Raw genomic sequence first — 144,179 nt, forward strand, 5'->3', positions numbered from 1 at the left:
GCAACAGTATGACAATTGGTTGGTCAATGCAATATTAAATCTGCTGTTCAAGTGGTAGCCAGTGGTCCTGCCACAGTGGTAACACCTATTCCCATAGGATCACAAAAGTTAGGTGCTGTCGGATTGGTTAACACTTCAATCTGTGACTGTCCAGGTCTGCCGAGTGCTGTTGGCAAGTGGGGTGCAATCAGCCCTTGTGAGGCCAATTGAGTAGTTACTTGGAGAAGTAACGGCTCTGGTCACGAATGATAACAACGGCTGACAAAGGGGTGTGCTTATCACATGCCCCTCCATATCTGCGTCCAGTGACATCTCTGGCATGAGGATGACACGGCGATCGGTCGGTACCACTGTGCCTTCAAGGGCTGTTCATACAGAGGCTACACACATTACTACATACTTGACAAGCACTCCTAATCAAGCACTTTGTGCTAATGTGTTTAACTATCTATATGGTAATTTCACCCTAGCATCATGACTGTTCCAACCGTTTGACACTTGATCCATCATACAGGCTTCTGCGATTATACCAGATAACATATGTGGTTCAGTCTCCAGGAGTTATAGGGCACAGCCTGGACAGATGAACACTGCCATGCCTACTGCTCAAAGTTAACTTAGTTACAATCAGACGCCAGAGAGCATACACACTAGAAGGGCCACCCTACGCTTCCGCCTTGCACACGCAAATACACTGGTGTGCAAAACGTAAGGACAAAAGTAACTTTTGCATCGTGTGCCACTGTGCTGCAATACAGTTCAATGAAACTTACACCATAAATAGAAATAACTGCCACAGTGTAGTACAGAACTTAACGGATAGAAATATGCAATGAGACGAACAAATATGAGACTTTTATTCAAACATAGGAATTACATTTAAGTCACCGCGATTCATGATGGTCCCCTGGACATTACAAAAGCTGGGACATGGTTCGGAGTACGATGTGTGATCACCATGGACAACAGTGTACACTGAGCAACATGCTGCCAAGGTAACCCAAGGCTGGTAAAGAGTTCTTGTGGTAGGCCACTCCATTGCTCCATGAACAGTGTTGACAAATGCTGGATGATCTGTGGTGCACCTCGACGTGCTGTATTAGGTCTACCCAGTGCATTGCAAACATCTACATCTACACCTACATCTACATTTATACTCCGCAAGCCAACCAACGGTGTGTGGCGGAGGGCACTTTACGTGCCACCCTCTCGAAACCTAGAATGCAAGCTATACCGCGATGCAGTCTGCCACTTGAGTTTGCTAAACATCTCCGTAACGCTATCACGCTTACCAAATAACCCTGTGACGAAACGCGCCGCTCTTCTTTGGATCTTCTCTATCTCCTCCGTCAACCCGATCTGGTACGGATCCCACACTGATTTTTGAGCAATACTCAAGTATAGGTCGAACGAGTGTTTTGTAAGCCACCTCCTTTGTTGATGGACTACATTTTCTAAGGACTCTCCCAATGAATCTCAACCTGGCACCCGCCTGACAACAATTAATTTTATATGATCATTCCACTTCAAATCGTTCCGCACTCACACTCCCAGATATTTTACAGAAGTAACTGCTACCAGTGTTTGTTCCGCTATCATATAATCATACAATAAAGGATCCTTCTTTCTATGTATTCGCAATACATTACATTTGTCTATGTTAAGGGTCAGTTGTCACTCCCTGCTCCAAGAGCCTATCCGCTGCAGATCTTCCTGCATTTCGCTGCAATTTTCGAATGCTGCAACTTCTCTGTATACTACAGCATCATCCGCGAAAATCCGCATGGAACTTCCGACACTATCTACTAGGTCATTTATATATGGTTCAAATGGCTCTGAGCACTATGGGACTTAACATCTATGGTCATCAGTCCCCTAGAACTTAGAACTACTTAAACCTAACTAACCTAAGGACAGCACACAACACCCAGTCATCACGAGGCAGAGAAAATCCCTGACCCCGCCGGGAATCGAACCCGGGAACCCGGGCGTGGGAAGCGAGAACGCTACCGCACGACCACGAGCTGCGGACCATTTATATATATTGTGAAAAGCAATGGTCCCATAACACTCCCCTGTGGCACGCCAGAGGTTACTTTAACGTCTGTAGACCTCTCTCCATTGAGAACAACACGCTGTGTTCTGTTTGCTAAAAACTCTTTAATCCAGTCACACAGCTGATCTGATATTCCGTAGGCTCTTACTTTGTTTATCAGGCGACAGTGCGGAACTGTATCGAACGCCTTCCGGAAGTCAAGAAAAATAGCATCTACCTGGGAGCCGGTATCTAATATTTTCTGGGTCTCGTGAACAAATAAAGCGAGTTTGGTCTCACACGATCGCTGTTTCCGGAATCCATGTTGATTCCTACAGAGTAGATTCTGGGTTTCCAGAAACGACATGACACGCGAGCAAAAAACATGTTCTAAAATTCTACAACAGATCGACGTCAGAGATATAGGTCTATAGTTTTGCGCATCTGCTCCCTACCTGTGCTCTTTCCCAATCATTTGGAACCTTCTGTTCCTCTAGAGACTTGCGGTACACGGCTGTTAGAAGGGGGCAAGCTCTTTCGCGTACTATGTGTAGAATCGAATTGGTATCCCGTCAGGTCCAGTGGACTTTCCTCTGTTGACTGATGCCAGTTGCTTTTCTATTCCTTGGATACTTATTTCGATGTCGGCCATTTTTCCGTTTGTGCGAGGATTTAGAGAAGGAACTGCAGTGTTGTCTTCCTCTGTGAAACAGCTTTGGAAAAAGGTGTCATCCTCTGTTTCAATGCCATCATCATCCCGGAGTGTCTGGATATGCTGTTTCGAGCCACTTACTGATTTAACGTAAGACCAGAACTTCGTAGGATTTTCTGTTAAGTCGATACATAGAATTTTACTTTCGAATTCACTGAACACTTCACGCATAGCACTCCTTACGCGAACTTTGACATCGTTTAGCTTCTGTTTGTCTGAGAGGTTTTGGCTGCGTTTAAACTTGCAGGGAAGCTCTCTTTGCTTTCGCAGTAGTTTCCTAACTTTGTTTTTGAACCACGGTGGGTTTTTCCCGTCCCTCACAGTTTTAATCGGCACGTATCTGTCTAAAACGCATTTTACGATTGCCTTGAACTTTTTCCATATTCGACACAAAATTTAAACGGTTATTAAAATACAAGATTGCCTACTAAATGCAGTAATGATGCTACTTGCGCACTGCTGACACACTGCTCGGTGGCAGAAGGAGACTACGCGATTTTACCCTATTCATGTATGTGGTGTCACCGCCAGACACCACACTTGCTAAGTGGTAGCCTTTAAATCGGCCGCGGTCCGTTAGTATACGTCGGACCCGCGTGTCGCCACTATCAGTGATTGCAGACCGAGCGCCGCCACACGGCAGGTCTAGAGAGACTTCCTAGCACTCGCCCCAGTTGTACAGCCGACTTTGCTAGCGATGGTTCACTGACAAATTACGCTCTCAATTGCCGAGACGATAGCATAGCCTTCAGCTATGTCATTTGCTACGACCTAGCAAGGCGCCATTATCAATTGCTATTATCTTGTGATGCATGTACCGTCAGACCGATGTTCACCAATTATGGATTAAAGTTAAGTATTCCAGAAGCTACGTACCTTTTTTGCTAGTCTCTATTCCTTTAACTGTTCCAGACCTCACGCCAGCCTGCGTGAGCTTAAGCGCGTGCCTTTCGGCTTCCTCTCATAGTGGCTTGGTTGTCTTGCCAAGTCACAACAATGTACTAAAGCGCGATGCTACAACTCTCAAATACTATAATACGTCCGAAATTTATGAATTAAACAATGCAAGTACCCAAAAACACACAGAGAAATTAAGAATTAAACTATGTAACAAATAAGTAAGCTAGGACTATACGACTTGCTGCTGGCAGCTGCTTATCCAACGGCGGCAGGGAGCAAACGAGTGTTGACAAATATGTGGCTCCATTTTGTCAACGGTGGTCTCACTAAATCCGTTACATTATTTTGACAAACATATGCCTGATGAGTTCTCCTATTTTTGGCGGGTAGTGGGAAGGTCGAGGATGACACTGACACATCTCGTTGAATAGGAGCACCATACAATGATGTTCTCATGAAACCAAATATGTTTCAGACAAAGTCGAGTGAGCCAGTTGTCTAACTTTGGACGGCTTGTGGGGGAGGTCTAGGTTACTGAATGACATATTTCATTTATGATGGGCTCCATGTGCATTACATTGATGACAACACTCTTTCACTGGGATCCCTGCCTAATGGGCCATCTTAATGTGTAGCTGGGAAAACAAATGGAGTGTTGGCGAATGTGGGACTCCATTTTGTCTAAGCAGGTCTCACTAAACCCAGTACAATTTTATGTTAAAACTTTACTGGCTGAGTTGCCCAAAAATGGGCAGCAAGTGAGGAAGACAACATACGATGGTGAACTCATGAAATGCATCATGCTTACGACAAAAGTTACTGGTCGAGTTTTCCCACAATGGGTGGCCAGTGATGAAGGATTAGGGTGGCACTCAATTCCCCACCTCATCGATGAAGGTGCCATATGGTGATGTTCTCACCACATCTACTGCGGGCTGAGTTGTACACCTTCGGGCGGCTAGTGGGGGTAGACGTACACTCACCCATCTCATCGATGATGGGCGCCATGCGCAGCGTGACGCCGACCAGCAGGATGGACATGAGCAGCAGCAGGCAGGCGGTGGCGATGATGGTCCAGCGCGCGCGCGCCGGCAGGTCCTCGGGCTCGAGCAGCTTCTGCTTCTGTTTCTGCTTCTTGCCGCCCCCGGAAGCGGAGTCGCGCCCACGCAGCCTCCGTCGCCGCTTGCGCCGGCCGCCCCCGCCGCCCCCACGGCGCCGCCCCCCGCCCGAGTCGTCCGCCTCCATCGTCAGCGATACGTACTCTGATGACGCCAGCTTCCTGCGCACAACAAATGGAGCAATCTTCAGCAAAAAAAGCCAACACAGCATCGTTACGCCACAGCATTAAACTAGAAGCTACTACTGGAGGCGGCGAGGACCTATCATAGTGCCATTTCCACGGTTATAGTAGTCTTCGTAGAGAGCGTCTGGACGCATAGATTCATGAAAAGGCAAATTGTGCATGGGAAGTTACACAATGGTCACAGAGGGCTGTGTTGCTCGGATTCAAAGAGGTCCTACAGCTTGCCTATCGATTCCTTAGTCTACATCTACATATATATTCCGCTTGTCACAATATGGTGCGTGGCGGAGGATACCTTACGTCACTACATGATGGACTGATAAGGTGAGGAATGAAGTCGTTCTCCAGAGAATCAGGGAGGAAAGGAATATACGGAAAATACTAACAAGAAGGGACAATATGGTTCAAATGGCTCTGAGCACTATGGGACTTAACTTCTGAGGTCATCAGTCCCCTAGAACTTAGAACTACTTAAACCTAACTAACCTAAGGACACCATACACATCCATTCCCGAGGCAGGATTCGAACCTGCGACCGTAGCAGTCGCGCGGTTCCGGATTGAAGCGCCTACAACCGCTCGGCCACAGCGGCCGGCCAAGAAGGGACAGGACGGAAGGATGTCTGTTAAGAGATAAAGGAATAAGAAACTTCCTACCAGGCTAAAACTGTGTGCCACACTGAGACTCGAGTTCGGGATCTTTACCTTTCACGGGTAAGTTAAAGGTAGGAGACGAGGTACTGGCTGAATTGAAGCTGTGAGGACGGGTCGTAAGTAGTGCTTCAGTAGAAATTCTTCCACTCCATATGTGGCATAACAGCAAACCAGTGCTTAACAGTATTGGTTAAAAACAGTCTTGGTTGCAATTTTAGTTTTTTTTTTTTAATTTTTCAACGACGCGTTTCGCCTTATTTAGGCATCTTCATTTTATCTTTTCTAGATGGACGCGAGAGGCACCAAGATCTGCATAACGCGTTCCCGTTCACAGGAGCGAGTAACAGTAAGATGGGGGCTCAGGTAGTAAGCATCATTATTATTATTATTATTATTATGCTTACTACCTGAGCCCCCATCTTACTGTTACTCGCTCCTGTGAACGGGAACGCGTTATGCACATGTTGATGCCTCTCGCGTCCATCTAGAAAAGATAACCTGAAGATGCCTAAATAAGGCGAAACACGTCGTTGAAAAATAAAAATAATAAAATTGCAATCAAGACTGTTTTTAACCAATAGTGCTTGGGTAGCTCAGTCGGTAGAGCACTTCCCGGCGAAAGGCAAAAGTTCCGAGTTCGAGTCTCGTTCCGGCACCCAGTTTTAACCCGCCAGGAAGTCACATATCAGTACACACTTCGCTGCAGAGTTAAAGTATCATTCTGGCATCAGGGAATAGCTTCCATGGTACTAAAGGGAGCTGTAGAGGGCAAAATCTGTAGAGGAAGACACAGAATGGGATATAATCACCATATAATTCAGGACATAGATTGTAAGTGCTACTCTGAGCTGAAAATGTTGGTACAGGAAAGGAGTTTGTGGAGGGCTGCATCAAACCAGTGAAATCAAATCCAACCAATAATAATCAAGTCAATCATCGAATAAAACTTAATCACAATATCAGACAACCTCTCTTTTACGAACCTCATTTTGCAGTCGAACGGAGTCTTGCAGGGTGACCCAATGAGCCCTTTGCTGTACATTCTTGCCACTGTAGAAGTACTGAGAATTGGAGACAATGAAGAAGATGTAAACATATATGTATACGCTGACGACACAGCCGTAGGATCAACAGATATACAGAAGCTGCAGAGAATCATTGAGAAAATAGATAAATGGTGCAGTAAACGCAAACTACACATAAACATAACAAAGACCGAAATGGTGATTTTCAGAAAAGGAGGCACAACACCCAAGAATGCGAAAATCAACATCAGAGGACAAAAAATCTCATCAGAATTTAAATACCTAGGGGTGACATTGGAACCAACAGCCAAATGCTTCACAATAGAACGTGCAGCCCAAGCAATAATAGCAATACAGGACATCAGAAACATCCGCCTACTCAGTCTAGAATGGCCATGTGGATAAGATGCCTGTCATCTCGAATGCTAATGATACGAGGCCGTTGGGATCCAGCACGGAGTTCCGTATTACCTTCCTGAACCTACCGATTCCATATTTTGCTAACAGTCATTGGAGCTCGACCAACGCGAGCAGCAATGTCGCGATACGATAAAACGCAATCGCGATAGGCTACAATCCTCATTACACGAGGCATTACAACAACGTTTCACCAGGCAACGCCAGTCAACTGGTGTTTGTGCGTGAGAAATCGGTTGGAAACTTTCCTCATTGCCAGCACGTTGTAGGTGTCGCCACCGGCGCTAAGCTTGTGTGAATGTTATGAAAAGCTAATCATTTACTTATCGCAGCATCTTCTTCCTGCCGGTTAAATTTGGCATCTGTAGCACGTCATCTTCGTGGTGTAGCAATTTTATGGGTCAGTAGTGTAGAAGTGGGGCTACAAACACACACACACTTCTATCCAATCTTTCACTCACGCCATAGCATCGATGTGCACCGCTCGACTGGTGCCGCCAGAGGACCACTTGGAAAATGGCGCGCCGTGGTCATCAATAAAGAAAGCAGATCCTGCCCGCATCAAAGAAATGGTCGTTCGCGCGTACGACGAAGATGCGTTGAGCACCGTCTCATTTGTCCAAGATAGACTGGCCCCACCACACGCCCTATGGTCTTGAGTGCGACAAGCCGCAACTCTCGTTCACCTTTGCAGTTTCTGGAGCGGACGCTGACCAGTGCTCAGCATGTGTAGTATGTTATTAGACCCGTTATTTTGCTGGTCTTGCAACAAGAAGGTGATGTGTAGGTTCAGCAGGATAATACTCCGCTACACACTGCCAATGAAACTCAATGTGCTCTACAAGACATGTAGCAACTTCCCCGACCAGAAATGAGCACGTGTGGGACATGATTGGAGGACGGGATGGAGGACGGGATGGAGGATATATGGGACCACCTGACAGAAAAAATCCAGAAACACTAGATAAGGTGAAATCTACTTATCTAAAAAGAGCACTAGGTCTCTCAAAGACAACAAGATCTAGACTAGTGTACCTGCTACCGAGAGAGACATTCCTAACTGAAGACATCAAACTTCGATATATGATGCCACACACCAAGGCTTCCAGAAACCAACTGAAGATCATGGAGGATAAACGCGAAAAAGTATGGCCGGAGTTATATGGCACCGAAGCAATGACGAACCGCTCATGGACAGCACCAAACTTGGAACTGCGACATGTCGTAACTAAATTATCTATTCACGGCTTTCATCCTCTAATTTGCAAAAACTCAAGTTATCACGAACCAACCACAACACGTATGTGTGAACTGTGTAACGAAGCCTGTGAACGATATCACGTAGAACTGTGCAGTGAAAGAGTGAAATCTATAAATGAATATGTAAAAATGTAAATTGTAAATGTAAAATGTTAAGCCAAGTAACTGTATATGGCTATTTGGCTGCAATTTTATTAAATAAATCAAACCAGTCAAAAGACTGATGACCCAAAAACAGCCCTGATTTCTTTTATGTTTTACTTGGTCCTTAAGCGACGTGTACATTGACGGTAGCAGAGCCAGACTGAAGTTAACTGCAAATGTCGGTTTCTAAATTTTTGTGAATAATGCTTAATGTTCAAAAATGTTCAAATGTGTGTGAAATCTTGTGGGACACACACACACCCATGCCCGAGGGAGGACTCGAACCTCCGCCGGCACCTGCCGCACAGTCCATGACTGCAGCGCCCTAGACCGCTCGGCTAATCCCGCGCGGCCAATGCTTCGTGAAGAGAACATTTTCTGCCCTTGAATTCCTATTTGAGTTCACGGATCATTTACGTAATACTCTTGGGTTCATCGACCTACGAGTAACAAATCTAGCGGTACACCTCCGAACTGCTTTGAAGAAAACTAAACTAAACTCCGCCCCGACAGTCCATAAAGGCCCAACGGTACCGACCGGCCTCCGTGTCACCCTCATACCACAGGCTTCACTGGATGCGGATATGGAGGAGCATGTGTCAGCACACCGCTTTCGCGGCTGTATGTCAGTTTACGAGACCAGAACTGCTTTGACGTCTTTCTTTAATCTAAGTAATGGAGATTTAAAACGCTCGAATATTACTGTATTGCGTGCTGTATGTAGTCTCCGTTATAGATGAATTACGTATTATTTAGGATTCTAAAAATTAACTGAAGCCATCAATCAGCGCTCCCCACAACCGAACTTATATGCTGCTCCCATTCATGCCGCTTTGGAACGTTACGCCTAGATATCTATGTTGTAACTGAAAATTCGCAATTTTTCAACAACACTATTTTTATTTATGTAAGTTACAAGGTTGATGACTGAACAACAAAAGAAAGGTAACAATAATGATGCCAGAAAAAGTCTCCTAATTGAGGCAAACAAAAGTTCACTTCTAATTTTCCTCAAAGGTTCGTGGTATGCCACACACACACACACACACACACACACACACACACACACACACACACACACACTAGTGGAAGTCCAATGCACAGAAGAAGACGTAATGTTCAGCGGTCGAAGTCCACGAGGTCGACATCCGGAGTGAACTGAACTTCGGGGCTGGTTCTACCCCTAAACAGCTGTCTCCATCCAATCAGGTTTTGACGTAGTGATACTTCCTGCAGGCCGTGGCTCGAGCTCCCCCTGAAGGAAGAAGTGCTCGGAATGTCTGTTTCCATTATCGTGTGTGTACATAGCCGGTGTTTACGATGGTGCTTTTGGTACGCCTTGGACATAGACAACCCCGTCCTTTGGATTGTAATATGGGTTGTCAGCCCTCAGGGGCGGTATCAAATAGCACATCACTAATTACGATCATTAGAGGATAGTTTTTGCTACTTATTTGCTTTAACTCACACCTTTTGACATTTAGAGCAAGCTGCCATTCATTATAGAAAATGGTAGTTACGACCCTGCTTCCTCCTACAGTCCTCAACGACGATACACCACCTACACTACACGATCGTCAGCAAACAATCGCAAATTATGGCTCAACTTATCTGTCATATCATTAATGTACTTAGAGAAAGAGGGAGATCACTCTTCCCTGGGGCACTCCTGACGATGCCCCTATTGCTTATGAACACTCGCCGTCCAGAACATCGAACTGCCTTCTACTACTTAAGTTTTCGAGCCGCTCGCATATCTGAGAACCTACTCTGTACACTCGAACCTTAGTTAACAGTCAGCAATGTGGCCCGGTGTCAAAACTTAACTCCGTCTGAGCAGGTCTTGTGGGGCCAATGGCACCGACCGACCGCCGTGTCATCCTCAGACCGTAGGCGTTGCTGATACCGATATAGAGGGGCATGCGGTCAGCACACCGTTCTTCCGGTCATTGTCAGTTTTCGTGATCGGAGCCGCTGCTTCTCAGTCAAAAAGCTCTTCAACTGGCCTCACAAGGGCTGAGTGCATCCCGATTGCCAACAGCGCTCGGCAGACCATACATTCACCCACCAGAGGCTTCTCACAAATACAGATAAGCAAAAAACTGCAGTCACTGCCCAATTTTCCCTATCTGAATATACCATTATGCATTTCACCCTAAGGAACGCTGCCCATGCATGGCGCGCTTCATGCGTAAAGTGCTGCAACGTTTTGTCTTCGTTTTCTGCTACATGGGTGACATCTGAGACTAGGAATCAACACACCAAGCATTTACGGACGCTGTCTGAAAGACTAGAGACTTACGGAATAGTGAACAAATGCGGTAAGTGTGTTTTTGCCGAAAATGAAGTGCAGTTTTAGGGGTACACAGTATCCCGTACGGGCGCCTCACTTCTTTCTGAGGAAGTGGACAATGTTCTACAAATGCCCTAGCCCACTACGTAATTTTTAGGATTACTGAACTGTTGTGGAAGAGTCTGCCACATTTGGCAGGGGTGCAGACTGCTCGTCGGTCGAAACAGGGCTAGTAGCAGAAAGACTCCTGGGACAAAAGAGGCTGAAGGTGCATTTCGTGACCTAAAAACAGCTGTGGTGAGCGCTGCAATGCTAGCCAATTGGCTGCATGTGCCGCCGTGGCATTGATGGTTGATCCAAGCCAAACAGCTGTGGCTGCAGTTCGCTTCTGCAAACTGGCCGGTTTTCCTAAAAGTATGTCGGCTCAACAACAAAAATGGAGCGGATATGACCGAGAATTTTTCACATTGTACTCTGCTATATGCCGTGTGGCTAGGGCCTCCCGTCGGGTAGACCGTTCGCCTGATGCAAGTCTTTCGAGTTGACGCCACTTCGGCGACTTGCGTGTCGATGGGGATGAAATGATGATGAAAGACACACAACACCCAGTCATCACGAGGCAGAGAAAATCCCTGGCCCCGCCGGGAATCGAACCCGGGACCCCGTGCATGGGAAGCGAGAACGCTACCGCAAGACCACGAGCTGCGGACTACTCTGCTATGAAACATTATAAGTCTTGGTAGAAAGGTCACTATTTACTTGTCACTGGCCCCTGACCTCGATCTTTCAGCAAGTGCCACAGCTCATTTTGCTTTGCCAGTGCAGACACAGCGTATCTTCGGTGATGTGACAGGAACCGGTGATAACCCGGCGGCTAGGCCGTTGGCGTCACCGTGTCAAAAGCTTTCCGGAAATATAAGAATATGGAATCTGCCTGTTGCCCTTTACGAGGTATCATGTGAGGAAACGCCATGTTGAGTCTCCAATGAGTGATGCCTCCACAGTCTGTGCTCATTTGAGGACAAAAGCATTTCTGTCTCAAAAAAGTTTATAATTGTAGAACTTATAATGAGCACAAGTAATCTGCTCCAAGCCGATTTTTAGGATATGAGTCTCTAACATTGCGGGATGCTACCAGTAGAGTTTATGGTACAGTGTCGTGCGCCATCCTACACGTTACGTAAAGGTGACAAGGCGAAAGTGGAACTAATTACAGAGCAAAGATTAATAACGCCGGTTCTGCTTCTGAGGTGCAAGGCGAATGCATGGCGGAGGGATCGCACAACAGCGAAATGGGCCACCAGTTGTAAGTTTATGTCCCGTTGACCTCGTGTAAGCCGTTGGCTAGTGTTCATTAAACAAGAAAATGCCTGTTGACCCACGGTCAGGGTCAGAAAACGAGCTAAAAGCTAAGGGCCTTTGTCGAAGTGGTCATAAACTTGTGCCATGAAATTCACACGACTGGAGTTGCATCAGCATTGGCTGTCCTCGTTAACACCTCCGGCTAGTGCGAACTGCCAAATATTTTGGATATAATATTGAAAAAAAAATGCAGTAAATGAAGCAGGCAAAAAGGAATACAAACGTCTCAAAAATGATATCGACAGGAAGTGCAAAATGGCTAAGCAGGGATGGCTAGAGGCCAAATGTAAGGATGTAGAGGCTTGTCTCACTAGGGGTAAGATAGATACTGCCTACAGGAAAATTAAAGAGACCTTTGGAGAGAAGAGAACCACTTGTATGAATATCAAGAGCTCAGATGGAAACCCAGTTCTAAGCAAAGAAGGGAAGGCAGAAAGGTGGAAGGAGTATTTAGAGGGTTTATACAAGGGCGATGTACTTGAGGACAATATTATGGAAATGGAAGAGGATGTAGATGAAGACGAAATGGGAGATAAGATACTGCGTGAAGAGTTTGACAGAGCACTGAAAGACCTGAGTCGAAACAAGGCCCCGGGAGTAGACAACATTCCATTAGAACTACTGATGGCCTTGAGAGAGCCAGTCATGACAAAACTCTACCATCTGGTGAGCAAGATGTATGAGACAGGCGAAATACCCTCAGACTTCAAGATGAATATAATAATTCCAATCCCAAAGAAAGCAGGTGTTGACAGATGTGAAAATTACCGAACTATCAGTTTAATAAGTCACAGCTGCAGAATACTAACGCGAATTCTTTACAGACGAATGGAAAAACTGGTAGAAGCCGACCTCGGGGACGATCAGATTGGATTCCGTAGAAATGTTGGAACACGTGAGGCAATACTGACCCTACGACTTATCTTAGAAAATAGATTATGGAAAGGCAAACCTACGTTTCTAGCATTTGTAGACTTAGAGAAAGCTTTTGACAATGTTGACTGGAATACTCTCTTTCAAATTCTAAAGGTTGCAGGGGTAAAATACAGGGAGCGAAAGGCTATTTACAATTTGTACAGAAACCAGATGGCAGTTATAAGAGTCGAGGGACATGAAAGGGAAGCAGTGGTTGGGAAAGGAGTGAGACAGGGTTGTACCCTCTCCCCGATGTTATTCAATCCGTATATTGAGCAAGCAATAAAGGAAACAAAAAAAAATCGGAGTAGGTATTAAAATCCACGGAGAAGAAATAAAAACTTTGAGGTTCGCCGAAGACATTGTAATTCTATCAGAGACAGCAAAGGACTTGGAAGAGCAGTTGAACGGAATGGATGGCGTCTTGAAGGGAGGATATAAGATGAACATCAACAAAAGCAAAACGAGAATAATGGAATGTAGTCGAATTAAGTCGGGTGATGTTGAGGGTATTAGATTAGGAAATGAGACACTTAAAGTAGTAAAGGAGTTTTGCTATTTGGGGAGCAAAATAACTGATGATGGTCGAAGTAGAGAGGATATAAAATGTAGACTGGCATTGGCAAGGAAAGCGTTTCTGAAGAAGAGAAATTTGTTAACATCGAGTATAGATTTACGTGTCGGGAAGTCGTTTCTGAAAGTATTTGTATGGAGTGTAGCCATGTATGGAAGTGAAACATGGACTATAACCAGTTTGGACAAGAAGAGAATAGAAGCTTTCGAAATGTGGTGCTACAGAAGAATGCTGAAGATAAGGCGGGTAGATCACATAACTAATGAGGAGGTACTGAATAGGATTGGGGAGAAGAGGAGTTTGTGGCACAACTTGACCAGAAGAAGGGATCGGTTGGTAGGACATGTTCTGAGGCATCAAGGGATCACCAATTTAGTATTGGAGGGCAGCGTGGAGGGTAAAAATCGTAGGGGGAGACCAAGAGATGAATACACTAAGCAGATTCAGAAGGATGTAGGTTGCAGTAGGTACTGGGAGATGAAGAAGCTTGCACAGGATAGAGTAGCATGGAGAGCTGCATCAAACCAGTCTCAGGACTGAAGACCACAACAACAACAATATTAACCAACATGTTCCCAACGACATTAACTGAAACGAACTAGCAGCCGAACATTGCACCTTTAGTTTTGGCCGTAGGGATAAATTTGTTGAAACTCAAGACTTGTAATGCCAGGAATAAGGCAAAAACACTTAAAGCATTGATGTGTGCAAAACCTCTACAGCTACGAACTAGAGCCAAAGAGCGAATGGTGTCAGTGAACCGCGATAGTTGCTGGTCGGAAGTCACTAATTTCAGCGTGAAAGCCATTTCAGTGAACACGGGATCAGTTAATTATTCGAATTTGGAGCCACTTGGAATAAATGTGGGTGCGGCTCAAACAGTTGCACAAGATGAGGCGGCCATCTGTGTTGTGATAACAGTGTTTGGTTTGTATTCGTAACTTTCCGATTTTCCTGATTACACAAGATATGAACTTTTGATGTTCATTTAAATTTCATGCATCCTTTGTTAATATGAAATATCTACAAGTGACCACCTTCAAAAGACACGCCTTTGATGTGTATCACTTATTTGTTTTGAACGTTTAATTTAGAAGAGTGTTAAGCGCTTTAAAGAAAATTATTTTCGATAATTCGGGGGGTTATGAGGACACTTTTTTTTTGGGTAATCGGCCTTATGACTGCTTTCATGCGGCCCGCCACGAATTACTCTCCTGTGGCAGCCTTTTTATTTCAGAGTAGCTCTTGCTACCTACGTCCTGAATTATATGCTGGATGTATTCCACTCACTGCCTTCCTCTACAGTTTTCACCTCCTTCAGCTCCCTATTGTACTGTGGAAGTTATTCCCCGATGTCTTGAAACATATCCCATCGTCTCCTCCTTTCTGTAAGTGTTTTCCATATGCTTCTTTCTTCACCGATTCTGCTGAGAACCTCCTCAATACTTACTTTATCAGTCCATCTAATTTTCAACATTCTTCTGTATCACTACATCTCAAATGCTTCGATTCTCTTCTTTTCCGTTTTTCCCACCGTCCGTTATTCAGTATCATACAATGCTGTGCTACAAACGTACATACTCAGAAATTTCTTCTTCAAATTAAGGCCCATGCCTGATGAGTTTCTTTTGGGCCACATTGCCCTCTTTGGCTGTGCGGGTCTCCTTTTTATTTACTCCGTGCTTCCTCCGTCATGCATTATTTTGCTTCCAAGGTAGTAGAATTCGTTAACTTAGTCCACTTGCGGTCACCAATTTTGATGTTAAGTTTCTCGCTATTCTCATTCTTGTTACATCTCATTATCGTTCTCTTTTTCCGGTTTACTCTGAATCCATATCCTGTTCTCATTAGACTGCATTCCATCCAACAGATCCTGTGATTCTCCTTCACCTTGACAGAGGACAACATCGTTATCAGCGATCCTCATTCCTGATGCAGTTTCAGCACTAACTTTAATCCAACTTTCGAAACATTTTTTGTTTCTATTATTGTTTCTTCGATTTATACACTACTGGCCTTAAAAACTGATACACCGCGAAAATGACGTGCTACAGATGCGAACTTTAACTGACAGGAAGAAGATGCTGTGATATGCAAATGAATAGCTTTTCAGAGCATTCAGACAAGGTTGGCGACAGTGGCGACACCTACAACGTGCTGACATGAGGAAAGGTTCCAACCGATTTCCCATACACAAATATCAGTTGACCGGCGTTGCCTGGTCCATAAAAACGAATGAAAAAATTTTTTTGTTGTTGTTTCAGAGAATGAGAAGGTGCGTAAAAATTGATTGCAATTTACCGACAAAACTTCACCACGTCGATGGTCAAGTTTTCTTTCTTAATTAAATATCTTTTGCACTCTGAAATTGACATTGATTTACCTCGGAGAACGCGTTCCCATTGTTACAAAGAAGTACAGCGTCAGTCGACGAAATAAACGCTCAGTAAAAACTACCATTAGGCCCAGTTCCTTGAACCTCGTTGGAAGCTCGTTTCGTAGAGTGGTGGACTGTCGAATATTTAAAGATTAATCTAGCCTACAAACAATATTTTAACTTATTTATAAAACAAATCGACAGTTCCTTGAAGTGGAAGCCGAATCACAATTAGAAAACTTCACCACACCGATTAGAAACAGGCTATTATTGTGTTTTCCTTGGTGTTTGCATGCGCTTACATTTGCAATACCTATTCACAGGCGTCGCGTTTAAAAAAATTTCCTAGTTAGTGTAACCATGTTGTTGTTGTTTTCATCTTCAGTCCTGAGACTGGTTTGATGCAGCTCTCCATGCTACTCTATCCTGTGCAAGCTTCTTCACCTCCCAGTACCTACTGCAATCTACATCCTTCTGAATCTGCTTACTGTATTCATCTCTTGGTCTCCCTCTACGATTTTTACCCTCCACGCTGCCCTCCATTGCTAAATTTGTGAACCCTTGATGCCTCAGAACATGTCCTACCAACCGGTCCCTTCTTCTTGTCAAGTTGTGCCACAAACTCCTCTTCTCCCCTATTCTATTCAATACCTCCTCGTTAGTTTTGTGATCTACCCATCTAATCTTCAGCATTCTTCTGTAGCGCCACATTTCGAAAGCTTCTATTCTCTTCTTGTCCAAACTATTTATCGTCCATGTTTCACTTCCACACATGCCTATACTCCATACAACTACTTTCAGAAACCCTGACACTTAAGTCTATACTCGATGTTAACAAATTTCTCTTCTTCAGAAAAGCTTTCCTTTCCATTCCCAGCCTACATTTTATATCCTCTCTACTTCGACCATGATCAGATATTTTGCTCCCCAAATAGCAAAACTTATTTACTACTTTAAGTGTCTCATTTCCTACTCTAATTCCCTCAGCATCACCCGACTTAATTCGACTACATTCCATTATTCTCGTTTTGCTTTTATTGATGTTCATCTTAGACTCTCCTTTCAAGACACTGTCCATTCCGTTCAACTGCCCTTCCAAGTCCTTTGCTGTCTCTGACAGAATTACAGTGTGATCGGCGAACCTCAAAGTTTTAATACCTACTCCGAATTTTTCTTTTGTTTCCTTTACTGCGTGTTCAATATACAGATTGACTAACATCGGGGACAGGCTACAACCCTGTCTCACTCCCTTCCCAACCACTGCTTCCCTTTCATGCCCCTCGACTCTTATAACTGCCATCTGGTTTCTGTACAAATTGTAAATAGCCTTTCGCTCCCTGTATTTTACCCCTGCCACCTTCAGAATTTGAAAGAGAGTATTCCAGTCAACAGTGTCAAAAGCCATATCTAAGTTTACAAATGCTAGAAACGTAGGTTTGCCTTTTCTTAATCTTTCTTCTAAAATAAGTCGTAGGGTCAGTATTGCCTCACGTGTTCCAACATTTCTACGGAATCCAAACTGATCTTCCCCGAGGTCGGCTTCTACCAGTTTCTCCATTCGTCTGTAAAGAATTCGCGTTAGTATTTTGCAGCTGTGACTTATTAAACTTAGAGTTCGGTAATTTGTGAAAATTCCTGTCAACACCTGCTTTCTTTGGGATTGGAATTATTATATTCTTCTTGAAATCTAAGGGTCTTTCGCCTGTCTCATACATATTGCTCACCAGATGGTAGAGTTTTGTCAGAACTGGCTCTCCCAAGGCCGTCAGTAGTTCTCCCGGGGCCTTGTTTCGACTCAGTGCTCTGTCAAACTCTTCACGCAGTATCGTATCTCCCATTTCATCTTCATCTACATCCTCTTCCATTTCCATAATATTGTCCTCAAGTACATCGCCCTTGTACAGACCCTCTAAATACTCCTTCCACCATTCTGCTTTCCCTTCTTTGCTTAGAACGGGGTTTTCATCTGAGCTCTTGATATTCATACAAGTGGTTCTCTTTTCTCCAAAGGCCTCTTTAATTTTCCTGTAGACAGTATCTATCTTACCCCTAGTGGGATAAGCCTCTACATCCTTACATTTGTTCTCTAGCCATCCCTGCTTAGCCATTTTGCACTTCCTGTCGATCTCATTTTTGAGACGTTTGTATTCCTTTTTGCCTGCTTCATTTACTACATTTTTATATTTTCTCCTTTCATCAATTAAATTCAATATTTCTTCTGTTACTCAAGGATTTCTACTATCCCTCGTCTTTTTACTTACTTGATCCTCTGCTGCCTTCACTACTCATCCCTCAGAGCTACCCATTGTTCTTCTACAGTATTTCTTTCCCCCATTCCTGTCAATTGTTCCCTTATGCTCTCCCTGAAACACTGTACAACCTCTTGTTTAGTCAGTTTATCCAGGTCCCATCTCCTTAAATTCCCACCTTTTTGCAGTTTCTTCAGTTTTAATCTACAGTTCACAACCAATAGATTGTGGTCAGAGTCCACATCTGCCCCTGGAAATGTCTTACAATTTAAAACCTGGTTCCTAAATCTCTGTCTTAACATTATATAATCTATCTGATACCTTCTAGTATCTCCAGGCTTCTTCCATGTATATAACCTTCTTTCATGATTCTTGAACCAAGTGTTAGCTGTGATTAAGTTATACTCTGTGCAAAATTCTACCAGACGGCTTCCTCTTTCAGTTCTTACCCCCAATCCATATTCACCTACTATGTTTCCTTCTCTCCCTTTTCCTACTCTCGAATTCCAGTCACCCATGACTATTACATTTTCATCTCCCTTGACGACCTTTTTATTTTATTAGAAGCAATGTCTCCCTTACCATCTCGCTGTCCAGCTTGGATCCTTATTGTTAAAGTTTTGAAGTTTGATCATCTTACATAGGATGAGGTTAAGTCTGCTTCAGGTACTGACACTATTTTACACTCACAAGCACCAGAGCCCTTACGTTTGTGTTACCTGCATGTTGTACATGCTTTATATCCCTCCGCATACAAAACCCCATCGGTGCACACCTGGTTAAACTGTGGGTGTGTGGTGATATCTAGAACTTAGAACTACTTAAACCTAGCTAACCTAAGGACATCACACACAACCATGCCCGAGGCAGGATTCGAACCTGCGACCGTAGCGGTCGCGCGGTTCCAGACTGTAGTGCCTAGAACCGCTCGGCCACCCCGGCCGGCTATCCTCAGTCGACCAATTCTCAGGTTAAGATTCGTGTCAAGCTATATACGATACGTCCCAATATAAAAACAACTACTGCTACGAGTTCTTCCTAACACTATTTTCATACTTTGTAAAAATTTATGACGCTCCCAGGGATTCGTACACGTGTTCATCTTAACCGTAGTCAAACGCCTTATGCTTTGCGCCATAGAGTGCGGGATTTTTGCGGTATCCCTCCTGATGAGTATCTTGTGTAGTGTAAATCGGCATTAAGTTTTGCCAACAACAATTTACTTGTGCTTTGGGTCGTATTTAATGACTAATAGTTGACAATCTGGATATAAGATACAGACCCTTTTGCAAAAGTTTCACGATAACTCAGTTTTGAGCGGATTTAATGATGTTGCAGGTAATAGGCAAAGGAATGTCCGTCCTTGCACATATCGCCGCTCTAAATGAGTGGAGCAGAAACGCATCAGTTTTAGTAAGGTTTCCATTATCAGCGTTCACAAAATTGCTTTCGAGTGTTACTCAAGGGTCGCAAATGCGTTTTCCATCCCTAAATAACTACAGTATTTGCAGAAAAAGTACTGCTACGAGTTCTTCCTAACACTATTTTCATACTTTGTAAAAATTTATGACGCTCCCAGGGATTCGTACCTGTGTTCATCTTAACCGTAGTCCTGTAACACATTTATACCTTCGTCTTGCTCCTAGCATATGACATAAACAAGGTTTCAGCCAATAACACAGCGTTTTCGATCATGTGACCAAATATTAATATTTAATATTAAGCTCTAATTACATAAAAATAAAAGATGTTTTGTGAGAATATTGACCGTAAATGTGATTTGAATCTTAAAATCACTCCGAATAACAACAATCTCAACCATATTTTTAACATAGGAAAACAGCCTGTTGTGTTTCAACACGATAGTAACAATAATAACTATAATCACAATTATAATGGGCAATAAAAATACTGTGCATTTATAGCAATGTTAAATAGGACAGTGCATGTAAAATTATTGGCTCAAATGAAGCAAATGAAGATTTAGGAAGAGGAAAAAGTTTAACAGTAAGAGGCATTTTAAATGTAGTACTAAATATGAGGGTTAAGGGCCTATATGAACAATAGGCAACACACAAGAGACAGTTCGCAGGTTATAATAACTTCCTTTAATAATAAATGTGAAAAGAGTACAGCGAATGAAAGTAATCCGAAAGTGAGTAACATGAGGTGTTTATTTGGTTAACAATGGAAATGAATTAAATGCGCTACGAGTTCTCAGAACTGAATCGGCGTGCAGTGGAAGTCGCGATGCGCCTTAACAGAAATAAAAGTAATGAAATGCTGCTAAATAAATAGATATACAGATGAGGTAACAGTTACAGTAACAAACAAGCCGAAACCATTAGAAAATTGCCTAACACAAAAAGCAGTATTTAATTCAGAATTGGCCGAAACATCCGATAATATTTCACTAGATTTCACTGCCGCGTCCCACTGATTGGAGACGACTTGCTATTGTCCTACACAGTAAAAAAATTGACGAGAACGTCACACTGACTATTTGCGCCGATTTCCCGCGCCTTGCGTGTTACAGGAAAACTTAAGTGATACTTCTGTTGAAAGGCGTTTCAGTGCAGCCTGTGGCTCTTGCCGGGATAAGCGACTTTTCACAGGTGGCTCTATTAACAGACTGATATTTTGGTTGGCTCGAGGTCTACGTTGCTACTGTAGGTGACAGTCTGCTTGAGAGTTGGCGAAGCCAATGAATATGCTGGGAAAAAAAGAAAACAGAAAGAAAATCTTGAGGTGTGTTTCGCTCGGCAGAAATGTCAACACGTTCCTTGTCAGAATCACCCTTATGATTTGTCTGATGACGGGTTAGAAGAAGAAATTGTAGTCGGTATGGAAGATCTAATAGATCCATTCAAAAAATGGTTCAAATGGCTCTAAGCACTGTGGGACTTAACACCTGAGGTCATCAGTCCACTAGAACTACTTAAACCTAACTAACCTAAGGACAGCTCACACATCCATACCCGTGGCAGGAGCGCGGTTCTAGACTGAAGCGTCTAGAAACTCTCGGCCATAGCAGCCGGCAGAGATTCATTATTAGAGTCAGAATTATAATAGAGCTCTGGAAGATCCGAAATCAAGTAAAGCATTTTGAGAAAGGGCAACCAAACGAATATTGAATGTGGTTTGCAGAATCTGACAGACTGAAGAAAAATATCAGAGTACTGTGGCACAGTCAGCTTAATATTTCATTCATCAAAGCTGTTAACAACAATAATATACAGAAGAATGAAGAATACTGAAGTTTTGTTAGATGAAGATCAGTTTGACTTTAGGAAAGGTAAAGGCACCAGGGAGGCAGTTATGACGTTGCGCTTGCTATGGAAGCAAGACTGAAGAAAAATCAAGACATGTTGATGAAGAATGAGGTTTTCACTCTGCAGGTTCGCAGGAGAGCTTCTGTAAATTCTGGAAAGTACTGACAGAAGTAGAGCAGAATTACTGGCAGAAGTACTGGCAGAGACGAAGTACTGGCAGAAGTAGAGCTGTGAGGCCGGGCCGTGAGTCGTCCTTGGGTAGCTCAGATGGTAGAGCATTTGCCCGCGAAAGGCAAAGGTCCCGAGTTCGAGTCTCGGTCCGGCACATAGTCTTAATCTACCAGGAAGTTTCATGTTGATAAAGTTTGTCGACATGGAAAAAGCGTCAGACAATGTGTAATGGTGCAAGATGTTTGAAATCCTGAGAAAAGTAGAGGTCAGCTATAAGGAAACACGGATAATGCACAGTATGTACAAGAACGAAGAGGGGGCAACAAGACTGGAAGAACGAGAACAAAATAGTCTGATTAAAAAGAGTGTAAAACAGGAACACAGTCTTTCTCCCCTGTTGTACAAACTACACTACTGGCCATTAAAATTGCTACACCAAGAAGGAATGCAGATGACAAACGGGTAGTCATTGGACAAATATATTATACTAGAACTGACGTATGATTACATTTTCACGCAATTTGGGTGCATAGCTCCTGAGAAATCAGTACCCAGAACAACCACCTCTGGCCGTAATAACGGCGTTGATACTTCTGGGCATTTAGTCAAACAGAGCTTGGATGGCGTGTACAGGTATAGCTGCCCATGCACCTTCAACACGATACCACAGTTCAAGAGTAGTGACTGGCGTATTGTGACGAGCCCGTTGCTCGGCCACCATTGACCAGACGTTTTCAGGTGGTGAGAGATCTGGAGAATGTGGTGGCCAGGGCAGCAGTCGAACATTTTCTGTATCCAAAAAGGCCCGTACAGGACCTGCAACATGCAGTCGTGCATTATCCTATTCAAACGTAGGGTTTCGCAGGGATCGAATGAAGGGTAGAGCCACGGGTCGTAACACATCTGAAATGCTACGTCCACTGTTCAAAGTGGCGTCAGTGTGAACAAGAGGTGACCGAGACGTGTAACCAATGGCACCCCTACCATCACGCCGGGTGATACGCCAGTATGGCGATGACGAATACACGCTTCCAATGTACGTTCACCGCGATGTCGCCAAACACGGATGCGACTATCATGATGCTGTGCACCCTGGTTCGTCGTTGAGTACACCATCGCAGGCGTCCCTGTCTGTGATGCAGCGTCAAGGGTAACCGCAGCCATGGTCTCCGAGCTGATAGTCGATTCTGCTGCAAACGTCGTCGAACTGTTCGTGCAGATGGTTGTTGTCTTGTAAACGTCCCCATCTGTTGACACAGGGATCGAGACGTGGCTGCACGATCCGTTACAGCCATGTGGATGAGATGCCTGTCATCTCGAATGCTAATGATACGAGGCCGTTGGGATCGAGCACGGAGTTCCGTATTACCTTCCTGAACCTACCGATTCCATATTCTGCTAACAGTCATTGGAGCTCGACCAACGCGAGCAGCAATGTCGCGATACGATAAACCGCAATCGCGATAGGCTACAATCCGACCTTTATCAAAGTCGGAAACGTGATGGTACGCATTTCTCCTCCTTACACGAGGCATTACAACCACGTTTCACCAGGCAACGCCGGTCAACTGGTGTTTGTGTGTGAGAAATCGGTTGGAAACTTTCCTCATGCCGGCACGTTGTAGGTATCGCCACCGGCGCTAACCTTGTGTGAATGCTATGAAAAGCTAATCATTTGCTTATCGCAGCATCTTCTTCCTGCCGGTTAAATTTGGCATCTGTAGCACGTCATCTTCGTGTTGTAGCAATTTTAAGGGTCAGTAGTGTAGAAGTGGGGCTACAAACACACACACACACACACACACACACACACTTCTATCCAATCTTTCACTCACGCCATAGCATCGACGTGCACCGCTCGACTGGTGCCGCCAGAGGACCACTTGGAAAATGGCGCACCGTGGTCTTCAATAAAGAAAGCAGATTCTGCCCGCATCAAAGAAATGGTCGTTCGCGCGTACGACGAAGATGCGTTGAGCACTGTCTCATTTGTCCAAGATAGGCTGGCCCCACCACACGCCCTGTGGTCTTGGGTGCGACAAGCCGCAACTCTCGTTCAGCTTTGCAGTTTCTGGAGCGGACGCTGACCAGTGTTCAGCATGTGTAGTATGTTGTTAGTCCCGTTATTTTGCTGGTCTTGCAACAAGAAGGTGATGTGTAGGTTCAGCAGGATAATTCTCCGCTACACACTGCCCATGAAACTCAATGTGCTCTACAAGACATGTAGGAGGTGTGGCTGAACGTTCCCCAGGACAGTATTCGCCGTATTTCCTATCGGCTGGGTGCCAGAGTCAGTGACGGCCTTGCCCCTGTGGAGGCTACCCCACGCAATAATACGGGTGTTTCACCATTGAGTATAGGTTGTTTACGTATCATTTTATTGAACTCCAAGTAGTGGTGCCATCAGAAGTACGCTAGACAGTAAATTAACCACTTCGTAGAGACGTCACCCTAAGACCAGTTCCTCGAGGAGGAGGATCCACAAGTGTCTTGAGTTATGCTACATAGAGCTAAAAGCAGTTGTTGTTGATTACATCCCGCAGACCTACCACATTGCTACGACTCATCCGTTGTTCAAAAAAAGTTCCAGATATCCTCTTTGGGATTACGATGGGGTGATTTAGCCGGGCAGGTGACGTGCGATAGGGTGTCGAAGTCACACCAGGCGCGTACCTGTGCAACCTTTTTCGCGGCTGTTGTCATCTTGGAAGATTGCAGTATAAACAGCATACTCACCACGAAGATTTAGAAAAAATGTCAACACTTTGTCACGGAAAATGTCGGATTAAACACCAAGGTTAATGTTCATAGTAAGGTGAATGCACAGGCCAAGTCATTGCACGAAAACCACATCAGATCAGGGGAGAACCATCTCTGGCCTAACGTGCATCCTTCACACGTTCCAGATTAAGAGAATCATTGGCCAGTACCTGCAGTTGACGCTTGCATCATTTGTAAACTGTTATTACCCAGGATGAAACTTTCACTCTGCAATGGAGTGTGCGCTGATATGAAACTTCCAGGCCGATTAAAACTGTGTCCCGGACCGAGACTGGAACTCGGGACCTTTGCCGTTCGTGGGCAAGTGCTATCCCATCTGAGCTGCCGAAGCACTGGCCCGCGAAAGGCAAAGGTCGCGAGTTCCAGTCTCGGTCCGGGACACAGTTTCAATCGGCCAGGAGGTTTCATACCAGCATACACTTCAATGCAGAGTTAAAACCTCATTCGGAAAACTTACCCCAGGTTTTGACAAAGTCATGTCTCCGCAATATCCTTTCTTCCAGGAGTGCTAGTTCTCCAAGGTTCACAGAATAGCTTCTGTGAAATTTGAAGGGTAGGAGACGAGGTACTGGCAGAATTGAACCTGTGAGGACGGGTCGTGAGTCGCGCTTGGGTAGCTCAGATGTTAGAGCATTTGTCCACGAAAGGCAAAGGTCCCGAGTTCGAGTCTCGCCCCAGGACACAGTTTTAATTGGCAGTAAGTTTGTTACTGTCCAGATTCTCCCACTGAAGACGTGCAGCTCGATGTGACGCCTTGATCAATGGACGTTTGCGACGTACCCCACGCAGTGTTAGCTTGGTGGAACTGGTTGAGAATGACCTGCATTCACTGACGCCAGCGATTCCTGTCGGTCTTGAAACCCATTGTAGTCCGTAACCACGAACCGTGTCGAGATGAGATGGCTTGCGTGTCTCAACCATACAGACAGCCGTACCGTAGGAGCAACCACAAACTGAGCGGCCAGAACATTACGACCACCGACCTGCTATCGACACAAACCCGCCCAGGCGATAGCTTGGGATGACAGTCAGACATACGCATGGTGCATGTAGTATCAGTGAGCCTGCTGTACGTGTGTAGAATTAGGAAGGCACGCGATCTAACTGAGCTTCAGCGAGAGCGGATTGTAATGGTCCAGAGGCTCGGTACGATCATTTCGGAACTGCACTACGACCCAAGCATGTGCCAATACCAACACGACAACATAGGCATATACGACTGAAATGGGTACGTGACCATCGACACAGGACGTTGGTGCAGTGGCAGAACATTGCATGGTCTGACGATTCCCGGTACCTTCTTCTTCGTGCCGATGGGAGGGCACGTATCCGTCGTTTTAGAGGGAAGAGCTCCTTGAAACCTGTTACTGTAGGACGAACACAAACTAGCGGCGGCTCCACTATGCTGGTATTCTCAGTAATCTACAGGTTGTCCCAGCTATCTTGTCCACCCAAAATATCTCTTGAACACTAACAGCTATTGGAAAACAACTTTCACCGGTATCAATGTAGGGCTGGGGCCCATGTATGTACATATTTGGAAACATTCTAAAACGAAAGCATATGTGTTTTTTAAAACAAACTTATGTTTTTTTTAAATGGACCTCCTATATTTTTTCTTCAGCAATCCGTAGCATGACAAAGCACATACACAATGGCGTTGATTGCATCGCAATATTCCCATTACATCCCGAGATATTGAGACGCGAAGTTGACGCTTGAAACACCCGACATGCGCTGCTAGCGCACGTCCTGAGGCTCAGGCGTGAACCCCATGCTGCCCGAAATCGCGATGTGATTGACATGTGTAATCACACCTCCACACTTATCAAGAGGTCCGAAACGAATCATACGGTCTGCTGGCATCAACTCTCATAAGCACATAATGGTTTCTCTCTTGCACGTTTTACGTATCTATGTACACAATATGAACCATTACCGATTGGTGTACACCCGTCAGGTTGTCTTATTTATCCTGACCTGCACATAACACCTTACGAGCACGACGACTTCTGAACCGTAAGTTCCCTGGTAGATGGATTGGACGAGGTGGCCCAGATAGGTGGCCTGTCCGATCTCCGGACCTTACACCGCTGGATTATTTTCTTTGGGGAGCAGTTAAGGATGCTGTTTACGAACATGAACCAACAACACCAAAGGACATGAAGCAACGCATTATTGATGCTTGTACACCCATCAAAGAGGAAACAGTAGCACGAAGTAGGGCATCCTTCATCCGCAGAGTGACCCTATGTATGCAAGCCAATGGACATCACTTTGAGCATTAGATGTGAACGCTATGTTTATTATGTAGTGCTGGTATCACAGAAGAAGTTTCTACAAAGAGCCATTTTACCCAGTGATGTTAAGAAACATTTGTTTGCAACAATTTGTCATTTAACGCATTAGATAAACATAACATTGATAATTATGTGATAATAAAACTAATTGGTTAAACATGTTTACATTCATCTTCTATGTCCTACCTGAACTTCCCAAATCAAAACATTTTTACCTAAACAACGGTAAAACTTTTAGTCCACATGCTCGTTTCACTTAAACCATCAACATGAATTTTACTATTACGAGTGAATGATTAACTGTCACTTGCGCTAGATCTACAGTAAAGGAAAGTTTTAACGTTGAACGGCATTACCTTTTTAGTAACGGATTAACGATAAGCGAAGTTAACTTTGTGACTAACTTTGCGGTACGCAGATATGTTACAGAACCGCATCACCCCTAGCCTATGGGATAAATACCTGCTGGAATGTACGACGTTAATGCAGGATGACAGCAGACCGTATTATTCGTTTCGGAGCTCTTGATAAGTATGGAAGTGTGATTACGCATGTCAATCACATCGCGGTCACGGGCAGCATGGGGTTCACGCCTGAGCCTCAGGACGTGTGCTAGCAGCGCATGTCGGGTGTTTCAAGCGTCATCTTCGCGTCTTAATATCTCGGGATGTAATGGGAATATTGCGATGCAATCAACGCCATTGTGTATGTGCTTTGTCATGCTATGGATTGCTGAAGAAAAAATATAGGAGGTCCATTTAAAAAAACATAAGTTTGTGTTAAAAAACACATATGCTTTCGTTTTAGAATGTTTCCAAATATGTACATTCATGGGCCCCAGCCCTACATTGATACCGGTGAAAGTCGTTTTCCAATAGCTGTTATTGTTCCAGAGATATTTTGGGTGGACAAGATAGCTGGGACACCCTGTATAAAGAAAAGCAACCGCGCGCGGCACCGTGTGGAGCCAGTTGGAAATATTGGAGCAGCATCACATGTTGGCTGCCGTCTGCCGGCTGCCGGCTGCTCCTTGGAGTGCAGAGAGATAGACTACAAATGGCAAACTTTGTGATGGCAGTTGAAAGTTAACAATTTTGCGGATTTTTTCCTTTACTTGTGCATGAAACCTTCTCTCGTGACAATTTTCATGATTCTACAACGGTAAGTCCCCTGTAGGTTTTGATGAGAGAGTTTGTGAACATCGAAGTATGTGATATGAATGGCCGTATCTTTTCCTTGCATTGACTTACAACCTTAAATTTTTTACATGGCCAAAGGACCATAGACCTCAGTATTTGACATATAGCTATCCGTTCCCAGAAATGGTTCAGACAGACAGACGGACAGACAGCCAGACAGAGACAAAGTGATCCTGTCACGGCTCCGTATTAGCTGACTGAGGTAACATAGGGTTGGCTGGGTTATCAAAAGGACCAAACCACTTGCTCTTCAGTCACTTTTTCTTCGAACAGACAGGCATACATGACTGTAGATCAGATATAATCTACCGCGAAAAACCCTATGGAAGAAAATCCCAATGTCTACTAAAAATCAACGAAGTCGAGATAATGGGTGAAAAGAAGATACGGAAACAGAGGAAAAAAGGCAGGAAAGGTGCCCCATCTAGGGAGCAGAGTGCAATGAGGGGACAAACATCCCCAGCCCCCAACACATACCAGAGGAAAGACTAGCAACAAAGACAGGGCAGAGAAGCCACATAGAGACGAAAGGTGAACAAATCTAACAGACCATGTGGCAGGGGGAAGAAGAATAAAAGAGCAGGTAAGTATGTGACCGAGCTGTACCACTAAGCCCAAGACAGCCACAGTACGGTCTCGTTGGAGCAGGCAACGCAGTGTTCTGTAATCCCCTCAGTGGGCCGATAAGATTAAGTGGACCTTCCTTAAATAATGTGGTAAAAGCGCCCTTCACGAGTAATACATAAAAATAGGTCAGCCGCTGGGGGCATCGTCTCCTAACACCATAGGTAGCGAGCCAGGGGCGACTAGGCTGGGACAGTCCAGCAAGACGTGTAACACTGTCAAATGTGCGCCCCAACAACAGTGGTGTGGGTTCTCGCTACAAAGGAGATGACCATGAGTCACACAAGTATGGCCATTGCGGAGTCAGCAAAGGTCTGTAGATTCCTTACTGCATGGAGGACTTCCACACATTTGTAGTTTCCTTTGTCACCTATAGTTTGTTTCGTGAAGTCAGAGTGAGTCATTCCGTAGTCCAGATTCCTAAACCGTGAAGGTGTAATACCGACCGGTGGTCTGTTTACGGAATACCGATCTCAAGTGTCCGTTTGGCCAGGCTCCCCATGTCACCCAGGGTTCTGAATGAGGTACGAAATCCTAGAAATGAAGTTGGAGCCGAATGCAGCCCTGAAAAGACGGATATAGGGGAGTACATTGTCACGATAACGCTGACTATTGGGGGTACCGTATTCAACAATGTACGGTAATGAATTATGCCTCTTCATTGTATAACACCTGGATCATGAAAACGATCACTTTCGAGAATGTTACTGGTTGCATAAAGTTTTCCCTCATCTCGCCATATGAGCTATGTCCAGCGTTGTCCAGCAGGATCGTTCAGTGTATCTACTGACTTCCAGTAAAAGTCATATATCGACAAAAATTGTGATTAACAGCAGATGGAACAGGTCAAATATTTCAGCTATTTATATTGTGACGTCGTGTATGAATATCACGAAGACACAGAGTTGAAATCAGCACGGTTTCCGAAGATGTGTGGAACAATAAACACGTCTGAAGAATAAAACGAGGAAAGAAACGAGATTGAAATATTATAAAGCATTGGGAGTTCGACGCCCGTTTATGAAAATGAATCGTGGGTTGTAAGTAAACACTAAGTAAGTTTCTAAGAGCATTAAAGGGGTGCATAAGAGCCGACACATTTCGAAATTCCAAAATTAGGGAAGAACTTAATATATTTAACAATGTCAACAGAATACAGGAAAATACGAGAAACTAAAATGAGCGTCTTGAAAGAATGAGTACCGAAAGAAGTTCACACAATAATATATAAGCTACTTACGGGAAGAAGTCAAGGAAAACCGAAGAAGCGATAAGTACCGTAACAGGCAAAAAAATGTGATAAATCTGATGAATAAAAGTGTCATTTCAGATCGTTCCAGTGCTTACTGCTGTCAGTTGGCTCAAATGGCTCTGAGCACTATGGGACTTAACATCTGACGTCATCAGTCCCCTAGAACTTACTACTCAAACCTTACTAACCTAAGGACATCACACACATCCATGCCCGAGGCAGGATTCGAACCTGCGACCGTAGCAGTCGCGCGGCTCCGGACTGAGCGCCTAGAACCGCTAGACCACCGCGGCCGGCTGCTGTCAGTTACCACCTGTACTATACTATAAGCAGTTTTTTTTATACATGGTCCAAGTTTCATCCGTCTACGTTACTTGGCGGTGACACAATTATTATACAAAATTTTGCGCACCAGTCTGTCAGTTACCACCTGTACTATACTATAAGCAGTTTTTTTTTATACATGGTCCAAGTTTCATCCGTCTACGTTACTTGGCGGTGACACAATTATTATACAAACGTTTGCGCACCAGTCTATTCCAAGGTGTCAGAAATTAGTTTATTTAACTATTTCATTTTAAAAGCCTTTCAAACGCCTACATCCTCGTCCCTGCTGAGCAGGTACTCCTTCCACACCTGTATAAAGTATCAAAATGTACGAGACACATTTGTATTTTTTTCGAAACTGTGTGGAGAAGTACATATATGAGAGCTGAATGAAAAGTAATGCCTGTATCTTCGTTATTTGGGTTTGGATGGGAATATTTTAATAAACCAAACGCAGAAATAATCCTTAGAATGTGATCTTTAATTACTAATATTCACTTTTCCACATAATCTCGGGATACATTTCTGCCAACGATGAAGAGTTTTTCTGAAGCCATCACGGAAGAAGTCGACACCCTTTGTTTCCGCAACCACAGTCTCACATTTCTCTCAACGGCTTCATCAGAAGCGTAATGATGGCCCCGCAGACCGTCTTTCATTATCGTGAACGGATAGAAGTCAGACGGTGCACGTTTCAAGTCTGCGCGCTTTCATTTAAGTAGTCAGCATCCGGGGCACCCATTGTGCACAGATCTTCCGATTGCCAAGCAAAGCAATAATGTGACCCACACGCTCTTGTGAAATGGCGATTGTGCTTGCAACTTCTGTCTGAGTGATACGACGATCGTCGTGAATCAATCCGTCAACGTTTTGCTTGTGAAACTTGGTGGTTGCTGTCACAAGACGTACAACTCTGTTTGTCACGCAGGTCAGATGTTCCCGCCTCAACAGCTTTAAACGTACTCGCCCAACGACGCACAGTACTCACATCAACACAAACTGCTTTCATTTTCTGATGAATCTTCTTTGGGGTGACACCGTCTGCTGTCAAGAATTCAGTGACTACACGTTGCTTAAATAGCACTGACCGACCGTCTGCGCGGGGCCCCATACTTTACACTGTAACGAAACAACCGTTCAATGTTAAGCCTTCCGCCCAACTGGAGCTATAGAGAAGAGGCTACTGAACAATCCAATACCTGCCGCATACCAATGCTGCCAACTGTTGAGGAGTTACGAAGGTGGAGGCACTTTTCAGTCAACCCTCGCAGTATACACTTTTCTCGCTTTTTTAATTTCTTCATAATAATCACAGGTTATATCGGAGCTTAGAGCTCAGTTCCCATGCTCGCAGGTAAACGATACTGAATTAAAGATGGACCCACCTTTTTGCAAGTACACAAATTATTGTTCTGCATAATGGCGAAAAGTTTCGAGTAACTCGCTATTAATCGAATGCGTTTCGTATCTTTCACGTCTTTACTCACGTTTTCTAAGTACTCCGACCTGTTTGTGTGTGTGTGTGTGTGTGTGTGTGTGTGTGTGTGTGTGTGTGTGTGTGTGTGTGTGTGTGTGCTCGTGTGTGGAGAGAGAGAGAGAGAGAGAGAGAGAGAGAGAGAGAGAGAGAGAGAGAGAGAGAGATAGAGAGAGAGCAAAAACAAACGGAATAGGTTCAAAGTCTGCGTAAGTCAAAATGAAAGAATGTAGTAAACAAATGACAGTCGGAAGCTCATCAAAGACGTAAATGTATGCAGTGAAACGTGCGGCCAGGCCACAGCAACACAAAAGGATGCAGTATTTAGAAACATGCAGGAGAAAAACCTTAATAAACACAGTCGAAGTACGAAACTTAATCAATTAATAACAAACTACTCGAAATACCTAAGCTCCACACAACTTTAATCGCTATAAACAGGTTCAGCTCAACTACACAAAAATATATTTGAAACATAAAAGCAAGTGTATCACAGCTGAAGAGTGGCAAAATAATACTACGGTAAGGTTGGAAACGGGCATATGCTACGAATTTTACCAGAACATGTGTCTAGCAGAACATACATTTTGAAAATTGGACAATAAAAAAAATTCAATGCAGGCGATTTTCTAACATCCATCATACAGCATTCGCAGCTGACGTGGTGTAATAATTTATAACGGTGGCTGATTTTTGTTGGAAGCCACAGGGTGCATACAAAGTAAAATTAAAGGTAGAGGTCACATATAATTTAAATGGCAACAACACCTGAAGTATCACATACCTTAGCCCAGAAATTACCTACTGGGTGATTAAAAGTCAGTATAAATTTGAAAACTGAATAAATCACGGAATAATGTAGATAGAGAGGTACAAATTGACACACATGCTTAGAATGACATGGGGTTTTATTAGAACCAATAAAATACAAAAGTTCCAAAACTGTCCGACAGATGGCGCTTCATCTGATCAGAATAGCAATAATTACCATTACAAAGTAAGACAAAGCAAAGATGATGTTCTTTACAGGAAATGCTCAATATTTCCACAATCATTCCTCAACAATAGCTGTAGTCGAGGAATAATGTTGTGAACAGCACTGTAAAGCATGTCTGGAGTTACGGTGAGGCATTGGCGTCGGATGTTGTCTCTCAGTATCCCTAGAGATGTCGGTCGATCAAGATACACTTGCGACTTCAGTTAAACCCAAAGCCAATAATCGCACGGACTGAGGTCTGGGGACCTGGGAGGTCAAGTATGACGGAAGTGGCGGCTGAGCACACGATCATCACCAAACGACGCGCGCAAGTGATCTTTCACGCGTCTAGCAATATAGGGTGCTTTTTTTTGTTCTAATAAAACCCCATGTCATTCCAAGCATGTGTGTTAACTTTTACCGCTCTATCTACATTATTCCGTGTGTTGTGTACATAGTTCCGCATAGTCAGCGCGTACACAACTTTCCAACTACAGCGCGCCCCGTTAAGCACAACAGCGCAGGCGCAACGCTCGTCCGTCTCCGCACTACGAGATGGCGCTGCCTTAGAGACGGACCAAATTCTGCTTCCGCCGATCCGCGTACTGATATGTAACGCAGCCAATGAGATTCCTGCTAACGTAGAACCTTTTCTCCTCGCGGATCACACTCGCGCAGTGATACCTGAACGCTCGAGGTATTATAACGAGTGTACAGACCTCTGATTAGTCAGTCTGCATTTGTCTGTACCAGTCTGCATTAGTCTGTAGTCAAGTTTCAGTCTGCGCCTAATAAGATTACCATATTCCTGTACATAGCCATGAAGAGAAATGTATAGACACTTTGTCAAGTATCAGAGACATTTGAGAATAAGATCAACGTACCAAGACCAAAGGAACTTCAGATTGTCAATTGTAAATAGCATCCAGAACCAAGTTAAGTTGTTTTTATGCTTGTTATTATTTTAATAAATGTGTGTGAAAATTAATCAAGTTCCGTTTATAGTTGGTCACTGTCAATCTGCTACTCTAACCGTGCAAGTGGCATTCCTATCGTCTGACCTAACGGCAGAAGATAAACACGCCACAATAAGACCACGAGACATATTGCTGACACTGAGCGACAAGTCAAATAATCTTAAGGTGTGTGTACCAGAAGTCTTACAGTACGCACACCACACCGTGGTTTATTAAGTATTCAAATTTATGCTGACTTTTTGATCACACGGTATATGCACGTACTTCACGAAAATAATAAAGGCACGGAGGATGCCACAACTGTGGTGAAACATGTTTGAGTGTTAAAACAACAATTTGTGTGCTTTAAAAAAATGCGGATCCATCTGTAAGTTATTATTAATCGTAGGTTATTCTGTGAATAGTCCCCGCATTTTGAGGCTACGGCACTAAGGCTACAGGCGCTATTTGGAGGGTGCGACGTGAGGACGAACGACACGGACCGCTGCCACAAAGCTGTGCGTTATTTAATGGTGAGAGGCGGCGGCGGCGGCGGTGCCAGCAGTGGGTGGCGGAGAGTGGTTTGACCAACGGCGGCGGCCGCAGCTGGCTCGGCACCGGCCCTCCAATTACCGGGCAATAAAGCAGCGGCGGGGGCCAACAAGTGGCGCCCTGCCGGACAATGGCGGGGGTGGAGGGCGGGGGGCGGCACGTTTAATTACCGGCCAGCCACTCCCACGCTCGTTTGTCAACCGCCTGCGCTGCACTGCCCCACATCTCTGCCTCACTACGCGGAGCCGTCACTGACGCGGGACTTGCAGTCCATACTGTGTTGCCGTCCCGCCTTCAACGACAGCACATTTTGTATAATACGTTTCACGAAGGCGGTACCCCACCGCTCGTAAACATTTCAAAAATGTTATGGTTCACAAGCAAGGGTTTCTAATAAAAATTTCTTCACAATACACCACTGGCCATTAAAATTGCTATACCACGAAGATGACGTACTGGACGCGAAATTTAACCGACAGGAAGAAGATGCTGTGATTTGCAAATGATTAGCTATTCAGAGCATTCACACAAGGTGATGACATGAGGAAAGTTTCCAACCGATTTCTCATACACAAACAGCAGTTGACCGGCGTTGCCTGGCGAAACTTTGTTGTGATGCCTCGTGTAAGGAGGAGAAATCACGTTACCGACTTCGATAAAGGTCTGATTGTAGCCTATCGCGATTGCGGTTTATAGTATCGCGACACTGCTGCTCGCGTTGGTCACCGGTTTAGGAGCTAGGTCACCGACGTTTGTTTGACCATGGCGATACATGTTCATTACAGACAGAGCACTGTCTGTGAGAACTCTGTACATTACAAAATTATATCGCCGTAACCAAATAAACGGCGGTGACCAGCGCGATAGTCTGTCACAAAAAATGGTTCAAATGGCTCTGAGCACTATGGGACTCAACTGCTGAGGTCATTAGTCCCCTAGAACTTAGAACTAGTTAAACCTAACTAACCTAAGGACATCACAAACATCCATGCCCGAGGCAGGATTCGAACCTGCGACCGTAGCAGTCTTGCGGTTCCAGACTGCAGCGCCTTTAACCGCACGGCCACTTCGGCCGGCAGTCTGTCACAATACAGAGAGTTCGGACGGGATGTCTGCGCGGACAGTCCGCTTTCTGTTTGACCGAGCCTACACAATTTAAACTGTTTGTTGATATTCTGTTACAGTAAAGTGGAAAAATGTTGGACTTCCCTGATTTTAAAAAAGCAAAAATACGGAAAGGACCCTTACACGGTACCTCCAGCGCCACAGCTATAGACCTCAACCACTGCGCCACGCTCACTTGGTTGGACATGGCTAACGTTATGCGTATTACAGCGTGCAGTCAATTTCAAAATACATTTTCTCGAAAACCAAGGCCCGTCGCTAAAAAAGCAGACAGCCACATACTCAGGGCGTGTCTCTCTACAACATATCATAAAAATGGTTCAAATGGCTCTGAGCACTATGGGACTCAACTGCTGTGGTCATAAGTCCCCTAGAACTTAGAACTACTTAAACCTAACTAACCTAAGGACAGCACACAACACCCAGCCATCACGAGGCAGAGAAAATCCCTGACCCCGCCGGGAATCGAACCCGGGAACAACAACATATCCGAGACCCATCGATAGTCTTTATGTACACTTCTGATGGTCCCCTTGTTAGTTACATAATTTTACATCGCATTTACAATCAAATAAACTCGCTTGCTTCATTTGTAATCTATCATTTTTGAATCTGCACACGCACTAGAGTAAAATCGTTGATCCAGCAAACTTTCACTGCACCACAGACATATCTTTCTACCCTATGATGGAGTAACAATGGAAAACCGGTTCGTGCAGCAAATAATACACTACTAGCCATTAAAATTGCCACACCAAGAAGAAATGCAGATGATAAACGGGTATTCATTGGACAAATATATTACACTAGAACTGAAATGTGATTACATTTTCACGCAATTTGGCTGCATAGATCCTGAGAAAACAGTACCCAGATCAACCACCTCTAGCCGTAACAACGGCCTTGATACACTTCGGCATTGAGACAAACAGAGATTGGATGGCATGTACAGGTACAGCTGCCCACACAGCTTCAACACGATGCCACAGTTCATCAAGAGTAGTGACTGGCGTATTGTGACGAGCCAGTTGCTCGGCCACCATTGACCAGACGTTTTCAGTTGGTGATAGATCTGGAGAATGTGCTGGCCACGGCAGCAGTCGATCATTTTCTGTATCCAGAAAAGCCCGTACAGGACTTGTAACATGCGGTCGTGCATTATACTGCTGAAATGTAGGGTTTCGCAGGGATCGAATGAATGGCAGAGCCACGGGTCGTAACACATCTGAAATGTAACGTCCACTGTTTAAAGCGCCGTCAATGCGAACAAGAGGTGACCGAGACGTGTAACCAATGGCACTCCACACCATCACGCCGGGTGATACGCCAGTATGGCGATGACGAATACACGTTTCCAATGTGAGATCACAGCGATGTCGCCAAACACGGATGCGACCATCACGATGCTGTAAACAGAATCTGGATTCATCCGAAAAAACGACGTTTTGCCTTTCGTGAATCCAGGTTCGTCGTTGAGTACACCATCGCAGGCGCTCCTATCTGTGATGGAGCGTCAAGGATAACCGCAGCCACGGTCTCCGAGCTGATAGTCCATGCTGCTGCAAACGTCGTCGAAATGTTCGTGCTGATGGTTGTCGTCTTGCAATCGTCCCCATCTGTTGACTCAGGGATCGAGACGTGGCTGCACGATCCGTTACAACCATGCGGATAAGATGCCTATCATCTTGACTGCTAGTGATACGAGGCCGTTGGGATACAGCACGGCGTTCCGTATTACCCTCCTGAACTCACCGATTCTATATTCTGCTAACAATCATTGGATCTCGACTAACGCGAGCAGCAATGTCGCCATACGATAAACCGCAATCGCGAAAGGCTACAATCCGACCTTTGTCAAAGTCGGAAACGTGATGGTACGCATTCCTCCTCCTTACACGAGGCATCACAACAACGTTTCACCAGGCAACGCCGGTGAACTGCTGTTTGTGAATGAGAAATCGGACGGAAACTTTCCTCATGTCAGCACGTTGTAGGTGTCGCCACCGGCGCCAACCTTGTGTGAATGCTCTGAAAAGCTAATCATTGCATATCACAGCATCTTCTTCCTGTCGGTTAAATTTCGTGTCTTTAGTACGTCATCTTCGTGGTGTAGCAATTTTACTGGCCAGTAGTGTAAATATTGTAGAACGTTACGCCAGTGTTGTGTGTGTTTCATGCGTAATGTACAAAGTATTCTGCCAAACACAGACGAAACAGTCAGTCAACGTAAGGTAATTATGTGCGTGTGTGAGGAACAGTTCTCTGTAATCGAGTGCCTTCAACGGAAATCCATAGAAGAATGTACGTTGATGGTTGTTTCGACATCAGTAATGTGTGGGGATGGGTTGTTCGTGCTCGTACTGAAGGAAACCGTGGTGCTAACCTCATCGTGTGTGGCAGAGGTAGGAGAGCATGATCCCGAACGTCATCCGACGAGACGCATCCGAATCTGGGCGACGAAATCGTCAGATAAAATCGTCTGAAGATACACACAGCTCTCAGACAAGTGTGGCGTATCAGGAGGGCGCCTACGGGCCGTCATTGCAGAACTGCGGTACAGAAAAGAATGTGGATGCGTGCCTCGAATGTTCACTCCTGACATGAAAACAGACCCTTTGGCAGGCACTAGGATGTGATTTGCAGAGTATCCATGTAGATGTAGATGTAGATGTAGATGTAGAGGAGACTGGAGATCTGTCAACAACTGCTTTTGCGTTTTGAGGCTTTCAAGAATCGGTGCAAGCAGAGATGAAGTTGTGGTTCCGCCAACAAAATCAAAACCTTGTGCAGTGGCGGTATCAACTAACTTGTCTCTCGTTGAGAGAATTGTGTTCATCGCCAGGGCATCTGCGTTGACAAATAAACATATAGACGTGAAGAATAAAGATGTAGAATGTTAACAAAGTTTCTTTTGTTTAAAAAGGTCCGGAGTTTTCAAATAAAAATTTCGATTTATCCCTTTTAAGCACGCCCTCGCCTCTTTATTATTATACGTATTATGTATCATATGTTATTACGATCCTGTGTGACAGTAATTAGAGTATGACGTTCTAAACGTTCTATGCAGCAGCACATTATGTGTTCCAAGAACACTAGCGTTCACGGTAGTAAAATGAAAATGAGAAATGTGTTATATTTGTACATTTACGTCTGTGTGAAACAGCTGCGCCGGCCGCGGTGGTCTCGCGGTCCTAGGCGCGCAGTCCGGAACCGTGCGACTGCTACGGCCGCAGGTTCGAATCCTGCCTCGGGCATGGATGTGTGTGATGTCCTTAGGTTAGTTAGGTTTAAGTAGTTCTAAGTTCTAGGGGACTGACGACCACAGCAGTTGAGTGCTCAGAGCCATTTGAACCATTTGAAACAGCTGCATCTACCTTTAGCATCCTCACTGATTCCATTTTACAGCTAGCACTGAGGGATACAAGGGTTACAAGAAAGTAAATTTGTATGAGTGGGATGTCGCCCGCTTAGTATCATATGAAACTAGAATAAATGTAGGTTCTAATTCCTTGAGGAAAATAATAACGTAGCGAACATATAATGTGTAAGCCGACAGTATTTAGGGACATAGTTCTGTTGCTATTTGCCTTAAATAATTGGAACCTATCATTATTGTAGCTGCTTACGATATAAAGCCAGCGACATCCTACACATACAAACTTACTTTCTTCTAACCCACTTACTTTTAACTGAAGTAATTCGTATCCCTCAGCGGTAGCTGTAGAACGAAAACCATGTGCATACTAAAGGTAGGGGTAACTTATCTCATATACGTGAATACATCACATCAGATATTAACATTTTTAGTTTGTGAGGATATGATGTACTGATTGACATATTTTACAATACTTCGTGGTGTTCGGAATGGTTAATTTAAATTCTTACACATCATGACGCTCCTGTTAGCGAATTAATCACATCTGAAGATCTCAGTCAAACGCCCAATTCGGTAATGTCAACGTTGTACTGTTTAAGCGATGTTGGACATAATAAATATCTGTATATATAAGGCAATGTCCTGACTGACTGACTGACTGAGTAGATAACTAACTAACTAATTAACTCATCGTCGCCCATCCCAAATCATTCATGATAGAAGCTTGAAATTAGGCGAAGTTGTGGGACCTTATCCTGTAGGCATAGTTTAAGAAGGGATTTGTCGAAATTCCAATCCAAAGTGTGCGAAATAAGGGATGAGCCGCTTTTTTGAAGAATGTCACTATTAAGGATTTTTGAAGCTGTTGTTGTAGTCTTCAGTCCTGAGACAGGTTTGATGCAGCTCTCCATGCTACTCTATCCTGTGCAAGCTTCTTCATCTCCCAGTACCTACTGCAACCTACATCCTTCTGAATCTGCTTAGTGTATTCATCTCTTGGTCCCCCTCTACGATTTTTACCCTCCAGGCTGCCCTCCAATACTAAATTGGTGATCGCTTGATGCCTCAGAAAATGTCCTACCAACCGATCCCTTCTTCTACTCAAGTCGTGCCACAAATTCCTCTTCCCCGAAATTCTATTCAGTACCTCCTCATTAGTTACATTATCTGCCCATCCAGCATTCTTCTGTAGCACGACATTTCGAAAGCTTCTATTTCTTTCTTGTCTAAACTATTTATCGTCCATATTTCACTTCCATACATCGCTACACTCCAAACAAATACTTTCAGAAACGACTTCCTGACACTTAAATCTATACTCGATGTTAGCAAATTTCTCTTCTTCAGAAACGCTTTCCTTGCCATTGCCAGTCTACATTTTATATCCTCTCTACTTCCACCATCAGTTATTTTGCTCCCCAAACAACAAAACTCATCTACTATTTTAAGTGTCTCATTTCGTAATCTAATTTCTCCATCATCACCTGATTTAATTCGGCTACATTCTATTATCCTCGTTTTGCTTTTGTTGATATTCATCTTATATCTTCTTTTCAACACACTGTCCATTCCGTTCAACTGCTCTTCCAGGTCCTTTGCTGTCTCTGACAGCATTAAAATGTCATCGGCAACCTAAAAATTTTCATTTCTTCTCCATGGATTTTAACTCCTACTCCAAATTTTTCTTTTGTTTCTTTTACTGCTTGCTGAATATACAGATATAATAACATCCGGGATAGGCTACAACCCTGCATCACTCCCTTCTCAACCACTGCTTCCCTTTCATGCTAGACCTACGAAAATTGGTATTTGGTATTTCAGTCAGAAATAAACAAATATATGCTGCAGCATTTTTGGAAATTGAACCCTATGGGTAAAATAGCAGGTGAAAGATTTTTTTTTGAAAGTACAGTTATCGTTAATAAAGAGCTGGTAAAGTATTTTTAAAGCTGCATCTGTCAACATTGGTATTTGACTTTTCAGTTACAAATAAAAAAATACGCGTTTTAGAATTTTTGGAAACTGAACCCCTAAGCAAGTGGAACATGGGATAAGGTTTTTTATGAAAATTTTATTATGAAAGCATTTTAAAGCTATGTGTATGGAAACGTAAATTTAGCTTTTCAGTTAGAACTGAAAAAATAAGTGTTTGACTGTTTTGTAAATGCAACACCTAAGTGAGTGCAATACAGGACGAAAATTTATAAGAAAATATTTCGCTACATTAAAAAAGTTTTGAAGCTACATTCATGAATAGTGGACACAAATATTGGTTAGAGGATGAAAGTTGCTATGGAACTATGCCCACAGGAGTCCAAAAGGCATAACTAACAATAGCTATGGACTCGAGGTACCAGAATCGCTTTCTGGTCGATAGTACAGCCGAGAAAGACCATGCTTTTATGTGGCCTTCATTAGCCTGAAAAGCTTAGAAGATGTTACAATTTGTGAACAACATCAAAATTCGACTAAATAAATAAATAAAATACTCTGCAGGCCGTGTAGTCTACACGAGCGAATCGGCGGGTGCTAAGGTAGCTACTATATAAAGACGTAACAGAACCCATAGTTTCGTTTGGAAACATGACAACATTTATAAAATAAAAACGGTCCTGTCACATATCCCTGGGGCACTCCTGACGATGCCCTTATCTCTGATGAACATTAGCTGTCCAGGACAACATATTGGGTGCTTTTTCCTTATTTTCTTTCTTTCCTTTAAAAATGACATCGAGGCAGTATCTGAAAACATAGTGCATATGATCGGACCTTCGTTAATAGCGTACTGGGGGCAGTGCGGCACTGTATCAAACACTTTTCATAAATATAAGACTGTAGTATCTGTCTAATGATGTCCTCCACCCATGGTACATACATGTGAGAAGTAGGGCAATCTGAATTCCACCTGAGAGATACTTTCCAAACTTGTACCTTCTGCTACAATATGTAAGCTCTTTTGCACACTACTGTCTTTGTTCAAATTACAAACTTCGACATTTTACATCTTCGCAAACGTATTTACCAGTACTACAAACGCTCCATTCGGATTGTGACGTAGAAAGGGACGTCCCAACGAATTAGTTCAAGTTTTCCAGAACGCTGAAGAAAGCCTAAGTGCTCTGTGTTCTGCCGCTCACGCTTGAAAATGCGCTACAGAGAAGACGCACTTTGTCAGCCTCTTACAGACTCCCTGTTTATGCACTCTATTTGAAGCTTATGCCAGCAATCAGTTTGCAGGCGTTGACGTTTTTTTTTTCTTTCTTACTGCAGACCTACTGACAAGTTACCATGAAACTGCAGGAAACTACATATCATTTTTCCCCGTCCAGTAACAAAGATTTCTTTGCAGACTGTTTTTCTCGTCTTCATCAACACCATCGAGCCATCCATCAGTCCTCTGGCGCTTTAGCGTAACACACTGTAATGTGTGGTTGGCTGCCTTTGAAGAATAGCTAGATTTACCAAGAAAACAGACTATGCTCTGTCAAACCTTCAGACTCTCTTAAGCAGACCCTCTCGAACAAACAAAACTGTGCTCCAATAGTTGCAAGAAAGTAAAAGTCAAACACGTTACCTAAAAGGCTAGCGGAAGTCATCTAAAAAGCACCGTCCAATATTCTCAACGTCCATTTGTTTCAGAATCTTTAAATGTTATTGTGAGCCCAGACGTGATCAGTTACGTTGAGGAGAATGAACTACTCCTTACCAACCTGCATGCACTCCGAAAACAGCAGACGTGCGAAACCCATCTCGCGCTTGTGGACGCAGTATTTCTCGATTTCCGTAAAGCTTTTGACTCAGCACGACACCTATCTTTATCACCAAAAGTACGATCGTAAAGGGTATCAAGGGAAATTCGTGACTGGATTGAGTATTTTTTGGCAGGAAGAACATACCAAGTTATCTTGGATGGGAAGTCATAAATGTCGAAGTATCTTTTGGTTTCTCCGAGCGAAGGTGTTGGGGCGCTGGCTACTTATGCTGTACGTTAATGAGCTTGCGGACAATATTAAAGATATTTTGTAGATGATAGAAGAGCCAAAGACACTGTAAGTAGGCTGTTTAGGTTCTTATATTGGTAACGCCACGTAGCGCTCTGTATGAAAATCACTGGCTGTGCTGTGTGCAGTCTGTGGCTAGTTTGCATTGTTGTAATACTCGCCCTTGTAGTGTTAGGCAGCTGGCTGTGAACAGCGCGTAGCGTTGCGCAGTTGGAGGTGAGCCGCCAGCAGTGGTGGATGTGGGGAGAGAGATGGCGGAGTTTGGAAATTTGTAAGATATACAATGATCTGTTATGTATATTATGAGTTTTCAACATTATTAAGGTAAATACATTGTTTGTTCTCTACTAAAATCTTTCATTTGCTAACTATCCCTATCAGTAGTTAGTGCCTTCTGTAGTTTGAATCTTTTATTTAGCTGGCAGTAGTGGCGCTCGCTTTATTGCAGTAGCTCGAGTAAGCAAGATTTTTGTGAGGTAAGTGATTCGTGAAACGTATAGGTTAATGTTAGTCAGGGCCGTTCTTTTGTAGGGATTTTTGAAAGTCAGATTGCGTTGCGCTAAAAATATTGTGTGTCAGGATAAGCACAGTCCTGTAGAATTGTTCAAAGGGGACGTTTCAACACTGGTACAACTGCCTAATATCGTGTAGGGCACTCTCGAGCAAGCAGAAGTGCCGCAACACGACGTGGCGTGGACTCCACTATTGTCTGAAGTAGTGATGGAGGGAAGTGACTGTTGAACAGATCGCCTCCAGAGCTGGCATATCTGTGGGTTCTGTGCACACAATCCTGCATGACGACCTGAAAATGGTAAAAGTGTCATCCAGGTGCTGCAGGGCTGGCTATAAACCCGTAAGAGTACGACGGGGTGGAGATATCTTCTGAACAGCACGTTGCAAGACATCATAGATGCCTCAACAGCCGCGCGAGATTAGCCGAGAGGTCTGGGGCGCTGCAGTCATGGACTGTGCGACTGGTCACGGGCTTGGGTGAGTGTGTTTGTCCTTAGGATATTTTAGGTTAAGTAGTGTGTAAGCTTAGGGACTGATGACCTTAGCAGTTAAGTCCCGTAAGATTTCACACCCATTCAAACATTCAGATAGCTCAATAATGTTCATGTCTGGGGAGTCTCGTGGTCAGCGGCAGTGTTTAAACTCAGAAGAGTGTTCCTGGAGCCACTCTGTAGAAATTATGAAAGTGTGGGGGAGTCGCATTGTCCTGCTGGAACTACCCAAGTCCGTCGAAATGCTCAGTGGACATGAATGGATGCAGGTGATCAGATAGGATGCTTACGTATGTGTCGCCTATCAGAGTCGTATCTTGACGTACCACATCACTCCAACTGCACACTCTCCACACCATTACAGAGCCTCCACCAGCTTGAACACTCCCCTACTGACATGCAGCGTCCAGGGATTCGTCCATCCGCTCGACACAATTTGAAACGAGACTCGTCCGACCTGGCAACATGTTTCCAGTCATGAACAGTCCATTGTCGGTGTTGACGGGCCCAGGCGAGGCGTAAAGCTTTGTGTCGTTCAGTCATCGAGTGTACACGAGTGGGCCTTAGGCTCCGAAGCCCATATCGATGCTGTTTCATTGAATGGTTCGCACGCTGACACTTGTTGATGGACCAGCACTGAAACCTGCAGTAATTTGCGGACGTTTTGCACTTCTGTCACGTTGAACGATTCTCTGCAGTCGTCGTTGGTCCCGTTCTTGCAGGACATTTTTCCGGCCGCAGCGGTTGGTGTTTTACCGGATTCCTGATATTCACGGTAGACTCATGAAATGGTCGTACGGGAAAATCCCCACTTCATCGTCACCTTGGAGAATCTATGTGGCATCGCTCGTGCGCCGACTGTAACGCCACGTTCAAATTCACTTCAATCTTGATAACCCGCAATTCTAGCAACAGTAACCGATCTAACAACAGCGCCAGACACTTGTCTTATATAAGGGTTGCCGACCGCAACACCGTATTCTGCCTGTTTACGCATGCCTATAACAGTTTCTTTCGCGCTTGCGTGTATTGCTTTTTTGCAATGTTTTAGAAAATTATGTCAGAAATGAAACTGGATAATATTATTTTTAATTTCTTTCATTTCATCTTCACGTGAAGTGGTCTGGCAGCATATTGTAATATGCGTTATGATTTACTGAGTTTGAGAAGCAATTCGAAATTCTACTCGGAACCGCATCGAAGCCAAGTGTGCTTTGTTTTTGAGGAAGTTTAGTAATATTTATTTTCAGTGTTGGATACTCGAGTAAGACTAAACTTTTATGGCGTTGTGGAGGAGTGGGCTTGAAATCCCAGTCTGCAGTTTCACATTTATGTTCATGTGCTTTTCCCATTACTAGAAAATATGGGAAAACCTGAGGGGTGGCGCTCAAGTTGCAGATATCGAAATGAACAGATTTTCTCGTCTAAATGGCTTCATTGTAGTCCAGAGTAGGCTACTCGTCTTTGATTTTCTTACAGCTAGCATGATTTAGACCCATTTCTAGAAATATTTTTCAACCGAAATATTGGTACCGTAGAAACACGCCTTTTGGATAGATTCAGATTATCAGACGTAAGAAAACCTAGAATTAATAACTCACTACATATTATACAGGGTGTATTAGAAAAGGATGGCGCAAACTTACAAAGCTGAAAGTCCACGATAATAGAAGCACAAATGTCCCAGTAAATATCGGTCCGCAGACGAGCAGCTAGCGAGATAGTCACGACAGTATGGTTTCGCGCCGCCACTGACGGCACTGTTTGTAACATCGTCAGTTTTCCCCTTGCGCACTTCAGGCCGTCCTATGTTCGCTGTTTACACAATGTTACATTGCCGAGAGGTGGGGTTGGAATCACACCAGACACGCAGAACTAACAGGAAAGATACGGTACACAGTCTCGAAGGGTACCAGTCGCGTCTGAGGAGCGCCACGTGTGCTGTGTTGTAGTACAGTAACGAAGAACATGCGGATATGTATTTCACGTACGGTAGGACTAAAGGCAATGCACGGGAGGCTGCACACTTCCACCAGAAAACATACCCCGAAAGTCGTACACCAGCGCCTGAGAGAATACGGGGGTTTTGCACATGGCACAGCAGGAGGCAGGCCTACACGCATTGCACCTCAGGTTGAGGATATGGTGTTGGTTTTCGCCGTTTTGCTTCAGAACTGGCAATATCTTCTCATCTTTTACTTTTGGCCGTTGTCTAAAATAAAAATCCAATCAACTTTTTATTAACAAATACGCCAAGTACACTTCACACACTTTTCACGCGTTATTTTCGATTTATATTCAGTCACTGTACCACTTTGACTACTCACACTTCACTGTTTGTCTTTATTCACTCGCTGCTCTACTCTTTCGCCTTCTCCCTTCGTCATTGATAAGAAACTGACTTTTGAACACACGACGAGTCTTGCTTTATACTCCAGCCAGTGGGTAGCCCCGCCAGTGGCGAATTCCAGAACATACAAAAAATTCTTCGAATCGTCCAAAACTTTCCAGAACATTCCACAACATTCGAGAGTGTTCTGGGATGTACGATAATGATCTGGTGTCTTCCGGGATGTTCAAGATCTTTCTGGAATCTTCCCAGTTTGTCCAGACTATTATCGAACATCCCAGAACATTCAGGATCGTTGTGGAACATTCCACAACATTCTAGAATGTTATGGAATGATTTAGAATGTTCTAGAAATTTCTACAGCCCTTAGTGTCAAAAGCACTTTGTCCTCGATGGTGAGTGTTCATCGGAGGTGAGGGTATCATCTGGAGTGCCTCAGGGAAGTGTGCTAGGTCCGTTGTTGTTTTCTATCTACATAAATGAACTTTTGGATAGGGTGGATAGCAATGTGCGGCTGTTTGCTGATGCTGTGGTATACGGGAAGGTGTCGTCGTTGAGTGACTGTAGGAGGATACAAGATGACTTGGACAGGATTTGTGATTGGTGTAAAGAATGGCAGCTAACTCTAAATATAGATAAATGTAAATTAATGCAGATGAATAGGAAAAAGAATCCTGTAATGTTTGAATACGCCATCAGTAGTGTAGCGCTTGACACAGTCACGTCGATTAAATATTTGGGCGTAACATTGCAGAGCGATATGAAGTGGGACAAGCATGTAATGGCAGTTGTGGGGAAGGCGGATAGTCGTCTTCGGTTCATTGGTAGAATTTTGGCAAGATGTGGTTCATCTGTAAAGGAGACCTATTATAAAACACTAATACGACCTATTGTTGAGTACTGCTCGAGCGTTTGGGATCCCTATCAAGTCGGATTGAGGGAGGACATAGAAGCAATTCAGAGGCGGCCTGCTAGATTTGTTACTGGTAGGTTTGACCATCACGCAAGTGTTACGGAAATGCTTCAGGAACTCGGGTGGGAGTCTCTGGAGGAAAGGAGGTGTTCTTTTGGTGAATCGCTACTGAGGAAATTTAAAGAACCAGCATTTGAGGCTGACTGCGGTACAATTTTACTGCCGCCAACTTACATTTCGCGGAAAGACCACAAAGATAAGATAAGAGAGATTAGGACTCGTACAGAAGCATATAGGCAGTCATTTTTCCCTCGTTCTGTTTGGGAGTGGAACAGGGAGAGAAGATCTTAGTTGTGGTACGAGGTACCCTCCGCCACCCACCGTATGGTGGATTGCGGAGTATGTATGTAGATATAGATGTAGATCCTTCTTTATGGATTGAGATTAGTATGTTGTCACACCATATACTCCCTTGATGGTACCAGAACTCGTTTCTGAGTTTTAGCGGCACGGTCATCGCACACTTTTATAATATAAAATGTTAACTATATACGAGGGGCGTTCAGAAAGTAAGCTCCGATCGGTCGCGAAATGGAAACGACTATGAAAATCCGATAAAGCTTTGCACAGATGTGTTGGGTAGTGTCTCTAGTATAACCCCAGTTAGCATCACGTCGCTCTTCTCATTTCTGAGCTCGCAGTGAGTGCGTAAAGATGTCTAGAAAATAGTGTCTGCCGCCAAGTACGAGGGCCTGGTGAGAAATTTCGCCTGAAGCTATGCAGCTAACATTACATAACTGTCGTGCTGTTTCTTCTTCAAGACAATTCTCAGCCGCATTCTGCAGGGGCAATGAAGATGCTCCTGCATCGTTTTCAAATGGAAATGTGAGATTACCCACAATACAGTCCGCAATTGTCTCCCCCTGAGTTTCATCTCTGGTCACATGAACCGCTGTCTTTGACGACAACATTTTGACACAGACAACGAGGTGTAGGCCAGCGTGGAGAATTGGCGGAAAGCACTGGCGGCTGCCTTCTATGATGAGGCTATCGAAAAGTTGGTACAACGCTATGACAAAAGTCTAAGTCAGAACGGCGACTACGTAGAGAAGTAGCTGAAAGGTGTAGCTAATTGTTACAAGTAAAACATTTCTGATGTTCACTGTGGTTTCAATTTGGCAATCAATCGGAGCTTACTTTCTGAACAGGCCTCGTACATTAAAGAATATATATTCTATGTGGGTCTGAATGTTCATTACGGTATCGTGTAGTGATCTGAAGTAAACCGGTCAAGTACTTTTCGATATTTTTGGCTACAATTGTAAACATCTAATTGTTTTTATATACACTAACTTAAAGAAAATCGCAGCACAAAGGAGGAGTTGTGCGACATAAACGAAAGTAGTTCGGCGTGTTTCTACATCTCAGGTATAATGTCTCTGCAGGTTTCGCACCAGTCACTTAAGAGTGGTAATAGTAGCGTCACTATAAGAATGCAAATCAGGTTTGCATTACACGTCGTAACGGTCGTGGGCAGTATTTACCTTTGAGACTGTATGTCGTGAATTGATGTTACTAAAGAAATCCTTTAAGGCGACAAAGGTGTAATTATCAACACCGCACTGCGTTTGAACTAGTTCGTGAAATGTGGCTACCAGAAGCTGGATGTTCATTCTTCGATATGCAAAGAGACCTGGCAAGAATGTAGCCACTGTGCGTGATTGCTGGCAGCGGTGGGCGGTGGTCACGAGAATGTAAAGGCACAAGTAGTCTTGGTTCCCGATGATGGCGAAGTATTACCGAGGGGGAAGACCATCGTGTTCGGCGTATGACGCTGGCGAATCGCGCTGCCTCTGCAGCAGCAATTGGAGCAGCAGTTACTTCAAGGATAGCTCCGAGCCAGACGACCAACAGCGTGCATTCCACCGACCCTGAATCACCGCCATTTGTGATTTCAGTGGTGACAAGCGACAGCTCATTGGAGGGAAAGGTGGAGGTGTGTCGTATTTTCCGATGAAAGCTCGTTCTGCTTCGGTGCCAGTGATGGCCGTGTGTTGACTGGAAGGAGGCCAGGTGAAGGCCTGCAACCAAAGTGTGTGCAGACTAGACACACCGGACCTACACCTGGAATTACGGTCTGGTGTGCGATTTCGTATGACAGCAGGAGCACTCTCGTGCTAATCTCACGCAGCGAGACTGAACATCTGGTGATCCCACCTGTCGTATTGCCCTTCTTGAACAGCACCCCAGGGGATGTTTTCCAACAGGATAACGCTCGCTCACATACTGTTGTTGTAACACAAATGCTCTGCAGGGTGTCGACGTATTGCCTTGATCTGCTCGATTACGAGGTACGTCTTCAATCGAGCACATATGGGACATCATCGGAAAAGAAATCAAGCGTCGCCCACATCCAGCATTAACAGTCCCTGTACTGACCGCTGAAGTGCAACAGGCTCGGAACTTCCCTCACAAACTGCCATCCACCTCTGTACAACACAGAGCATGCACGTTTGCACGCTTGCATTCAACAGTCTGGATGTTATACTGGTTTTTAATGTGCCAGAATTTCACAATTGCATGAATTATCTCAAGCTCACATTAATCCGTGATCTTCTAATGTTAGCCGGCCGGGGTGACCGAGCTACAGTCTGGAATCGCGCGACTGCTACGGTCGCAGGTTCGAATCCTGCCTCAGTCATGGATGTGTGTGATGTCCTTAGGTTAGTTAGGTTTAAGTAGTGCTCAGAGCCATGTGAACCATCTTGTAATGTTAATCGCTTAAATACATCACACATTCCCGAAATTTCATTCCTCTGTATTAATAATTTTTTGGTGTTGGGATTTTTTCCGTCAGTGCAGTATTACGGATAACAATGGAGATATTGAATTTAATTGATCAAAATAGAAAATAAGAAAACGCAGGAAGTGAAAAATGCGAAAGAAGAAGTGCTAAATGGCTGAACATGAGTGGCTAGAGAAACATGTAACGCTTCAGAAGCATACATGACTAGGGGAAACATTGATACCACCCGGAAATTTAAAGATGCAGCTATGTGAATATCAAGAGCTCAGATGGAAAACCTGTCCTAATTGAACTAAGAAAAGTTGAAAGGTGGAAGAAGTATAGACAACATTCCGTTAGAACTAAGCCTTGAGAGAGTCAGTCATGACAACAGTCACCACCTGGTGAGCAAGATGTATAAAAAAGGAGAAATACCCTCAGACGTCAAGAAGAACATAACTCCAAAGAAATCAGGTACTGACAGATGTGAATGTTATCAAACTATCAATATAATAAATTATGGTTGCAAAATGCTAACACTAATTCCTTACAGATGAATGGAAAAACTAGTAGAAACAAACCTCAGGGAAGATCAGTTTGGATTTTGGAGAAATGTAGGGACAAGCAGGGCATTACTGACCCTATCTCAAGAAGAAAGGTTAGGGAAAAGCAAACCTACGTTTGTAGCATTTGTAGACTTAGAGGAAGCTTTTCATAACATAAGAAACCAACGCCAGGTTCCAGAATTTAATGAAACACATACAAAATTTTCCTAATGTATTGTCCAATATTCTGGGAATATTTTGAAAATTAACGGATTTGATCTAAAAAACAGTGCTTTTTGACACTTTTTTGTGGAAACTCAATGATCATTCCTTCCAATCGACATTTCTGTTGAGCAATTATGTCTAGTGTACGTCCACCTCCATAGTTCCATTACATTTCAGATATAACTAATGCGCTTTCAGAATGAATTTCTCGCTCTGCAGCAGAGTTTGCGATGATTTGAAACTTGCTGGCAGATTGAAACTAAGTACTAGGCCCGGACTCGTATCTGGGACCTTTGTGTTACACATGGCACACTGCTGCAGAATGAAAATTCATTCTGGAAATAATCCTCCAGGCTGCGGCTAAGCCACGGTCTTGCAAGGTATGTTGGATTACTACTGTGACGCTGGTAAGGTAACAGGTGTGTTACTGGTGAAAGCACAGCAGCGACTGCGGGTTGTGAATCGTGCTTTGGGTAACTCACTCGGTGGAGTGTTTGCCAATGATAGGAAAAGGTCACAGGTTCAGACATTGTGTGCCAACCTTTCAATCTGGCAGGAACTTTCAAGTAAAGAGATGTTCGACTAAAAGCTGCCTGAATGAAAACTGTTCTACTGCAACTGTCCAACTTCAACAGTGATTCGACTTGTAGTCATTTGACCAAAAGTTGTTCCACCAAGAGTCGATCGATCCATAACTTGTCAACCGAAACATATTCATCATTTTGTTTTGTAGCTCCTTGTATTGGCCGTGTTTGCAGTTAAAATTGTTGGATCTGAAGTACGCCAGTTATGCGAAACACCGTTTTTTCTCAGTACGCAAACATGTTTCGGCACCACTGTGCTATCATCAGTGGGTTTTCGTTTTTATTTATTCTGCAATGTGAACATTTTTGTTAAATGATTATAAAATTATGTGCATCTTTAGTTCAAACAACAAATCGTTTCTTTTTGTAAATAACTTTACATTTCGTGTGCATGGATTTTCTGGATCACTTGTGTGTTAATCACTACAGGTAGCTTGTCATCTGTAACAAAACGATGTTGATGAAAAAGTTTTTTACTGAGAGTTAACCTATGTTCTAGAATGTATTTTAGTTTGTCGCGATGTTTTCGTGTGGCAAGCACATCCATTCTCCCCATAGTTACGAGCTGTTGTGATGCACACGTAACTATAACAAGTATTTTCCACACAATGTGATTGTGGTTTGGTGAAGTGAAAAGTGTTTTTACTACGTTATTTGTGGAAAATAATTGTTATAGTTACGTGTGCATCACAACACCTCATAACGATGCGGAGAATGGAAGTGCTTGCCACACGAAAACATCGAGACAAACTAAAATACAGTCAAGAAGATAGGTTAACTCGCAGCAAAAAACTTTCTCATCAACATCGTTTCGTTGCAGATGACAAGCTACCTGCAGTAATTAACACACAAGTGATCCAGAAAATTCATGCACACCAAATGGAAACGTATTTACAAAAAGAAACGATCTATTGTTTGAACTAAAGATGGACATAATTTTATAATCATTTAACAAAAATGTTCACATTGCAGAATAAATAAAAACGAAAACCCACTGATGATGGCATAGTAGTGCCGAAACATGTTTGGGTACTGAGAAAAAACGGTGTTTTGCATAACTGGTGGACCTCATATCCAACAACCGAAACATGTTCCACTGAAAGCTCTTTGCTCAAATGTTGCTCTACTGACAATTGCTGGACGAACAGATGCTCGTCCTTAAGTTCGCCGACCTAAATCTGATCGACCCAGGAGTGATTCGACTTAAACTTAATACACTGGAAGTTGCTTGAATGATGGGGAACAAAAGGCATTAGACTGAAGTTGCTCTGTTTAAACATCGTCCGACCAAAAGTCGCCTGACCAAAAGTTGTGGCAGAGAACGGTTCTTAGGCTACTAAACAGAGCTGAATGGTACTCACGAGTGTGCGGGGCTGGGGGCGGCGCAGCAGGCGGCGCCATTGGCTGCTGGGGAGCTGTCGTCGTAGCTGTAGGTGTAGTTGTAATTGTAGTTGTAGTTGGAGTAGCCGCGGGGGCGAGCGCGCCGGCTCGGCTCGGGCGTCGCTTGAGGGGCGCCGGCGGCTGTCGTCGCGGCGCCATAGGAGACGGACGCGCCAGCGGAGGCGGCCGGGGGCGGCGGGGGCGGCAGCGGCGGAGGGGGCGGCGTGCAGAAGGCCGTCTCCTGCAGGCGGCACGGCCGCGGCTGCTTGCGCGGCGGCGAGGCGCTGCTGCTGCTGTGTCTGTCAATAGAAGGACGGTGGCCAGTTACTGAGGAACCTGTACGAACACGTCTGACAGAAGATCTTATTAATCGTGATGGCAGCTTTCAACTTCATAATGCATGGGACACAGTGGATTCTACAGGGTGTTCCGTTGATAGTGACCGGGCCAAATATCTCACGAAATAAGCATCAAACGAAAAAACTATAAAGAATGAAACTCATCTAGCTTGAAGGAGGAAAGCATATGGCGCTATGGTTGGCCCGCTAGATGGGGCTGCCATAGGTCAAACGGATATCAACTGCGTTTTTTTTAAATAGGAACCCCCATTTTTATTACATATTCGTGTAGATTAGATTAGATTAGATTAGATTTACTTTCATTACAATTGATCCGTAGTGAGGAGGTCCTCCAGGATGTGGAACATGTCAGAAAAACAACAATACATGACAGATATTTACAACTAAAACAAATAAGCTAATGTAGATTAAAATGATAATTAAATAGACACCCTAGCTGCAAGCAGGCGTTGATGTACTTCATTGGGGACATGTTGAAAATGTGTGCCCCGACCGGGACTCGAACCCGGGATCTCCTGCTTACATGGCAGATGCTCTATCCATCTGAGCCACCGCGGGCACAGAGGATAGTGCGTCTGCTGGGACTTATCCCGTGCACGCTCCCCGTGAGATACACATTCCCAACATGTCCACAACACTACATTCGTAGTGCGCCTAATAGATGTTTGCCCATCATACTCATTACTCGGGAACAGATACTACCGTCACATATAGTAAAAAATATGGGTTCCCGGCCTTTGACCTTCTTGTGCGAACGCACACGCTATGCCCGAACTCGTACGGGACTTGGTAGATTAATCTGTCACGAGTAATGAGTATGATGGGCAAACATCTATTAGGCGCACTACGAATGTGGTGTTGTGGACATGTTGGGAATGTGGATCTCACAGGGAGCGTGCACGGGATAAGTCCCTGCAGACGCACTATCCTCTGTGCCCGCGGTGGCTTAGATGGATAGAGTATCTGCCATGTAAGCAGGAGATCCCGGGTTCGAGTCCCGGTCGGGGCACACATTTTCAACATGTCCCCAATGAAGAGTATCAACGCCTGCTTGCAGCTAGGGTGTCTATTTAATTATCATTTCAGTTCTAGCAAAGCTGCATGGTCATCGACGGTAACTGTTCTTTCGGGAACAGATACTACCGTCATATATAGTATAATGCAGATTAGATTAGATTTACTTTCATTCCAATTGATCCCTTAGTGAGGAGGTCCTCCAGGATGTGGAACATGTCAGAAAAACAACAATACATGACAAATATTTACAACTAAAACAAATAAGCTAATGTACCATTCCACAGGTCCCAAGTGGAATGATCGTCATTTTTTAATGAACACTAAGAGTCATTTTACAAATACTAATGCATTGAACTTAAAATAAAAAAGTTTTTTATTTATTTATAAGGTAATAAACATGTAATACAACGACTGTAATACTTATTTACAATGAACACATTACTGCACTGAAATGGTGCAGAAGTTAGATTATACTTACACACACACACACATACACACACAAATTTTCAATGAACACATTACTGCACTGAAATTGTGCAGAAGTTATGTTGTACTTATATACAAATCAGTTGGTTTTACTAAGAAATTCATCAATGGAGTAGAAGGAGTTGGTCACCAATAAATCCTTTAGGCTTCTCTTAAACTGAATTTCATTGGTTGTTAAGCTTTTTATGGCTGCTGGCAAGTTATTGAAAATGTGTGTTCCTGAATAATGCACACATTTTTGTAATGTACTAAGTGACTTTAAATCCTTGTGAAGATTATTCTTATTCCTAGTATTGAGTCCATGAATTGAGCTGTTGGTTTGAAAAAGTGATATATTTTTAATGACAAATTTCATTAAGAATGTAAAGAAATTTGAATTAGTTGGACCACTTTTTTCGTTCTGTGGCAGATGGCGCTGTAATAGTCACAAACGTATAAGTACGTGGTATCACGTAACATTCCGCCAGTGCGGACGGTATTTGCTTCGTGAGACACTACCCGTGTTAAAATGGACCGTTTACCAATTGCGGAAAAAGTCGATATCGTCTTGATGTATGGCTATTGCGATCAAAGTGCCCAAGGGGCGTGTGCTCTGTACGCTGCTCGGTATCCTGGACGACATCATCCAAGTGTCCGGACCGTTCGCCGGATAGTTACGTTATTTAAGGAAACAAGAAGTGTTCAGCCACATGTGAAACGTCAACCACTACCTGAAACAAATGATGATGCCCAAGTAGCTGTTTTAGCTGCTTTCGCGGCTAATCCACACATCAGTAGCAGACAAATTGCGCCAGAATCTGGAATCTCAAAAACGTCGGTGTTGAGAATGCTACATCAACATCAATTGCACCCGTACCATATTTCTATGCACCAGGAATTGCATGGCGACGACTTTGAACGTCGTGTACAGTTCTCCTACTGGGCACGAGAGAAATTAGGGGACGATGACAGATTTTTTGCACGCGTTGTATTTAGCGACGAAGCGTCATTCATCAACAGCGGTAACGTAAACCGCCATAATATGCACTATTCGGCAACGGAAAACCCACGATGGCTGCGACAAGTGGAACATCACCGACCTTGGCGGGCTAATGTATGGTGCGGCATTATGGCACTAAGAGTAATTGGCCCCCATTTTATCGATGGCAATCTAAATGGTGCAATGTATGCTGATTTTCTACGTAATGTTCTACCGATGTTACTACAAGATGTATGACAGAATGGCGATGTACTTCGAAAATGATCGATGTCCGGCACATAGCTCGCGTGTGGTTGAAGCGATAATGAATAGCATATTTCATGACAGGTGGATTGGTCGTCGAAACACCATACCATAGCCCCCAAGTTCACCGGATCTGACGTCTCCGGATTTCTTTCTGTGGGGAAATTTGAAGGATATTTCCTGTCGTGATCCACCGACAACGCCTGACAACATGTGTCAGCGCATTGTCAATGTACGTGCGAACACTACGGAAGGCGAACTACTCGCTCTTGAGAGGAATGTCGTTACACGTATTGCCAAATGCATTGTGGTTGACGGACATCATTTTGAGCATTTATTGCATTGATGTGGTATTTACAGGTAATGACGCTGTAACACCATGCGTTCTCAGAAATGATAAGTTCACAGTGGTACATGTATCACATTGGAACAACCGAAATAAAATGTTCAAACGTACCTACGTTCTGTATTTTAATTTAAAAAGACCTACCTGTTACCAACTGTTCGTCGAAAATTGTGAGCCATACGTTTGTGACTTACATCGCCATCTATCACGAAGCGAAAAAAGTGGTCCAAATAAAACATTCATATTTATTTATGTACTACACGAATATGTAATAAAAATGGGGGTTCCTATTTTTAAAAAACGCTGTTGATCTCCGTTTGCCCTATGGCAGCGCCATCTAGCGGGCCAACCATAGAGCCATCTGGTTTCCCCCTTCATGCTAGACAAGTTTCGTTCCTTGTAGTTTTTTCGTTTGACGTTTATTTCGTGAGCTATTTGACCCGTTCACGATCAATGGACCAACCTGTGTAGTATCTTCAGGAAGATAAAAACTTATGTTGTCTCTGCGACACTTTTAGTTCTGCAGGCCCGCAAGTCTACAGAGGGCGTGCATGCAACTTCTCCAGTAGGCATGCATCTGCGCCCCTCAGATGGAGCCATTACTCGAAGAGAGTGCTATTCTCGACAGAAAGCGCCAATTCAGCGGTAAACTATGCCCTTGAAACTCCGCGCTAATCTTTGGTGCAAACATGGTGACTGCATTAGCAGCCTCCAGTGTAAAAGACTCGCGGTTATCAGCTAGAATGTCCATGTCATTCAGCTGCAATTCCGAAAGCTCATGGAACCATTCCTACGTACATTCTTTTGTTATGACCGTCAGTTACATCAATGATTTGATGTGGACCGTCATAGACTTAATTTTTCTGTGCCAGCCTCTTCGTGTCACAGTGGCGCATACACCCATTGGCTTCAGTTCTATCTTCTTCATTCTGCGCGTTCTCTACACTACTCTAACATTCATTTTTCCATCACCAACTATCTTTTAAGCCCTCTTCTTGTATGGCTCTGTTCTGCATCGCACACCTCACTCCAATCGGTCCAGAATCTTCCTCTTTTACTGTAACCCGGAGGTCAGCAGCGCGAAATTTTTAGGTCGTCTGTCCTCTGGAATGCTTCTGAAACGTGCATACCACGTCTGGCGTTTGTTTTCAATTGTGTCTGCAATATCTTTGCTAATTCCCATCTGTTCTCACACTACTTCATTTCTTATTTTCTCTCTTCTTGTTATGTCACAACTTCTCCAAAACTCCATTTCCATTGCTTTTAATTTCGTCTCCTGCTCGCTGGATACCATACAGAGCAATGCTGTCAACTATAGTTATGTATACACTTCTTTTCAAATTTTTAACATATTTTATTCCGAATAATAGAGTCTAGGTCTTAACTATCATCTTTCCTTTTCCTGTTGTGCTTTATTTCCTCATTTCCTCCACCATTGTCCGAAGTGATTGTTCCAAAGATATTTATTTGATCAACTGCAGACTACTGTAGATCCATCATCCACAAAAGTATCAGTTCCTGTACCTTCGAGAACCAAGTGCTGAGTTTTGTGAAGTTTATTTTCATATCCCACTACTCAAATACTTCAAAGCTTAAAGAAGAATATGGGCAGTGGGATATGAAAATAAATTTTAAATATGAAATCTAATTTTATTCCGATTTTGATGAACTTTACCTTTAGGATAAGAGTTAGATGACTGCCTACATAAGTTTTCGTAATCTGATTCGAAACATCTATTATATAACACATAATGAGGAATTGCACGATACCGTAAAGCACATTTGGACAGACATAGGCTATATACTTTTTAGTATAAAGTAACTATATCCGTATATCTTTTTAAGAAATTTGGGGTTTCCCTACTGACTGTAAAGCTGTAATAAACGTGTGAAATGTTAACTCATTAAGCACATGCACGTAATTTTAGTGTGAAAATATATATCGTAGAGAATTAAGTCCATTGGAATGATTAAAATACATATATAAGAGATAGATTTCAGATACGTTATATATTAGAGGTATATTCCTTTAATTTGTAATTTAAAAAGGAATCGGAGCCTATCTATGATGTAACTGTTATTACCAAACTTCTGGTTTGAAACTGCTGTATATTTGCGAAACTCGTAACAGGAAGTGTAGAACGTGATGTTTATGAATGCTACAGTTGAAGACAAATTCATTCATCGCATCCCGTTCACACCCCTGATTCACATATGTCCTTCGATTTAAAGTTTTTGCCCGTTCCCATGCAGCTTCTATTCGCTGTATCCACAAGGCACGGGGCCAATCACTTTGTCTGTCAGATGTTAAATAACCTGACAATCAGAGCACATCGGTGCAGAGACTGTTACTGTACACTATTCTATAAATGAAAGCTCCGTAGCTAAAGCGTGATTAAGACAAACGTTGATGGCTGCTAATACATTTGAATATCTTAAAGTTTCATTTAATGGAACTTAGTAACAATACAGGGTCTCCCAATATAATGTATACACTCTTTGAAACATAATATCACTTTAATTACAGGAGAAAGAAATACAATTTTTATGGGTAATAATTTGGAGGACAGTGGAAAACATAACAATGCCTTCTTTTGTTTCAGAATTGTCAGCAAACATGGCATTATCCATTGAACAACGGAAATGGATGTTAAAGTGTTACTGGAAAACAGAGAATGTTAGTGCAGTACTTAGACGTTGGAGAGTTGAATTTCGGAATACCACCACCGACAAGAGTAAAAATTACAAGAAACAGAGATAAGTCGAAGGAACGGTGCACGATATGAAGAAGGGACATAGCGGACGAAAGAGAAGTTCAACAGACAATGAGTATGTTGACGCAGTAATCCAGGAATACCGACGACCCCCAAAGAAATCTGCGAGGCAATGCTCTCGTGAGACTGGGATCTGCAGAAGCAGTGTTCATAGAATTTTGCGGTCTCAGAACTTTAAGCCTTTCATTCGCTTCGCCTGTCAGGATCATCCTCGTTAACTCTTGATGATCCTGACAGGCGAAGCGAATTTTGTGAGTGGTTCATTAACAGATATGAGGAAGAGCAACGTTTCCGAGATCGAACTCTTTGGTCAGATGAAAGTGCGTTTAAACTTGATGGAAAAATTAACCGCCATAATTGCTTGTACTGGGCCAGGGAGAATCCGTATGTAACCGAGCAAGGGCATGTTAATGAACCAGGAGTAACAGTCTGGTGTGGTCTGTCTTCTAGAGGGTTAATCTGGCCGTACTTCTACGACAACACTGTCACGGGCGATTCGTATTTGGAAACGTTGTAGATGATAACTCCTGCTCATAGCGTTGTGTTTGGAAATGAGGATTATTAGACTAATCGCCATTAAAATTGTTACACCACGAAGATGACAGGAAGAAGATGCTGTGATATGCAAATGATTAGCTTTTCAGAGCATTCACACAAGGTTGGCGCCGGGGCAACACCTACATCGTGCTAACATGAGGAAAGTTTCCAACAGATTTCTCATACACAAACAGCAGTTGACCGGCGTTGCCTGGTGAAACGTTGATGTGATGCCTCGTGCAAGGAGGAGAAATGCGTACCATCACGTTTCCTGCTTTGATAAAGGTCGGATTGTAGCCTATCGCGATTGCGGTTTATAGTATCGCAACATTGCTGCTCGCGTTGGTCGAGATCCAATGACTGTTAGCAGAATATGGAATCGGTGGGTTCAGGAGGGTAATACGGAACGCCGTGCTGGATCCCAACGGCCTCGTATCAATAGCAGTCGAGATGACAGGCATCTTATCCGCATGGCTGTAACGGATCGTGCAGCCACGTCTTGATCCCTGAGTCAACAGATGGGGACGTTTGCAAGACAACAACCATCTGCACGAACAGTTCGACGACGTTTGCAGCAGCATGGACTATCAGCTTGGAGACCGTGGCTGCGGTTACCGTTGACGCTGCATCACAGATAGGAGCGCCTGCGATGGTGTACTCAACGACGAACCTGGGTGCACAAATGGCAGAACGTCATTTTTTCGGATGAATCCAGGTTCTGTTTACAGCATCATGATGGTCGCATCCGTGTTTGGCGACAGCGCGGTGAACACACATTGGAAGCGTGTATTCGTCATCGCCATACTGGTGTATCACCCGGCGTGATGGTATGGGGTGCCATCGGTTACACGTCTCGGTCACCTCTTGTTCGCATTGACGGCACTTCGAACTGTGGACGTTACATTTCAGATGTGTTACGACCCGTGGCTCTACTCTTCATTGGATCCCTGTGAAACCCTACATTTCAGCAGGATAATGCACGACCGCATGTTGCAGGTCCTGTACGGGCCTTTCTGGATACAGAAAATGTTCGACTGCTGCCCTGGCCAGCACATTCTCCAGATCTCTCACCAATTGAAGACGTCTGGTCAATGGTGCCCCAGCAACTGGCTCGTCACAATACGCCAGTCACTACTCTTGATGAACTGTGGTATCGCGTTGAAGCTGCATGGGCAGCTGTACCTGTCCACGCCATCCAAGCTCTGTTTGACTCAATGCCGAGACGGATGAAAGCCGTTATTACGGCCAGAGGTGGTTGTTCTGGGTACTGATTTTTCAGGATCTATGCACCCAAATTGAGTGCAAATGTAATCACATGTCAGTTCTAGTATAATATATTTCCCCAATGAATACCCGTTTATCATCTACATTTGTTCTTGGTGTATCAATTTTCATGGCCAGTAGTGTACTTTCAACAGGATAGGGCGCCACCTCACTTTCACCTGGAAATGAGGGCATTTCTCAATCGTACATTCCATGCCAGATGGATAGGACGAAGAGGGACTGTGGAGTATCCCGCTCGATCTCCACATCTAACTCCTCCTCCTGTGGAGTACACTGCGAGACGCTGCGAGACCACACACACTAGATGATTTTAGAGAGCAAATTGAGCAAGCCTGTGATGCTGTTACGTCGTAAACAAAAAAGTTGTCATGTCGCTCTGTTGTAAGTCGTTGTCGATGGTGAATTGCGATTGACTGACACGAGTGTGAATATTTACCACCTTAAGTCAGACCATAAGGCACCAAACACCACTAAAATTATATGTTTAGCTCCTTTCATTAAAGAGATGTTAAGTTTCTGAGAATGTATACAGTTTTGGGGCACGCTGTACATCGAATACCTCGAAGAGCATCACACCAGTATACGTGTGCTACGGCTTCTGACCAATCATCGCGTTCGTGTTTGTTTACGTCAGTTTTATTCTTATGACGAGCGGATTATACGAGGTACGCCCACAAAGTAAGTTCCTTTTGGTTACATAAAACAAACGTGTACAAATACAGAAAAAATATTTATTGTACAAAAAACTACAACTATTAAACTACTTTTCTATACAACTTACGAAATTTTGTAGGCATTTTTCATAGCGTGGCACAAGTTTTTGTATGCATTCTTCATAGAAGGTTGCCGCCTGTGTATTCAGCCATGTGGTAACATGTTCTTTCAGCTCGTCATCATAGTTGAAGTGTTGACCACCAAGGACAGATTTTAGGAGCGAGGTCCGGGCCGTACGGAGGATGATCAGACGCGTCCCAGTGAAAATCCCGTAAGGGTTGTTTGGTCACATTCTCCGTGTGAGGTCGGGCATTATCGCGAAAAAAAAAAGAAAAAAAAAAACACCACCTTTTGACAGTAATCCTCGGCGCTTGTTCTGTATTGCGCGGAGCAATTTCGTAATGGTCTCGTAGTAACCATGTGCATTGATTGTTTGGCCTCGTGGTAAGAAATCAATCAGCGAAATGCCTTTTCTGTCCCAAAAAAATGGTGCACATGAAATTTCGAGGTTTCAAGATTTGCTTAGGCTTAACCTTCGTTGGGGATGAAGTGTGCCTCCATTCCACTGACTGCCGTTTTGTTTCAGGGGTGTTGTACGATACCCAATTTTCATCCCCCGAGACTATCCGAGAATGAAAACCATTGCCTTCTTCATTGTAGCGTGTCAAAAACTGAAGTGCACTGCCCATCCGTTGCTTTTTGTGGTGTTCAGTAAGAAATTTGGGTACCCAACGGGAGCAAAGTTTTCGAAATTTCAGTTTTTCAGTAATAATTTCATTAATTAGTGGTCGTGAGATTTGCGGAACTTCCATAGCAAGGGCACTAAGTGAAAACTTACGGTTGCGGTTAATCTTCTCTTCAGTTGTGTGAACCAGTTCATCAGTAACTACAGGCGGTCGTCCATATCTTTCTTCATCGTGAAATTGATCACGTCCTTCATTGAACAGTCTGACACATCTTCTAACCATTGAATCTTTCATAGCATTTAATCCGTAAACCTCGCACACTTGCCGATAAATTTCCTTTGGTTTAAGTTTCTTTGTATTTAGAAAATGAATCACAGATCTGATTCCACATGCGGCGGCATTTTCAATTACAGCTGACATTACAAAGAAGCGATCTGAAAACTGCGTACATGTGTTCTCCTTGAGTGAGAGTAACTGCCGCGCATGCTCGGAACTGCGATCGTAGCGCTGCCGCGGATAGAAATAGAAACGCAACTTACTTTGTGGACAACCCTCGTAGATATTATTCAGTGATAATAATTCAGTTTCATGGGAAGAGAAGTTAACGCTCCTAGAGGTCCTACGGGAAACAAATTGAGCCCCTGTGTCAGTGAATCCATAAAAACCGTACAAGCTACACTACGTGATCAAAACTATCCGGACACCACCGAAAACACACGTTTTTCATATTAGGTGCACTGTATTGCCAGCTACTGTCAGGTACTCCATATCAGCGACCTCAGTAGTCATTAGACATCTTGAGAGAGCAGAATGGGGCGCTCCGCGGAACTCACGGAGTTCGAACATGGCCAGGTGATTGTGTGTCACTTGTGTCATACGTCTGTACGCGAGAATTCCGCGCCCTTAAACATCCCTAGGTCCACTGTTTCTGATATGTTAGTGAAGTGGACACGTGAAGGGACACGTACAGCACAAAAGCGTACAAGCCGATCTCGTCTTGACTGACAGAGACCGCCGGCAGTTGAAGAAGGTCGTAGTGTGTAATAGGCAGACATCTTTCCAGCCCATCACACAGGAATTCCAAACTGCATCACGATCTACTACAAGTATTATGACAGACGGTAAGTGAGAAAACTTGGATTTCATGGTCGAGGGGCTGCTCATATGCCACACATCAAGCCAGTAAATGCCAAACGAGACATCGCTTGGTGTAAGGAGCGTAAACATTGGACGATTGAACACTGGAAAAACGTTGTGTGGAGTGACGAATCAGGGTACACAATGTGGCGATCCGATGGCAGGGTGTGGTTATGGCGAATGCCCGGTGAACGTCATCTGCCAGCGTTTGTAGTACCAACACTAAAATTCGGAGGCGGTGGTGTTATGGTGTGGTCATGTTTTTCATGAAGGGGGCTTGCACCTCTTACTGTTTTACGTGGCACTATCACAACACATGCCTACGTTGATGTTTTAAGCATCCTCTTACTTTCTGCTGATTAAGACCAATTCGGGGATGTCGATCGCATCTTTCAACACGTTCGAGGAACTGCCGGCTGGAGTGGCCGAGCGGTTCAAGGCGCTCCAGTCTGAAACCGCGCGACCGCTACTGTCGCAGGTTCGAATCCTGCCTCGGGCATGGATGTGTGTGATGTCCTTAGGTTAGTTAGGTTTAAGTAGTTCTAAGTTCCAGGGGACTGATGACCTCAGAAGTTAAGTCCCATAGTGCTCAGAGCCATTTGAACCATTTGAGAACTGTTCATAATGCACGGCCTGTGGCGGAACGGTTACACGACAATAACATACCTGTAATGGACTGGCCTGCACATACTCCTGAGCTGAATCGTAGAGAACACATTTGCGATATTTTGGAACGCCAACTTCGTGCCAGAACTCACCGACCGACGTCGATACCTCTCCTCAGTGCAGCACTCCGTGAAGAATGGGCTGCCATTCACCAAGAAACCTTCCAGCATCTGAATGAACGTTTACCTGCGAGAGTGGAAGCTGTCATCAAGGCTAAAGGTGGGCCAGCACCATATTGAATTCCAGGATTATCGATGGAGAGCGCTCCGAACTTGTAAGCCGCTTTCAGTCAGATGCCCGGATACTTTTTATCACATAGTGTCTCATTTGCAACAAACCGCATTGTTGACATAAACGTTTTCTGGGTTTGGTACCGCGTCATAATGTAAAAACTACTGCTGCTATAGAAAAACCAATGTTTCGGCCACGAAGAAGGCCGCTGCAATCGTGGCCGAAACGTTGGATTTTCTATAGCAGCAGTAGTTTTTACATTATGACGCGGTACCAAACCTAGAAAACTTTTATGTCGACTGACTCTGGCCGCGGAATCCTACGCAATTATAAAACCACATTGTTGCTTGGAAATAAATTTTTGCGCTCGGGGACAAAGTTAATAGGCAGTCTGTAATATGAGATTGCTTGAAATTTATTTTATGAAATTTTATTTTATGAACTTCTATGTGCTACCAGTTTCGGCATTAGATTGATGGTAGCACATAGAAGTTCATAAAATAAAATAAATTTCTACAGTACATACGGCTGTTGGTAAATTATTGCATCAAGAAGTTCATGCCAGCCGTCGTTCCGCGAACCATAATGGATGAACGAAGATGTGATATCAAATGTCGGTACGACTCTCCGACTGTGTGTTGCGACGTACCTCCGGTGCCTCCTGCGGTGGTGGCGGTACCTCTTGCGGGGGAAGAGGATGCCCGAGGACAGGAGGCCGACGTCCACCTGGGAGCTGCAGTGCGCCCTGCGGCGCCTCTCAGACGATGACGTCGACGACGAGTGCCTCTGGATCGCCGTCACCTGCAGCCAGACACACACACACTCACACTCACATGCCGTGTCTTAACAACCTACGGACTGTGAGACGCCGAATGCAGCCGACCATACACCTTTCCAGTCTGAACACGTTTCTTAAGGGGCTCCGGAAAGGCTCAAAATCATGGAAAGTTCAATTTTTACTTTTTTGCGTTTTCTGAATCTGCAGACTATTACCTTTTAATAGATATATAATTTATTCAATTCCAAAGACTACAACTATTTTTAATTTTTTTTTTTTTTTTGTAATGTGTTCTACATGGGCGTGACCCACTGTGGCGCTGTTAAACTGCTGTCAAATGGTGTTATTATTAACGTCCGTGTTCATCAGGTACATTTTAGTGATGTGAGATAAAGTATGTGTTGTGGTTAACCTGTGATGGTTCAATATATATCGCTGGTGTGATTGTCGATTGTTTCATGTTTATTTACTCTGTCGTTATCTCGAAAATATTCGTAATTAATTCTGTTTCTTGAGTCTCTGTTTTGTTGAAGTATAATAATGAGTAAAAGTAAAGTTATTAGAAGTCCTCTGAAGGCTTTTAAGAAAAGGAGAAATGTTGGAAAGCCAAAGGTATGTGTTATTACTGTAAACAATAAAGACGATGAAAATCCCCAACATAGCTTGTGTCCGAAAGAAGAAGACAGTTGTTGTAAATATAACAAAGGATTGCTAACTGGTGAAGTGTACACTCATAAGCATAGTCTGCCTCATGCAATAATGGAGGTGATAAAACCTATTTCCAGAGTTAGCAGCACCTGAACTGTTGAAAAAGTGTATTCACGGAAAAACTCAAAACCCCAATGAAAGTGTAAATAGTGTTATATGGTCGAGAATCCCCAAGACTGTATTTGTTGGAATAGAAACACTTCACTTTGGTGTGTATGATGCTGTTGCGACTTTCAATGATGGCAACATTGTAAGGTGCAAGGTATTTAGAAATATGGGAATGATGATAGGTTCTAACATGGTACGAGCGATGCTTGCTTTAGACAAGGAACGCCTTCGGGCTGCAGACAGGGCTGTAAAGAGTCTAGAAATACAAGCAAGAGTAAACAGGAGGAGGAACAAGAGGAAGCTGGAGGAGGAGTTTGCAGAGGATGAAGATAATCCATCCTATGGACCTGGAATGCACTAAAAAGTTAATCCAATCTTTGTCGCTCGATTCCCAAAACTTTATTTTCTCATACTAATTACATGTTTTCTAAGGATCTTCCAAACATATTTGTTTCAAACTTTCAGTAAATGTTACACAGTACCTTCTGCATAAGTAAACACAGCCTTTTTCCTAAAAACTGTATATTTTTGAATATATAAATAAAAAATTGCAAAAAAATGTTGTGAATTTTCATTACAATTGAAAAAAAATCATCTTTAATAACTGAACTAAAATTTTGTAAAATCCCTGTGTTAAGTTGTAGCCCATATTCCAATAAATAATCTGTAAAAAGTTCAACTTCCTACCTCAAATACTTTGTCAGGAAAGATGTAATTTATAAGCGTTATTTTAACATTGCAAGTATAGGGCGTTCCGGAGCCCCTTAAAAAATGGTGAATCAGTTTGAATCCTCTGATTATTTGGCATATTAGACGGCAAAAAATAGAACAATCTTTCACTAAACGTTTAATAGAAACGCACTATACGATAATGTGGTTCATGTTTCATTTCAGCTCAATTATTCTCCGAGTTTTGCAAAGTACACTGTCGTACAAAAGGCAGGGCAGAAAACAGCTTTCGCATGATGTGCCACTGACAAGCAACATCGCTTGATGAAACTAGGACCATACATGGAAACTACTGCTACATTATACTACAGGAGCCAACTGAAATGTATACGAGGGTCGTTCAATATGTAATGCCCTACTTCTTTTTTTCTCAAAACATATTGCTAAGAGTCAGAATTTGGTGAAAATATACACTACTGCCCATTAAAATTGCTACACCAACAAGAAATGCAGATTATAAACGGTTATTCATTGGACCAATATATTATACTATAACTGACATGTCATTACGTTTTCACGCAGTTTGGGTGCATGGATCCTGATAAATCAGTACCCAGAACAACACCTCTGGCCGTAATAACGGCCTTGATACTCCTGGGCATTGAGTCAAACAGAGCATGGATGGCGTGTAAAGGTACAGCTGCCCATGCAGCTTCAACACGATACCACAGTTCATCAAGAGTAGTGACTGGCGTATTGTGACGAGCCAGTTGCTCGGCCACCATTGACCAGACGTTTTCATTTCGTGAGAGATCTGGAGAATGTGCTGGCCACGACAGCAGTCGAACATTTTCTGTATCCAGAAAGGCCCGTACAGCACCTGCAATATGCGGTCGTGGATTATCCTGCTGACATGTAGGGTTTCGCAGGGATCGAATGAAGGGTAGAGCCACAGGTCGTAACATATGAAATGTAACGTCCACTGTTCAAAGTGCCGTCAATGCGAACAAGAGGTGACCGAGACGTGCAACCAATGGCACCCCATACCATCACGCCGGGCGTTACGCCAGTATGCCGATGACGAATACACGCTTCCAATGTGCGCTCACATCGATGACGCCAAAAACGGATGCTACTATCATAATGCTGTAAACAGAACCTGGATTCATCCGAAAAAAATTACGTTCCGCCACTTGTGCACCCAGGTTCGTCGCTGAGTAGACCATCGCAGGCGCTCCTGTCTGTGATGCAGCGCCAACGGTAACCGCAGCCATGGTCTCCGAGCTGATAGTCCATGCTGCTGCAAAAGACGTCGAACTGTTCATGCAGATGGTGTTGTCTTGCAAACGTCCCCATCTGTTGACTGAGGGATCGAGACGTGGCTGCACGATCCGTTACAGCCATGCGGATAAGATGCCTGTCATCTCGACTGCTAGCGATACGAGGCCGTTGGGATCCAGCACGGCGTTCCGTATTATCCTACTGAACCCACCGATTCCATATTCTGCTAACAGTCATTGGATCTCGACCAACGCGAGCAGCAATGTCGCGATACGATAAACCGCAATCGCGATAGACTACAATCCGACCTTTATCAAAGTAGGAAACGTGATGGTACGCGTTTCTCCTCCTTACACGAGGCATCACAACAACGTTTCAGCATGCAACGCCGGTCAACTGCTGTTTGTGTATGAGAAATGGGTTGGAAACTTCCCTCATGTCAGCACGTTGTAGGTGTCGCCACCGGCGCCAACCTTGTGTGAATGCTCTGAAAAGCTAATCATTTGCGTATCACAGCATCTTCTTCCTGTCGGTAAAATTTCGCGTCTGCATCACATCTTCGTGTTGTAGCAATTTTATTGGCCAGTAGTGTACATCAACATGTCTTGATCATCTCCTGGTTTTCTAGGTGTCTCCATCACGTTCTATGGTCGTACGTCATTGTTGGGGAAGAGCATGCATTTACTTCTGGCTGAAGCTCCCTTGTTCTGTAGGCGTGGCCATGTTTTCACTGCGTTACTGACACTGTCGTCGTCTTCAGAATGTGTTACCCGCAGAGAATCTTTGAGCGGCCCAAAGAGGTGGAAGTCGGAGGGTGCCAGGTCTGGACTGTAGGGTGGATGAGGCGATGATGTCCAACGCAATTTGGCGATGTGTTCCCGACTTGTATGGGAGTGCATTATCGTGTTGGAGCAAGATTTCTGCTGGATTCTTGTCTGATCGAACACGTCGGAAATGGCTCTTCAGCTTACTCAGAGTCTTCAGTTATGCCTCTGAATTAATAGTTGGCTCTCTTGGCATCACGGCAGGCCACAGTGGCCGAGCGGTTCTAGGCGCTTCAGTCCGGAACCGCACTGCTGCTACGGCCGCAAGTTCGAATCCTGCCTCGGGCATGGATGTGTGTGATGTCCTTAGGTTAGTTAGGTTTAAGTAGTTCTAAGTCTAGGGGACTGATGACCTCAGCTGTTAAGTCCCATACTGCTTAGAGCCATTTGACCCTTTCTTGGTATCACATCCACAAGAATGACGCCATCACAATCCCAAAAGACTGTCACCATGACTTTCCCGGTACAGTGGGTTCTCTTGACTGCCTTCTCTCGTGGTGAATGAGTACGATGCCACTTCGTGGACTTCTGTTTCCGGCGCAGAGTGGTGAACCCAACTTCCGACCCCGTAACGATCCGTGACGGAAAGGCCTGTCCGTCTGTCTCAAAACGCCCCAACAATTCATATGAAATCGTCTATCTTTGAATCTTGTAGTCCGCTGTGAGCATTCATGGAACCCACCGTGAGCACATCTTTGAATATCCGAGACTCTACATCATTGCAGACGCGCTTCCAATTCTGACCGACTACTGTATAGCCAATTTCCCAGATGTGATGCTCCGGTCGTCACGAATAATGGCATCCGCACGATTCAGCATGTCTGAAGCAGTGACTGTCACAGGACGTCCTCGAGCGTAGTTTATGATGGAGCTCAGTTTCTGCACCGCTCAGCTGTACTCCCATCAACTGCAGCATCGCCATACACTGCACACAAACATCCATGGATGGTTATCACGGTTTCATTTCTGCACACAAGAATTCAGTAACAGCAGGCTGCTTGTAACGTGAGTCGTATGTAGACGCCATTTTGACGCTGTACTACGGCTCTGCCATCTGCCAGAACGTTTCGGAACTTCATCGGCGGACAGAACAAACATCAAATGTGAATCTTCAACAAGGACGTTTGTCTATGTACATCAATCAAATGGTTCAAATGGCTCTAAGCACTATGGGACTTAACATCTGAGGTCATCAGTCCCCTAGACTTAGCACTACCAAAACCTAACTAACCTAAGGACATCACACACATCAATGCCCGAGGCAGGATTCGAACCTGCGACCGTTGCAGCAGTGCGGTTCCGCACTGAAGCGCCTAGAACCGCTCGGCCACAGCGGCCCGTATCGTTTTGGTGGTCCGGTTGTCATGGTATGGCGTAATGCTGAATGGGGGCACTGATCACCAAATCGTAGTCTTATGGCGAAATGTGGGAGATAGTGACGCAGAAATGATACAGGAGTTGGGCTGTACATCACTGCGCCGGCCGCGGTGGCCAAGCGGTTCTAGGCGCTGCAGTCCGGAACCGCGCGACTGCTACGGTCACAGGTTCGAATCCTGCCTCGGGCATGGACGTGTGTGATGTCCATAGGTTAGTTAGGTTTAAGTAGTTCTAAGTCTAGGGGACTGATGACCTCAGCTGTTAAGTCCCATAGTGCTTAGAGCCATTTGAACCATTTTTTGTACATCATTAAAAGAAAGGCGTTTTTCGTTGCGACTGAATCTTCTCACGCAATTCCAATCACCAACATTCTCCTCCGAATGCGAAAATGTTTTGTTGACACGAACCTACATAGGGAGAAACGATCACCACGACAAAATAAGGGAAATCAGAGGTCGATCGGAAAGATACAGGTGTTCGTTCTTTCCGCGCCCTATACGAGATTGGAATAATAAAGAACTGTGAAGATAGTTCGATGAACCCTCTGGCAGGCACTTAAATGTGATTTGCAAAGTATCCATGTGCATGTAAATGTAGATGCAGATGCACACTGGACTGTAACCGGCCAACGCTATTGTCACACAGTAGTCCTTTCTGATGCGCATCTTCTCAGGCGTTCATTCGGCCCCGATTTCACTTTTATGTATCAAAACGTGTGATTACATTTAACAGCTCACGAACGATACGATATTCTGAGAGTGGACTTGTTCTTTATTTTACTGTTATTTAATAGAATGCCACCGAATGTTTATGACCATAAAAATGTGATAGTTTCAACAAATTTTAAGGTAGGATTTGTAATAGAAGGGCATTGTGGCAGACTGTTTCAGGCAGTGCGAAATATTTTGAAATAATCGTGTCTCTACAGGGTACATTTTATTCGCTCTGTTTCAGTTCTCCTGCTGCACTGCTCATTCTGACATGCTGGCGGTGACAAAATATTTGCCACTGTTGCCTGCTGATCATACCCATCGCATCGCTTCTCCAGATCAGATTTTGTATAAATTTACTATACTTTTGCCCTTTATTGTTCCGCTCATCAAACGCAAAAAAAAAAACAACTCTTGTAGAATCTCTTCATTATCCATGTCTGTTTGTCCGTCTATTAAAACTACTTTTTATCACGAAAGGGTAGACGAGTCAAATTGAAATTTATGCCACATACTAAGATCTATGGTCCATGGTTGCGTAAAAAACGTGAAATAAGTCAAAACCTATAGGTCACCTGTCGTTGATCTGGAATCATGAAACTAGGCAAGACTCATGGTAGCGCAGCACAACTAAAGAAAAATGGTGTTGCTAATTACGCTAGCATTTTAATATAACGACAGAATTAATAGAATAAATGAAAAGTTGGACTAGAAAATGACATTACACAAAAAATTTGATCAGCCATCAAAGTAAAAAAAAAAGTTTTTTAAAAAAACATCCGTTGACCTGTGAAATCAACTGCAGTCAGCAGTTTTTGGAAAAGTTTCGAAATTGACGGCATCGCGTGAGGTCGTCAGCTATGTTAACGACGTTTCTTTGCCGAGTGAGATTATTACGAAGAAATGTCATTGCGCGAAACCCGCATTCGCGGGATGTTCGTATTGTTCGGAATTTCCGTGTTTCTAACGTTTCTAACCTAAGGGAATGCACCAAAACGTCCTAAAGATTAAACATAGTAATAAAATATAAGAATTAAGAACTAATATAAGAATGAACTACAAGAATATGAAAATGTAAAAAGATTAGAACCCGTGAAAATACCGTAACACACATACACCTCCCAAAAAAAGTTTTGCATCATCTCGTTTCCTACAGTTCCGGAACCTGTAGAGTAAATTGGAATAGATATCAACATAAACATCATTTCCGCCCTTTTTATTGCTCATGAAACCCACAAATTGCATGTTGTACCAGCATACAGCGAGACCTTCAGAGGTGGTGGTCCAGATTTTTGTACACACCGGCACCTCTAATACCCAGCAGCACGTTCTCTTGCATTGATGCATGCCTGTATTGTCGTGGCATACTATCCACAAGTTCATCAAGGCACTGTTGGTCCAGATTGTCCCACTCCTCAATGGCGATGCGGCGCAGATCCCTCAGAGTGGTTGGTGGGTCACGTCGTCCACAAACAGCCTTTTCCAATCCCAGGCATGTTCTACTGGGTTCATGTCTGGAGAACATATTGGCCACTCTAGTCGAACGATGTCGTTATCCTGAAGGAAGTCATTCACAAGATGTGCACGATGGGGGCGCAAATTGTCGTCCATGAAAACGACTGCCTCGCCAATATCCTGCTGATATGGTTGCACTATCGCTCGGAGGATGGCATTCTCGTATCGTACAGCCATTACAGCGCCTTCCATGACCACCAGTGGCATTCGTCGGCCTCACATAATGCCACCCCAAAATAGCAGGGGCCTCCACCTTGCTGCAGTCTGTGAACAGTGCGTCTAAGGCGCTCAGCCTGGCCAGGTTGCCTCCAAACACGTCTCCGACGGTTGTCTAGTTGAAGACATATGCGACACTCATCGTTGAAGAGAATGTGATGCCAATCGTGAGTGGTCCATTCGGCATGTTGTTGGGCCCATCTGTACCGCGCTGCATGGTGTCGTGGTCGCAAAGATAGACCTCGCCATGGACGTCGGGAGTGAAGTTGCACATCGCACAGTTTGAGCAGCAACACGTCGTCCTGTGGCTGCACGATAAGCATTATTCAACATGGTCGCGTTGCTGTCGGGGTTCCTCCGAGCCATAATCCGGAAGTAGCGGTCATCCACTGCAGCAGTAACCCTCGGGCGGCCCGCGCGAGGAATGTCATCGGTAGGTGCTGTCTCACTTAATCTCCTCCATGCCCGAACAACATCGCTTTGGTTCACTCCGAGACGCCTGGACGCTTCCTTATTGAGAGCCTCTCCTGGTACAAATGCCGACGCGACCGAACCGTGGTATTGACCATCTCGGCATGTCTGAGCTATGGGCAACACGAATCGTGTACCTTCTTCCTGGTGGAACGACTGCAACTCATGGGCTGTCGGACCCCCTCCGTCTAGTATGCGCTGCTCATGCATGGTTGTTTACATCTTTGGGCTGATTTAGTGACATCTCTGAACAGTCGAAGGGACCGTGACTGAGATACAATATCCATAGTCAACGTCTATCTTCAGGAGTTTTCGGAACCGGGATGATGCAAAACTTTTTTTGATGTGTGTATTTCGTTGTGTGTATTATATAATAAACATATGACACTGATTGTGAAATCTGGTTATAGTATTACGATTAGTATAACTCCCTTGTATCCCGTAACTTGATAAGAAACACTTGTGTAGTAACCTTTTACACACACAGATAGATAAATGTAAAAAAAAAATAAAATAAATAATAACTATGGCCTCAGGAGAAGAAGATGATAGAGAGTAAGTAATGTGGCTTCAATGATAGGACATTGCCTCTCTTTTGAGGCGACGAGGTAGAAGAAGAGTGAGAATAAGGAATCTGTCGACCAGGCCAGGACTATTCAGAACCTGATGTTAAAGAGAATTAAGTAGACATGCTCATGGTACGAGGTGTGGTCATAGCAGACACGACGAGGATGAAAATGTGGGAGAATAGGAAATTTGGCGACCGTGCCAGGACATTCGAAGTTCAGCGAGTGAAGGGAAGGAAGTAGATTGCGAACCGTGGCGGAAGCTGTGCTCACCTTGGACCTGACGAGCGCAGCGAGCACCGCCGCCAGTTCGGCGTGGTCCTCGGTGGACACCGCCTTGTCGGCGACGGCACACGCCGCGGCGCCGCCGCCCTCCTCGTCCGTGACGTCACCGCCGCCCACGCCGCCCAAGCGCCACCGCTACGGGGAGCCGCCGCCGCCGCAGCCGCCCCCGCTTCCGCCCCCGGCTGCGCCCTCCGCCTCCGACCCGGTGGACAGCAGCGGCTCGGCCGGGTGCTGGATCATCGCCGCCTCGGCGCGGGGGCGGCCAGCGCGGCCGCCCGCCACCTGTTGCTGGCGCTTGCCGCCCCCACCTGGCGCCGCCTCCACGCGCGGCGGACGGCACAGCCGGCTGTACAGGATGGTCACGGTGTTCCGCCGGTCCAGCAGGCGGCCTTCGCAAGCGAGCGCCAACGCTTCTGCCGGGCGCTGGAGAGGCCTCCAGTCAGCACTCCAGCGGCGACGACCAACACTTCACTGGGAACTTCTACGGCTGGTCCAGCCGCCAAACGAGCAGGTGGCAACGACGCACTCTGACAACTTCCACAACCGCGAAGGAAACTGGTCACATACTACGAGATATCTCATAAGCTGTACCCGGTGCAACGATCTACAGAGGAAAAGTCTCCGAAACGGCATGCATCACATTCTCGATGGCTTCAGTCGACGTCTCTGGCGAAATCTGGAGAACGTTCAGGCAGTGAAGACTTGAGCCGAGACTTTACAAAGCACAACTGTCTGTAGTATTTTGGATCAAAGCAATGCCAACACACTCTACTTCGTTCTCAAGAATACTGTCTCACATTGGTAGTGTAAGAGCCAAAGAGTTGCTACAAAGATCTTCGTCCTACAAACTCAAACAGTCATAATTCCACCGTTTTAAAATTTTGGAAACACCTAACAAATTCCTATTTTGTCAACAACAGATTGTTCAGATGTTCAGTTTTTGTACCTGAGTAAGTTTAACAACTGTGTTTTCAGTCTGAAAACAGCTCACTTATGGCGAAGAGGATTCCACAACACTGGACCACTTAACTACTGTTGTTTCTTGATGGATGACTTTAAGATGTGTCAGACACTGTTACTCATCCATAACACATTTTTATGATTAGAAATTTTCCTACAGAAGCCAGTAATCCCACGAAATTCTTTAGCTCGCTTGAATTATTTCTAATCAACAGATATTTACACTGGAAGGGGATATGTACGTTGCAGAACTCCAAACAGTTCAGACACTTTTTCTTACGAAGTTTGTCACGAAATGATTTAGCAGGCCCAAAATTGCTACAATATTTCGAAAGTCAACCGTCTGCAATATTTCTAAATTCGGCTCATGTCTTACCAGTTCTCCTACTATAACTTTTCAAAATTTTCATAAATTCCTGTACAGCCTATGAATCACTTAGCGAAGCAAGCATACAGGTCGTAAAAGAAGTTCTGCAGTTGATAGAGTAATTCAATATGGTCAGTCTCAACACGCTAGGACTTATTTTTGTTAATGCTACGAGAGAAATTGCTCACGACCTAAATGTGATATGTGCAATGACCCATACTGCGTAAGTAGTTAGTACTAGCACTAGATAGGAACCTTGCAACGTAAATACGACTGTATTTAAATTTAAAATTTTCGTTTGGGGATTTCTGTGTGTTCCCTGGATTAGTGAGAATGTCAGTTAACGAAATCACAGAAAAATATAGGTATTTTATAAATTCACTAGTATTCACAAAATTTAGTATTGTACCCCGATAACGAGTGCAGATCAACAAATTTAGTTCAGCAGATCTTGGCAGATTCAACACTGCCAGGAAAAATAAAAGTTCTGTACAAATTTAGCAGTATTAATTCTCTGATATAGGGGAAAACAATTTAATTACAGTAATAACTTTACCTTCCAGCATAACGAGTGACGTATGTCTCCTACAATTGAGACTACAGTATCTTACAATTCTGTACTATATGAATGCGAAATGGTAACGCTAAGTTAAACTTGTCAACAAGGGAGAAAAAAATATGACCCTTTACAATTATGGCCGGTAGTATATTTCAACAATGCAACACTATTTCGCGATTTCACCTACTTAACACACTTTAATGCTGTAAAATACAACAAAAATTGTATTTATATAGCGTATTGTTAAGTACAGAATATTCACATTTCACCTAGATCAACTTCTAAACAAATGTCACTAATTATTTTCCACCTTACGGAAGCCAGTACAGAAAAACTCGTGGTGGTCAGTCAATTAATTCTTCAGATGTTTTTATTGCTTCTGCGTTCCAAAATACGCGTGCAGAAAAAACTGAAAAACCACGACCAATGTATTGCTCTCTGAGATAATTCTAATCAATAGCAGAACTCTATGTAATCATTTTAATAGGAACAACTGTTCTGCATTGACTCTTCAACACGTTCATTTTTGCCTACGTGAGTAAATTTAAAATTAGTTGCAAAGAATCTCCAGTTCATTCTCTTTCTAGCAGTCATTACTAAGCGAATGTAGACTACCATGATGGTACTTAACTAGTGTCCAGATCCACGCTGGCGACTGTGTCCGTCGAGACCCTATATAAAAACAAAAGTTGAGCAATTGATTGCGAGTTTAGAATATGTTCGTTTGGGGAAAAAAATAGCGCTGTTCTAGAAAAACGTACCGGGGCTACATGTTAGAACACTGAACTTCCCGATCAGTAGTTTGCTGGTCAAAGATGTCAAAGTGTCCCGTAAAGTATGTCACATCTTTGGCACGAGGAGAGACAATACAATCTCTGGATTCTGCCAAAAGTCACCTCTGGCGGGGACTCCCTTTTGATTGGCCTGTTTGATGGGCATCCCCTGCACTCCTGCGACAGGGGAACATCTTCCGCCGTTCTTCATAGGGGAAATCCTCGAGAGTGCCGAACAGTTTCCTCTTCTGCGTCCATTCACAGCAGAGCTCTGCTCGGAAAAGTAGGCCCGCTGGACGCCATTATTGACGTGGAGTTGCCAGTGTCGCCAACTTCAGAGTCTGGTGGATTCCCCACAGGTTGCAGAACAGCTTTCACACCTATTGAAAGAGAAGGAAAATGTGCATTATATTTCTTTTGTGGGAACTCTAATATTATCAGTACAAAATTCGAAACTAAATTGAAAGGTGATTTTAGTACGGATGAACACTGTCACGTAGTAACATCATTTCAAAAACAGATCCTCTTACTGTCTATGATTTACATCTTTTATTTATTGTTTTGAAAAAATCATGATGACAAACAATAAATGGCATGAACACGAGCTGTGGACGGCTCAGGTACTGCGCAATGTCCGTTACTACTTTCCGCTTAGGAGGAGTATTTTGCAGCAGAACATTATCTTCACGGCCGGTGAACGTGTTCTTGGATGACAAATTTCATTGCAAATCTCGTGTTGACGTGCTGCACCGTTATTATTAATGCAGCGCCAGTGCGAAACACTTCTTCACAATACCTGACGACAGTAGAAGACTTCAACGCCAGAAAATATCACTTTACAACGAGAGCTAATGAACTTTGATGCTTCTAACACGTGACACAACGTGGCACTGTTTATCCACAGCATGGCAACAGCGGCGCTTTACTAGCCGAACTGCTGGAGGTGTGGTAGGGAAAGCCGGTTCGCCATTGTTGTTACCTGGGCAATGGCGTCATGTCCCCTCCAGTGAGCCAAACGTCAAAAGTTGCAACTAATGTTAAACACACTCTAGGTAAGCTGTATCAGTGATTGCAAGATCACAGGTTAATGTAAGCGCGTGATAAGTCGTCGCAAATGTTAAATGTAGGTACATTAACAGCCGATGTAGCCTCTAGAATGATGGGTGCAAGCATCCAAACGTGCAAGCATCCTGTTGTGAAGGTGCTAGATGCCTTTTGTGGGATGAAGTTCCATGCCTGCTGCACTTGCTCGGTCAATACAGGGACGAATAATGCTGCTTCTGCATGACGCTGGAGCTGTCGTCCGATTACGTCCCATTTGTGTCCAACTGGAGACGGATCTGCTGACCGAGCAGGCCAAGGCAACATGTTGAAGCATAGTAGAGCGTGTTTCGTTACAACAGCGGCATGTGGGCGAGCGTTATCCTGTTGGAAACCACCCCGTAGAACGAGCGTTATCCTGTTGGAATGCTGTTCATCAATGACAGCACAACCAGTCGAATTACCAGATTGATGGACAAATTTAAAGTGAAGGCACTCAGGAGAACAAAGAAAGTGCGGCTGCTGTTACACGAAATCCCACCTGAGACCATAACGCCAGATGTAGGTTTGGTGCATGTAGTCCACTAACCAACATACTGCCACACACTGGCACAGTGGCCGAAAGTACTCCACTGTAAACTATATCCGGGAGCAGCACAGCCACAAGCTGCTGCCAAGGCACGGTCCGGGGAAATCGCCGCGAGAAAGACGATCCAGCACGGGTATTGTCACCCAGACCTCAGCGAGGAGCAGTCAGGCAGGGCAGGAAAGCTGGTAACCAGGCGACGACTCCAACCACCGACCAGGGGAGCAGCGAGTAACACCAGCCACGGCCAGCGACAGCGCGGCGGGACCCACCGTCTTTGTCATCAGTCTTCTGACTGGTCTGATGCGGCCCGCCACGAATTCCTTTCCTGTGCTAACCTCTTCATCTCAGAGTAGCACTTGCAACCTACGTCCTCAATTATTTTCTTGACGTATTCCAATCTCTGTCTTCCTCTACAGTTTTTGCCTTCTACAGCTCCCTTTAGTACCATGGAAGTCATTACCTCATGTCTTAGCAGATGTCCTATCATCCTGTCCCTTCACCGTATCAGTGTTTTCCACATATTCCTTTCCTCTCCGATTCTGCGTAGAACCTCCTCATTCCTTACTTTATCAGTCCACCTAATTTTCAATATTCGTCTATAGCACCAAAACTCAAATGCTTCGATTCTCTTCTGTTCCGGTTTTCCCACAGTCCATGTTTCACTACAATACAATGCTGTACTCCAGACGTACATCCTCAGAAATTTCTTCCTCAAATTAAGGCCGGTATTTGATATTAGTAGACTTCTCTTGGCCAGAAATGCCTTTTTTGCCATAGCGAGTCTGCTTTTGATGTCCTCCTTGCTCCGTCCGTCATTGGTTATTTTACTGCCTAGGTAGCAGAATTCCTTAACTTCAATGACTTCGTGACCATCAATCCTGATGTTAAGTTTCTCGCTGCTCTCATTTCTACTACTTCTCATTACCTTCGTCTTTCTCCGATTTACTCTCAAACCATACTGTGTACTCATCAGACTGTTCATTCCATTCAGCAGATCATTTAATTCTTCTTCACTTTCATTCAGGATAGCAATGTCATCAGCGAATCGTATCATTGATATCCTTTCACCTTGTATTTTAATTCCACTCCTGAACCTTTCTTTTATTTGCATCATTGCTTCCTCGATGTACAGATTGAAGAGTAGGGGCGAAAGGCTACAGCCTTGTCTTACACCCTTCTTAATACGAGCACTTCGTTCTTGATCGTCCACTCTTATTATTCCCTCTTGGTTGTTGTACATATTGTATATGACCCGTCTCTCCCTATAGCTTACCCCAACTTTTTTCAGAATCTCGAACAGCTTGCACCATTTTATATTGTCGAACGCTTTTTCCAGGTCGACAAATCCTATGAAAGTGTCTTGATTTTTGTTTAGCCTTGCTTTCATTATTAGCCGTAACGTCAGAATTACCTCTCTCGTCCCTTTACTTTTCTTACAGCCAAACTGATCGTCACCTAGCGTATTCTCAATTTTCTTTTCCATTCTTCTGTATATTATTCTTGTAAGCAGCTTCGATGCATGAGCTGTTACTCGCGCCCAAGCTTGACTGCCCGCGCACACAACACGCCACCGGGCAGAGACGGCGCCACCCGCCGCCAGGAGGGAGAAAGAAACACCACTCGGAGGCCCAACGATCGAGAATCGATCGGGAATACCGCCGCCACGGCACACTCGGCGGCGATGTCCCGATTGTCCCAGTCGAGTTTCTATTATCAGTGTATACTACCCTCAGTTGTATGGAAACAACAAACGTATCGCGACGTGCCGCAGTTTTCAACAATACAGGGGTCTGTGCAGCGACTAGATCCGTTACTTAGCATCAGTGTGCGAACGTGAATGTACTCCGTCGCCACTGAGAAAAATCTCAAGAGAACCGCGAAACAGAGCTACAGCGCAGATCAGTGATAGCAGTCAGAAGGTAAGCCTGCAACAAAGCTGTGAGTTTTCCCTATTCGTGACACATAGCCGTCAAATTGAGTGCATTTTTCTATGGACTCTTAACATAAATGGTAGTTTACAAGAATGATTGCCTATCAAAGTCGCGGGATCCAAACGATACATATCGAACGAACGATCCTAAATCGATCACGCGACTCTGTTAGCGGGCGTTATTATCAAGTATTTTTGATCGTCATTTTTATCTGTTTTCCGTCGTTCCCTCAGTTGCTCTAAATTACATACCTCTGCGAATTATTTGTGAGTTGCAAGGGGGTAATTTCCAAGAATGATTGCCTATCGATGTTGAAGGGCTCCAATCGATACATATCGAACGTGCGATAGTAAACCGATTATTTGAGTCTCGTGGCGCGCGTTATGATCAATTATTTGTGATTGTCATTTTTATCAGTTTTGCGTCGTTTCTTCAGTTCGAGTACATTACATTCCCGCCGTAACTGTTTGTGATTCCATTGGGAAATCGACACGGTTTCTCTTGATAGCGAGTGTAATGTCTGCTGCTTCTCACGTTTCTTCTGCGGACTGCCTTACATGGAAAACTGTAATTCCATTGTATATTCAGCATAGAGAAATATTTGACTTTTTGCCGGAAATATGGACTTCTACCGGACGTGGAAAGGAGGAACTGTGTTGATAGTGGTGCTGCGAAGTCTGCAAAACTTCGTAATAGGGGTGTGGACACTGAGATTCCGTTGCAATTTCATTGCGGACTTTGCGGAAGGCGAACCAGCATCAGGAAAAATACGTGGTTCGAGTCCTCCAAATTATCGATTCAGACGATCGCAATTCTTGTCTCGTGCTGGATTCGAGACTACACTTTTCAAGCCACAGCATCAGAAACTGAGTTATCGGCAGCTACCATGTGTGACTACTTCGGGTTTTTCCGAGAAGTGTGCTACGTCTTAGTGACAAATGACAGTGTGCCAGTTGGTGAACCGAATAAAACAGTAGAAGTAGACGAATCTCATATTGCTAGACGAAAGAATCAGAGAGGACGACCTTCTAAAAGTGAAGAAAATCATATTTGGGTTTTTTGTTTGATAGAAGGAGAGTCCCGCAAGTGTTTCGTTGTGAGGGTATTGTCCCGAGACGAGGTGACTTTAGTGGGTCTCATAAAACATTTCATGCTGCCTGGAACAAAAGTCATCATAGACGGGTTTCAGTCGTACCAGACTCTGAAAGCTGAAGGGTTCGAGCACGAATTCGTGAACCACTCTGTGGAGTTGGTCTCTTCAGATGACGCCAGTGTCCACACAGAGAATATGGAACGGGTGTGGAAATCTGTCAAGTCTACCATAAAAAGGGAAGGGCGCCCAGGACAAAGGGACGAACTATACTTGTTCCAGTACCTATACTTCCACAACTTGCGTTTGCAGGGGAAAGTCGACGAATGCGACACGCTGCCGACATTCCTGCGCGATATTGGCAGAGTTTACCCTGGGAACGGGAGAAAAGTTGCCCCTGTAGCTTGTACACCGCGCAGACTGTCACAAGGCGATAACACCGGCGACGAGTCAGGTAAGTCGTGTCCTTTGAATTTACAAGTGCTTCTCTAACGCTTTTCTTTTGTCGTTGCAGTAGTGACAACTTGAAACACACTCGTAACGCGCGCCACGAGGCTTCCATAATCGATTTACTATCACACGTTCGATATGTATCGTTTGGAGCCCTCCAACTTCGATAGGCAATCATTATTGGAAATTACCTGCAAGGGAAACCCAAACGATTTATGTCAAAAATGGCTGTGAGCACTATGGGACTCAAATGCTGAGGTCATTAGTCCCCTAGAACTTAGAACTAGTTAAACCTAAATAACCTAAGGACATCACAAACATCCATGCCCGAGGCAGGATTCGAACCTGCGACCGTAGCGGTCTTGCAGTTCCAGACTGCCGATTTATGTCGGTAGTGAGTGGGATGTCTGGTGTTCTTGACGTTTCTTCGGCGGATTCTCTCACATGGAAGTATCTAATTCCATGCTTATCCAGCGTAGAAAGTTGTTTGACTTCTTTTCGCAAATATGGAGTACTACCGGACGAGGAAACGAGGTACTGTGTAGACTGTGGTGGTGCAAAGTGTGTAAAACTTCGTAAGAAGAGTTTCGATGCTGACATACCCTTACAATTTCATTGCGGACAGTGCGGAAAACGAACGAGTGTCAGGAATAATACATGGTTCGACTCTTCCAAATTATCCGTACAGACCAGCGTAATTCCTCTATCTAGCTGGATTAGAGACTACACCTTGCAAGCAACAGCATCGTCAACTGACTTATCTGCTAATACCGAGTGCGACTATGTCGGGTTTTGCGAAGAAGTGTGTAATGTGGTAGTGACGAACGAAAGGATGATTGGTGGACCGCGTAAAGTTGAAGTGGACGAATCTCACATAGCAAGAGGAAGAACCAGAGAGGATGACCTTCAAAGAGTGAAATCGATCATATTTGGGTATGTGGTGGAACTGAACGAGAGTCCCGGAAGTGTTTCGTTGTCACAGTATTGTCCAGAGACAAGGTCACTTTAGTGCTTCTGATAAAGCACTTGAAGCTGTCTGGCAGTAAAGTCATTACAGATGGATTTCTGTCCTACAAGACTCTCACAAGGGAACGTCCCCATCGCACCCCCCCTCAGATTCAGTTATAAGTTGACACAGAGGATAGGCCTTGAAAAACTGAACACAGATCAATGGATAAAACAGGAAGAAGTTGTGTGCAACTATGAAAAAATAAGCAAAATATACAAACTGAGTAGTCCATGCGCAAGATATGCAACATCAAGGGCAGTGCCAGCTCAGGAGCGCCGTGGTTCCGTGGTTAGCGTGAGTAGCTGCGGAACGAGAGGTCCTTGGTTCAAGTCTTCCCTCGAGTGAAAAGTTTAATTTTTTATTTTCAGACAATTATTATCTGTCCGTCCGATGCGAGGTAAGTGCGCCGTAGTATGGGGACGCTACACCTAAACAAACATCGAAACGTACGACGTCAGTCGACTACAGCGCACGGAAGAGAGAGTATTCTTGGTAACGAGGCTCCCAGGCTGGCAGTTGACTGTTCGATACTTTGGGCGAGAGTGCATTAAATACGTGAGATGTATTTCGTGGGCAATATGAATCCAGCAAATTTAGCTCGCGAGTTCAATAATAATCGCACGGTTTTGCGGTGCGGTCGCAAAACACAGACACTAAACTTATTACAGTGAACAGAGACGTCAATCAACGAACGGACAGATCATATCTTTGCAAAAATAATGAAAGTAAACTTTTCGCTCGAGGGGGGAATTGAACCTATGACCTCTCGTTCCACAGCTGCTCACGCTAACCACGGGACCACGGCGCTCCTGCGTTTACACTTCACTTGATGTTGCATATCTTGCGCATGGACTACTCAGTTTGTATATTTTGCTTATTTTTTTCATAGTTCCACACAACTTCTTCCTGTTTTCTCGATTGATCTGTGTTCAGTTTTTCGAGGCCTATCCACTGTGCCAACTTATAACTAAATCTGAGGGGGGTGCGATGGGGAGGTTCCCTTGTCAGAGCTGAGGGATTCGACCACGAGTTCCTCAACCTCTCTGTAGAGTTCGTGTCTTCGGATTGCCCCAGTGTGCACACGCAGAACATCGAGCGGCTATGGAAATCTGTGAAGTCTTCCATTAAAAGATAATGGCGTCCAGGAGAGAGACATGAACGGATAAATTCTAGTTAAGCACAGGTGCGCATCTTAACCCCGGACCTTTCGACATACAGCTTTCAAATCAAAAGATAAGTAATTTGTTTTGAGTAACTGAATCACTCTTGTCATCAACGGTGCTAACATAGTTTTCATGTGTTGCAAAAGGGCAGTTAATAGGAGCGACTGTGTGCAGAGCGGCAGTAAACACCGCTGTTTAAAACCGATAACCGGCGGACCCCAGGGCCTGTCGTCTTGTAATCACTGTCATATTGTTTGCTGTTTTGCAATACAGCACTTCAAATTTCTTTTGCAAAGATTAAAATTTTATTCAACTTGGTTTAAGGTCAAAAGAATTTTTCAAATTAGTTCATTTTGTTAAAAAAATTATGGTTAAATTCTTCGATTATCTATACACAGTTTATATATTGTTATACAAACAGATTCTGTGAAGAGAAAGTCGTATTGGTTGGTCCTCCCTTACACATTTTTCTTAATTCCATTAAGTACCAAGTATCAAATAGCTTCCTTAATAATGGTAGCAGACACCTGAAGTTTGCCATGGATGCGTAACATGTATACTCCGTCTATCATAAGAATAAACCTGATGTAAACAAACACAAACGCGATGATTGATCAGAAGCCGTAGCAGACGTGCGCTTTTGGAAGTAGGTCCGTCTTATGTATTAGATACATTATTATTAAGTTACTTTGAGTGAAACTTTAAGATATTCAAATGTATTAACAGTCATCAAGGGTTTTCTTAATCACGCTTTAGCTACGTAGTTTTTATTTCAAAAGTAGTGTACAGTCACAGTCTCTGCACTGTTGTGCTCTGATTATCGCGTTGTGTGAAAATGGTTGAGGTAGCTTACTGTGCCGCAGTGAAACACGCGTGTGGAACACGGTTAAAAAGAGCCAAGAAATAGGTCATTCTTATTGTTCTTCACAGACTCACAGAGGCAATCGGCATTGAAGTTTTTCGAAGGACTATTACTTACAGTCGGTAACATTGTAGATCGATAATTTACTGCAGTTCATGCTTCGCTGGGTCAAGTCTTGCCTGAGTCGCTTCTTTTTCTCGTTCAATTTGAAATACCTACATCTCGTAATTGTTAAATTCATCATCGTTTTTTATGAATATTGCACGTCTTCTTATTTCTAATTACATATTGCACGCGAAATTCCTGTTTTCGTTTCAAATATAAATTCTTAATAATCTACATTTTATGAAAGACTGTTAATAAAGGTTGCTTAAACTAAGGAACCACAACAGTTTAATTTCTGAAGGCAAAAATGAAAAACCGAATACTTGTTTTATCCCACAGATGTAGGTAATTGTCGTAAAAGTATGGAAAACAATCATTTTCACGTCACCGAGCACACCACACAAATGCTGCATTTTTACATTTGCCACCGTACCATTACAATATGAACCCAACAGAACTGATTTGGAGCCAAGTTGCGGGATTTGTCCCGAGAAATAAGACTGTTAGACTGCCATACGTACTGGAACTAACGCACGCAGCTTTTACACATGTCAGTGCCGAACGCTGGCGGGAAACAGAGTGACACGTTCCGTGTTTATTGTTCACACCTGTTACTGATATGTGTTGGAGTCTCCTAGACCGGGTCTCGTGAACTACGCACGTGTTTTCTTCAATACGGTACCGTATTGCTCAAAAGGTGTTGGCACGAATGTGTGATTTCTAATTTTACCGAGTTTGATCAAATTGTTAGTCGGTCTATGCAGCAAGGTGTCAGTGATATAGACCAAGAAATAATCGAAAAAGTCGACTATTTTGCATTAGCCAGTGATCAGAGTTCTGCTATTGAACAAGAGTATCATTCAGAGGAAGAACTCCAGCAAAGTTGTGATGGGGATTTGTCTGTTTCTTCAATGAAATACTTAAACTGTCTGGTAAAATCGAATTTGTTCTGAGTGGTGATAAAACTTTAGTTCCCAGCAATGAATGTCATTTTGACAGACTTTCTTTTTGTACCTGTCGGGTGGAACTTTCATGCGCAAATTTAAACGCTGAAATTAAGTTTTATTTGGATATATATTTGCTACAGAAAGTGTATAATTTTTCAGAATGTAAAATTCAGTTCTATAACTGTCTATTTATGTGTACTATTTAAATGAAGCATACAAAATTATGTGCTTTTGTGTGATACATAGTAAAATGCTGCAAGCGTTGTTTAGTGCAATAAAATAAATTAGAAGTATTTAAACAGAAAATAAATAATTGTAAAAATAAATGTTATACAGCATAAATTAAAAATTTCAAATGATTTTTGCCTTAAATCTCGGTTTAAACATAGGGGTCCCAGAGAACCCACCTTGTGATATATGTCAGAGGAAAGTCACCTCACGAGTTAAGGGTTAACAGCGGCATTTTTCAGAAAAAAATCCTTCATCCCTTATTTCACCCCCTTACGGATGGAATTTGGAAAAATCCGTTGCTAAACGACGCCTATAGTATGAGATCCACACCTACAAATTTCAAGTTTCTACGCTTAGCGGTTTCGGCTGAGCTATAATGAGTCAGTAAGGACACTGCCTTGTATATATAGAGATTAGTGCGTCGTCTAAGCATAGATATGTTGGAGGCCAGCGTAAAATATCTCGGAATCTCAGTCAAGACTGAGATTACCAGATATTATTTGCTCTAATGACTGACAAAAATCACAATTAACATTAACGGAAATGGTTCTGAGCACAATAGGTAGGTCATCAGTCCCCTAGAACTTAGAACTACTTAAACGTAACTAACCTAAAGACATCACACACATCCATGCCCGAGACAGGATTCGAACCGGCGACCGTAGCAGTCGCGCGGTTCCAGACTGCAGCGCCTAGAACCGCTCGGCCACCCCGGCCGGCTAACATTAACATAAAGTATTTCTCTAAAACTCCTATCGAATTACAAAATGACGGTAATACTGAGGGCTGCTATCCAAAAATGTGAAAGATTGTGTGGAGGATTTGCAGCAAGAGTCGCTCTTGTGGGCAGCTTGCAAAATCAGAAGGTAACAATACGAGATGCTACAAATCATAACCAAACTGAGCTACAGAAGTCGTGTGGCAGCTAACGACCTGTTCAGGATATGTAGCCGGCCGATGTGGCGAATGGTTCTAGGCGCTTCAGTCTGGAACCGCGCGACTGCTATCGTCGCAGGTTCGAATCCTGCCTCGGGCATGGGTGTGTGTGATGTCCTTAGGTTAGTTAAGTTTAAGTAGTTCTAAGTTCTATGGGACTGATAACCTCAGAAGTTAAGTCCCATAGTGCTCAGAGCCATTTGAACCATTTTTTGATCTTAAATTTCGTTCGTGTATCAGTTACTAATACCTAATTCTTGTATTTGATTCTGTAACAGCATCATTTCTTCGTATAAATCTCACTCGGGAAAGAAAAGCCGTTATAACATTGCTGTTGATTTCACGAGTTAATTTTGCAGCAAACCAGGCATAACCGAACAGTTCTCCGAAGACTGGCGCAATTGGTTACGAATAACGATACACTTCAGGACTTACACCGAAAACGATTTCAAATAATTTTCCCGCCGTTTTTTTTTCGAATAACGGCAACGTTATTTCAACATACATTGGAAAACAATAGATATAGGGACATGGACAGATAAATGAAAAACAAAAATAATAATCGGGTTTCGAACGTGGGACGAAAAAATGTGAAGCTGTGACACTAGCCATGGCGCCTCAGCTTCACTTCACCTGTAGACTCCCGGAAAGGCACACAGAAGGACCTCGAAAATTTCGACGCTCGTTTCCTCAAAAAACCGAGATGCGTGTTCAGTTATTTTGACGCACCTTGCACTGAGCCAGGTTTCAGGGAAATCGGAGTACGGCACTTGCCCTGTTCTCCTCGTAGGTTCGATCGGATATACCACATGCTGGAGTGAAAGCTACGCATCTTCCCACGCTGGTCGGGAGCTGTCTCAGTGTCTCGCCCTTCATTGTCTGAACAGAAGAGGCACAGACATGTCGTGCTCAGTTATTCTCTGGGAATGGCCACTCGAGGGTGCTCAAAAAATGGTTGAAATGGCTCTGACAAGGGAACCTCCCCATCGCACCCCCATCAGATTTAGTTATAAGTTGCCACAATGGATAGGCCTTGAAAAACTGAACACAGATCAATCGAGAAAACAGGAAGAAGTTTTGAGGAACTATGAAAAAAATAATCAAAATATACAAACTGAGTAGTCCATGTGCAAGATAGGCAACATCTAGGGGAGTGTAAGCTTGGAAGCGCCGTGGTCCCGTGGTTAGCGTGAGCAGCTACGGAACGAGAGGTCCCTCGTTCAAGTCTTCCCTCGAGTGAAAAGTTTACTTTCTTCATTTTCGCAAAGTTATGATCTGTCCGTTCGGTCACTGACGTCTCTACACACTGTAAGTGTATGTGTTTTGCGACCGCACCGCAAAACCGTGCGATTAATAGACCAAAGGACGTGCCTCTCCAATGGGAATCGAAAACATTTCATCGCAAGGTCATAGGTCAACCGATTCTTCCACAGGAAAACACGTCTGATATATTCTGTACGACACTGGTGACGGCATGTGCATCACATGACAGGTATATGTTGTCGACCCACCTAACTTTTACACTTGGCGAATGAGTAAAAAGATTCTTGTACCTTGTCCGATTTAAGTTTTCTTGTGGATGTGTTAATCACTCCCAAAAAAGTGGCGAAAACGTAAGAGTTTGTCACATAAACTGAAAATACAAAATTAAACTTTTTACTCGAGGGAAGACTTGAACCAAGGACCTCTCGTTCAGTAGCTCCTGACGCTAACCACGGGACCACGGCGCTCCTGAACTTACACTCCCCTATATGTTGTCTATGTTCCACATGGACTACTCAGTTTGTATATATTTATTATTTTTTGATAGTTCCACACAACTTCTTCCTGTTTTCTCGATTGATCTGTGTTCAGTTTTTCAAGGCCTATCCATTGTGCCAACTTATAACTAAATCTGAGGGGGCTGCGATGGGGAGGTTCCCTTGTGAGCACTATGGGACTTAAACATCTGACGTCATCAGTCCCGTAAACGTAGAAATACTTACACCTAACTAACCTGAGGACATCACACACATCGATGCCCGAGGCAGGATTCGAACCTGCGACCGTAGCAGCAGCGCAGATCCGGACGAAAGAGCCTAGAACCGTTCGGTCACAGCGGCCGGCCTCCAGGCTGAGATAGGTACTGGCGCAGCTGACAAAACCACGAATCAGAGATCAATCTTACTTCAGCAAAAACTCTGGGGGAACTTCTTCCCTTCCTAATGAGATCCACTGCTGCTTCCTGCCGAAAAAGAAGGCGCAGAGACCACAGTGGGACAGCACCCTCCTTGTGAGAAAAAAGTAAAGCTTGCCTCCTCGCAAATATGCTGAAAATGAATAGCGATATGCGAAAGTAATGTCACAGCTTCACCAGCAACTGTTGAACAGTGCTGAACAGTTTGAAGTTGGGAACCTGGGGTCGGAGAAGCCAGCTTGAGGAAATAACAGGAATAAAATCACATTACTGTGTACTTTTTTGTTTACATTAGTTACAGTTAACTGCAAATACCGTCACTGACACAATGAACGTACCATTTGCACTGTATCTTACAAAATGTGCTGAAACTGACGACCATCAACCTCAGTGCAAGCATGACATCGGTGAAGAAGATTCTGACGTACCCTCACAAATATCCCTCGTGTGTTTCGAATCACATCACAAGCTACTAATTCCATCTCCGTATCCACTAGGGTTTGGAAGAGTTTGACAGAGCACTGAAAGACCTGAGTCGAAACAAGGCCCCGGGAATAGACAACACTCCATTAGAACTACTGACGGCCTTGGGAGAGCCAGTCATGACAAAACTCTACCATCTGGTGAGCAAGATGTATGAGACAGGCGAAATACCCACAGACTTCAAGAAGAATATAACAATTCCAATCCCAAAGAAAGCAGGTGTTGACAGATGTGAAAATTACCGAACTATCAGTTTAATAAGCCACAGCTGCAAAATACTAACGCGAATTCTTTACAGACGAATGGAAAAACTGGTAGAAGCGGACCTCGGGGAAGATCAGTTTGGATTCCGTAGAAATATTGGAACACGTGAGGCAATACTAACCTTACGACTTATCTTAGAAAAAAGATTAAGAAAAGGCAAACCTACGTTTCTAGCATTTGTAGACTTAGTGAAAGCTTTTGACAATGTTAACTGGAATACTCTCTTTCAAATTCTGATGGTGGCAAGGGTAAAATACAGGGAGCGAAAGGCTATTTACAATTTGTACAGAAACCAGATGGTAGTTATAAGAGTCGAGGGGCATGAAAGGGAACCAGTGGTTGGGAAGGGAGTGGGACAGGGTTGTAGCCTCTCCCCGATGTTATTCAATCTGTATATTGAGCAAGCAGTAAAGGAAACAAAAGAAAAATTCGGAGTAGGTATTAAAATCCATGGAGAAGAAGTATAATCTTTGAGGTTCGCCGATGACATTGTACTTCTGTCAGAGACAGCAAAGGATTTGGAAGAGCAGTTAAATGGAATGGACAGTGTCTTGAAAGGAGGATATAAGATGAACATCAACAAAAGCAAAACGAGGATAATGGAATGTAGTCAAATTAAATCGGGTGATGCTGAGGGAATTAGATTAGGAAATGAGACATTTAAAGTAGTAAAGGAGTTTTGCTATTTAGGGAGCAAAATAACTGATGATGACCGAAGTAGAGAGGATATAAAATGTAGACTGGCAATGGCAAGGAAATCGTTTCTGAAGAAGAGAAATTTGCTAACATCGAGTATAGATTTAAGTGTCAGGAAGTCATTTCTGAAAGTATTTGTATGGAGTGTAGCTATGTATGGAAGTGAAACATGGACGATAACCAGTTTGGACAAGAAGAGAATAGAAGCTTTCGAAATGTGGTGCTACAGAAGAATGCTGAAGATAAGGTGGGTAGATCACGTAACTAATGAGGAGGTATTGAATAGGATAGGGGAGAAGAGAAGTTTGTGGTACAACTTGACTAGAAGAAGGGATCGGTTGGTAGGACATGTTTTGAGGCATCAAGGGATCACAAATTTAGCATTGGAGGGCAGCGTGGAGGGTAAAAATCGTAGAGGGAGACCAAGAGATGAATACACTAAGCAGATTCAGAAGGATGTAGGTTGCAGTAGGTACTGGGAGATGAAGAAGCTTACACAGGATAGAGTAGCACGGTGAGCTGCATCAAACCAGTCTCAGGACTGAAGACCACAACAACATCCACTAGGGTCTCAAATACAGCTGTCTTTAGATAACCCCATAGGAAATAATCAAGGGGATTCAGTCAAGTGCCCTCGCAGACCATGGAATGGGACCTCGCCGTCCGTACCAGGAAATACAGCATGGAGATGGTTGCAGACAACCACACTGAGGTGAGGCGGTGCACCGTAATGTTGTATCCACATCCTCTCGCGAACAGCCACGGCTAAGTTCTCCAACAACTCTGGCAGAACTCCTTACACGAACCTCAACTACATGTAGCTATTCAGACATCCAGGTAGAAGATATGGCCTAATAAGATTGTCGCCCACAGTGCCGACCCAGATACTCGGAGCAAAAAGTGGCGGCGTGACTATACTGCAGCGTGACGGTTTTCCTCGTCCCATACATGGTCTTTCCTGCTGTTCGAAATACCATCACGATCAAATGAGGCCTCATCAGTAAGAAGCACGATTTGATGAATATCTGGTCGATCAATCCGTTGTTGAAGCAACCACTGACACAATTCGACCCTGGTGCAATGTCAGTCACAAGCATTGGATGGACTCGTTGTGAGTGATAATGGGTGTTGTTCGTGGAGTACTCGCCACACGCTAGAATCTGCAGCGGCCATTTCACGTGCAACACTACGAGTATTTGTAGTTGGGTCCGCTGCACCACGTTCCAGTACCTTCTCTTCAAAATCGGACGTGCGAGTGGCCCTCATGTTCACAGATCCCTTTTTTCTTCTTTCCAGTGATCGAGTCTCCCGATTCGCTGATCGAGAAAAATAAACACTTGTTTTTGCTTGTCATGAAATCGTTCCCTGTACATTCTTTCAGCAGCGAGACCATCACAACGTACTTATACTTCCCTATGCGTTCAGTGGGTTCTGCAAATCTGCACCGGTACTCCTCCACCGCATTGTACTGTACGTCTCTGAATAGCACTGAGTAATGAATGAATCTGTCGTTGATTCAAAGTGCTCTCTGTCATGGGACGGTGTAAATACGATACAACACAGCCACCTTAGGAACAACTAAAGTAAATAAAACCTGCTTCATGACTTCTAAATTTACATCTACACCCACACTCCGCAAGCCACCTGACGGTGTGTGGCGGAGGTACCTTTAGTACCTCTATCGCTTCTCCCTTCTATTCCAGTCCCGTACTGTTCGTGGAAAGAAAGATTGTCGGTATGCCTCTGTGTGGGTTCTAATCTCTCTCATTTTATCCTCATGGTCTCTTCGCGAGATATACATAGGAGGGAGCAATATACTGCTTGACTCCTCGGTGAAGGTATGTTCTCGAAACTTCAACAAAAGCCCGTACCGAGCTACCGAGCGTCTCTCTTGCAGAGTCTTCCACTGGAATTTATCTGACATCTCCGTAACGCTTTCGCGATTACTAAATGATCCTGTAACGAAGCGCGTTGCTCTCCGTTGGATCTTCTCTATCTCTTCTATCAACCCAATCTGGTACGGAGCCCACACCGGGGAGCAGTATTCAAGCAGTGGGCGAACAAGTGTACTGTAACCTACTTCCTTTGTTTTCGGTCTGCATTTCCGTAGGATTCTTCGAATGAATCTCAGTCTGGCATCTGCTTTACCGATGATTAATTTTATATGGTTAAATCACTCCTAATGCCTACTCCCAGATAATTTATGGAATTAACTGCTTCCGGTTACTGCCCTGCTATATTGTAGCTAAATGATCAAGAATCTTCCTTTCTTTGTATTCGCAGCACATTACACTTGTCTACATTGAGATTCAATTGCCATGCCCTGCCCCCATGCGTCAATTCGTTGCAGATCCTCCTGCATTTTCCATTGTTACAACCTGTTGATACACCACAGCATCATCCGCAAAATGGCTCAGTGAACTTTCGGTGTTATCCACAAGGCCATTTATATATACTGTGAATAGCAACGGTCCTACGACACTCCCCTGCGGCACACCTGAAATCACTCTTACTTCGGAAGACTTCTCTCCATTGACATGCTGCGTTCTGTTATCTAGGAACTCTTCAATCCAATCACACAATTGGTCTGATAGTCCATATGCTCTTACTTTGTTCATTACATGACTGTGGGCAAGTGTATCGAACGCTTTGCGGAAGTCAAGAAACACGGCATCTACCTGGGAACCCGTGTCTATGGCCCCCTGAGTCTCGTGGACGTATAGCGCGAGCTAGGTTTAACACGATCGTCTTTTTCGAAACCCATGCTGATTCCTACAGAGTAGATTTCTAGTCTCCAGAAAAGCCATTATACTCGAACATAGTACGCGTTCCAAAATTCTACAACTGATCGACGTTAGAGATATAGGTCTATAGTTCTGCACATCTGTTCGATGTCCCTTCTTGAAACCGTGATGACCTGTGCCCATCCCAATCGTTTGGAACGCTACGCTCTTCTAGAGACCTGCGGTACACCGCTGCAAGAAGGGGGGCAAGTTCCTTCACTTACTCTGCCTAAAATCGAACTGTTATCCCATCAAGTCCAGCGGCCTTTCCTCTTTTGAGCGATTTTAATTGTTTTTCTATCCCCATGTCATCTATTTCGATATCTACCATTTTTTCATCTTTGTGACAATCTAGTAATCAGGCTCGTCGTCCATGTTTCCTTGCAGCAAATAAAGGGTGTACATATAAATAAACAGCACAGTACGTGTAAACTTGTATGTATGTTAGTTGTAAATACGATGGAAAACGGTAATCCTAAACAAAGAGGTCTACCACCTAAATCTGGCTTCTCCAATCCTAGGTTCCCTACCTCAAACTGTTCAGTGGAGCATTCTCCATGTCCAGTTACATTTTTGCACGCTCTTATGGAAATATCTTGTATAAAGAGTACCCGTACATATTACAGAAATGGATGTTTGTATGACTTTATGTGTAAGTTTATGTTTCATATCTCCTCCTAAACCACTTTACCGATTTCAAAATAACTTGGTACACATGTAGCTTACCGTCAGGCAACAATTGCTGTGGGGTGTCGTCATAAAAAATAGATGCGTGAAAACTGCCGCATCATGAGCGACGTTTAGATTTATTACTTCTTTGCTACTCACTCTATTCGCAACACATTTTGCATACAGTATCCACACGTGCGGCTGAATGTACCTACACGTATGTATCACAACACGCAGTTCAAGAACTATGACGCCATAAATACTCAGACGCGTAAAAAACTGGCGCATCATGCAGGAATATTCTTTTTTAAATCAGTTTATTGTATGTGTGTAATTCTATTTAAGTATTTCCTGTGTATTTATATTCTGTGTAAGAGTAGAGAAGGAATAGAGATGGAGATTTGGGGGAGGGGGGGGGGGGGTGGAGGAGAAACCATGATGAGTGGACGTAAGTATGTAGCAGTGTCATCGAGTGTGGGTTAGAGGAGAATGTGACGAGCGAGATGTGAAATGAAACTATCAGTGGGTGTGGGGGGTGGGGGTGGGGGTGGGGGGTTGCGGGGAGGTGTTGTGGGAGAGTGGGAGGGGTGAAGGATGGAACGATGGAAAAGGCTTTTTTCTTTTTCATGTGATTTCATCACTTATTCTATGTAGAGTCTGGTTTCCAATATTTGTCTGGTCACTGAGCAACCTTTTATTTTGTATTAATGCTTTTGTACGTGGAAGATTTCTTGGAAAGGAAGGAGGTGTCTGTCTTTGCTGATTTTTATGATATTCATATCGTTTTCAGTTCAAGACCAAGCGATATGTGCTAGCAGATGGCATTTCCCGATGTAAACGAGAAAGCACCCGAAAAATCACCGTAAGTACAAATCAATCTATTCTTAACGAACTGTTTTTCGATCTAAAAAGCAAATCAAACTGTAAATGAACTTAGTTACAGACCACTGTTGATGCTTTCCCTCAATAAAGCGAAACGCTTCTGGTGAAAAAAATCACGCATTTTTGTAGTTGCAACGACAGATCAGAAATACCCTCATGTTCTGAAGGTATTTGTCTGCAAGCCATATACAGAAGCGAAATGTGGACAATAAGGGTTGAGCCAATAAAGGGACAGAATAGATGCTTTTGAAATGTGGCGCTACAGAGGAATGCCGAAGATTAGGTTAGCTGATCGGATAGCTAGTGAGGAAGTAGTGAACCGAAATGGAGAGAAAAGAATTTTATGGTACAGCTAAAGCCGCGCTGGATTAGCCGAGTGGTCTGAGGCGCTGCAATCATGGAGTGTGCGGCTCGTCCCGGCGGAGGCTCGAGTCCTCCCTCGGGCATGGGTGTGTGTGTTTGTCCTTAGGATAACTTAGGTTATAAGCTTAGGGACTGATGACCTTTGCAGTTAAGTCCCATAAGATTTCACACACATTTTAAAATTTTTTGTACAGCTAAACTAAATGAAGGGCTCAGTTGATAAGACACATCCCTAGCCATCAAGGATTGTTCAGTTCGGTAAGCAAGGGAAATGTGTACGTGTACGTCTGCGTGCGCTGGGGGAGGGGGGGGGATGGGGGGAACGAGGAGTAATACCTGTAGAGGGCTACCTAGGCTGATCAGGTACACAAGTTCATATTGCTGTAGGTCGCAATAGGTATGCAGAGGTAAGGAGACTTGCACAGTACAGAGAGGCTTGGAGAAGTGTTGAGTGCTATTGACAAGGGCTTACAAATTGATTCCGTATTTCTAGATTTCCAGTAGGCTTTTGAGTCTGCACAGCACAAGTGGCTTGTAGTGAAACTGCGATCTTATGGAATATCGGCTCAGTTATGTGACTGGATTCGTGTTTCCCTGTCAGAGAAGTTACAGTTCGTAGTAACTGACGGAAAGTCATCGAGTAAAAAAAAGTTATTTCTGGCATTCCCCAAGGTAGTGTCAGAGGCCCTTTGCTGTTGCGTATCTATATAAACGATTTAGGAGACCATTTGAGCAGCTGTCATAGGTTGTTTGCAGATGATGCCGTCGTTTATCGTCTAATAAACTCATCATAAAATCAAAACCAATTTCAAAATGATTTAGAAAAGATATCTGTATAGTGCGAAAATTAGCAATTGACCATAAATAATGAAAAGTGTGAGGTCATCCACATGAGTGCTAAAAGGAACCCGTTAAACTTCGGATACACGACAAATCAGTCAAATATAAAGGTCATAAATTCAACTAAATATCTACGAATTACAATTACAAACTATTTATATTGGACGGAACAAGTAGAAAATGGTGTGGGGAAGGCTACCCACAGACTGCGTCTTATTGGCACAGTTCTTAGAAAATGTAACAGGTCTGCTAAACAGACTGCCTACACTAAGCTTGTTCGTCCTCTTTTGGTGTACTGTTGCGCAGTGTGGGATACTTACCATATAGGATTAGTGGAGTATACCGAGGAAATTCAAAGAAGAGCAGCACCCTTTGAATTATCGAGAAATAGAGGGAAGCGTGTCACGGACCTGACACTGGATTTGGGAAATTTCAATCACCAGCTTTCTGCTTCGAATGCGAAAATACTTGATTGTCACCGACCTTCGTAGGGAGAAACGATCATGATAATAAAATAAGAGAAATCAGGTTTCGGACGGATAGATATACCTGTTCGTTTCTTCCATCCTGTTGGGTAGTAGAATAATACACTACTGGCCATTAAAATTGCTACACCAAGAAGAAATGCAGATGATAAACGGGTATTCATTGGACAAATATATTATACTAGAACTGACATGTGATTACATTTTCACGCAATTTGGGTGCATAGAACCTGAGAAATCAGTACCCAGAACAACCACTTCTGGCCGTAATAACGGCCTTGAGTCAAACAGAGCTTGGATGGCGTGTACAGGTACAGCTGCCCATGCAGCTTCAACAAGATACCACAGTTCATGAAGAGTAGTGATAGCGTATTGTGACGAGCCAGTTGCTAGGCTACCATTGACCAGACGTTTTCAGTTCGTGAGAGATCTGGAGAATGTGCTGGCCAGGGCAGCAGTTGAACATTTTATGTATCCAGAAAGGCCCGTACAGGACCTACAACATGCGGTCGTGCGTTATCCTGCTGCAACGTAGGGTTTCGCAGGGATCGAATGAAGGGTAAAGCCAAGGGTCGTAACACATCTGAAATGTAACGTCCACTGCTCAAAGTGCCTTCAATGTGAACAAGAGGTGACCGAGACGTGTAACCAGTGGCACCCCATACCATCATGCCGGGTGATACGTCAGTATGGCGATTTCGAATACACGCTTCCAATGTGCGTTCATCGTGATGTCGCCAAACACGGATGGGACCATCATGATGCTGTGAACATAACCTGAATTCATCCGAAAAATTACGTTTTGCCATTCGTGCACCCAGGTTCGTCGTTGAGTACACCATCGCAGGCGCTCCTGTCAAGGGTAATCGCAGCCATAGTCTCCGAACTGATAGTTCATGCTGCTGCAAACGTCATCGAACTGTTCGTGCAGATGGTTGTTGTCTTGCAAACGTCCCCAGCAGGGATCGAGACGTGGCTGCACGATCCGTTACAGCCATGCGGATAAGATGCCTGTCAACTCGACTGCTAGTGATACGAAGCCGTTGGGATACAGCACGGCGTTCCCTATTACCCTCCTGAACCCACCGATTCCATATTCTGCTAACAGTCATTGGATCTCGACCAACGCGAGCATCAATGTCGCGATACGATAAACCGCAATCGCGATAGGCTACAATCCGACCTTTATCAAAGTCGGAAACGTGATGGTACGCATTTCTCCTCCTTACACGAGGCATCACAACAACGTTTCACCAGGCAACGCCGGTGAACTGCTGTTTGTGTATGAGAAATCGGTTGGAAACTTTCCTCATGTCAGCGCTTTGCAGGTGTCGCCACCGGCGCCAATCTTGTTTGAATGCTCTGAAAAGCTAATCATTTGCATATCAGAGCATCTTCTTCCTGTCGGTTAAATTACGTGTCTGTAGCATGTCATCTTTGTGGTGTAGCAATTTTAATGGGCAGTAGTGTAGACAATTATTGTGAAGGTGGTTGCAAGAACCCTTCGCCAGAGACTTAAGTGTGATTTGCAGAGTAGTTCTGTAGATGCAGATGAAGATTGAAACTTACAAGCTAGTTCGCTACTTTGTTTCTAGTTATTTCAAACGATCACGTGCGTCTGCCGCTCTTTGTAAGTGGAGAAAAAGGGGCCACATTTATCAGATGGCTGTCAGCTGTTGCCCATTCTGTGGCATTGGATAGGCCGCTACCGCTGAAGGCTGATGCGTGAATGTTACACAAAAACCGTCCAAAGGTCTACGAATGAACCGCCCTCCTGCTCAGAATTCGCTGGCAACCCTTACCCGTCTATCACGAACGCGCGCTGACGGGGTGTCAGAACCGATTCGCCCTCGGTGTTACCGCGGACATGAAATAGTGAATGCCCAGGGGCGAGTGACTTTTACGCCGCCGTAAAAACTTCAGTAGTCCTCCGTCTCGTCGAACGACCCGATTCGCCGCAACTACAGCTGTAAAGACTCCGCACTGACTCATGGGCGACTGGCGTTGCGTCACATGCTCGACTACTAATCAAGGTAACGTCACCATTCAGTGTCTTGGCAAATGTGTGACAGCGTGAGGAATGTACATGGCCGCCCCCTCCTCCCACCGCCCAGAAAAAATAAAATAAAAAAACGCAGCACGCTCAAAGACTATAATCAGTGGCACCAGGGTGTAACATGGGCTCCGGCGGAGTCTGTAATGTTGTCTGAAGGGAACAGAGTCCGCGCAAAATACGGTGGCCAGTAGATGCAAAGATGGCAGGATACGCGTGGGGAGAACGGCAGTGGCGGGGATTATGGCAGGTGCTTGAAGGGAAGTGCCGTTCTAGACTGAATTTTTGTAAATATTAAGCGAGGTACCTCCGCGCCCGCACTTCCATGATTACATTTCAAAAAGATCTGTCACATCTGCTTTGTAAATTAATTGAAAAGCCACGATCGCTTCAGTATCGTTTACTAGATGACCGGTTTCAGCACTCTGAAGGTGCCATCGTCGTATCTGAAACGTGGATTAACATTTATAAAAACCATATGGACATGATGACACATGAGGCAGACCATCTGATAAAAATCACTGTCACAACCAATAAAAAATAATAAAAAACTGCTCTCATGGTCGTTCTTTCCATAAACTATAAAACTGAAGTCACCAGATGAAACTACCACTGCTCGCCTAACACCGGTCGGCATCATCACTGCCCTATTCCACGCAGGCTTACCTGCTGTGATTCTAGTGGTTCACAACCGGCCACCAGATAGCGCTGTCCAAGCAGCGCACACACAGCCCACGGTGTAACCACTCATTACAACAGAAACACAACACCGAGCGAGGTGGCGCAGTGGTTAGACACTGGACTCGCATTCGGGTGGACGACGGTTCAATCCCGCGTCCGGCCATCCTGATTTAGGTTTTCCGTGATTTCCATAAATCGCTCCAGGCAAATGCCGGGATGGTTCCTTTCAAACGGCACGGCCGAATTCCTCCCCCGTCCTTCCGATGAGACCGATGACCTCGCTGTCTGGTCTCCTTCCCCAAAACAACCCAACAAACAAAACACAACTTTACTATAACTCCGGAATGAGATTTTCACTCTGCAGCGCAGTGTGCGCTGATATGAAACTTCCTGGGACCTGGAAGGTAGGAGACGAGGTACTGGCAGAAGTAAAGCTGTGAGGACAGGGCGTGAGTCGTGCTTGGGTAGCTCTGTTGGTAGAGCACTTGCCCGTCAAAGGCAAAGGTCCCGAGTTCGAGTCTCGATCCGGCACACAGTTTTTACAATAACTGCTTGTCACATACCCATGCAAAGCCCACATTTGCGCATACGTTTCCTGTACATACTATAATCACTATAAAGTACGTCAATTACAAAGTAAGAGCATCTGACGCACAGACATTACCTATTAGCGCCTTACAAAACTACCTATTATAATTTACTTATATTCATATAAGGACGTCAGGAATATGCACACAGAAAGCTGTTCATAACACGACTTAGGTACAATGTGACGAGCGATTAAAACATGTATGCTGGGCTTTACCTGTCTAGGCACTATGGTCTTAGGTACTGTAAGCGCTAAAAAAAGAACGTATTAACTTGCTATAAAGTCTCTCTCCATCTATACATTCGTTATGAGCAAGGTACCAATCAACTACGAAAACCTGCATAGGCGCCGGCCGGCATGGCCGAGCGGTTCTAGGCGCTACAGTCTGGAACCGCGCGACCGCTACGGGCGCAGGTTCGAATCCTGCCTCGGGCATGGATGTGTGTGATGTTCTTAGGTTAGGTTTAAGTAGTTCTAAGTTCTAGGGGACTGATGACCTGAGACGTTGAGTCCCATAGTCCTCAGAGCCAGCCTGCATAGGCACATGGGATTAAGGAGTGCCAGGTCAGAAGCAAACCGAAGAGCACAGGAACAGGGGGGGGGGGGGATAATAAATGGTTCAAATGGCTCTGAGCACTATGGGACTTAACATCTGAGGTCATCAGTCCCCTAGAACTTAGAACTACCTAAACCAAACTAACCTAAGGACATCACACACATCCATGCCCCAGGCAGGATTCGAACCTGCGACCGTAGTGGTCACGTGGTTCCAGACTGAAGCGCCTAGAACAGCACGGCCACAGCGGCCGGCGGATAATGACATGCGGACCAAGATGCACAGTGACTCCACGTACGCTCCCATCCGCATGACACTGGTTTCGTCCTTGAGCCTCACCGAATGGTAAATAATGAAAAACCATATTACTATGATACCATAAACCCAAGCGTTCTGGCTTCATACACAAATATGTCTGTAAAATATAAAAACAAATAAAATAAGAACGTAACGAAGACACGCTTAGCGGGCAATGGTAATCATCGTGTAAAGTGTTACTGGCGAAGCTGGCCAACTACTCTTCAAGCCTTATACAAGTATTTACTTGACCAAGGTAGGCCCTCCTAAAAAACATATAAATAACATTAGCAGTATACTAAAGGTGGCTTTCCGAGCATAATAGAAAAACAACACCCATCACAATGTGTGAATAGGTCGCACGAGGTCTCTACAGCACAGCATCAAACATGTCAAAGAAATTATCATCCGCCGATTCTAACTGGTCGTTTAACAATTTGCTCGGAAACCTCTTTCTGTTTTTGTAAATTTCGATGTTTTCCAAAACGTTGAGTTTGCTTCCTTTCGATGCTTTATGCAAAATTTTCATACCTTGCTGCATATCAGAGATTTTATGGCTCGAATCCCGCAGATGGTAACCCAAAGCGGATTTATTGTGGGCACTCGTGTGCTCACGAAAACAAGTAAAAAAACGATCTCCCTGTCTGCCCCATATAAAAGCCTGGCATTTAGCACGAAAAATACACTACTGGCCATTAAAATTGCTACACTAAGAAGAAATGCAGATGATAAAAGGGTATTTATTGGACAAACATATTATACTAGAACTGACATGTGATTATATTTTCACGCAATTTGGGTGCACAGATTCTGAGAAATCAGTACCCAGAACAACCACCTCTGGCCGTAATAACGGCCTTGATACGCCTGGGCATTGAGTCAAACAGAGCTTGGATGGCGTGTACAGGTACAGCTGCCCATGCAGCTTCAACACGATACCACAGTTCATCAAGAGTAGTGACTGGCGTATTGTGACGAGCCAGTTGCTCGGCCACCATTTACCAGATTGATGGGTGAGAGATCTGGAGAATGTGCTGACCAGGGCAGCAGTCGAACATTTTCTGTATCCAGAAAGGACCGTACAGGACCCGCAACATGCGGTCGTGCGTTATCCTGCTGCAATGTAGGGTTTCGCAGGGATCGAATGAAGGGTAAAGCCACGGGTCGTAACACATCTGAAATGTAACGTCCACTGTTCAAAGTGCTGTCAATGCGAACAAGAGGTGACCGAGACGTGTAACCAATGGCACCCCGTACCATCACGCCGGGTGATATTCCAGTATGGCGATGACGAATACACGCTTCCAATGTGCGTTTACCGCGATGTCGCCAAACACGGATGAACCATCATGATGCTGTAAACAGAACCTGGATTCATCCGAAAAAATGACGTTTTGCCATTCATGCACCCAGGTTCGTCGTTGAGTACACCATCGCAGACGCTCCTGTCTGTGATGCAACGGCAAGGGTAACCGCAGCCACGGTCTCCGAGCTGATAGTAAATGCTGCTGCTAACGTCGTCGAACTGTTCGTGCAGATGGTTGTTCTCTTGCAAACGTCCCCATCTGTTGACTCAGGGATCGAGACGTGGCTGCACGATCCGTTACAGCCACGCGGATAAGATGCATGTCATCTCGACTGCTAGTGATACGAGGCCGTTGGGATCCAGCACGGCTTTCCGTATTGCCCTCCTGAACCCTACGATTCCATATTCATCGGATCTCGACCAACGCGAGCAGCAATGTCACGGTACGATAAACCGCAATCGCGATAGGCTACAATCCGACCTTTATCAAAGTCGGAAACGTGATGGTACGCATTTCTCCTCCTTACACGAGGCATCACAACAACGTTTCACCAGGCAACGCCGGTCAACCACCGTTTGTCTATCAGAAACCAGTTGGAAACTTTCCTAATGTCAGCACGTTGTAGGTGTCGCCACCGGCGCCAACCTTGTGTGAATGCTCTGAAAAGCTACTCATTTGCATATCACACTATCTTCTTCCTGTCGGTTACATTTCGCGTCTGTAGCACGTGATCTTCATGGTGTAGCAATTTTAATGACCAGTAGTGTATCTCTATGCTAGTGGTGAGCTGACTAATCCAGAGTGCAGTCGTCCACGGAACGCAGACCTTATTACAGGCTTCATTGTGTAGGGGACCATCGGTTGCGACTGACGGTCACATTTGGTGTTGCTGCAGGGTGAAGTGACTTGCGCCCGCTTCATTGCAGATGCTGTTGTCCTCGTGCTACTACCGCTTCTTCGACAGGAAGGTGCTGTGCTTTTTCAGCAGGATAACGCACGTCCACAAACGACAGCTGCGCTGCAACTTGCTCTTCGTGCTGCACAAGAACTGTCCTGGCCAGTAAGATCTCCAGATCTCTCGCTAATTCAACACGTGTGCGGTCATGGTGAGGCGAGAACATACTCTTTCTCCAGAGCCTGCAAGAACCATTGCCGAATTGCAAAAGAAGGCGCAAGAAGTTTTGGACAATGTGCAGCAGGGTACCATTCGGCACCTGTACTGTCGTTTGCCTGCGCGAATACACGCCTGCGTTACAGCGAGACGGGGGTAACCTGTGTATTGATGCGACGGCACTGGTTACAATGTATTCATTTGATTTTAATTTATCATCATATATTCCTACAATGATAAAATACCTGCCACATCACTCGGAAATAATATGACGCTCCCTTTGAAGGGATTGTATTTCAGAGGGTGTGTTTATTAATAAGCGGCTGGAAATGTCATACAGATGCAGTTACGAGTTGCCTGTGTATCGACTTCAAGGGGCAATAAAAATTCGATTTTCCTTACTTCGTAACATTGTAGTCCGAATTAAAAAAGTTAAAAGCCGGCGTAATACGGGGTGTACATAAAGTCCGGGAACACTTTCAATTATTTATTGCACAAGAACTCAACATTGTACAGATGTCATACATATTGCATTTTGAAGAGAAACTTTGAAATCATACACGTGGACAGAGCCAACAAAATTTGCGAGCCGGCTTACTTGCAAGATGAACTAAATCACTTACGGTCAGCTTTAATGAAAAACGGATAAACGAGCAAGGAAATTAATCGAGCCCTCCATCAAAGAAGAAAAGAAGCCAGAAGTCAAGAGCAACAACGGTCTTGAAGTTTTCCTACCGTTCACTAATAAAGTCATGGACAGTATCGGGAATGTTCTGGCCAGGTATGGGATCGAAACAATCTTCACACCCACCAAGAATATTAAGGAATAATTAAGAACTGCGAAAGACGCCCGACACCCCCTAGCAACACCTGGGGTATACAAAATTCCATGCACTTGTGGACAAGTATATATTAGAACAACGAAAAGAAGTGTAACACCCGCTTAGCCGAACATAAAAGGAACTGTCGCTTAGGACACATCGAAAAATCGGCCGTAGTTGAGAACGTTTCTCGAGATGGGAACCACAAAATTAATGAGACAAGCGTTCTAGCACGAACATCCCATTATCATGCGGGCATATATAGAGAAGCAATAGAGATTCACAAACACCTTAATAATTTTAATAGAAAAGAGGAAGTTTTATAGTTGGTCAAAATATGGATGTCGACGTTGCGCCAGCAGAATGACAATCGATTACTCTTAATCGAGAATCATGACGCCTTCACAAAGATAGGCATACCTCGGCATCACGTGACGAATGGTGGTGCCGTCTATGCGCTCTATAAATGCGAGAGTACCTGCAGCCTCAGTGGCAGTAGCCGGAAGACGTCAGAAGATGTCTCCCGCAGATGGAGACGAAACGTTAGGTGGAAATTTGACACATCGGCCACGGCCTCTCAACCCGGAAGTTTCAACTGAAGAGAAATTCTGAAAGTTTTTTTACAAACATTCGATATGGGAACCATATCGACAGACGTCGATACGGGAATCGGATTCCTGCCATACCTGTCCCAGCATGGCATCGTCGACTGTGGCAATCGCTTGCCGTATTCTCTCCCGGAGCTCTGCTACATCACGTGGTACAGACGGTACAGACACCAGATGTTTAATGTGTTCCGACAAAAGAAAGCCACTCGGAGTGATCGGGGAGGCCATTTCAAGAAACAGCTGTCCCCTTGCACTGCCGATCCACCGATGCGGCAGCTCCGTGTTCGGGTACCCACGAACTTCAGGATGAAAATGGGGTGGAGCCCCATCCTGCTGAACGATGAACGAAGAGTCCGGTTGCATTCGAGGCATCAGCCATTGCTGTCCTAGTAGGAATATCCAGTGATTTACCTTTGGGGAATCACGCTCAAATTCAAAGCATTCGTGTGGATGCTTCGCACCCCAGATTCGACAATTATGTCTGTTCACTTTCCCCATTAGTGTGAAAAGTGGCTTCGTCGCTAAAAATTAAGCGATCAAAAATGCCGTCCCAGTTCTCATTCAATTGTTGCAACTGCAAACAGAACTCGAAACGCTTGTCCTTGTCGTCGTCAATGAGCTTCTTCACTAGCTCCAATTTGAACGATTTCATAGACAGCTTCTGTCGCAGGACTTTCCACACTGTCAATGGAGCCATTTAGAGTTCACAGGACGCACGGCGCACCGATTTCTTTGGCCTCCTTACGGATGTCTCTCGTACGCGATCCACATTCACTTTACTCACACTGGGACGTCCGCTTCTCTTTGCCGGGCACAAGCAACCCGTCGTAACGAAATTGTTGTGCCAGTGGTAAATGCCCTTCCTTGTAGGTGGCTTCTTACCGTACTTGGTTCTAAACATCCGTCGAACAGCTGTAGAACACTTGTTTTTGTCGAACTCCAACACACAGAAAGCTCGCTCCGCACCTGAACTCGCCATGTTTGCGACTAGCGCTAACTATCGGCAAATAACCAAACTACGCAGTGGCGGTATACATGAAAAAAAACTTTCTGGGTTTCTCTTAAAAATGACGTATGTATAATATCTGTACAATGTTTGGTTTTTGTGCAATAAATAGTTGAAAGTGTCCCCGACCTTCATGTATACCCTGTATACTCATTAAATGGCGTAATCCCACATTAATGGCTAACACAGTGAGACTAGTAGCTACTAAAGTCAAAACTTTGTATGTGTTTTGAGGCGGTACACCTCATGACGCGCAAATTACCCACAATATATTCATCCCGTATTCGCGAATAACAGCACTTAGCGATTTCAGACAAACTTAACACATAATTTTAAACCTCTTCAGAAATTTCTCTCGCTGACACTGAACACAAAGTAACGAAAGGAGAAAGGTTCATATCTTTTTACATTTTCGCACTTTATACGGTATAGCTTCAAAATCAAACGTGACGTTCAGATTTATTACTTCTTTACTACGGACTCTGCCAACGGCCTTGTCACAGTGGTTTTTTAACACCGGTTCCCATCAGATAACCGAAGTTAAGCGATGTCGGATTTCACTAGCACTTGGATATGCCGAGCGCTGTTGGCATGTGGGATGCGCTCAGCCCTTGTAAGGTCAATTGAGGAGCTACTTGACTGAGAAGTAGCGGCTCCCGTCTCGCGAACTCACAACAGTCGGGAGAGCTTTGTGCTGACCACATGCCCCTCCATATCCGCATCCTATGGCGGCCATTGCCAGAGGATGACACGGCGGTCCGTCAGTACCGTTGCGACGTTTTGAGGCCTGTTCAAACGGAGTTTCTTCTACTAATTCTATTCGCAATACGTTTTGCAGACAGTATGTACATAGACCATTGAATGAACGTGGAGAATGACATCGTTGTACGACCTGTATTTCAGGACAAACTCGTACAACCTCGCAAACATTGAGGTGCATTTCTTAAAACGGACCACTAATTATCCAGACTACACTCACTCAGTGTTTTACAATGAGAGCACTTACTGACTTCCTACAAACTATTAACATAATTTCAATCCTATTTCTAAACTTCATATATCTGGTTGTGACTGTCATTGGTCCATGCGAAACTAATAAGACTAACCTTGTTAGGTTAACTCATTTGCAGCCCCAGATCTACGATATTTCCGAGCCAGGGCAAGAAATAGATAGTGGCACTCCTTCCCCCTCGAGTCTTTGAGATAGGACGTCAATTTTTTTTAAAAAAATTGATTTTTAAAAGTATGTTCATTTTGTAGCGGACACATCTTTCTGAAGAGTTTGATATGCAAACCACACATGTACGAGGAAATGGAAGACATGTTGTTTGGTCTTAAGTGTGCCAAAGTGCAGTGCCACGCCTCTCCACATAGCAGTGACTGTTTTTCGCTCTTTGGAACTCAAACGTGTATATTTTGTAACGGAAACTATCAAATCAATATTCAGTGGAAATTAAAATGTCATGTGGTGTGTTCTGCTCCCACCCGGCCGGTTTTACAGCCTACTCCACTTAAATAAACTCACAATTAATACTGAGTGTGAGTATTTGTGACCGGGACAATAAGAACTCTTCAGAAAATTTGCACGCTTTATTGCCTATTAGCTAATAACTTTCTCTTTTGTGTGACACAAAATTAAACATAGGAAACGTAAAAACAGTACAGACAACAGACAAGCAAGACAGGACACGTTTCGTAAGTACTTAGGCCCAGCATTTTTTTCTCTCTGATCTTGCTGAAGTTTTACACGGCATGCTTTCCTTTCTGAGCAAGGCTCTATTACCCCATCAGAGTTCGTCAAACGTTGTGCTACATGAAGAATCGAAATTTCGTTGTCTAACACAGAAAAAGGTGTTAATATGAATAATACCCAAGAGTGGTGTGGTTTCTCGATTTGATCACGTCTGTTTTGTCACTTTCTACTAGATAAAACAAAATAAGGTTTTCTGATATTGGAGCATTTGTAACACACGCCAAATAAGGGAAACTGTTTTGTCACAAATGATGATTTTTATCTACCTCATTTACGTAAATAGCACGACGGACTGTAATTCACGAAGTACCAATATCAAATGCCTATCAGGTCTAATACAAGAAAAAGTTTTGTGTTAGGGAATAGTTTCACATTTCGTTCACATGCTCCAGCGTCTCAAGCATGAGACTGAAAAGTAGAACAGGCGACACTTTTATATCAATCTCCATATAATTTGTGTGGTGTCCCCATTTCTTCTCCTTCCTCGTTCTAACAATCAATCTTGTCTTGACTAAATCTGTAACTCTTCCCATCATTGTAAAATTTTCCAGTTAACTTCACTATCCCTGCCAGAATCAGCGGTACGGTTATCTCGAGTTCATTCTCGGGTCAGGCGTTATTACGGGTTCGTAAAACGCATTTCCCGCGCTATTCCGAGAACAAAACTTACGCAGCTACTAACCGGGGAATGCGCAATTGGCCCTTAGTAGTTCAGCGATGTTTCAAAAATTTTGAGTCAACATTTCAGTTTCTTGGATACAACCAGAAGATAGTATGTAATCTTTGTTACCTGTTATTCCTGTTAGTTGTTTATTCCCACTCTGGTAGTCTGTATCTAAGGATTTCGATAATAATTATAGCAAACCCCCCTAGATCCGGGCTTGCTTATCTGCAGAGCAATCAGATGTTTGATGCAGTTTCATATACGTAAGTTCGATTCTTTCAAGAATTAGAGAGGGGGGGGGGGGCAGCTGGTTACTTATATTTGAGTAAATGAATGAAGTACGTTTTACCGAAAAGACGGATATATAGGGTGTGCCCCTTAGCTCTTTTAGTTGTGGCCTCTGTGTGAAACCACATTTTGTATGTCGACTACCCAGCTTAGCAGTGGTGTGACTACGGTACCATGATGTTTGCTGGTAGCTACTGGCCTGTAGCTCACACCCGCACTCCTTAGTGTCGAATGGCACACACTGCCGGCCTCTCCTAGTCTTGAGATTACCGTGAGATTACCTGTGTAGCGTATGCCTGTACTGATTGTCTCTGAAGTATTTTCCCTCTTTCTGACTATGAAATTAAGAGGATTTTAGTTTTCTTGACGGTAAGCGTTGATTTGTTTCTAAAATCATGCTATGTGTACACCAAAGCATTACTAGAAGTAACTGTTCTTACAAAGCAAGAGAACCTAGTGTAGTTTCACAGTCTGTAACCACTGGCAAGCAAAAGTCGAATGATCGCTCATATTAGCAGTGGAATCACGAAATCTGGCTATCATTGTCAGGTACTGCAAAAATTTCCTATTGATCAGGAGTCAGTAACTGCTGACAGTGACATGTGGGGCACATATTGAGAGATTTTCTTGATATAGCTGCAGTCCGTGTTCGCGTATTCTTTACCGAAATTAACGCAGAATAATGATCGAGTCTGGTCATATTATGGCCCGTGGTCGGAGGAGGGGGCGTTAACCACTGTCTTTGCCAACAATAGGAGCAAGAAAATTACTACCTTACACTTGCAAGAAATCACACGTTCGTCAAGTTAAACTGGCAAATAAGCTAGAAATATTCCCTACAGAGTGAACATCATATAGGAGTACATTGTGTAGTACAATGAGACACCTAATAAATGTGCCAGACTTGTGATGTTGCACCCAGAATAAGTAGTAATAAGGACTTGACCAAGTGGTTTTTCGTGGCGGCATTCTTGAATAAAATGTTTCACTGACATCCCACTCCATCAGATATGTATTCAAATTCAGCCTTCGACGCCTTTTCTCCAAACCTTTGAAACTAACAGCTGGGTGAGAGAATGTTGATAAATGCAATCTAAGTTAGCGGCCTGTAAAACCGAACTGGAATTCCATGTGGACCTTGCGACTTTCCACTCGATCACTTGCTTCTCGGTGCCAGAGATGTCTACATGGATCAACATGGGAACATGTAGGAGTCCTCTGCAGAAGAACCCCATGTACAACAATGCTTCTATGTCCTCCAGAAGAGCGACTCTGCGATGGTCGAGCGACCTTTGCACAACATGCGGTCTGGTACTGTTCGCTTGAACACTGAGCTTGGGTTCTCGGTCCATTCTCACACATAACTCTATTAAAGTGTCCCCCATCCAGTGAAGGCCCCCACCAAGAGAAAAGCCCCCACCAAGAGAAGGGCCCCCCCCCCCACCAAGGGAAGGGCCCCCACCAAGGGATGGACCCCCCCCCCACCAAGAGAAGTCTCCCCCTGTCAAGAGAAGTCCCTCCCCCCATCAAGAGAAGTCCTCCCCGTCAAGAGAAGTCCCGCCCCCCCCCCCTCCCCCGCCCCCCCATCAAGAGAAGTCCCACCTGTCAAGAGAAGTCTGGCATCAAGAGAGAGTTGGAGTCTGAGTTAGCATGAACAAGTCCTTGGTAGGTTTCTGGGGGTATGTGGCACCAGGTGTCTACACCCAGATCACACAACCCCCTTAAATTACTGGCTGGTGGTTTGTAGGTGCGGAACTGGCAGCCAGTGGCGTCCCTGATGTAGTCCATTGGGTTCAGACCAGATGAATTTGGTGGCCAAGACATCTGAGTTCACTATTCTCTCCTCAAAGCACTATAGCACGGTTCTGGCCTTGTCACAAACAACGTTATCCTGATGGAAGATGCTATAGCCATTGTGGGAGACATGAAGCGCTGCAGACAGTCTGCATGTTCACACAGTTCACAGTTACCTAATCGCCTTGGATTACTACCAGAGGTCCCATGGAAATGCTCATGTATGTCCACATATCATAATAGCGCCCCACTGATCTATGTCTGTGGCGTGGTGCATGTTTCAAGCCTGAGTTATGGGGTATCTGGACACAACCATAGACGTGCTGTAGTATGAAAGGTGATACATCGGACTGTGAGCCACATTTTCATTGATCCATAGCCCAGTCTCTATGATTCTGTGCCCATTGTAACTATAAATTACGATGCCATTGGGTCAACGTGGGAACACGAAAGGGTCCTTTACTATGGAGCCCCATGTTCAATAATGTGCGCTGAATAGCATGCTCTGAAAAACTAGTGCCTGCGCCACAGCATTGTACCCTGTCGTCGACTCTGCGCAAAATCACCGCCTGTCCGGCTTTCCAGAGCAGGCGAGCCTCCGACGTTTAGGTTTTGTGATGGGGTGTCGACACGCAACACCTTGTCGCCTACCCGTCTCTTCTCCGTCCGTGACACGGCACAGACTACCAGCTTCGCCATTTCCCAGATCCTCGTTCCCAGGTTATGGGCCGCAGCAACGTGCCACTTGTCGAAGACACTTATGTCAGTAGGTTTCCTCGTTTGCGCCTTGTACCATAGCTAGAATTAGAGATGAGTCGTTGTTGTGTACATAGTTCCGCGTAGTCAGCGCGTACACAATTTTCCCACTAGAGCGCGCCCCGCGAAGCACAACAGCGCAGGCGCAGCTCTCGTCCGTCTCCGCATCACGACATGGCGCTGCCATAGAGACGGACCAAATCCTGCTTCCGCCGATCCACGTATTGATATGTAACGCAGCCAATGAGATTGCTGCTAATGTAGAACCTTTTCTCCTCGCTGATCACACTCGCGCAGTGGTACATGAACGAGCGAGGTATTATAACGAGTGTACAGACCTCCAATTAGTCAGTCTGCATTTGTCTGTACCAGTCTGTATGAGTTCTACATTTGTCTGTACGTCTATAATCAAGTTTCAGTCTGCGCCTAATAAGATTATCGTATTCCTGTACACAGCCATGAAGATAAATGTATAGACACTTTGTCAAGTATCAGAGATATGTGAGAATAAGATTAACGTACCAAGACCAAAGGAACTTCAAATTGTCAATTGTAAATAGCATCCAGAACCAAGTTATTTTTATGGTTGTTATTATTTTAATAAATGTGTGTGACAATTAATCAAGTTCTGTTTAAAGTTGGTCACCGTCAATCTGCTAAGCGTGCAAGTGGCATTTCTATCGCCTGACCTAACGGCAGAAGATAAACACGCCACAATAAGACCACGAGACATATTGCTGATACTCGCCTACTTCGTTAGAGCGACAAGTCAAATAATCTGATGGTGTGTGTACCGAAGGTCTCACAGTACGCACACCACAGTCGTTCACGTACTAACGGGTACAAAGGAACGGTTGACCAAGATGAACGGAATGAGAGAGGAACGAATACCAAGGAACGGTCTTTCATATTTCACTTCGGTCGCAGCTTCCTACTTACAGTTCCCGGGAACGGGAAACGCTCGGTCTCTTTCCCGCAACGGCACGTCGGCCGGTCTCGTTCCAGCCTCGGTCCCGTTCCCGCCTGTCTCGGTCTCGGTCTCGCTCGGCCGGACTCGTCCTTCTTCGCGTGGCCACTCGTCGCAGTTCCACTGCCGACTGCTCACAGTTAGCTCAGTATCGAGTTGTTGCTGTTCGTTTCTTTTGCTTCGCATGCCCATTCTAGATCTGTTCCAAACCTTTTTTGAACTCTGAACCTCTGGTTCTTTTCGTATTCTATTCAGCGTCCACGACCGATACTTAACATGTATTTTATAATTACGTAAATTACATAAGAATTACGTGGCATGTAATACATACATCTTTTCAGGCAACAAAACGGCGTATCAGCTTACTTCACTATTACGATAAGCAGCAGAATAAATATTTGTAAAAAGGCAAGATTCTTTGTTATTAGACATGCAAAGGACGTCGGCACCGCACACACGAGTGGCTATTTTCCGTCTCTTTTTGATCTAAGGTAAAAGAGCGTGTTCATTGTTATGGAAGGCAGACCGACGTACAACCTAATGAAGGCCGCGCTCCATAATCGAGTGCTCAGGTGTCACATTTTGTAAAGAGAATACCATAACTCCTACAATATTATTTCAGTGGAACAGGGTGGCGCACGAAAAATCGGCCCCGGGTACTAGACTGCTCATTGTCGCTTACCAATCGTCATTATTGTTTCGAAGTTGTTTGCATTATCTTATTTGTTATTTCTTCACTGCCTAATTATCACATGTTTATCTATTCTGCTCGTAGCGGTCAACAAATCGTGCGTATTTGGCGAACAGTCTGTACTCGGGGTCCGTTTTTCTGTGCGCCACCTTATATTATTTCACTGCGATCAGCCACGTAACGCTACAGTTTGCTAAACGAGATGTTTTGCAGAATGACGAAAATTATAAGTGTGTGAGAATTTTGTTATGAAAAAAAACTATGTACTCCATGGGGGGAGGCAAGTGCCCCCTCTTGGGCCCTTCCACCTTCCGTCACCTATGCTACTAATTTTCAGGTTTCATAAGAACCATATACCAAGCACAATGAACGGCGAACGAGTAAAAATGAACGGTTCCCAAAAAAGAGCGCTCACCAGTGAACTAGTTCCCAAGGATGAACGACTTTGCCCATCTCTAGCTAGAATGAGTTCCACTTCGTCTCTGCCCCTCTTGTATCCTTTCGTTACTATGTCACGAGCCCGTAGCGCCACCAGTCGCAGGTCATTGTAGCGGTGGGCTGTGGTTATGATGTTTTGGAATATCAGTGTATACTTAATAGCTACGTTCAGTCGGGCGCACGCGCGCACACCCGCACTCGCGCCCGTGCACACACACACACACACACACACACACACACACACACACACACACACACACACACAAGAGCGCGAGCACACACTTACACAAATAGAATTATATCATCAAACATTTAAAAACGATTCTATCCGTGAGAAACAGTCATCAATCATGGATCATTTTCGTCGGCATCGAAGTGATTTTTATTATATGCTTCATTCCTTGTATCACTCACAATTTGGTCAAAAGTTGTATGGCTAAATACATCACGCCTTTCTGTGCCATACTAAGGCTGTGTGGTACATGGTTTCAGTCCATACTTGCACTCTAATACAAAAATAGCGACTCATTACGAAGGAATTATCCGAATGGCACGGAAATAAGTAGGTGTAATGTACATGTACAGAGAAATAAATAATTACCACTTCAAAAAAAACTGGATTATTTGTTGAAGAGAAAGAGCGTCATTAAGTATACGAGTTAATAATGCGATCGTCCATCTCTGGCCCTTATGCAAGCAGTCATTCTGCTAGGCAGTGATTGATACAGTTGTTGGATGTCCTCCTGTGGATATCACCCCAAATTCTCTCCAGCTGATGCGTTAATCGTTGAAACTCCGAGGTGGCAGGTGGACCCTGTCCATAATGCTCCAAACAATCTGAACTGGAGAGAGATTCGGTGACCTGGCTGGGCAAGGCAGGGTTTCGCAAGTACGAACTCAAGCAGTGGAAATTCCTGCCGCATGCGGGCGGGCATTATATTGCTGAAATGAAAGCTCAGGACGGCTTACCATGAAGGGCAACGAAACGCGGTGTATAATATCGTCGACGTACCGCAGGGCTGCAAGGGCGCCGCGGATATTTACCAAAGAGGTCCTGCTACGAAAAGAAATGGCATCCCAGACCATCACCACACGCTGTCGGGTGGTATTCTGGAGGATATTGCACCGCTGTCTTTGGTGTCCCCAGACGCGTTCTCGGCCTGGCATCTCATTGACTGGAGTAGAACTGAGTCCCTCTTCGAACTGAACCCCAATGCCAGCAAAGACGGGTCTGGAGGACCCCCAGACAGCAGTGGGGTGGGTACCAACTTGACTGTCGCCTGCCCTGAGAACTGACACCCAGGAGTGGTGGTCTGGGGTGCCAGTTCTTTTCACAGTAGGACCCGCCTGTTTGTCGTCTGCGCCACCCTTACGTCACAGCGGTTAGCCGACGATATTCTGCGCCCCGTTTGTCGCCCTTCACAGTAAGTGAGGTCTCCTTATCAGGGTGAATAATATAGGTTTTTATCTTAAAAAATGGTGTATGTTTGGGGATGGTGAGCGGGTATTGTTTAGGTTCGTGTTGTAAGTGCTTATGATTGTCTGTTACACCATTGTTGTAGTCGTGTGTAGCATTGTTGCACGATTATTTCGTGTGACCTTGAATTCGGACTTAGAAATTTTCTCGTCCAGTATATTTACTTAACCCGTGTTGCAGAAAAATTCACTTCCGCCAATGTTATTCTTATGGAGAAAAGGCGCTCTGAGATTGCTCCCAGCCGGAGCTATAACATTGAGGCTATACTCTTTTAACCTAAACATGGGGAACATGGTAACTACTTTTAAGTCAAATTAAAAAAAAAATCTCACGAGCGGTCTGGCGCGACCAATATTGCGGACGAATCATTGCTGTGACACGTTAACACAAGCCATTATCCACTTACATTTCAGCAAGATAACGCCCGCCCGCACACGGCGAGAGTTTCTACCGCTCTTCTTCATGCTAGCCAAACACTACCTTGGCCAGCAAAGTCACGTCTCCCACCATATAAGACAGCTCGGGGCATTATGGCCAGGTCTGTTCAAACAGCTTGGGATTTTAATTCAAATGGTTCAAATGGCTCTGAGCACTATGGGACTCAACTGCTGTGGTCATAAGTCCCCTAGAACTTAGAACTACTTAAACCTAACTAACCTAAGGACAGCACACAACACCCAGCCATCACGAGGCAGAGAAAATCCCTGACCCCGCCGGGAATCGAACCCGGGAACCCGGGCGTGGGAAGCGAGAACGCTACCGCACGACCACGAGATGCGGGCTTGGGATTTTAATTCCAATCCCAAAGAAAGCAGGTGTTGACAGATGTGAAAATCACCGAACTGTCAGTTTAATAAGTCACAGCTGCAAAATACTACCACGAATTCCTTACAGACTAATGGAAAAAAGAGTAGAAGCCGACCTCGGGGAAGATCAGTTTGGATTCCGTAGAAATATAGGAACACGTGAGCCAATACTGACCCTACGACTTATCTTAGAGAATAGATTTTGACAATGTTGACTGGAATACTCTCTTTCAAATTTTGAAGGTGACAGCCGTAAAATACAGGGAGTGAAAGGCTATTTACAATTTGTACGGAAACCAGATGGCAGTCATAAGAGTTGAGGGGCATGAAAAGGAAGCAGTGGTTGGGAAGGGAGTGAGAAATGGTTGTAGCCCATCCCCGATGTTATTCATTTTATATATTGAGCAAGCAGTAAATGAAACAAAAGAAAAATTCGGCGTAGGTATTGAAATCCATGGAGAAGAAATAAAAACTTTGAGGTTCGCCGATGACATTGTAATTGTGTCCGAGACAGCAAAGGACTTGGAAGAGCAGTTGAACGGAATGGACGTTGTCTTGAAAGGAGGATAGAAGATGAACATCAACTAAAGCAAAACGAGGATAATGGAATGTAGTCAAATTAAATCGGGTGATGCTAAGGGAATTAGATTAGGGAGTGAGACACTTAAAGTAGTTAAGGAGTTTTGCTATCCGGGGAGCAAAATAACTGATGATGGTCGAAGTAGAGAAGATATAAAATGTAGACTGGCAATAGCAAGGAAAGCGTTTCTGAAGAAGAGAAATTTATTAACATCGAGTATAGATTTAAGTGTCAGGAATTCGTTTCTGCAAGTATTTGTATGGAAGTGAAACATGGACGATAAATACTTTGGACAAGAAGAGAGTAGAAACGTTCGAAATGTGGTGCTACAGAAGAATGCTGAAGATCAGATGGACAAGTCACGTTACTAATATGGAAGTACTGAATAGAATTAGGGAGAAGAGAAATTTGTTGCGCAACTTGACTAGAAGAACGGATCGGTTGGTAGGACAGGACATGTTCTGAGGCATCAAGGGACCACCAATTTAGTATTGGAGGGCAGTACGGAGTGTAAAAATCGTAGAGGGTGACCGAGAGATGAATACACTAAGCATATTCAGAAGGATGTAGGTTGCAGTAGGCACTGGGAGATGAAGAAGCTTCCACAGGATAGAGTAGCATGTAGAGCTGCAGCAAACCAGTATCAGGATTGAAGACCACAACAACAACATCCCTTAGGAGGACAACCAACAACTCTATCAGTCAATGCCAAGTCGAATAACTACTTGGATACGGGCCAGAGGTTCACCAAAGAGATACTTTGCTCAGTTTGCGAAGCTCTTCTTCTTGAATAATTTATCCAATTGTTCTCAAATTGAATCTTTGTTTGCCTGTACATGTACGTCACATCCACTGATTTCTGTCCCATTCGGGTAGTTGCTTCGTGAAGCTTCTCTCTCTCTCTCTCTCTCTCTCTCTCTCTCTCTCAGATTGTACTTATAGTCTCCAATCCTCGTCTGCCTCTACAGTTTATACCCTCTACGGTTCCCTCTAGTACCGCTGAAGATATTCCCTTATGCCTTAACACATGTCCTATAATCTTGCCCCTTCTTCTCATCAATGTCTTCCGCATTATTCATTCCCTCGCCGAGTCTGCGAATCACCATTTCTTATCTTATCAGTCCACTTAATTATCAGCAGTTTTCTCTAAGACCTTATTTCAAACCACAATATTTCAAATTTTTTGATATTCTTCCAATTTTCCACCAGTCCATTGTTCACTCTGTATTTTCTTCCAAACGTACATTTTCTGGAATCTTTTCCTCAAATTAAGATTGATGTTTAATACTAGTAGACATATTTTAGCCAGGAATGTTCATTTTGTTGTGCTAGTCAGCTTCTTATATACTTCCTGCTTCCTTCCTCAAGTGTTATTTTGCTTCCAACGTAGCAGAATTCCTTCACTTCGTTTGCAACATTTTGATGTTAGGTTATTCGCCAATCTCACTACCACAATTCCTTATTACTTTTGCCTTTCTTCAGCTTACCCCCAGTCAATATTCTGTGATCATCAGATCATTCCATTCAACAACTCCTGCGGTTCCTCCCTACTTTCAGAGAAGGTAGTAATGTCACAATCGAACCTTACCATTCCTTTTCATTTATTCTGAATTTTAATCCCACTCCTGAAACTTTTATTTCTATCATTACTTCTCCGATTTACACATTAAACAGTAGCATCCTTTTGATATATTATTCTTAGCTTACACCAATTTTTCTGAGATTTTCAAACACCATCGTACCACATTACGTCGTCTAACGCTTTCACTGTGTCGACACGTGCTATGAATGTGTCTGGACTTTTTCTTGTTTTTCCTTCATTATCACGACCTCACTGTTATTATTGCGAAAGAGGTAACTGTGCGCTTGTAGGTAGTTGTCTGTAATTTAATCGGTCGTATGTATTTACGGCAGCTTATCTAAAGAACACTGTAAAAATGAAATCGTCGATTTTCGTGTGAGATCTGTAAATTTTTAACACCACAATAGCATTCACTACGTTGTATGAATGATTTTTTGCAGCCTGAACATTAAAGAACGCTGTTTGGAATTCTATTGGAAGCGCCGGTATCAGCTTGTGCGGCACTGAAATTGCTCGCCGCTCTGAGCCAGGACAAAAAGTTATGGCCGCGCTTGGTTTTTATTGTTTTTGTGATCGTTGCTTTCTACGGTTTCAGTCGTGGTTGCGCTCCTCTCATTTCTTTCTTGTTGTATCTGGCCACTTACTTCTATTTTCCTGCATTTTCGTCCTTTACTCTCTGCCTACATTGCGTCCCGACGATCGTGTGTGTGTGTGTGTGTGTGTGTGTGTGTGTGTGTGTGTGTGTGTGTGTGTGTGTAAGAGATAGATAGAGAGAGAGAGAGAGAGAGACACACAGAGTATAAGCCGTTTGCTTTTAGCCGAACGCCTTTTTGGACCTAGCAAACGTTTTAATTGCTCAGTAGCTCTGACTGTAATGCATATCCGAATGGTTTCCTCTCTGCTGTCTGAACGCAAGATTAAAATATTACGTATTGGAAGTGGAAATGGTCTGTTTTCAAGTGCGTACTGTTTTATACGTCTGGTTGCTCCGTACAAGCGTATGAAATTATACTTCAGGCACTTCTGATTACTTTATAAACGTATGTCCTGCCCAGATGAACTTTAAAAGTACTCTAAGCTGATAAAAATTCTCTCTTCAATTTTTCCGCAGGCAGGTTCGTATGAGAATTGTAATGAACTGACTATATTTACTTCTAGAAACTTTTATTTTTGTAATTAAGCACCAAAATCTATGGTGGCAGGCCTGTTTATATCTCCCGTGGCCCTTTTGTGAGCTGTTAAACTATTGTGGTCTGGGTGTATTTCCCACATCTCTTTGTGAGCTGCCACATTACACGTATAAAATGAAAATAAAAACTGTCTTTTCTGTTTCTGCTTCATTTATTACAGTGCGAAAACAACTCTACAAACTTCGTTTATCTTACGATAAAAAAAATGGGATCATACAAATACAGTGATGGGGCACCTAAAATGTATATCCGGTGTCCGTCCTAAGAGTCATCAGGGGGATTTCCTGTGATGTTTCAGCAGACATGTGCTATTTCGTGTTTGTAACGTGTTGCTAGAGTTTGAGTCAACGGAACGCGTCTGTTTGTTTCCTGTTACCAACAAAATTAGAGAGGGATTTTATGTGCCCATTCGATTGACCGCTCCCAAATTAGTCTAATCCCATATTCTATTTACCGATGTGTACTAACAAGGACAGTAAAACATGTAGAATAAACCACGACCCCAGCAGCGGTAGCAATACCCTGGGTCGCACTGACTCCTGCCGCCATGCAGTAGCGCAGCTCAGTCGCTATTGGAGTACTACACTCATGCTCATAAATTAAGGATAATGCTGATACATGGTGAAACAACGCTCTGGTAGGTGGTTTGCGAGTTTAAATCACCATGCGGTGCCTTTGACATGCGGTCGTCGCACGGTGGTGCTCGCAGCAGTACACATACACAGAGGTGTGTTGGTGGATTTCAGAGTACGGTGCAGCGAGTAAGTTGGTTGGTTGGTTGGTTTCGGGGAAGGAGACCAGCGAGGTCATCGGTCTCATCGGATTAGGGAAGGATGGGGAAGGAATTCGGCCGTGCCCTTTCAGAGGAACCATCCCGGCATTTGCCTGGAGTGATTTAGGGAAATCACGGAAAACCTAAATCAGGATGGCCGGACGCGGGATTGAACTGTCGTCCTCCCGAATGCGAGTCCAGTGTCTAACCACTGCGCCACCTCGCTCGGTGCGAGTAAGTGTGTAGACGTTTGCAGACGTGCTAATGGTGACTGTGTGTTGCAAATGGCTCAAAGAACACATATTGGTGACGTTATGAGGGGTAGAATACCAGGACGACTGGAGGCTGGTCAAACACAGCAGGTTGTAGCACGGGCCCTCTGTGTGCCACAAAGTGTAATCTCAAGATTATGGCAACGATTCGAGCAGACAGGAAACGTGTCCAGGGGCTACACAGTACGGGACGTCCACACTGTAAAAACCACAAGAAGACTAATATCTCACCATCAGTGCCCGCAGACGGCCACGGAGTACTGCAGGTATCCTTACTCGGGACCTTACCGCAGCCACTGGAACAGTTGTCTCCAGACACACAGTCTTCAGACGACGGAACAGACATGGTTTGTTCGCCCAGAGACCTGCAAGGTGCATTCCACTGACCCCTGGCCACCGGAGAGCCCGTGAACCCTGGGGACGGGTCCAGGTATACTCTGAACAGTGATTCTCACCGGGTTTTCATCTGGCATGAACCAAGAACCAGATACCGACCCCTTAATGTCCTTGAAAGGGACCTGTGTGGAGGACGTGGTTTGATGGTGTGAGGTGGCATGATGATTGGTGCACGTACATCCCTGCATGTCTTTAACAGAGGAACTGTAACAAGTCAGGTGTATCGGGACGTCATTTTGCACCAGGGGTGCAATGGATCCCACCTTCCTCGCGATTGATGATAACACACAACCCCACCGAGCTGCCATCGTGGAGAGTACCTTGAAACAGAAGATATCAGGCGAATGGGGTGGCCTGCCTGTTCTCCAGACCTAAACCGCATCTGGGATGCTCTCGGTCGACGTATCGCTGCACATCTTCAAACCCCAACGACACTTCAGGAGCTCCGACAGGTACTGGTGCAAGAATGGTAGGCTATACCCCAGCAGCTGCTGGACTACCTGATCCAGAGTATGCCAACCCGTTGTGCTGCCTCTGTAAGTGTGCATGGTGTTCATATTCCATACTGATGTCGCGGTACATGCGTAGGAAACTGGCGTTTTGTAGCACATGTTTTTCGGGACGGTTTTCTCAACTTATCACCAATACCGTGGACGTACAAACCTGTGTCGTGTGTGTTCCCTATGTGCCTATGCTATTAGCTCCAGTTTTGTGTAATGCCACGTTGCGTGGCACCACATTCTGCAATTATCATTAATTTTTGAGCATGAGTGTAGTTTATTATACGTATCTTACTGTTCCTGTTAGTGCATATCGATAAACAGAATATCGGATATAGGACTAGACTAATCTGGGAGCGTTCTATCGGATGGGCACGTAAGAATTTCTTTTTTTTTTATTTTTATTTTTTTATTTTTTTTTTTTTTTTTTTGTGTAAATGGAAACATAAACGAACTGACGCATTATGTTGCCAGTGGGCGTCACATGAAAGACGGGGCAAGGAGCATTTGTTTGGGACGGCTCCAGCCTCACACCGCAAAAACAGATTTGCTAGTGTTTGTCGAAACAAGAGAAAATGCGGGTGACACTCTTAGGAGGGACGCACTGTATGGTGGAAACGAAGCAGTCTCTTACAACTTGGTAAGTGACAACAGTAACGATCCCATGAAAACAAGAAACTGATCCCTGTAGCAGTTTCTACACACCTGGTACAGCGTCAGGCACATCCAAATGTGGTAAGGCATATTTCCAAAATCTTTGTAAGACCACTAAGTTGGTGGTCAGTATGCTTCCCAAATCCCACAAAAGGAATGTTAATTTTTGGTAAGTACCGTGTACTTCCCGTGGCTTAAGGAAAAACTGCTTTATTCACTAGGAAACTTCCCTATCCAATGGACTGTTGAACAACCTTAATAGGTGGTACCTGTACTTCCCACGACCCTAGAAGCAATATTTCACAACTAATACAAAATACAGCCGTCTCTCACCACGGACAAATTAATGGCCGACGGCATTCACTTAATGACCGAGAGCAGCGGCGTTTGCGTAAATTTGTTAGTGGTGCCAGACAACCAACACTACGTGAGATAATTGCAGTGGAGGAGAATGGAGAGAATAAGCTGGATGGAAAGAGTGAGTAATTAAAGAGTACTGGAAAGGGTTGGTGAGAGATGATATCTGCTGAAGATTGTAAGAGAAAGGAAAAAGAACTGGTTGGGACATTCATTGAGAAGGGAGTGCTTGCTAGCGGATACTTTGGAGGGATTTGTTTGTGGGAGAAGACTGAGAGGAAGAAGGAGATACAAGGTGATAGGCGACATAAAGGGAAGAGTAGAGTATGCAGACCTGATGAGGATGGCAGAAGACCGGACAGCCTGGAGAACTACCATGTGAAAACCTGCCTTTTGGCAGAACACTGGTGATGATGATGATGATGATGTGGGACGTACGACGAATGTATCTGTTAGGACTTTGAGGCGACATTTGACATTAATGGGCTATAGCAGCAGACGACTGACCCGAGTGCCTTTGTTAACAGCACGACATCGCGTGCAGCGCCTCTCTCGAGAACATGACCATGTCGATTGGACCCTAGACGACTGGACAACAGTGGCCTGCTCAGACGCGTCCCGGTTTCAGTTGGTAAGAGCTGATGGTGAGGTTCGAGTGTGGCGCAGACCCCACGAAGCCGTTGACCCAAACTGTCAGCAAGACACTGTAAAAGCTGGTAGTGGCTCTGTGATGGCTTGGTGCTGTGTGTACATGGAGCGGTCTCGGTCCTCTGATCCAACTGAAGCGATCATTGACTGGAAATGGTTATGTTCGTCTACTTGGAGGTCGTTTGCAGCCATTCGTAAGCTTCATGTTCCCAAACAAAGACATAGCGTCGCTGGGCTCCAAATGATAGCGATCGGTTCGAAGGACATCGTGTGAAGTTCGAGGGAATGATTTGGCCACCCACATAGCCCGACATGAATCCCACTGAACACTTATGGGACGTCATCGAGAGGCCAGTTCGTGCACAACATCCTGCACCGGTGACACTACCGCAATGATGCGCGGCTATGGAAGCAGCGTGGCTGACTATTTGTTGAGTCCCACCCATGTCGAGTTGCTGCATTACGCCGGGTTAAAAAAATGGCTCTGAGCACTATGGGACTTAACATCTGTGGTCATCAGTCCCCTAGAACTTAGAACTACTTAAACCTAACCGACCTAAGGACATCACACACATCCATGCCCGAGGCAGGATTCGAACCTGCGACCGTAGCGGTCACACGGTTCCAGACTGAAGCGCCTAGAAGCGCACGGCCACACCGGCCGGCATTACGCCGGGTAAAATGAGGTCCGACACGATATTAGGTCGTATCCCATGACTTGTCACTTGAGTTTATTACATTCTTCTTGAAACGTGAAGTTATTATACGTGTCTGACGTGGAAGGAAAGCCACTCAGCAATCGGTAGAAATCCCATTAGCTTTTATTACTCTTGCGTACCTACATTTCGGCTATAAATAGCCATCTTCCGTGCATGAGGCCATATGAACTTACTGGTGTGTAGGCAGGTTGAGACAGAGGCCTCAGTTTAGTTCCGCCTATACACCAGTAAGACACTTACAATAGTAAAGGAGTATAGCTATTTGGGGAGCAAAATAGCTGATTACGGTCGAAGTGGAGAGGATATAAAATGTAGACTTGTAATGGCAAGGAAAGCGTTTTTCAAGAAGAGAAATTTGTTAACATCGAGTATAGATTTAAGAGTCAGGAAGTCATTTATGAAAGTATTTGTGTGGAGTGTAGCCATGTATAGAAGTGAAACATGGATGATGAATAGTTTGGACAAGAAGAGAATAGAAGCTTTCGAAATGTAGTGCTACAGAAGAATGCTGAAGATTAGATGGGTAGATCACATAACTAATGAGGAGGAATTGACTAGAATTGGGGAGAAGAGAAATTTGTGGCACAACTTGACTAGAAGAAGGGATCGGTTGGTACGACATGTTCTTAGGCATCAAGGGATCACCAATTTAGTACTGGAGGAGAGCGTGGAGGGTAAAAATCGTAGAGGGACACCAACAGGTGAATACACTAAGCAGATTCAGAAGGATGTAGGTTGCAGCAAGTACTGGGAGATGAAGAAGCTTGCATAGGGTAGAGTAGCATGGAGAGCTGCATCAAACCAGTATCTGGACTGACGACCACAACAACAACAACAACAACAACAACAACAATAGCACACCAGTAAGATCATACTTTGATACGTATTGCTGCGAATTTGTTGGATTGTTACTGAAATGCACTGAAGATCGCTATTTATCGTCGAAATCTGCATGTGCAAGGGTAATTAAAACTAATGGGATTGTGACTGAGTGCTGTGTGACCTTTCTTCCTTATAGTCTACAGTCACTGTGCACAGTGGAATGAAAATTTGCTTGTCTCATGCATCTTGCGCAAGACGTGGAGTAGTTTTATTATGACTGGCTGTTCAGACGATCTCAACACTTCTGAGGGAATATTGACTTCGAGGATGCTGTTTTTGTCTTAGGTCCTTCGGTGTTTAATCCCATATTAGTAAATGGGTAGCATGCAATGTATGTATGTAAGATTTAGTGTATTGGTATTTAGCTTTATTTCTGCGTACGTTGTCCGTGAGAAGGTGAGGCCACTTAGTGGAAAGCTTCAAAACAGGCCACGACCATGACCAAAAATGCTAAATCTAAACTGACGGATCTGCGCGTGTGACACATGCAGATGAAGTTCCACTCTTAGGGACCATCAGCAGGCCTTGGCACGGTCCCTCCCAAACAGTGAAATCGCGGTCAGTGCGGTAGAATTTTGGAATGGCAGGAACGAGAAACAACTGGTGCAGAAACCCTACTGCAGATCCAAGAGTGAAAAGACAGGAAACAGAGACAGTTGTTGAGAAGCGAATAAGACCAGCTGGTAGTCTGTCCCCCAACTGAAGAAGTAAAGGAAAGGAAAGAGGTATCTGGGAATATATAAAGTTCAAAGAGAGGAAATAAAAAATTTGAGCATTGCTGATGACCATGTACTTTTGTCAGGGGCGGCAAAGGCTATGTACGTGGATGATAAGATTAACAGGATGGATGCATTCTTGAAAAGGGCTAATAAGATTTACATCAAAATAAGGAAAAACGTGTAAGGCATTGTATTTGAAATAAATGAGTCGGTGCTGATGAAATGACACTCTAAATGTAGCTGATGAGTTCACCTATTTGGCCACCTGGGAGGTAGTAGATGTGCTGATAATGCTTTCAACGTAGTTCGCCAATACAAGGCTTAGAGGCATAGCTACCAGACCGCCCTCTGTGTTTACCCTTTCATAGGGAATGCTTACGGCTAGATGGCTCAGTGTGGTGCAATCGTGTGACGCAGGCTGGCAACCAAGGCAAGGAGATATACTCGTGTTTCCTACAGGAAACGGAGCGAGATTGAAAGGGGCCTTCCGAGTGGCAGGATGGTCCTTTAGGAGAATTACATCACAGGTAGAACGTACTGCGTCATTTGTGCAGCGATGCTGGTGTCAGCGGTCTCGTGAACATTCTGACCCCTGCAGAAGAGGTTCGCGATGCCCACACTATACAGACGCTCGCCAGCATCGTCGAACTGTACGGGCGGCAGTGGCATACCGTACAGCTACCACACCCCCTCTGAAAGAGATCAAATGGTGGCCTTCTAGTGGCGAGATGATCGTTTCAGAGAACTGCCACAAAAGACGGAAGTGCTGTTGGTCTCAGCAGTCACCTGGACATTCTCACAACTGTAGACGAGGTTTTGATCGCCCACTCTGATAACAGGGCTCGCGAGCCAAGACGCCTCAAAAAAAAAAAAAATGGTTCAAATGGCTCTGAGCACTATGGGACTCAACTGCTGTGGTCATAAGTCCCCTAGAACTTAGAACTACTTAACCCTAACTAACCTAAGGACAGCACACAACACCCAGCCATCACGAGGCAGAGAAAATCTCTGACCCCGCCGGGAATCGAACCCGGGAACCCGGGCGTGGGAAGCGAGAACGCTACCGCACGACCACGAGATGCGGGCCAAGACGCGTCAGCACGAACTGTTATGAACTGGGTAGTAGCATCGGGACTATACGCATGCACACTTTTAGCCAAGCTTACACTCACATCCTAGCATCGATATGCACGGTTTGACTGGTGCCAGCAGAGAATCACTTGGAAGATGGGATGGTGCGCCTTGGTCTTCAGTGGTGAAAGCAGGTTCTTCCTGCCTGTACGCGGTGGTTGTTTGGGATTAAGACTTACAAGGGGAGGCCGCCAATTGTGAAATTCAGAGTCGATTCATACTGCGCATAATAAAAGCTCATGGCCAGAGGTGTAATGTGGCAAAGCACCAAGATGCACTTCTCAGCCGTTGTCGAGAAAATCGACAGTTAAAAGAAACCGTTGCGGTGAAATACTCTCTACGATTAATAATTTTCTACAGCGTCGTGGCGCAGCGGTAAGCGCTCGGGTTTGTAATCCGAAGGTCGCCGGATCGAATCTCGCGCCATGCAACCTTTTTTTAGTATATAATTCCCGGCAATCAGTTGCAACAATTATGCATATAATAAGTTGTTGAAAGTCGTTTGTCGTGGAAAAACTGGCGACTTCGAACATCATTATGTTTTCCGCAAACAAAGTTGTATTTCACAAATGTTATTAATTGTCTTCATAATGTTAACCACGTATAGTTAACGGAAGACGTAGAGACGATATTCCGAAACGAATACGTATAGCATAAGTCAAACCTACGAATTAGAATAGAGACCCCACGAACACAAATTTGCTGTGGCGGGTATGAAATATAAACTCCGTTACTCGCTCGTTACAGTTGAAGGACAGATGTTGAATGGGCCGAAACGAGCCGCCGCATAACAGCGTAGTTACCTGCTAACTTCGAAAGAAGGTAGATACGGTCCCTAGCGTAACTTATAACATTGTCAAGAATCAGTGCGGACGGGAGAGCTTTGGTACACCCTGTTAAAAAAACGGAAAAATGGAGGCGGTACAATTGGAGAGCGATCCGCCTTCACCAACATGCAATTCATTAATGGTTATATATATATGAATTACAAAAAACTAATAATAAAAAAAATTGCATGGCGCGAGACTCGATCCGGCGACCTTCGGATTACGAACCCGAGCGCTTACCGCTGCGCCACGACGCTGTAGAAAATTATTAATCGTAGAGAGTATTTCACCGCAACGGTTTCTTTTAACTGTCGATTTTCTCGACAACGACTGAGAAGTGCATCTTGGTGCTTTGCCACATTACACCTCTGGCCATGAGCTTTTATTATGCGCCGTATGAATCGAATCTGAATTTCACAATTGGCGGGCCCCCGTTGTTAGGTTCGATGAGCGCTGCCTCGTCCATTCGTCTAGCCCAGGCCTTATGGTCTGGGCTGTGATAAGCTACACCTCTCACTGACCACATGTTTCTGGATAATACGCCATCCAGTACTCAGTACATGCAGAATGTTGTTAGACCCATTCTTTTGCCGTTCTTCCAGCAACAAGGCGATGTGTTTTCCCAACAGGATATTGCTCTCCCACACACTTCCCAGGAATCTCAAATGTGCTCTGCAAAACGGGAAGCTATTTTCCTGGTCAGCATGATCTCCCGACTCCAGTCGATCACGTGTGGGATGTGATGGGACGAGAGGTGACTACTGTGACTCATCATCCGACGACGTTTACAGAACTATCTGAACAGGTGGAGCAGGCATGGCATAACATACATCAGGACAGGATTCGCCATCTCTACGATCGACTGGATGTCAGAGTCATCGCCTGCATTGCCGCTAATGAGGGTTACTCCTTGTACTAATATGGGCATTTCAGCATGAGTCGATACATGGTAGCCGGCCGTTGTTGCCGGTCAGTTCTAGGCGCTTCTGTCTGGAACCGCTCGACCGCTACGGTCACAGGTTCGAATCCTGCCTTGGGAGTGGATGTGTGTGGTGCCCTTGGGTTAGTTAGGTTTAAGTAGTTCTAAGTTCTAGGGGACTGACGACCTCATATGTTAAGTCCCATAGTGCTCACAGCCATTTGAACCATACATGGTACCTCGGAACTACTTGTGCTCTTGATCTGTAAATGTCATATCATGTACTCCACACAGACTGTTGCAGAATTAAATTTTGAGTGAGTTTTGAACTTGTAACAGGGCGCACTATCTTTCTTTTCTGGCAGTGTATTTGTTTATAGTGTAGCCTTGTACAGTAGCAGAATGGGAACAATAAACAGATCAGACAAGGAGACAATAGAAGCTTTTGGAACGTGGTGCTACGGACGACTGCTGGTGATTAGCCTGGTAGATCAAGACAGCGATGAGGTACTGGGCTCACTTCAGGGAAAAGAAATTTGTGGCACAACTTGACTGAAAGCAGGGATCCGCTGACAGGACACATTCTGAGGCACGAAGAAATCATCCGTTACGACGGAATCTTCTCATGAAATTACAATCACCAACTTTCTCCTCCGAATGCGAAAATATTTTGTTGACTCCGACCTACATAGGGAGGAACGATCACCACGATAAAATAAGGGAATTCAGAGCTCGTACGGAAAGATATAGGTGTTCATTCTTTCCGCGCGCTATACGAGATTGGAATAACAGAGAATTGTGAAGGTGGTTCGATGAACCCTCTGCTAGGCACTTGAATGTGATTTTCAGAGTATCCATGTAGATGCACATGTAATGGAGGAAAAATAGGTAGGTTAAAACTGTAGAGGCATACTAAAGCTTCAGTGAAGTGAACAGATTGAAACTGAAGTAGTTTGGAGTGGTGATGCAGAGACGAAGAGGCTCCATGGATGCAGTGGAGATGTGCATCAAACCAGTCTTTGGACTGATGATAACAACAACAACAACAACAACAACAGCAACGCTGGAGGAATGAAGAGTAGTTTCAGGACATGGGTGAGCAAGTGAGACAAGGAGGGAAGGCGCTCTGCCAGCGAGCGGTGAGACTGCGCGGCTGGCCCGGCTGGAGTCGTGAGGATGACCACAGGAAACCGAAACGTCAGCCGCTATCTGCGCTCTGCAGTCGGCAGTCTGTGTGTAGGCGGCGGCGTCGTTCCACTGTTTGCTGTGACGCAGGCAGCTGATAACAGCTAGTGGGAGAGGGGGGGACGGGGGAGGTGAGGAGGAACCATTCTGTTGTGGCCACACGGAGCGGGCGGAATATTCTGCGAGTTGTCGGAGTGGAAAGGGCCGCGGGGGGGGGGGGGGGGGTTACGTGGAAGGGAGAGTGAGAGAGGGGAGGGAGGGAGAGAGACAGCGAGAGCGAGGTTGTCGGCTGCGTTTTGACGCACGAGAGCCCGCGGCAATCTGCTCTTGTGTGGGCTGGTTGGGCGTGCTCCCACCAAGCGCGCAGCCGCATTGCCGGCGTTGAAGCTGACCGGAGGAAAGACACAAGGAGGAAAGACGTTTTGATAAATAAATAAATAGACTCTCCTCTCAAGCTCTATGATGAGTCCTCATGAGCAGCACCTTCTCTTTACACCTATTGATAGTGAAACACACTACATCTTGAGCATAAACATTACTATCTCTCACCCAGGATAGTAAACCTGTAAAAATTAATAACACAATAGGGATATCTTACTTTTCATTTTGAACTTAGTAAGTGAAGGAAAGATAGTAACGGTTTCAGAGTGAGCTCTGAAAGGGTAACTGCAGTCACTTCATGTGTTATCCAGATTACGCCGTTACCGAAGCGGCCTAAAAAAAGTTGCCAAAAATCTCGACAAGTTCTTGAGCGGTTTTCCTGATTTCTATACGGTGCTCTAATCAACGTTCTGACAGACATACGTGATATTTTTTAAATAAATTCGGTTTATCATGAAATTTACACTTCTAAATGAGGACAAACCGAAGTTTAACGTTGTTACTAAAAATCTCGAAAAGCTCTTGACCGATTGACTTCAGATTTTTACACGATATTCTAGAGAAACATTCTGACGGATGTAGATATTTTCTAAATAAATGTAGTATAAACAAAAATGGCTCTCACCACCATTGGTCTTAACAACTGAGGTCATCAGTCCCCTAGAACTTAGAACTACTTAAACCTCACTAACCTAAGGATGTCACACACATCCATGCTCGAGGCAGGATTCGAACCCGCGGCCGTAGCGGTCGCACGGTTCCAAACTGAAGCGCCTAAACCCGGTCGGCCACATGGCTGGCGTAGTATAAACAAGTATCTCTAATACATAAAGGGGAAACGTTACCAAACATCTCTAAAAGCAAATTTTTACACGATACACCAATAAACACACGAACGAACATAGTCTCCATAATTTTTTAAAGGACAATGTACAGATTTTCTGTTAAGACCGACTGCAAGAAAGGAAGTGCTGTGCCGTGATAACGTGCAGTTTAGTTTTGTGTCTTGCAGACAGTTTCAGCTACGTCAGCAGGCGTACACATCGCTAGAAACACTGTTTCTCATATACGTTCTTTGCCTTTGTGACCACACTTATACGGCCCTAAGTCGTAACTTAGGTTGTTTAGTAACAAAAGTAAATAGTTCACATATTTTAACAAATATTTAACACACAGTATTAATATTGGAACAGTCCCATTCCTAAGAACAAGCTACAGATGTGACTTGTTCGTTTTCACTTTTCTTATAAATAGCTCTCTCTCTCTCTCTCTCTCTCTCTCTCTCTCACACACACACACACCTTGTGTCTCTCTGGCAAGCACTGATGTCTGTTATTGTACCGGGAAAGTTCTGATCCGTGGAAGTATATTGAAAAGGGAGAACATATTTCACTTTATTTGACAAAGCTTCAACTTGCGAAAACTTGAAAATATAACTGGGCAGATAATACTTTCAAATCGTAATGCAAGTAATTTAGTTAAAAAGGAGAAATAATTAATTTGAACGAGATTTTTGGGCATTTATAGGCAGTGACTGAAAGTATTCAATAATATTAACTGGGAAATTTACGATAGACTGTGTAGGCGCGTTTCACTTGTCTCAGACTGCCGATTCTCGCGTTCTTGTGATATCTCTGGTCAGCATTGTTTGCGACGATACTGAAACTTGTGAAATGAACTAAAACGCTTTTTTAAATGTGTTCAGTAGATTGAAGTGATTATCACGTATCAGTGATTTTTATCATGGCACTGGTTCTCAAACATCCATACGGTTTGAATATAAGTTAGATATCGTGTCATCTCCCTTGCAAAATTATCCAAAAATGTACATGTCTCTGAGTAATTAAGGTCAAGAATTAACGAAACTTGAGCGAGACATTGCACACGCAGCACTGGAGCAGACGCCACGCGCTTATATATACACTCCTGGAAATTGAAATAAGAACACCGTGAATTCATTGTCGCAGGAAGGGGAAACTTTATTGACACATTCCTGGGGTCAGATACATCACATGATCACACTGACAGAACCACAGGCACATAGACACAGGCAACAGAGCATGCACAATGTCGGCACTAGTACAGTGTATATCCACCTTTCGCAGCAATGCAGGCTGCTATTCTCCCATGGAGACGATCGTAGAGATGCTGGATGTAGTCCTGTGGAACGGCTTGCCATGCCATTTCCACCTGGCGCCTCAGTTGGACCAGCGTTCGTGCTGGACGTGCAGACCGCGTGAGACGACGCTTCATCCAGTCCCAAACATGCTCAATGGGGGACAGATCCGGAGATCTTGCTGGCCAGGGGAGTTGACTTACACCTTCTAGAGCACGTTGGGTGGCACGGGATGCATGCGGACGTGCATTGTCCTGTTGGAACAGCAAGTTCCCTTGCCGGTCTAGGAATGGTAGAACGATGGGTTCGATGACGGTTTGGATGTACCGTGCACTATTCAGTGTCCCCTCGACGATCACCAGTGGTGTACGGCCAGTGTAGGAGATCGCTCCCCACACCATGATGCCGGGTGTTGGCCCTGTGTGCCTCGGTCGTATGCAGTCCTGATTGTGGCGCTCACCTGCACGGCGCCAAACACGCATACGACCATCATTGGCACCAAGGCAGAAGCGACTCTCATCGCTGAAGACGACACGTCTCCATTCGTCCCTCCATTCACGCCTGTCGCGACACCACTGGAGGCGGGCTGCACGATGTTGGGGCGTGAGCGGAAGACGGCCTAACGGTGTGCGGGACCGTAGCCCAGCTTCATGGAGACGGTTGCGAATGGTCCTCGCCGATACCCCAGGAGCAACAGTGTCCCTAATTTGCTGGGAAGTGGCGGTGCGGTCCCCTACGGCACTGCGTAGGATCCTACGGTCTTGGCGTGCATCCGTGCATCGCTGCGGTCCGGTCCCAGGTCGACGGGCACGTGCACCTTCCGCCGACCACTGGCGACAACATCGATGTACTGTGGAGACCTCACGCCCCACGTGTTGAGCAATTCGGCGGTACGTCCACCCGGCCTCCCGCATGCCCACTATACGCCCTCGCTCAAAGTCCGTCAACTGCACATACGGCTCACGTCCACGCTGTCGCGGCATGCTACCAGTGTTAAAGACTGCGATGGAGCTCCGTATGCCACGGCAAACTGGCTGACACTGACGGCGGCGGTGCACAAATGCTGCGCAGCTAGCGCCATTCGACGGCCAACACCGCGGTTCCTGGTGTGTCCGCTGTGCCGTGCGTGTGATCATTGCTTGTACAGCCCTCTCGCAGTGTCCGGAACAAGTATGGTGGGTCTGACACACCGGTGTCAATGTGTTCTTTTTTCCATTTCCAGGAGTGTAGTTTCAAAAAAAAATGTATACACAACAATGTCCTGATTTGTTTTCTTCCTAGCTGTCGGCTTTACGGGAAGAAACAGGAAAGGTCTATCTGTGACTCATCGTCTTATGATTATAATACTACTAAACCGTCCGAAACTTTGTAACCCTACCCGTTCGCAGATCAAAACTGTGCGAAATACGGTCTTTTAATCTACTATCCCTACAGATCCACAAGCAGCAGGGGTCTCTCTCATATCCCATATACCAATTATCCGAACCGATTTACCCACTTATTTTAAGCGATTTCAATTCCGAATGAAAGCTTCATTTGCAGTAACAATAATCAAGCCTCAAGGTCAGACGGGTAAATGGTAAGAAGGAGGTAGTGAGGGGCGGGGGGGGGGGGGGGGGTGGAGGGGTGGAGGGGAAGTAAACAGATATACAGAGATGGAAGGAGATGGACAGAGAGGGAGATGTGAGGAGGAGGCAGGGGAAAGGAGGAGGGAATGGACAAGGAGAAAGGGGATATGAGCAGAGAGAGGGGGGAAGGTGTTTACGCCGTATACTGAATTCCCAAATTTCCATACATATTTAGCAATTGCGAAACATTGCAGGGTTCGCTACTCAATACAGGCAAGTCTCTCCCTGCCAGATGCATGAGAATTAGGTTTATTTCAGAGTATGCTGAGACCATAGCTCCATACTTGCTAATCACACACAGGGGCTCCCTTGACGAAAGATCAGTACCTAGAGACTGGAAAGTTGCACAGGTCACAAAAATACTCAAGAAACGAAATAGCAGTAATCTACTATATTACAGTCCCAGATCTCTGACGTCAATTTGCAGCATGATTCTGAAACAGATACTGTGTCCCAACATTGTTGAACTGCACTGACGCATAGTCAGCATAGATTCAGAAAATGTCATTCTTGTGAAACACAGCCCACTCTTTGATCATACGAAGTGAGCGATACTGACATGGGATCTCAAATCGATTCCATATTTATAGACTTCCAGAAAGATTTTCACATCATCCTTCACAAACGACTTCCGAACAAATTTCGTGACTATAGAGCATCTTCTCAGGTGTGCGACTAGATTCGTGGTTTCCTGTCAGAAACGTCAAAGTTCGTAGTTATCGACGGAAAGTCATCGAGTAAAACAGAACTGATATCTGTTGTTCTCCAAGGAAGTGTTGTAGGCCCCCTGCTGCTTATAATCTGCATAAATTATTTTGGAGCCAGTCTGATCAGCCATCTTAGATTATTTGCAGGGGATGCTATCATTTACCGTTTAGCATAGTCATTATAAGAACAACAGCATTTGCAAATTGACTTACATCATGATATCTGTATTGTACCAGAAAGCAGTGACTGTAAATAAAGAAAACTGTGAGGTCATTCGCATGAGCGACTAAAATGAATTCGTTAAATTTCGGTTAACTGAGAAATCGCAAACATCTAGAGGCTGCCAATTCAACAAAATATCTAGGAATTACATTTACAGACAACTTAAATTCAAAGATCACGTAGTTCAAGTTTCGGGGAATTCAGGTCAAAGACTGCATTTTATTGTCGGAACACTTAGAAGATGTAACAGGTCTACCTAAGAGACTACGTACCCTACAATTGTCCATCGTCTTTTGGAGTGTTGCTGTGCGGTATGGGATCCTTGCCGATAGGATTGACAGAGGACATCAATAAAATTCCAAAGAAGGGCAGCTCGTTTTATACTACCGTGAAGTAGGGAAGAGAGTACCACGGTAGGCAATCATTAAAGCAAAGTCGCTTTTCGTTGCGGTTTGAGCTTTTCACGAAATGTCAGTCACCAACTTTTTCCTCCGGATACAAAGTGCCTCAGCGATACAGATGGCCGTACCGTAGGTGCAACCACAACGGAGGGGTATCTGTTGAGAGGCCAGACAAACATGTGGTTCCTGAAGAGGGACAGCAGCCTTTTCAGTAGTTGCAGGGGCAACAGTCTGGATGATTGACTGATCTGGCCTTGTAACATTAACCAAAACGGCCTTGCTGTGCTGGTACTGCGAACGGCTGAAAGCAAGGGGAAACTACGGCCGTAATTTTTCCCGAGGACATGCAGCTTTATTGTATGATTAAATGATGATGGCGTCCTCTTGGATAAAATATTCCGGAGGTAAAATAGTCCCCCATTCGGATCTCCGGGCGGGGACTACTCAAGAGGACGTCGTTATCAGGAGAAAGAAAACTGGCATTCTACGGATCGGAGCGTGGAATGTCAGATCCCTTAATCGGGCAGGTAGGTTAGAAAATTTAAAAAGGGAAATGGATAGGTTAAAGTTAGATATAGAGGGAATTAGTGAAGTTCAGTGGCAGGAGGAACAAGACTTTTGGTCAGGTGATTACAGGGTTATAAATACAAAATCAAATAGGGGTAATGCACGAGTAGGTTTAATAATGAATAAAAAAATAGGAGTGCGGGTTAGCTACTACAAACAGCATAGTGAACGCATTATTGTGGCCAAGATAGACACAAAGCCCATGCCTACTACAGTAGTACAAGTTTATATGCCAACTAGCTCTACAGATGATGAAGAAATTGATGAAATGTATGACGAGATAAAGGAAATTATTCAGGTAGTGAAGGGAGACGAAAATTTAATAGTCATGGGTGACTGGAATTCGTCAGTAGGAAAAGGGAGAGAAGGAAACATAGTAGGTGAATATGGATTGGGGGGAAGAAATGAAAGAGGAAGCCGCCTTGTAGAATTTTGCACAGAGCATAACTTAATCATAGCTAACACTTGGTTCAAGAATCATAAAGTAAGGTTGTACACCTGGAAGAATCCTGGAGATACCAAAAGGTATCAGATAGATTATATAATGGTAAGACAGAGATTTAGGAACCAAGTTTTAAATTGTAAGACATTTCCAGGGGCAGATGTGGATTCTGACCACAATCTATTGGTTATGAACTGCAGATTGAAACTGAAGAAACTGCAAAAAGGTGGGAATTTAAGGAGATGGGACCTGGATAAACTGAAAGAACCAGAGGTTGTAGAGAGTTTCAGGGAGAGCATAAGGGAACAATTGACAGGAATGGGGGAAAGAAATACAGTAGAAGAAGAATGGGTAGCTCTGAGGGATGAAGTAGTGAAGGCAGCAGAGGATCAAGTAGGTAAAAAGACGAGGGCTAATAGAAATCCTTGGGTAACAGAAGAAATATTGAATTTAATTGATGAAAGGAGAAAATATAAAAATGCAGTAAATGAAGCAGGCAAAAAGGAATACAAACGTCTCAAAAATGAGATCGACAGGAAGTACAAAATGGCTAAGCAGGGATGGCTAGAGGACAAATGTAAGGATGTAGAGGCTTGTCTCACTAGCGGTAAGATAGATGCTGCCTACAGGAAAATTAAAAAGAGACCTTTGGAGAGAAGAGAACCACTTGTATGAATATCAAGAGCTCAGATGGCAACCCAGTTCTAAGCAAAGAAGGGAAGGCAGAAAGGTGGAAGGAGTATATAGAGGGTTTATGCAAGGGCGATGTACTTGAGGACAATATTATGGAAATGGAAGAGGATGTAGATGAAGATGAAATGGGAGATAAGATACTGCGTGAAGAGTTTGACAGAGCACTGAAAGACCTGAGTCGAAACAAGGCCCCGGGAGTAGACAACATTCCATTAGAACTACTGATGGCCTTGGGAGAGCCAGTCATGACAAAACTCTACCATCTGGTGAGCAAGATGTATGAGACAGGCGAAATATCCACAGACTTCAAGAAGAATATAATAATTCCAATCCCAAAGAAAGCAGGTGTTGACAGATGTGAAAATTATCGAACTATCAGTTTAAGAAGTCACAGCTGCAAAATACTAACGCGAATTCTTTACAGACGAATGGAAAAACTGGTAGAAGCGGACCTCGGGGAAGATCAGTTTGGATTCCGTAGAAATGTTGGAACACGTGAGGCAATACTAACGTTACGACTTATCTTAGAAGAAAGATTAAGGAAAGGCAAACCTACGTTTCTAGCATTTGTAGACTTAGAGAAAGCTTTTAACAACGTTAACTGGAATACTCTCTTTCTAATTCTGAAGGTGGCAGGGGTGAAATACAGGGAGCGAAAGGCTATTTACAATTTGTACAGAAACCAGATGGCAGTTATAAGAGTCGAGGTGGCATGAAAGAGAAGCAGTGGTTGGGAAGGGAGTGAGACAGGGTTGTAGCCTCTCCCCGACGTTATTCAATCTGTATATTGAGCAAGCAGTAAAGGAAGCAAAAGAAAAATTCGGAGTAGGTATTAAAATTCATGGAGAAGAAGTAAAAACTTTGAGGTTCGCCGATGACATTGTAATTCTGTCAGAGACAGCAAAGGACTTGGAAGAGCAGTTGAACGGAATGGACAGTGTCTTGATAGGAGTATATAAGATGAACATCAACAAAAGCAAAACGAGGATAATGGAATGTAGTCAAATTAAATCGGGTGATGCTGAGGGGATTAGATTAGGAAATGAGACACTTAAAGTAGTAAAGGAGTTTTGCTATTTAGGGAGCAAAATAACTGATGATGGTCGAAGTAGAGAGGATATAAAATGTATACTGGCAATGGCAAGGAAATCGTTTCTGAAGAAGAGAAATTTGTTAACATCGAGTATAGATTTAAGTGTCAGGAAGTCGTTTCTGATAGTATTTGTATGGAGTGTAGCCATGTATGGAAGTGAAACATGGACGATAACCAGTTTGAACAAGAAGAGAATAGAAGCTTTCGAAATGTGGTGCTACAGAAGAATGCTGAAGATAAGGTGGGTAGATCACGTAACTAATGAGGAGGTATTGAATAGGATTGGGGAGAAGAGAAGTTTGTGGCACAACTTGACTAGAAGAAGGGATCGGTTGGTAGGACATGTTTTAGGCATCAAGGGATCACAAATTTAGCATTGGATCGCAGCGTGGATGGTAAAAATCGTAGAGGGAGACCAAGAGATCAATACACTAAGCAGATTCAGAAGGATGGAGGTTGCAGTAGGTACTGGGAGATGAAGAAGCTTGCACAGGATAGAGTAGCATGGAGAGCTGCATCGAGCCAGTCTCGGGACTGAAGACCACAACAACAACACAAAGTTTTTAATTGATCTCCATCTAGATAGGAAGAAATGATCTTTGTAATAAAACAAGAGAAAGCGGAGATCGTGCGGAAATATTTAAATGTTCCTTTTTTTCTCATACGCTGTTCGAGAGAGAGAGAGAGAGAGAGAGAGAGAGAGAGAGAGTGGGAGTGGAGGGTGTGAAAGTCGTTTGGTGAACCCTTTCCCAGATAATTAAATATGAGCTACAGAGTCGACATGCCTATGTAGCATGGAATACTCCAGTGTCAGTTACCGAAACATAGACTCCTAGAAATCCTAGATCAAGTGCGAAAACCCCTTAGTGATCTATAGTACATCTGTGTCGTACGTAAAACAATTTGTATAGTAATTTTGTGATTTGGAGCCAGACCTTCCTCAGAAGAAAACAGGGGCGTGGGGGGGGGGGGGGCGAAACTTGTGTGGTACGCATTTCTCCCGCTAGGAGTGTGTGTCGCAACTCATTACCAGGTCACTGTCGCCTGTGTTGTCGACCTGGATTGCTTTGTTCGTCTGCAATGACTGTTTTTGCTAGCGCTGTTATGTTCTTGTTTCTTTATGATGGCAATTTTAAGTGAACAACCTGAAGCTGTGAAATTTTTTTTCTATTCGGTGAAAATGCCACTGAAACTGTTTTAATATTGAAAACAGCTTATAAATATGACGCTATGGGAGAAATGGAAGTGTACGAGTGGTCTGCTCAATTTAAAAATGGCGATGTATCGATTAATGGCGAACCTCGTTCTGGACGTCCATCAACTGCCCGAATCGACGAAAATATTGAAAAAATTCGAGAGGCTGTGCTCACGGACCATCGTCGGATGAACTGTCAGATATTAGTGGATTATGTTGGATCTCGGTTCAGCGAATTTTAAAGAAAGATTTAAGAATGAAAACTGTTGCTGTCAAGTTTGTTCCTCAGGTTCTGATAATCAAACGTAATATCGAGTTGAAACATGTCGGTCTCTGAAACAACAGCTTGAAACTGATCCAGATTTTCTGTCAGAGGTCGTTACTGGTGATGAGCCATCGTGCTACGATTACCACACAGAAATAAGGCAACGGTCCAGCCAGTCGAAGGTGTCACCGTCACCCCGTCCAAAAAAATGTCGCCAAGTCAAATCAAACATCAAAACAGTGCTGGTTTGCAAGTTTGACGCCAAGGATGAAGTTCTTTCAGAGTTTGTTCGCCCATATCAGACTGTAACTCAAACCTTTTATTTGGAAATTTTAAGAAGATTGCGCAACTGTGTTCCTGAAGAAAGACCCGCTTTGTGGCAGACAGGAGACTGGTTCTTCCAACACGACAACACACCTGCACATACAGCCACCTCTGTTAAGGGTGAAATTTGTTGAAATTTGACATTTTCTGCTCCATAATGTACTTTGGACTTTCCTGAACATTTTGATATATAATACATTAAAATCAGATGATTGTGAGACCTTCAAATAATACTCTGAATGTTGATGTGTGACTGTCAAATTTCGTGGCTATGCATATACTGCCAGAGTTGAGCAGTAATATCTTGGGAACTACACTGTCTACATGGCTGTGAATTGCTTTGTTTTGTGTCTACTACTACGTCTCAGAATTTGGCATTACGAATGAACAAATCAGTCCTTTCTTTCTGATACTAGTTTTCGTTGAAAGTAGAGTTATTATCGGCTATTTCTGTAGTTAGCTAACCGACAAAGTAATTGATGAATTACAGGAATATTATGGGAACACCAATAAAGAGTGACAATTTAGAGAAGATGAAAAGAGCTGTGTGGAGCCCTTTCTTTCATCGAATATCAGCCGATGAAAAGCCATGTCATGCTTTGTGTCCACCTCCACCACACCCTGCATGAATTTACATATCAATATTCTCTTCCTTTGGGAGTAATGGAGGCAATCAAACCTATTTACAGAGATTTGGCAAAAATGGTTCAAATGGCTCTGAGCACTACGGGACTTAACATCTGAGGTCATCAGTCCCCTAGAACTTAGAACTACTTAAACCTAACTAACCTAAGGACATCACACACATCCATGCCCGAGGCAGGATTCGAACCTGCGACCGTAGCGGTCGCGCGGTTCCGGACCGAAGCGCCTAGAACCGCTCGGCCACAACAGCTAGCCAGAGATTTGGCAACTCCTGAGCTACTAAAGAAGTGTTTACATGGGAAGACCCAGATTGTGAATGAGTCCTTCAGTAATGTTGTGTGGTCTCGTGTGCCTAAAAATGTACTCGTATTTGTTGGCCTTATGACAGTGCAGTTAGCGCCGTCTGATGCTGTAATAACTTTTAATGGTGGGAACTGTGAAAGACTTAAGGTTCTGGAGAAGTTAGGGGTAAGACTTGGACAGAACACAGCTAAAGGACTGCGGGAACTGGATGAGCTTCGTGCACGTGAAGCAGAGTTAGCTGTTCAGAAAATAACAAAAGAAGCAAGAAAGAACAAGTGGAGGCAAGCACTGAGCTGTTGTGACACTGAAGAAGACACAGACTATGGGCCAGGGCAATTCTAGTGCATAAAAGACGCAGAAATGTAAGTCTGTGTAAGAATTTGTAATAAAAAAGTTTTAAACCTCAATATCTCTGAACTACATTTTTTGCAAAAAATGACCAGTATTCTAAAAAAGTAATGATGGCAGATTTATGGAATTTTCACAGCATGCTAAGTGTGAGATTCAACACATATGGAACTGGAATAATTAAAATATCATGAGATGTTTTGTTTTTATGTTCATTTATTTACAAAATTCTCTAAAAAACTGAGTGTTTGAAAAAAAAAGATAACATGCTCCGTAATACAATTTTAGTAATATTTCTAGTTCAGTGTATCTGAAAAGGTGCATTCAATAATTATGGAAAATTGTAAGTTGGTGTCTTAAAAAGTTTCCAAGACAATGGGTCAGAAAGTTAAATAATTTAACATTGGCGGCGTAGGACATACAATGTCCCCTTAAGACAGTTTTTGGCTAAAGATGGCATGGTTCCCCTTCCCCACGCACCTTACTCGCGTGACCTGGCTCCGTCCGATTTTTTCGTATTCTCACGCATGCAAAGAGGCATGAAAGCACACCGATTTGACAACATTGAAGAAGTCAAGAAAACAAAAGTGAGGGAGGAGCTAAAGATGACGACAAAAAATGTTTCGAACAGTGGAAGCACCAGCGGGACAAATGTATTAGTTGTAATGGAGAGTGTTTTCAAGGGGATAAGGTTGTTTGTAAGCAGTTTGAAAATATGTAGCTTTTAAAAAATATTTCCGGTACTTTTGAGGTACCCTCTCGTACTATGTAACTCGCAACGCCGATTTCCTTGGGGCTGTTCGTGACTGATCTCTGCAAGCTATGCTGGAGCCTCTCCTACTCCCGACCCTCCTACATCTTTCCGTCCAGTTCCTAAGAGCGCCTGTAGCTGTCTCCAGGGAATCCCAAGAGTTTGCCCCAAGTTCTTGTCGCAGTGCCAATAACATAAACTCGCTGCGGCCGTATCGCACCCTGGGGATCTGCTGCCTGCGTCATCGCGATTCAAACCCAGCTCCCAACTTTAGACTCAAAACACTGTGTTAGCTGTTCCTGCTTCTATGCTTCTCAAAATGCAAGATAACAGGAAGGACAACATCGGCCGTAATTTTTTTTAATCTGGTTGATTGCGGATCGATTTCAGCTACTATGTAGCTATCTTCAACGCATCTATATCAAAACCATGACGACTCATCGTAAATAAAATCGCAGGTGGTACCATTTAATATTAAGATGGTTCAAATGGCTCTAAGCACTATGGGACTAAACATCTGAGGTCATCAGTCCCCTAGAACTTAGAATGACTTAAACCTAACTAAACTAAGAACATCACACACAACCATGCCCGAGGCAGGATTCGAAACTGCGACCGTAGCAGTCGCGCGGTCCCGGACTGAAGCGCCTAGAGACCGCTCGGCCACCGCGTCCAGCACCATTTAATATTACAGACACCAAACAGTCAAACTCAAAATACCTTAGGGTGCGAGGCTGCGGGTAGTTCTAATGCTAATGTTATTTCCCGAATGCTCTTCAGTTTCGCGGACGGTCTGTTGTAAAATGCTTCTGGAGAACGGAAATACCCTCAAAAAAAAAAAAAAAAAAAAAAAAAAGGGCTCAGTAAACAGAGATATTGCGAAACAAAGCTCGCTCTGTTCATCCATGAAGTGCTGAACGCCGTATCCCTTGATTTGACGCAAGGCATTCGATACATTTCCGCGCTGTTGTTTAGGGTGACTTATCATGCTACCGAAATTTAACAGATTCCTTTTAGCCACTCATGTGAATGACCTCACAGTTTTCCTTATTTTGAGTCAGTGACTTCTCGCGTCATACATATATAATGACAAAGTCATTTTGTAATTGGTTTTGATTTGCCAATGACTCTACTAAACAGTAAATAATAGTATCACCTGCAAATAATCTAAGGTGGCTGCTGAGATTGGCTCCAGAATCATTTATACAGATTAGAAATATCAGATACCACTTGTGTTTTACTCGACGACTTTCCTTCTCAAAAATACTACATACATCATCATCTACCCTCGTTTGTCGAAGGGCGTCCAGTTTGACGTTATCAAGGCCTATTTTAATATCTACAGTCGTACTTTCTACAACATCTTTGTCCGACAGGTTAGACATTACATTTGTATTTAAGCCCTTTTTCCCAACTAGGCAGTTTCGTCTGGTGTAAAATTCTATTTCCGTCTTATTAAGAATTATATTGAAAAAGTTATGTTCAGACCTTTGAAAACTACTAACAACAAGGATTCCTGCAGACAAAACTCTTAAGATTAGCTAGTTTCTTCTCTTGTATTTTTGTGATATTATTCTTATGTTATCCACCCTGTCACTAATAAAATCACGAAATCCATGAATTTGAAAATTAAATTGAAAGCAAAAGATTTTAGTGAGCTCAAGATACAAACCATAGGCCTCTTCATTGAATCTGTCCTTTTTCTTCTATAAAGCACTAATTTTGTCGGAAATCATTTTTTGAACCAGACACTGAAAATTTTTTGGGTCCTTCATGATGTTAAGATAGGATTTAACGTAACTTGGCCAAAGCACATTTTCTTCGCAATGTTTATTAAACGTAACAGCCATACCTGTGTTCCACAATTCTCTTCTTATGTCTTTGTACTTTGACACGGTCTTGGTATTAATCTTATAATTTTGAACACGGCAGTTTCTCAGCAACCATATAAAATTTTTAAACATAGGAATTTTACAGCCAACCGGTTACAAATAACTGTGTGGTATAGTTGACTTAGGTTTCAACACCTGCTAAGGATGTCTTCATCAGAATTCAGGAATGTATAAAATTACTTGTGATGCGTCTCTCGTTTATTGTATAGGACAAACTGGAAGATATTTTAGTGTCAGGTACAGAGAACATTTATTGGGAAAAAGAGACACTAATCTATATAATTGCACTTTTGCTGATCACCTACTAATGTCCGGTCATAAACCAAGGATAGGTCAGAGACTGCACGTACTCGAAGTTCTGGGGATTTTCAAACATATTTCTAAGACCGATGGCCTCATCCTCAATGAACAGTTACAATTACGTAACAAAAATTTTTTCAATGACTAATTCACTACCAGCAGAATTTTGATTCCACTATTTTTTATTATATTTTTGTGCCTCTGGTTCCGCAACATCATTTTCTTCGAATCTCAGATGTTTACTACTATAGTTGCCTTCATGTAGATATTTTTTAGATTGTAGAACTGTTTGTATAAACTTTTGTATTCTGTCCTTTACGTAATAGTAATTTGTGTAAAGCCTAATAGATGGCTCTTATACTTCATCTGTTTGACTACTGCGTAATTTCATATTTACGTTAAACCCTCTTCCCTTGTCATTAATTAACGGTCTTTCTTTAATTTTTTTTTTTTTGTTATAATGTTTCACATAGGCAGATGTCACTGTCCGCGCCCAATAGGCGGCGCTACGTTGTTTTTGTGGCAGCAATGTCAGCCACTGAGTCGATCAGTCACATGTTATTCCTAGCTAGGTATACGTGACAAGGCTGCACCGCACTTTATTTTAATTTTGATTTGAGAACACTTGCTCTAAATTCCGACCATTGCTTTTGCGCAATGTAATTTTTCGTAAGTAACCTTTCTACGTAATCAGCATTGTCATCTTAGTTAAGGTGTCATACTTAATTTTCTATGCATTATTTTCAGGATTCTTCAAAATTTTATTCTGATGAAGCCACCCTTGGTAGGTGTCGGAACCTAGGTCAGTTGTACCAAACAGTTATTTGCACCGGTTGGGTGTAAGATTCCTATATTTAAAAATTGTATACGTTTGCTGAGAAACAGCCATGTTCAAAACTTTAGTATTGCTATGACATATAAGGGCATGATATCGCCAAACATTCAGCAACGTTTTATAAACTCAAACAATGCAACAAGTTTTCAAACGAAATACACTTTGGGGTTACTTCTCTGGCATAAAAATGGGCCGAAACGTCACAATTCAGCTGCATACAAAATGAACTGCAATGACTGTTTTATAAAGGTCAGACAGGGCGATCGTTTAACACTCGTTTTAAAGAGCTCAGGTACTCCCAAAAGAAAACAGCTTTTGGTGCACACATCATCGATTATAAACACTCTACAACAAACACAGAACGTAACACACAGGCGCCACATACAGAAACTAAAGGGAGATTGTTCTACGTTCCAAAGATAAGTGAATTCTTAAGCAAAAAGTGCCCTCCAGAACAGATTTTAAGTTAATATTGCGAGTTTAATAAGAACGAGTATTTTAACATTTTCGATGAGCTACTGCAGTGTTCCTGTACTTTTGACGTCGTGTATTACAATATGATAGAATGATATACAGAAAGAAGTGTGATTACAATGCTTACTACTTATGGGGACACGAACAGACTACCTCCGCATGGGCCCATCTTCTATCAGCAACTGACGGCAAAAGCACATCACAACTCGTCGGTACAAAGCGACACCTGGTGGCTGCAATGAACTTACCGACGCCACCCTCTCTAACCACCTATACTTCGCACTTTATTCGTCAAGTTATCTTGTAATTTACTGATTTGATATGAACTCTTGGACGGTACAGCTTTTCTTTCACTGTACCTCGTATTCAATATTTTTTTTTTAAATTACTTCGTAAATTATCAGCCAGCAGCCCGTTCATTAGAATTATTCATTTATCCGATTGTATATTCTTTCCACATTTTATTATTTCCAGTTGTTGAACTTTAATACCTTAAGTCAACTGTCCAATATTCTTTTGCATATTCCTCAAGTCACTTACACAGGCACCAATTTATCGGACGACCGACCGATCGAAAGACCGACCAAC

The 144,179-nt window shown here is 44.1% G+C and overlaps 1 non-coding gene across 1 annotated transcript; it reads right to left on the bottom strand.

Moving 5' to 3' along the window:
- Positions 1 to 53,234: 53,234 nt before the first annotated feature.
- Trnat-ugu (transfer RNA threonine (anticodon UGU)) lies at positions 53,235 to 53,309 on the bottom strand. The gene has a single exon. It is a non-coding gene; the product is annotated as a tRNA-Thr (tRNA).
- Between the last annotated feature and the right edge of the window lie 90,870 nt (positions 53,310 to 144,179).

The sequence above is a fragment of the Schistocerca nitens genome, chromosome 12, assembly GCF_023898315.1.
Source record: "Schistocerca nitens isolate TAMUIC-IGC-003100 chromosome 12, iqSchNite1.1, whole genome shotgun sequence".
NCBI lineage: Eukaryota > Metazoa > Arthropoda > Insecta > Orthoptera > Acrididae > Schistocerca > Schistocerca nitens.